The 144,179-nt window shown below is 33.8% G+C and overlaps 9 protein-coding genes, 1 long non-coding RNA gene and 6 other non-coding genes across 21 annotated transcripts; 11 read left to right on the top strand and 5 right to left on the bottom strand.

The window, feature by feature from the left end:
- Positions 1–256: 256 nt before the first annotated feature.
- On the bottom strand, positions 257–19,021 carry LOC144837854 (uncharacterized). Of its 3 annotated transcripts, XM_078693143.1 has the most exons (9): positions 18,865–19,021; positions 12,578–14,868; positions 10,065–10,145; positions 8,408–8,518; positions 5,656–5,800; positions 4,300–4,429; positions 4,016–4,140; positions 3,359–3,451; positions 257–2,841 (listed from the first exon to the last, which is right to left on the bottom strand). In XM_078693143.1, the coding sequence occupies exons 1-9, from the start codon at positions 18,887–18,889 to the stop codon at positions 2,768–2,770; spliced, it is 3,075 nt and encodes a 1,024-aa protein (XP_078549269.1). In that variant the 5' UTR covers positions 18,890–19,021; the 3' UTR covers positions 257–2,767. The 3 variants fall into 3 exon arrangements, with proteins under 3 accessions (XP_078549269.1, XP_078549267.1, XP_078549268.1); XM_078693141.1 differs by lacking the exon at positions 257–2,841 and having other exon boundaries at positions 3,177–3,451; XM_078693142.1 differs by lacking the exons at positions 257–2,841; positions 18,865–19,021 and adding an exon at positions 16,396–16,538 and having other exon boundaries at positions 3,177–3,451.
- A 2,767-nt stretch (positions 19,022–21,788) lies between these two features.
- Trnat-ugu (transfer RNA threonine (anticodon UGU)) lies at positions 21,789–21,861 on the top strand. Its single transcript has one exon. It is a non-coding gene; the product is annotated as a tRNA-Thr (tRNA).
- A 272-nt stretch (positions 21,862–22,133) lies between these two features.
- Positions 22,134–22,206, top strand: Trnat-ugu (transfer RNA threonine (anticodon UGU)). The gene has a single exon. It is a non-coding gene; the product is annotated as a tRNA-Thr (tRNA).
- A 272-nt stretch (positions 22,207–22,478) lies between these two features.
- Positions 22,479–22,551, top strand: Trnat-ugu (transfer RNA threonine (anticodon UGU)). Its single transcript has one exon. It is a non-coding gene; the product is annotated as a tRNA-Thr (tRNA).
- Positions 22,552–22,825: 274 nt separating this feature from the next.
- Trnat-ugu (transfer RNA threonine (anticodon UGU)) lies at positions 22,826–22,898 on the top strand. Its single transcript has one exon. It is a non-coding gene; the product is annotated as a tRNA-Thr (tRNA).
- Positions 22,899–23,170: 272 nt separating this feature from the next.
- Trnat-ugu (transfer RNA threonine (anticodon UGU)) lies at positions 23,171–23,243 on the top strand. Its single transcript has one exon. It is a non-coding gene; the product is annotated as a tRNA-Thr (tRNA).
- A 310-nt stretch (positions 23,244–23,553) lies between these two features.
- Positions 23,554–23,626, top strand: Trnat-ugu (transfer RNA threonine (anticodon UGU)). The gene has a single exon. It is a non-coding gene; the product is annotated as a tRNA-Thr (tRNA).
- Positions 23,627–24,099: 473 nt separating this feature from the next.
- Positions 24,100–42,904, bottom strand: LOC144837878 (SH3 domain-binding protein 2-like). Of its 4 annotated transcripts, none has more exons than XM_078693181.1 (15): positions 42,646–42,904; positions 42,165–42,361; positions 37,109–37,337; positions 36,433–36,550; positions 35,596–35,657; positions 34,860–35,113; positions 32,711–32,854; positions 31,871–31,933; positions 30,878–31,061; positions 30,002–30,047; positions 29,345–29,434; positions 28,716–28,786; positions 28,222–28,288; positions 27,784–27,843; positions 24,100–26,597 (listed from the first exon to the last, which is right to left on the bottom strand). In XM_078693181.1, exons 2-15 carry the CDS (start codon positions 42,322–42,324, stop codon positions 26,469–26,471), a joined length of 1,677 nt encoding a protein of 558 aa, XP_078549307.1. In that variant the 5' UTR covers positions 42,325–42,361; positions 42,646–42,904; the 3' UTR covers positions 24,100–26,468. The 4 variants fall into 4 exon arrangements, with proteins under 4 accessions (XP_078549307.1, XP_078549308.1, XP_078549310.1 ...); XM_078693182.1 differs by lacking the exon at positions 32,711–32,854 and adding an exon at positions 33,874–33,939 and having other exon boundaries at positions 42,646–42,903; XM_078693184.1 differs by lacking the exon at positions 32,711–32,854 and having other exon boundaries at positions 42,646–42,901.
- A 275-nt stretch (positions 42,905–43,179) lies between these two features.
- LOC144837868 (uncharacterized) lies at positions 43,180–58,938 on the top strand. The gene is made up of 17 exons (XM_078693167.1): positions 43,180–43,259; positions 43,522–43,631; positions 44,341–44,476; positions 45,173–45,293; positions 46,169–46,341; positions 46,784–46,947; positions 51,100–51,208; positions 51,484–51,521; positions 51,619–51,728; positions 52,633–53,215; positions 54,219–54,289; positions 54,794–54,862; positions 55,284–55,322; positions 56,017–56,136; positions 56,714–56,855; positions 56,985–57,135; positions 57,890–58,938. Exons 1-17 carry the CDS (start codon positions 43,198–43,200, stop codon positions 57,981–57,983), a joined length of 2,292 nt encoding a protein of 763 aa, XP_078549293.1. The 5' UTR covers positions 43,180–43,197; the 3' UTR covers positions 57,984–58,938.
- Positions 58,939–59,768: 830 nt separating this feature from the next.
- On the top strand, positions 59,769–83,183 carry LOC144837911 (beta-1,4-galactosyltransferase 7-like). Its single transcript, XM_078693236.1, has 6 exons — positions 59,769–59,878; positions 63,247–63,657; positions 65,108–65,339; positions 66,092–66,175; positions 81,541–81,645; positions 82,052–83,183. Exons 2-6 carry the CDS (start codon positions 63,281–63,283, stop codon positions 82,214–82,216), a joined length of 963 nt encoding a protein of 320 aa, XP_078549362.1. The 5' UTR covers positions 59,769–59,878; positions 63,247–63,280; the 3' UTR covers positions 82,217–83,183.
- LOC144837938 (uncharacterized) lies at positions 74,193–75,659 on the top strand. Its single transcript, XR_013611567.1, has 3 exons — positions 74,193–74,345; positions 74,709–74,902; positions 75,622–75,659. It is a non-coding gene; the product is annotated as an uncharacterized LOC144837938 (long non-coding RNA).
- A 214-nt stretch (positions 83,184–83,397) lies between the features above and the next one.
- LOC144838482 (uncharacterized) lies at positions 83,398–88,222 on the bottom strand. The gene is made up of 2 exons (XM_078693873.1): positions 88,120–88,222; positions 83,398–84,368 (listed from the first exon to the last, which is right to left on the bottom strand). The coding sequence occupies exons 1-2, from the start codon at positions 88,175–88,177 to the stop codon at positions 83,878–83,880; spliced, it is 549 nt and encodes a 182-aa protein (XP_078549999.1). The 5' UTR covers positions 88,178–88,222; the 3' UTR covers positions 83,398–83,877.
- A 5,373-nt stretch (positions 88,223–93,595) lies between these two features.
- Positions 93,596–100,785, top strand: LOC144838186 (uncharacterized). The gene is made up of 11 exons (XM_078693545.1): positions 93,596–93,610; positions 93,743–93,840; positions 93,983–94,078; positions 94,479–94,574; positions 94,680–94,763; positions 97,084–97,167; positions 97,911–98,006; positions 98,320–98,457; positions 98,814–98,909; positions 99,692–99,793; positions 100,029–100,785. Exons 1-11 carry the CDS (start codon positions 93,596–93,598, stop codon positions 100,783–100,785), a joined length of 1,662 nt encoding a protein of 553 aa, XP_078549671.1.
- A 4,351-nt stretch (positions 100,786–105,136) lies between these two features.
- LOC144838187 (uncharacterized) lies at positions 105,137–109,755 on the top strand. The gene is made up of 11 exons (XM_078693547.1): positions 105,137–105,186; positions 105,508–105,658; positions 105,791–105,888; positions 106,028–106,207; positions 106,524–106,619; positions 106,730–106,813; positions 107,564–107,659; positions 107,973–108,110; positions 108,342–108,437; positions 108,661–108,762; positions 108,999–109,755. The coding sequence occupies exons 1-11, from the start codon at positions 105,137–105,139 to the stop codon at positions 109,753–109,755; spliced, it is 1,848 nt and encodes a 615-aa protein (XP_078549673.1).
- Positions 109,756–114,590: 4,835 nt separating this feature from the next.
- On the bottom strand, positions 114,591–115,268 carry LOC144838188 (uncharacterized). Its single transcript, XM_078693548.1, has one exon. The coding sequence runs from the start codon at positions 115,266–115,268 to the stop codon at positions 114,591–114,593; it is 678 nt and encodes a 225-aa protein (XP_078549674.1).
- A 63-nt stretch (positions 115,269–115,331) lies between these two features.
- LOC144838189 (uncharacterized) lies at positions 115,332–117,872 on the bottom strand. Its single transcript, XM_078693549.1, has one exon. It carries the CDS (start codon positions 117,870–117,872, stop codon positions 115,332–115,334), a length of 2,541 nt encoding a protein of 846 aa, XP_078549675.1.
- Between the last annotated feature and the right edge of the window lie 26,307 nt (positions 117,873–144,179).

The raw sequence follows: 144,179 nt of genomic DNA on the forward strand, positions 1-144,179 counted from the left end.
AAACTGGATTGGTGCCCGGTCATTGCCCAAACGGAACAAATTCACTGCTGCTAATAAATTACATTTCAGTATTTACACCTCATATTTGTCAAAAATATGTGCAGTGTTTGTGTTTAAAGACATTGCTTACAGCAAACCTCACTGCTGCTAGGTTCCCACAACTCAAATTAACCTAAAAATATATACTAATAAATTATATTTTGGTTTTTGCCACAACAACAAGAATGTAAATGATTTAAACAATAACTCAACAGTCTGTGCTTTACATTATTTTATTTGTAGAGAAACTTGTAAACATTTAAATAAAAATATTAATAAACTTGTTTTAATTTTTACAAATATAATAAAACCTTTTTAAAACCAATTTCAAAATGGGTTATGGATTGATCTTTACCAGCACCTACTTATTTTCACTACAATTATAAAGGATGATGTTTTGGTAAAGTAATCGGTTAAGCTTGGTTCCCAATTGGACACAACAACGTACATGTAATGGGTTTTTATTATCTCTTAATTGCGATTGGTCAAATTGTGTCCCAGAGAACCATGCTTATTTATGTTAGCTGTCAACATTTATATGTAGAGGATAGGTAGAAAGAATGATAAATTATGGATATTTTCTTGAATGGAATTTAATAGAAGTTAAATAATTATAAGACTTTTTTATTAAGCTCCGTCTACACTATCGAACTTTATGTGATAAATATGATGTACCCATAATATGGACAATGATGTCATATCACTACCATATTTGGGCGCATCATTTTTTTTTCTTTCAAACTAGTTTGGTAGTGTAGACAGAGCTTTAGAGTAGTAGTACATATTGCAACAAAATTTATAATGTATTATGTACACCTGAGTAACTTTAAAAAAAAATTTCCACTTGAAAGGTGAATGCACTACCACCATAAAAATAAAACTGTGTAGGCGAGTAAAATACTTTCCATTGTCGTCCTCTAACAATAATTCTTCTTTTATCCATCTGTAGCCACACTTGCCATGCTAATTTTCTCATTTCATCTTCAACCATTTTTTCTGTGTATTTATTTATCTACTGTGTCTCATTTTACATGTGCCAATGACCCTGTGCATGGATTATTTTAAAATCTAAATTTTTTAGTAATAATTTTATCCAGATGGATTCTTATAAACTATAGGTTAAATAATAAATAATATAGAAAGCATCAACATTCTTTTTATTTATTTATTTACCTAATTGTTATATTTGTACAATGTAGTGCAAAATTTAGGTTAGTTAGAATCTAATTTAACGCGATTCGTAATACGTGTGAAAGAAGTTTTATGAATATCATCAGCGATAACCATTTAATTGTATTTTCATTATAGATTACTGTATGCCCTTAAGAATTGATTGATGATGCAAACATTTGAGGCTAAGTCAGGCTTAAGGCACGATTTTATGAATGATTTCAGGTTAAGATGATCTTTTTACACCATCTATCCATAAAACCAACTTTAGTACACCTACGTCCGTCCAATCATAATATTCTGAATAGCTGAGTAATGCGAACATTTTCCCACTTAATTTGAATTAGTGTTTTTAATTACTCCAGCAAAATGACTTCCCTGCAGCTGAGACATAAATATACTAGCAAGATATTATTGCATCCTGCAGGCATTTAATCTCTTATTTCTAGAATTTGAGGCTAAAGTACTTTATATTTAATAATTGTTCAAGAAACATTAAAAATATTAACAAATCCTAATATACAGTTTGATGGAATGTTTGTGCAGGCAGGTTAGATACAATTTGTAGCAATACATAGTCATAAGGCTGAATCTGATAGGAAGGTATATGCACTCAAATTAAATTTAGAACATTTTTTTCACTGTGCATACTAATTTTTATAGATAATATTACCCACCTCAGAATCCCCTCCAAGAACTATCGCTCAGTTTGTATGAAAATTAAACAAATTTAGGGTACACATAATCAATACACTAATTCAGTACAGTATACAAAAAGATGTGTTGCCAGTACATATTGCCACCATTACTAGGGGACTGATGCAAACATGGAAGGACTACAAAATGACCACCATATCACAATATTAGTATATAAAAATATTGATTACAAAAATTATTCAGAACCACTGTATGTATCAGACCACATATTTTTGTCAAATTTATTCCATTGTTATGAAAATTAATGAATAATTTTGTTTATAGTAAATGTAAATGAGCGTGACTGCAGGGAAAATTTTCATTTTAAATATATAGCAGTAAGGTAGTTCTGTATCTTTTTTGCTATGCTACACTGGCAAGCCTATTCCTGGGACTGAGTAGTGGGTGCGATTTCAAACGGGCATATTTGATTGGCTGATTCAGTATGCTTCCAAATTAAATGGTCCCTTTCATTTTGAACTGTGATTGTGTTGGCTCTCTAGTTTTATAAAGTTCTGTCTACACTATCAAACTTAATGTGACAAAATGTGATATGTACATGATGACATATCACATTTTTTTGTCAAACCAGTTTGATAGTGTAGACAGAGCTTTATACCTCTATGATTGCCATACAGTACATTCAAACGCCTCACTTATTTACAACATTCAGACATTGTACAAAGGATATTAAGTCACGATACAAAATAAATTATTTAACCTATTTGCCAATTTAACAGCAAAAATAAAATTGTTTTTGGCGTTCACCATAACCTGTAAACAAAGGCACTATTTTATCCTGATTATTGCTTGTACAGTATGTTAAAAAATGTATTAATAAATTAGTCATTATTGGTATGTTTTAATGATTTTTTAAGATGATTGATGAGAAAATTAGCATGATGATTGAGAACACAGATGACACAGTACAAAATGCTGAAAAAAATAAAAAAACAAATCAAAACTGTTAATATTCAAATATTATTTGTTAGTTTACATAAACAAGACGGATTAAAACATTTTCACTTGCCTGCATCAAAATTGACAAAAAAAACATTGAAGAAAATTAATATTGACGATGCAGGAAGTTTGAAAGTGCAAGTGGTCCGAGATTCAAATGGCAAAATATTTAGTTTATGGTTCATTTATATTTTCAGAATTCAGTATTTATTTTTGCATTCTCTAGTCCTCTTTCACTTTCTAATTTTAAAAAAACCCACTTATTTATTTCTATATGAAAATCAGAGAAATAATCGAACAAAACAACAGTGTTTTAATCTAATCTTTATTTTTGTCTTCATATCATTTTAAGTTTCTGCATTAAATATTTTGTGTAGATAGGGAAGAACGCCATGGTGAAAATTACAATCGGGGTCGCCATGTTTACGGTCCGTTTCCTCAAACATGTGAAAGAAAAAACAAACAATATCGGAGAAAGTAGGGTGACCTGTACCTGAATTACAAATATCTGTCTGCGAGTATTTTCCCAAACCAACTTCATATTCCGCATCATTGATATCTCTCACTATTTGTTCACGATTTTCTCCTGAAAGTTTAATGTAAAATGAAGTATTTTGTCAATAATGTAAAAGATGGCTTAATCAGTGAAGGGTTAGAGTCCAATAGATTAACAAGTATTGGAAGATGGCTGGGTTCACATAAGAAAGTTGCAATGTTGAATTGATTTGCGTTACTGTCGAAGGTTAAGTTCAAAATGATCAACTTTATGCCAAGCATTTGATACAAATGAGACCTGCCTTAAAAGACAACTTGCCCCAGCAATCAATTATTAAACATACCACATGTCATATTATCCATGGAAGAATAAGTTATCAATTTGTAGTAGATCATTTTATATAAAAAAAATACTCCAAATTTGGGCATAAAGATATCCCCCAGGAAGGATGTGACTTGCTTTCCCATTGCTTAAGCAAAAGTAATTATTCCAGCAGTTCATAAAGTGCTTATTTCTTGAAAATTAGGCTGATATAGACACAATTATCTAAACTGTCCAGCAAAATAAAAATAAAATGCCCAGGTCAGTTAAAATGGAAAATACACCTGGGCCAATTTTTACCAGGATTTTCAAAATTTAAAAATATGATAATACCTAAAATCCAGAATTGTACTGTAATGCAATCTTCTCGCTCGGCACGTACTGGTTCAATGGTTGCTACGATTTGCCACATTTCAAGCGAAGCAATATTATCAGATAGTGTTTTTCGGAAATCGTACCTTTAAGTAGAAAAATCAATTTCAATATTACAACGAAGGTTCATCAAACCTAGGCCTAGTACTTTTTATCAATCTCTAATGTACTGTGTGTGTAACACATTTCAACGGTCTTTCTAGTAGATAGACTGGTAACCTTTTCAAGAATAGTATTTTGCTTACGCATCAAATTTTATATCCTTTTGAGGAAAGGTTAGTGAAGTTAGCTTTCCGCTTGTTGAAGTAGGTTCCAGTATTCCACAGTATATGTTATTATTGCTTGCATCAGTTAGGTATAGGTCGTGTCCAATTACTGAAAGAAAAAATTAATAGTTTCCAACAAATTATACAAATCATGTAATACATTGGAATTGAGATTAGAAATGTTGTCATTACTCAATTTAAACCTTAACTTGATCTAGTTTAGTGAACAATATTCAGGGCCATAGCTATAGCATGAATTTTCAATTACCACCCCAATTCCCCAGCAGAGATCGTCATATTTTATATTAATAATTATGTTTTAAGCATCTTTAACCTCTTGCTATGGCCTTAATATTTACGCCGGTCCTATATTGGAAATTAAACTACCTCATGTTAGTCAGCAGATGTAATCCTAAATATTATGTTCTTTCAGGCTAAATATTTGTTTATTCTATGGTTTTTAATGCATATTTCATCATTAAAGTCAATCAAAATATGATACACTCGCTTGTGTCCATTTTTGTCCTTAACTTCATTTTAACTATTTTTTAAAATGAAATACAGAAAAGGTTATCTTCTATCTAAATGAATTTCAGACAACTTTCTATGCAACATAATGAATTGAATTGGAAAAACCTGCATTACAATCTCTAGGGTTTCAGAAAAGGCATTTTTCTTTTTAACTTTAAATGACACAATGTTGGGTTTTAGATTATACTATAATTTGCAACACCATGATTGCTTAGAACGGATCAAAGTTCTTGTGAGATTTTGATGGATTTGTTTAAGGTAAAATATTAAAAACACAGGTGGAATTTCTCAATGGTATTCATATTCAAGTGAAATGTGTACTAGACATGGTATGCCGACACATGTTCACAGTATGCTATTAGGCCTACAGAGAGGTTAGGTGAGAGGAGAAGGGTACACAGGTTCACTATGACCCCCATAGGTTACACCTCAACCACAACCCAAACATGCCTTTTGTCTTTAACTCCAAATATATTTCCTGAACATTTTTTTTTATTTGTGAAAATTGTACATTTTACATTGTACTGTATACATAATGTGAATATTTTTTAAAAGTATTTTCATATTACCATATTTTTTGTTAATTAGAGTCTAGATTATGCGATGAGTGGATAAAGTGGACTGTTCAAGGAATCTCCACTTCTCAACCAAGGTAACTCTTGGACCTCTTTTGTCAACAACCTGTAGAGCTTTGACACTTCATTCTCACTCAACTAAAAATAAATTTGATTCACCGATCTTGCAGCTAGAAACCTTTTTTTTCTTTGTCCAAGTTTTAATGAATTATATATATTGGCCACTAACCTGCAGCTCGTCCCGATAGGTCCAAGTTGACATCATTAAAGATAGCACGTTTCAACGTGGTGCTGAAATATCCGTGTTTACGTGTTAAATCTCCTACTGTGCACCGGACTTGGCTAGATAGCCCACACTCTGTATTATAACTTTCCTACAAGTCAAATAAAAAACATTAATGAGTTAAGTTCATTAATGATTGTCATGATTAATGAGACTAAATATGTAACATTTCTCAAGAATAAATAATTCAGATGATTATCTTAAAAAGATAGATCAAACATTTATAATGAAGGAATTGTTTATTGACAATGGCAGCTACTAGGTATGATGAAGGATGACTATATTTAAATGAGGATAAATGTAGTTTGATATGAGCATGATTAAATTGGTTTAATTTATGCGCATGAACTAAATTTATTCGAAATTTTACATCAATACTCCATTACTATAAGCATTTGATTACACAAGGCAATGGTCTTGGCAAAGACCATTTATATCAGTGGTCAGTTTAAACTATTCGGTATAACCATATTTAATCGATTTGACCCTTATTTAAACATGAATCGTCTGAACAATTCTTTTTTGTTGGGTGTACCGTCATCTTTTAAATTTACTGTTTTTATCTTCTATTTTCACGCTGCTTCTCTAGCCCGCTACATCACAAGAGATGACGTAATCAGATATAAAGCAAGCAGCAGTTTTAGTACTGAGAGACTGACATTTTTGCGAAAATGCATACTCCACTATAATTTATAGGTCCCAGCTGCTAGACCCAAAAAACGTCTGGGAAAAGAGTCTAAAGGTTGAACGACAAATCCCAAAGCATTTCTGGTATTTATGAGTCCCATGATATTATATAATACTGTAATTCGCTGTCAGATAATCATTGAATTATTATCAAAACAGTCCATGAAAGTTTTTGTTTGTACTAAAGTGACAGAAATTGAGTCTGTGTTTCATATCAAAGTTATTCACTTCTGTAACAAAAAAATAATATTTATTCACATATAAAAAAAGAAAAGAAATGTTTAATTATAACTCAAAAACCATTGTCTGACAGACAATTTAAGTATTTTTTGCTTTAAATTACATTTTTTCAGGTAAAAAAACTATTATGTAACAATAAAATGACACATTAAAAAACAAATTTGAAATAAAAAATATTTTTCAGAGGGACAATATATCTTTAAAACTGTTACATCAATAAGCGAGCAGCTTTTTTTGTAAGAAATATTTCTGGTTTTAATATTTCTTTTACATTGTAATATTTGATTAGTAGGAATTTCAATTGAAATACCAGTGCCATCAGCCTATACAAAACAAATTTACAGGTTGAATTATTTAATTGGGAATTTTCTAACAATCAAGCATCATCAATTTGCTATTCGTTCAAGCATAAAGCCATATGGGTTGATCTGCTGGCCACGTCAATCATAATACTTAAACAATTTGTTTGCAAAATATGTATTCATATTAATGTGTTTTTTCACCTTTGTGTGAACTCAACTTATGGTATACAGAAGCAAAACAATTAGGGTTGGGAGGATAAATGGGACAATTTTGGGCAGATGGTAGAGGTTCTCCTAAAAAATCATTACCATATTTGGGCATACAACTACCATATTTGGGCACATCACACTTTTTTTGTCAAATTTACTGTAGTTTGATAGTGTAGACAGAGCTTTATGATAGCCACAGGTGTAGAATTATAGCAACGAGAACATCTACAAAATTCTACCCAAATAAAAATGGTTAATTTGCATACATGTGGTAATTTCCAAACAGTAACGGTCATGATTTTTGTGTTCAATAATTCAAAATACTACCACAACAGTGGGAGCAAAGTTCATTGGACACCCCAGACATTCTTCTACTGGTTCAAATCCAAAACTATTAACTCAACTGAAAGGAACTGGAACTGATTGTAACTGGTCGTGGTTACCATCGGTACACATGACTCGATTCGTAGTTTTATAGAACCAGTATGCGCGAGCGCTTTTTACAATAACATCAAACTGATCCCTACTGGTCGCGGGTACCCATACCGCATGCTTGACTGATTTGAGGTATTCAGTTCTGAAAAAACATTGGCAACTAAAAGCAACTAAGCTTATGTCGAAATTTTGTTGTGCCGGTCAGTTGGGTTCAGTTGTTTGGAGCGCTTATGTCGACACAGTTGAGTTGAATTGAGTTCCATATCAACATAAGGGCACCTTTATATTAATGATAATCCATATTTACTTTCAACTCCCCTTTTGTAAATATTAACCAATTATTCTATTGCTGATGAATTAAATACCTTTTAAAAATAACAGAAAATGAGTACAAAGCACACTTGTCATTCATGGGTATTTTTAGCCCCAAAAAATAAACAATAAACTTCCGGAACAAATTTCCCCCAGTTTGATAGCTGTCAAACAATGCATCATAATGTTCTCATAAATTAACATATTTCCAGACAAAGTGACATTCAAAATCATGGGACCGTCGTTTAACATCTAAAGTTATTGACCGTGTTGTTTCTTTTCAAACGCCATCATACCTTTTCACATTTTTGATAAATCACAACAAGGAAACGTGAGAAACCATTTTATTTGCGACACCATTCTAAACAAATATTTAACAAGGCCATATAAGGGTCCTCATTAGCCAGTTTTTAAGCACCCTTAAATACAATCTATCCTTAATTGTCTAATTTCTTTATTCGTTGTGTACTTACATCTGTCATTTCAAACAATAGGAAATTGAAAATCTTTACCTTGGAATCGTCAACAACATATGGGTTGTAGGTTTTGTCACTGTTGTCTGAATTTTTCACACATTTATCAAAGCCGTAATTGGATATTATTTGCCAGGCGATGTTGGTGTCCTGTAAATAAAAACAGATACTGTATTAATATATTACTAGCTATTAAGGGGAAGATTGAAAACAAATATCTGGATGCACTTTGTGTTTGTAGGGTTGTTAAGCAACAGGTTCATTAGAATAATTATGTGGATTTTTAACATTTTTCAAGTGGTTTTTTTAAAAATAATATCCTGTAGCGTAGCATTTATTTATATGGATTGTATACATGCAATAAATGAAACAAAAACTTATGGAGACATTTTTTTTGATTTGAAAAATTAAATTATGGGGAAAATTTGTTTATTTGAACAAAAAAAATCCACCCCCTTGGCACTCTACCAGAAACAAACTACTGTATTTTTTTTTTTTTGGCGAAGCTATTAGTACATCCAACAGTTTTAATCAAATATGGAAGCTACAGTAAAGTGTCCTATTGGGCAACAACATATAAATCACTTATGTGTACTTGATGCACTATTTTTGGATAGTATCCAATGTGTATCCTACTTCATACAGTAACATATTGTCTGTCTGTCCGTCCGTCCGTCCAGGGCCTACAATGCTTTGAAGCGTTTAATTCTACTTCAAACGTAATACACTTTAATACCATATTGGTCTATCAAGGTTTATTATACTTTTGTATTGTATCCCCTAATCCAATTTAATCTATAAAGGTATCTCTAATCCTTTGATTGGCATGGTATCAATGTTCATTCAAATCAATTGTCACTAGTAATTCAGGCTATTTCTTCACAAAGGCTCTTTTTTTGTAATAAATTTAAATTTACATTATTACTATTGGAGACAAATGCCACCAATGATAGTGTACATTATTACTATTGGAGACAAATGCCACCAATGATAGTGTACATTATTACTATTGGAGACAAATGCCACCAATGATAGTGTACATTATTACTATTGGAGACAAATGCCACCAATGATGTGTTAAGTGTTTACAGTTCATTTTAGAACCCAAGTTCAAATTGGCATTGGCAATATTTATTCAACCAAGATTTAAAAAAAAAAACCATATATAGTACATTAGTAAATAAATATTTTTAAAATAAATTTTTCCTTATTATCCAATTTATTTAATATCCGTAATAACATTCTTTATTTTGTTTTATTACAATATAGTTTGAATGAAGTTCCTATCATTGTATTTCACCTTTTGTTTGATAAATGGAACTTTCAATTTAGGGAGGTTTTAAGTTTAAGGTTTAAGGTTTAAGTTTTTAGGGAGGAGGAAGTTTAGTCAAACTTGTGACTGGAATAGTAAGCGAAAACAAAACATTCTACACCTGTGTCTTCCACATTCTGCATATTATTTTCAATTAATTATTTTGCTATCTTGTTAACTTTAGTAAATTCTTGTCAAAATTTAGTATACTTTAACATGTTTACTGCTAGTCTAGGTTCTAGACTGTGTTTCGACTTAATATTAGTAAAAAGATAAATATTTTGGCACATATGGCGTTTCATACGTATAATAAAAAAAAAAAACAGAAACAAATTGGAACATAAAAAAAGACAATAAAATTAACTATAGACTTGGAGCACTTACCACCACATAGTCTCCAATAGGTGCCAAAGACAGTTCAATTGTTGTATCACTTAGCAATCCAGTCCCATAGTGAACTTGTGACTAAAAAAAGAAAATATTAATTTATTTGATTTATTTTGGTACCATACAAGTACAAAAACAGAAATGAAAAATGCATTTTGTATAGTACCAGGGACAGCCCTCTAATTACATCCTGTGGGGTCCCCTCAAACATAAAAACAATTAACCCCTTCAAACACAGATGCAAATTTTAAAAATACAAAACCACTGCACAATCAAATTCTTACCGAGATAACGTCTTTAACGTTGAAAGGGTATAATTGAATGTGAAAGCTAAATATAAAAATATTTACATTACATGGACAAGATTTCAAGATTCAAGAAATTGTATTGGTCCACTTAAAATGGAAGTTCATTTTGCTTGGCATAATTAAGACAATAAATTTAAAAATAAAAGAAAAACCAAACACTAAGCCCAATATTAAAACAGAGTTAATAGGCCAATATATAGTTAAAATACTGTTAAAATGATTAAAATTGAAAACAGAAATTGCAGTATAGACTTAACGCCGAACATTTGAATTATACATATGAATGCTATTACAACAAAGGACTTCCTAGTTCATAGCTGGCCTATAGATTGGCTTTTGGTAGTGGTAGTACTGTAAGTATAATACCAGATCTATTAAAATTGTAAACAATCCCTTACACATACAATTATGCAGTACTTGGAAAATACACAGGCAGGTTTTGTAGTTTTAAACCTTACCAGTACAATTGCTTGCAGTCATTTTGATACCCCATGTGTACAGATGCGTGCATAGCAAAACATTGTATAATGGACAAACGTACAACCTCTCCCACTTATTAATAATAGTCAAGAATTTTGATCTTTTTGATTCTCAATACAAGTATTGTGAGGGGATAATCTGGTATTGGGAGAGTTGAATGTATACTTTAGATTGAAAAGTAGAATGATGAATGTACTATTCACGATTGTGATTATTAAGATAACTGGCCTATTCATCGACATCTAGACATTTGTGACAGATTTCATGCCTGATATAAGTTTGTATTGTAGGTAATTCCAGTGCATATTTACAGTATAATTGTTATTAGTATATTTGACGCAGTAAACAACTTTGACATTACTTACTTATGCCAACCCATTGTGTAAAATATTGAATTTGTAGCTAGTTACGGGAAAATTGGGGAATGGTAGATGAACTAATTTAGCACATCTAAAGTAGTTCCTTTATTAAGGAAATATTCAGTTTCTATAGAAAGAATTAGTTTATAACTATAGTTTGGAAAAAATCTGGCACAATAACAAATAAACTATTCAATATTGTTAAAATTAGATAATCCTACCACCCACTGGCTATACTCCATGTACAATGTATGCACTTTCTGCCATATGGATTATTTTTTAATAAAGTGATTACTTTAACCCGAGATGCAAACTTAACTTTCAACATATGGATCCTTAATAACCCCCACAGTCTGTTTATGTTAATGTTCTTGCTTGCCGTCAGGAGGGCATTTAAATGTTTACATACAATACACAGCAGCCAGAATGTAGAAGAAATATGTTTACATTATTTAATTGATAGATCAGTATCTGGTTATTAGGTATTTCAACATAATTATAAACTAACTGTATTATTCTAATGGTTTGGCAGCCGTGAATACAGAAGGTAGAACATACTCCATCCCTAAAGCTTCTTTCCCACTAGGACTCACAACGCAAAGACTTACGCGCAACGCATAACGAATAACCCATTACTTAAGCGTGGTTCCCACTAGAGACGCAACACAATGACGTGACGCAACGTAAGGGATTTGACCAATCACAAGCGATGAATTATTTGAACTGTCGCTTGTCATTGGTCAACTCGCTTGCGTTGCGTCCTTGTGGGAAACCAAGTTTAAGTTCCGCTTACGTCCTTAGTTGCGTTGCGTCCTAGTGGGGAACCAGGCACAGGAGTTTATGTTATTGTGACGATAACTTTGAATAATAGTAATGATTATCTATATACAAAAGTTAGGCTAAATGCTCCAATCAATGAAAAAGAACACCAGCAAGAAAGAAGCTTGATCGCAATAAATTATTAGGTTCCTGCAGTGTTTATACAGGGAGCACGGTTTTAGCTAATATTAACCTTATAAATTAACTCAGACAGCATGTGATATGTCATCATGCTCTTTAATAGGCTCTCATTTCTCATTGTTATTTCTAAAGCATCGTTTAAAAAATATAGATATTCTACCATATACGAAATAGAGCTAGTTTGATGTACTGCGACATTTGGTTTACTTTTGATATGATAAGATAAATCAACAAGTCATTATGTACCAATAATGTCTTCCATTCTCATTTGTTGTCCTTATGGCCTCCTATACGAAATCTTAAAACTATTCCAGAATCAAAATGCTGGTTCTTCGTTAAATCTAAAACGAGTATGTATTTATACTTTAATTTTAGGATAAATAATAGAAGTTCATTAACTCACCATTTTTATGTAGCCTGAATACGTGTTACTATTGATTTTTGACTCCACGTCAATTTGAAAAGCACCGGCTGGTAGTTTCTGCTCCAGTGATGAACACATCCATCGGGAAGCGGTCTCGTCATCCCTGTGGATCACAATGGATCGCCCCACAATGCTTTGAGGCCCAAATAAATATAGATTTGAATCATGGTACACTCTATCGAATGTTTCTTTTCCAGCAAATGAGTCGTATTTACTACTTAAATCTCCAACTTCGAACATGTCATCAGTGCCATTTGTGGGTGTAACGGAGTTAAACGGGTTGAAATGACCTTGGACTGACGCGGGGCTACATGGAGAGTCTGCTTCCATTGGTACTGGTAGAAGATGAACATGATATCCGCCTGCTTCCATTCCCAGGTTTTCCATACTGATTTCTGAAGTAGTCTTATCGTAAAGAGATTCCTGCGTAAAACGCATTTCACCAGATGCAGGCCCGTCTGTCCACGTACTGGTGCATATAACTTTAGGTTCAAGCGCGTGTATATCGGTACAGGCAAAGCGTGGAGCTCCAGCATTGGGGGTATGTATTACCATACTCATTGCATCAATTGATCCAAAGCCCGACAGAGGTAGTTGTACATCGGTGGCAAAAAACCTTCCTTCTTTCGTGTTCATAGAATCTGCAATAGTGATCCGTCCATGTTTTCCTGCCAAGTCACCAACTTCACATCTCATTGGGTAGTTTGGATTACAATCTGAATATTCATCTAGGTATACATTGAAAGGGTTGGCATGCCCTTCGCAGCTCTTGCAAACTCCTGTATCAGATATCATGTCACCACCGACCTTTGCAATATGTACATGCCAGTTGTGATCATGCGTTGCCGGAGAACCATTCCCATATGCGACATCAATGAACACAGAAGTATCGGACAATGGATCGTCTGCCATTTGCCTGAATATTATACTTCCAACAACAGGCGTCTGGAATTGTCCGTATACAGTCTTTACCTCTCCTGGATAGCCAATTGTACTGCAAACCCATCGGGCCCCGTCTGCGGAAAAGTGAATAACGATTGAGCGGCCAATGACACTATTGCTTCCAAACAGTGGTAGATTCCAATCCATGTAAGCTTCATTAACATTATCAAGACCAACAAAATCACCATATTTTCCGCTTAGATCGCCCAATTCGTACATGTCTAGTGTTGCAGTGGTGGGTGCGGGGTATGTGCCATCTACTACTACATTGTATGGGTTGAAGTGACCAGACACTGAATCACCACTGCAAATCTGATCTTCAGCGCTAAATCGCTGTGGAACCGGAAACTTATGGATGTGGTAACCACCTGCTAAATTTTGCATATTATTCAAATGAATGTCAACACGTGTATAATCTAATGGAGAGTTTTGTCGAAAATTAAAAAGTCCTTGTACATTGTCTGCGTCTATAAAAGTAGTTACTTGTTTACCCAAGAGTGTTCTTATATAAGCACAAGACCTGGCGTTTCCATTCTCCAAGACTAGAATCTGTTGTATAACCGAATTACTACCAGAAAGTGGAAGATTAGTGTCGTCAAAGAACTGCTTTTCAATCGAATGAATTGGTTGAACGGTCAGGGCATTAAACTTTCCAGTTAAATCGCCGATGGAACAATTAGATAGATTGGTTTGATTACATGCATCTTTATTTGTTGGATTATATGGTTCACTTGATATAACTTGATTGCATATCATTTCAGGAGACAGATCAAAATCTACATCACCGGTGAATTCTGCTACTCTCCAGTTATACGTTGCAGCTTCGATTGGCATCACTGTATCGTATAGATCGACAAACACGGTCGTAATTGCTGTACTATCGATTGCGTCTTGTCGTAGCATTATCGTACCTGCAAATGGTTTTTGAAACTTGGCCACCGCTGTCACGACGTCTGCTGTGTCACGATGAATGTGCGCGCAAATTCGATCACCATTGGTGGTAGATAACAAAACAAGAGATCGGTCGACAATCGGTTCATTTAAGGTGCTGGTTAGTGGTTGATTTGTCACGGATGATAATGTACCAGACTCGTCGGAAAAGCTGTGCACAACGTTACCAACTGCTGAACACGGCGATTTTATGTTGTAAAACATTGGAAATTGGTGTACTCCCCAAGAATAAGTACCTTCAAGACCTGATAGTGCTGTGACTATGGTATAACCACCGCCGTTAATCGATGTGAACGTTATATTGCCGGTTACACCACCCATGTTGAACGTTGCAACCTCTGAATGCACCCCGATAACTAATATTGCCACAAGAAAACCTGAAAAATACAATTTAAAAGTTACATTTTAAGAAATGTTCAAGATGAGCCTATCCTGTATAATATATAGCCGGACAAAAGACACCGACTGTGTCACGTTTGATACACACGCACGTTCTGTCAGAACTGAATGAGTTATTTCATTTTTCATTAGTGTAAACAATGGTGGAATTAGTTTAAACTAAACTAATTCCTCCATGTGTGAACGTAGCTTTAAGCATAGAGTGAACGGAAGAGTAGACGGAAACAACAAGGTCTTGTTCAGACCATCGAATCGAAAACAACAAATCTTTATTATAAATGTATTAGTCTATCAAATCAAACGGATAAATTGAGCAAATACAATTGCAAAAGCAACAGGTAGGCCTGAGTAATTGATTAATCGTATTGGTGATTAAATTCGTTATAGCCATGTAGGTATGAAAAGTGTTCACCTACTGTGATACCATGGGAGCAATAATTTAATGTTACTGAGTTGTTTGGTAGCAATATTTGTTACTAGTCCACTCATATTATATAATATACACCCTTAAAACATATTTGGAATATTATCGTCGTCAGTGGTACCAAACAAAGTTGACTTGCATCGTCGTGGTGTTACAGAGGACACGCTTTATATTTAGAAATAAAGAGTCTGAACTTGGTGATCCAGTACTGTATATGGCGCCGAAAACATTCGCGTTTCATTAGGTTATTTTGCACTTTTAAAAGAACGTTTATATGAAGTTATTGTTTTTTATGGTCACACTCTTAAGAATGGTAGATTGTATCCAAACTCGAGTTTGTTTTTTGTTTGACTAAAATTTAATTACAAGTTCATGCATTGCTTTAATGTTTTGTTTTCTTCCTTGCAACTATGGTAACGTACGTACACGAGATAATATATCTATTTTCAGTGTTGGTATCTTGATACTTTTGTAACACCACACACGTGGGTTTAGCGAGGTCCTTAGCGGAATTTAGATCATTGCCAACAACTCAACGGGAGTTGAATTGTCAATATGCACGGTTATACGCAAACAGGAATAGGTAACACGCGACCAAAGTACAAATAAAGTCACCATTCAAAACGGTTACCCTTGAAAAGAACCCATCCCCTGTGGATACACTTATAGAATTATCTCTCTGAATAAAAATAAAGTTGTCAATATTGCCAAACGTAGTACGCGAGTATCCACTACTGTGCGACTAAAAAAGTAGGTCTTTGTAGAATCAATACGTAACAAACTAATCAGTGTAATACGATACGCAAACTTTTGTCTAACTTTTTAAATTGAAGTTTACGCAAGTATGTGTACATTAAAAAGTCGGCAGACCGCTTAATGTGTTTCTTCGAGGTATCCATCGATCCCCTGTGGCGACATAAATCAAACAATTACAATGGAAACGAGATGTTTAATATAAATCAAACGTTACGCGACGTTCCATATTAGCCTTATTAAAACGAGGTCTCTGGTTGAGTAGAACAGATCAAACAAAAATATTATTTGCCTAACAAGTTTAATCTACAAGTAAATCAGTACTCACAAGGTCTGTAAATGAAATCCATATCAAACGAAATATATTACCACAACAACGGGAATTCCATATAATGTCAGTGAATTAATACCACGGTTCCTGTCTAAACCCAGGGAGCTAACTTCATAACTTGGTTGTGTGTGACTCACAGCGTAAGTGTTCCGTACTGGTAAATCTGTTATGAATTTGTAACGATTTACGTTGGGGAGGAGTGACTTATTGTTTTCTCCGAGCTTGCGCAGTTGATCAAGGTTCCACGCGTACAGAAAAGGTAAACCTAAGATTTTGTTTGAAGGGAAATGATTTCTGAAGAGGTCAAATATTATAATTTGTTCTAAACAATATTTTAATAAGAGGTCAAATTAAAAACGAAATTATGTAAAATCATAAGATGATTTACTTAAAGATGTATTTTCCCCTGAAAAAATAATTCGTAACAAAGAATATGCCATTTTAATGTATTACATAATAGTTATCCACAACAATTGGATCGAAAATTTGTTACCTGAAAAAAAACCTGTAATTTAAAGCAAAAAATGGTCAAATTGGCTGCCAGCCAATAGGTTTTTAGTTAAATTTGACCATTTATTTTTTTCATTCTGTAAGTGAAAACATACGGAAGTGATTAACTATATTAAAACTACAAAATAACATGTTCAAATTCTGATTTATTAATCTTAATTGTTCATGTTTTTGGGAGACAATACATCTTTAATGATAATACCAATGCATGGCTGATAATGATCTGAACGATTCATAGCTGTAGTAAAGGATATTGCAAAACACACCTGTTCCGTTTAACCTCTTACTATTTTACAAAATGTTGAAAAAGCTATTAAACTACTTTCTATTTATGTTTGTATTGGCGTTATTGACGGAGTAAGCGGAAGCCTACTTGCTTCTAATAAATTATATTTTTTTTTTAACTTTGCCTAATGAATATTATTATAAATCTTTTGTTTTATTATCAATTGCCTTTTTGTAGAATGTTATTATTAAGAATTGAATTTGTGACGTATTCTCATTTGGATTGGATGTTGATATGAAATTACACTCCCTTTTCTTTCACTTGCCTTCAACGCTTCGAGACTTTCAGTTTTGTTTGCTCTCTAAAAATTCATAACCATTATACCATACCGTATGCATCACAAACGTGTGAATATGAAAATTTAGTGGAATCATTATAGTACAATCAACCTGAAAATATCAATTTTTGAGATTTTTAGTTATTATAATGATTCAATAGAATGTGAAGGGTAAACATTTTGTTGAATCAACCCTGATTAAGGTATAACCTCCATGATTTAGCTGTGAATGAACATAATCTTCCCGGAAATAAAAGCTATTAAAAAAACTGTGTTTGTCGGTTCTAGTTATATCAATAATGACAAAACTTATCATGGTAGGTATAGTAACATATACATTGACCTATATTTGGTTCGAGAAACACCTACACAATGTTATACTCGATAGCGATCTGGGCTTGGTTAGCTTATATACCGTAGGCCTACACTTTTAGTTCATATGCGCAACTATCACAGGATGTTCCGACTTAAGGCCAATTTACACAGACGAGCGGTAAGTGGCAAGCAAACAAAAATATAGAATCATGTTTAATTCTTATGATGACCATTTACACAAAACGCGGAGCAGAAATCCGCTCAGTCTAGATACAGATTCTACGGTGGGAAACTACCCGCTTATCGTTACCGCAAATAGATTCGCCAAATAGGCCTACTTTAGGGACTGTGCAACGCTGAAAACTACGAAGTTACATATTGATGATCTGCGCATGCGTACAAACCTATCGGCGTTGTGAAAGCTTCTCCAAACTCTACAATTTCAGAATGGGTATTAGTCAGCATTGCATTTGAAGATATGACCAAACGATAGTATATATATATAATATCCACGTTGCTTCGTCGTCTTGGCGTATAGATGTGATCTACTTATACTGACAATAACATTTTATTATTATCTATATTTCCGTTTTAATGGTAAAATGGAATAATAAAAGTCTAAATACGTACTGTATAATTTCAATGATATGTATTTACAAAAAAATAAGATAGATAGATAGATAGTTTTTCGTGGAATCATTTGCAATACGAATTAAAATGTACTACGGTTCTTTCATAATTTAAATATTGTGCACATAACCAAATGAAACGGCACCTGACACGGTATATAAACAGCAGTACAGTATTACTAACTATGGATGACTGCAGAAGGGCTACCGTCTTCCGGTGGACACAATCATATTATTTAAGTTTAAAATACGTTAAACATCGTGTACATTTTTATCATTAATTCGTGATTAGGTTAGGGTGGTATATCTTAGTGTGCACTCAATTCATGGTGGATAACCAACAGCCATTAAAAAAAATCCAGATAAATCGGTTAGCAATAAAGGCATAATGCCAACAAAAACGTTCCTTCATATCTTACGAATACACTGTTTAAATAATAATAACTTACATATTGCTGCTGGATATAAAGCCATTCTTATGTGATTAAGAAGAGAGCTATGGGAGTCCGTTTGCAGGAACCAACTTACTACGATTGATCCACTTATGGGCAGCTCCTGGCCTTCGGAGAAACAACGGGATAAATGACAAGTGTGGCCAAGTTGTACAACGCGTTATTCACTTATTTATTCATTGCATGCATACTTGGCATTGTCCTATCCATTCACACTAGGCTCAAGTGTATGCAAATACACTTTAAACAATTGCTCCATATAATTTGATTTTTAAATCGGAAGACTGTGACGGAAAAGCCGGATTGATCTGAGAAGTTCATTAAAAGAAGGGGTAGGGGAATCGTACAATTACTCAATAAAGGGCATCGTCTATAAAAACATATGGACCATTATAATTATACATTCGAACTCTTCTTTGGAACACCCTATTCAGGGGACACCAATGTGACACTTGGCTGCCAAACGCAACGGAGAACAACACGTTTTAACATACAGCAAAAGAGAACATCTCTATTAAAGGGACGCATCTCCTTCATGCACATGTATAGACCAATCAATATAAAACCATGTGGATACAGTAGAACACCTCCTTGACACCCTTTTTTAGACACCGCCCCACCCCCCTCCATTAAGGAAACAACATTTACAGTCAATCCGCGATTAATATGGTGTCCTCTGTCAGAGGATATCCATATTAAGGGAACTGTTGGGTTCCAATGGTGTTGAATAGGGTCCTCCTCAATACCAAATTGTAATTTTTAAGTTATGTGATGCTATCTTTTTCGTAATCTGTAAAAAATGTTTTTTAAATGTGTGGAAAAACCAATAAAACAAATAAGCCCAAACCGACGTCCTACCAAGCCCCATCAATTTATAACCAAGACCTACCAGTATAAAGTTTAAATCATACAAAATAGGATCTATTTAGCGTGTTAATTGCATGTCATCAATAACGTTAAAATTTTTATAGCGATTTTGTTGTAAAAAAGTTGAAAATTAATGTTTTAATAATCGCGTCAACATTGCATTTGCCGTCATATGTCGACGCAAACATACTAGTTGACGCAATACACGCATTTCTGACGCATTGTACATTCTCGAGGCTGAACATTTTTTTACACCAAAATCGCCTCAAAAGTATGATTTTTTTTAATGAACACTCTAAACATTTTGTTATTTATAATATACACGTATAATGGTAGGCTTGGATTATAATTGATAGCGCTTGGAGGGCTTGGTTGGGCTTGGTATTTAAGAGGAGCTATTTCCTACTGTACCCTGAATGAAGATAAAACACATAGTCAGCTATTACGTGGAAATGTTGTGTAGGCCTACTGTTATTAAGTAACTTCCTAAGTTTATTCAATATTACCCGGTAGTTGAAGGAATCAGGTATTGTTTATTATAGTTATGTCAATACGGTTGCAGAGAGTGTGATGGTGTGTATAAAGAAACCTGGATTAACAACAAAAATAAGTAGATGTTGTATAAACATTATAGTGTACATTGTATTTTCTCCCTATTGACGTAAACAGGATACTATAAGTTTTGTTGTTTGGCGAGACCACATCCACCATTCACCTAACACTATAGAACTTGCTTCACAGAAGAACAATACGCATGACCCATATTCATATTTCTTCAACTAGGCTACGCATTAGCATTTCTTATCAATAATTATAAGAACCGAATATGGTGTATTAGATTTAAAAAATAATGCAAACTCATTCACTACTTGGGTAATAAATTTGATGGAGTCTAGGCCTACGTTTAAAATGATTGAATAATAGTTAATACGGTAAGGCCAACGCAGTATGTTTACGATAACAACAAGATGATTAATGATTCATGGTCTCTGTGACGAATAAATATATGATAGTATAGGAACATTGTGTCAGCGACAATAACACATTTTTTAAAGAATTACGAGGTTTGAACTCATGACTCCTGGATTCAACCAGATTTTGATTAAATTGGTAACATTCTGTTGCACAACGGAATGATACCGCAAACTTTCTATGGGATACTCGTATACGATTGGAACGATGGATAATACAAAATATATAGTGAAACGTGTTATTTTAGTTATTTAAACGGTTCACACGCAAGACTGACTCAACGCAACACAAGCACATGGGGTACGCGCCGCAGACTGATCATCTGATACCTGAACTTTGCCTGTAATGGCCAAATTGCACATAGACGCTAGTCGAGAGTTGCGTCCTAGTAAGAACTAACTGCTTATCATGTGATCAAGTTTGTTGGACACGTCCCCTATCCAGCGGATACTTCCCCATAAAAAAATACATGTATTTTATGTCCAATCCTATTGAGGAGATTGTTGGGTTCCGAAGGTGTCCCGATAATCTGCTGAAATGAAAGTACCGGTAAACGGAAAATCGCGTGCTTGTCTCCTACGTAGAATCTGTATCCTGAGCAGGTATTTCCACTCAACCGTCCGTCTCCGCATTTTGTGTAGGCCTTAAATGGTCATAAGAGATAAGATAGTTTATAATAGTTTTGTTTTCCGCTAGTACCGCTTATCGTCTATAGTTCATTAGCGTACGCATGCATACATTCCCGAAAAACATCACGTTTCCATTTTGTCATTCAGACATTCTTCCTATGCACTCGCTGTCTTAAACTATGCGCATTTTTGCTCTATGCAAGTTTGGTTCACCCACTCCGCACCCAACGCAAAAAAGCGCAACGCAAGTAATTTAACCAATCACGACGCGATCAACTGTCTCGTGTGTCAGCAGCCAAGGTAAAGAGGTGTTGCTTCCCTACAAACAATGTGAATTGGATATTAATTAAACACTTAGCTATCAATATGCGTTTGAAATCGTCCTAATCAATATCTTTTTGTCACATCATAAAAATATGTGTAAAAAAGCCCTATGCAATTACGTTATCAACTGCCTCTATAGCTCAGGGGTTAGAGCACTGGTCTTGTAAACCAGGGGTCGTGAGTTCAAATCTCACTAGGGGCTTCTATTTTAGATCTCTTTTTACATTTTTTATATCATTTTTAAAATGATATTTTCTAGGTAACCTTATAAACTTACACTTCTGATTCGTCTTTTTTCAAATGGCATTTAAGAACTAGTACCGAAATGATTATGATAAATTGTACATTATTTTCATCCCATGCGGATAATTGTTTTGCTTAAGATAATCCGGATTTACACGGACATGGTTTAGTTAAAACTTGACATCATAAAATATACTGTGTAAAAAAACCAATACAATAACGTTTACAACTGCCTCTATAGCTCAGGGGTTAGAGCACTGGTCTTGTAAACCAGGGGTCGTGAGTTCAAATCTCACTAGGGGCTTCTATTTTAGATCTCTTTTTACATTTTTTATATCATTTAGTTAAATGATATTTTCTAGGTAACCTTAATATAAACTTGCAATTCTGATTCTTCTTTATTCAGACGGCATTTAAAAACTAGTACCGAAATGATTGTGAAATTATACAATTTTCACCCTGTGCGGATAATTGTTTTGCTTGACAAACCGGATTTACACGGTCATGGTTTAGTTGACTTGACATCATAAAATATACCGTAATGTGTAAAAACCCCTATACAATTCGTATACATATGCCTCTATAGCTCAGGGGTTAGAGCACTGGTCTTGTAAACCAGGGGTCGTGAGTTCAAATCTCACTAGGGGCTTCTATTTTTAGATCTCTTTTTACTTTTTTTTATATCAGTTTTTAAATGATATTTTCTAGGTAACCTTATAAACTTACACTTTTGATTCGTCTTTTTTCAAATGGCATTTAAGAACTAGTACCGAAATGATTATGATAAATTGTACATTATTTTCATCCCATGCGGATAATTGTTTTGCTTAAGATAATCCGGATTTACACGGACATGGTTTAGTTAAAACTTGACATCATAAAATATACTGTGTAAAAAAACCAATACAATAACGTTTACAACTGCCTCTATAGCTCAGGGGTTAGAGCACTGGTCTTGTAAACCAGGGGTCGTGAGTTCAAATCTCACTAGGGGCTTCTATTTTAGATCTCTTTTTACATTTTTTATATCATTTTTAAAATGATATTTTCTAGATAACCTTATAAACTTACACTTCTGATTCGTCTTTTTTCAAATGGCATTTAAGAACTAGTACCGAAATGATTATGATAAATTGTACATTATTTTCATCCCATGCGGATAATTGTTTTGCTTAAGATAATCCGGATTTACACGGACATGGTTTAGTTAAAACTTGACATCATAAAACATACTGTGTAAAAAAACCAATGCAATAACGTTAACATCAGCCTCTATAGCTCAGGGGTTAGAGCACTGGTCTTGTAAACCAGTGGTCGTGAGTTCAAATCTCACTAGGGGCTTCTATTTTAGTTCGCTTTTTACATTTTTTATATCATTTTGTTAAATGATATTTTCTAGGTAACCTTAATATAAACTTACAATTCTGATTCGTCTTTATTCAGACGGCATTTAAGAACTAGTACCGAAATGATTGTGAAATTCTACAATTTTCATCCCATGCGGATAATTGTTTTGCTTAAGACAATGCGGATTTACACGGACATGATTTAGTTAAAACATGACATACAAATATAAAAATAATAAATACAAAAAAATAATAATAAATATAAAATGTGTCAAAAAACCCCCTATACAATTATGTCTACAACTGCCTCTATAGCTCAGGGGTTAGAGCACTGGTCTTGTAAACCAGGGGTCGTGAGTTCAAATCTCACTAGGGGCTTCTATTTTAGATAGCTTTTTCTATTTTTTTTTTATATCATTGCTAAATATTTTCAGCGTAACCATTATCAAAAGCTTTCGATTCTGATTCTTCTTTTTTCAGACGGCATTTAAGAAGTAGTACCGAAATGATTACTTAAAAAGTGAAAATCATACTTTGACGCAGAGCAAGCACTCAGTAATTTGACCAATCACGAAGCGATGGATCACCCGAACTGTCGCTTGTGATTGGTAAGAATTTCACTTGCGTTGTTACGTCCACGTCGTAGTGTCTATATATAGTGTCTTGTGGAATTATCAGTGTATTTTATGCAGCTTTACGTGCGTAATACTGTAGTTATTTACGTTATCAAGTCTTCTGTTAGTAGGTATAATAAGCGTATTCATTTGTAATTTTTTAAGACAGGTTGAATCGCATCCATTCACCGACACTAGGCCTAGTTAAGATATTATGCTAACAAAGCACACATCACATACTTTCAAATTGAATTTTTATTACAATTTTTACTCGGCTCCAATGTACAACACGTTTCAGACATTTAACATTATATATATACTATACACACATATATATATATTTATATATAATTATACATGGCAATATAACTACGTGCAGACATTTATGTAAGACGGCATATTTACGTATAATTCACAACACGATGCAATAAAGTTCTTTACGGACTTCTTGTGAATGTTTATAACACTTTTTTTTATTTAACAAAACTACAACTTCGTTCATTTCGTTGAAAAACGGGACAGGTGTGGACGCAAACGCAATTTGACCATTCGCGACGCTTTAATTGGTCGCAACTTGTGTTGCATCCAAGACCCAAGCTTAAAGGGGAATCATTTAAACATGTAAATGGCAATAAAAAAGGCGATATTTATACTTTTACTTTAATTACACTGAACACGTGCCGCTGTTTCAAAAAGTGTAGTTTTTCAAATAAATTATTATTATAAGGACAGACTTACCACCGATATAGCTATACCTTAAATACATTTGTTAAAAGCAACTTTGAACCAATCATTAAAAGGCCCATGTAAAAATAAATCGAAAACATCTTACATTATTTATAATTTCGAGTTAAAGTTCACAACATATTTAGCGAAATAAAGTATCATAAAAAAGTATTTATTATTTATTGCACATGATATTATTTTGTTTGTTAGTTATCTCTATATCTCCCCTTTCAATATAACTTTTTTACGTTTTGGTTTTAACTCAACATTTTATTAAAATTTAATTTTAAGATTGTAATTTTAGTGTCATAAGCTAGCCAATTTTTGGTACTGTATCTTTAATTTGTCCCGTATCATACGCAAATTGTATAATACAGTGTCATACAGTATCACATGTGACGCCGTAAGTAAGCCTAACCTTTACCATACAGACGTCACATGTGATACATATGTGACGCTGTATTACAAAATTTACCTATGATACTGCACATAAAATTACATACGTGGAGATACAGTAAAGAGAATCGGGTGCATCTACTCCACTTGTTTGTAAAACAGTATTAGGCCTATACAATTAAAATCAGAATTATCAACACTCCAATGTTGTCTGAATTTTCACCAGTTTCGTGCAGTATATATTGCTTTACATTGAATGTTATCAAATATATCTTCCATATATTTATTTACAAAGTTCACCGTCAGAAACCAATTTGTAATAAAATCTTTAAAATGCAATCTGTTAATTGTCTTGGTTAAATATTACAGTTTTAATCGATTTAAAAGTTGCTTGTTCCACAAGAACCATCATTAAATTCAAGTTAAAAAACACCTGACGAGATAGAATTGGAAATTTTGAATATCAAATTGCAAATTAGCAGAAAGAAACTATTTAGAAATATACAGTACAGAATATTTACAAATAATGTGTATTATTAAAAATTGGTAAAAAAAAAAGATTTGAAATATAATATGGTATTGTGTAACCCAACAAAGGCGGTCAACGCTAACACATGTGTATGTGGTTGGAAGATCAACTGGTTCAGTCTGTAGTCAAAATGCAAGATTTCTTCACAGTATTTATGCAAATTTGATTTCCATGTGGCATATAGAGAATATTGCTACAATAGTTAAAAACTGTGTTACTCCCATAGTCTTGTCCATAAGCATTTAGCCGTTGGTCAAGGGATATAGCTTCTTGAGTGAATAATAACGTACTGTACAGTACAATATTCAGATGTTTATAAGTTCTTGAAGAAATTCTTAGCAAAATTTCCATAAATCTGCTTCTGTTACATATTTGTATTAGTTTTTAGAAACTCACAACAGCAACAATATGTAAAAATAAATTGTATTATATGTATCATATTTCTGTCATCCACAATCTTGAAGTTGACTTGCAAATTTAAGTACAGTAGTAATAATTTTGTATATAGTACATAACGACAGTGTTTTTACTTTTAAGATAAGGTAACAATATCAAGGGTTGTTGTAACGGCTGAAATATACTTTAAAATGGTTGCTTGTACAAAACAAGGTAAATTAACATCTCATAGTGATGGAGTGCATCTTCATTTTCGTTAGCTCATAGCAATGTAGAATGTTTTCTTTTCTAAGCCACATAGCTTATGGTTTTTGTACAATGAATTCCACCACAGGTTACTTCAAGCATTTCCTATCCTGTTTTCCTTATAAGGATTCAAACCTTACAATCAAGAAATCCAAACACTATTAACTGCACCAACTGAACTTGACAATGGTTACTTCTATTAAAGTTATGACACGCCATGTGTGCCAAAAAGAATTGGTGTCTATGACCTAAGCTACACAACCTGAATGATGTCATAATAAAATGCAGCTCCTCTGATGTCAATCATGTTTTATTATTTTGTTGGTCCAGGGAATGGTCTGGTCAATTTAATGCCCTCTGATGGAGGTAAATAATGAGTTATAAAGTGTTGAAGAAGGCCTTCCATAGAAGACTTCATTAACTTCCCATCAAGAGAATATGACTGCAAGAGAATAATATTCATTACAATTATGGTAGGTAATAATAATATTATTATTACAATATTTTTAAAATTGTATGTTACCATAACAATTATTATGTTAGTTCTGTTAAAAAATATTATTGCAATCTATAAATAAAGAATTATTAGTACTACTACTAAAAAAAATATGTTAGTATGACAGCGAAAATAAATGTTGTTTATTATGTTATAGGCATTCAAAGGGTGTCACACTCTCTGATAAATTCCTGAAATTTTAAAATAAATGTATAAATAAAAAAGTAATTAAATATTATATACATTAAAGATGTACCTGTATTGTCCCTCAAATGAAGATTAAGAAAATCAGACATTGAATAGGTCATTTTGTAGTTTTTATAGAAAAAAAGAAACATACAGTTAAATTCAACCAGAACCCCTGAGCAGCTGATTTCGACTATTGTTTTTTTCAGGTAAATAATTTTTTTTGGATCCAATTTTTGGTCAAAGTGAATAACTACTATGTGACACTAAAATGGCATATTCAACTTAAAAATCAAAAGGGGGACAATATCTTAAATACAACTTGAAAATAACAATGAAAGATAAATATTAGTAAATATAAAACATCAACAATTGTTGCATAGAAACTGCAAGCAAAACCTACCCTAGTAACCAAACATTGAGGGCAGTAGCATCATCAATCATGGTAGGGTTTAGTTAGCACACGAGCTGTGTTTGGCAAACCAGAAGATGAATAATGTTCTAATAGTTCGTTCATGAAATTAAATACCGGTGTCTTGTCCAAAGCGAAGTTGGTAATCTACAGAAGTGATATGCAAGATGAAATGCGAAAATAGCATGATAGGGAAAGTCTAGTGAATGGAAGCCACATACACCACAAAGCCATAATTATGATTCTCTACTGCATGTAGAATGTGTTAATATTTAAACCATACACACTGAAAACTGATTTTATTTGTTAACACAAATTAAATTACACATGATTCAATTTGGATTCATCATAAATGAAGAGTTAGTTTCCATCAATTTCCAAAAAAAATTGCTGTTTACTTTTGTCACAGAATAGTTTACAGTTAGCACTGATAAAGATAAGCAATGAAGAATAACTACCACCATACACCAATTCTTTAATCAGACTACAAAACACTTGTTAAATAACTTTGTTTTAAACATTGTACAAACTTACTCCATCTCCAAATATTTTATAATGTTTGCATTTATCGTTTCCATGGTAGACCATAAGAACCTTAAAAGAAAAAAGAAATGTGATATTTTAAATCTTATTTTTTAAATAAGTATTTGGAGATGCCTGATGCAGAGAGGTTTGTTTACATAAAAGATGAGTTGGTGCTTAAGCAACATAATCCCCTTCTGGATACAACAAAAGCATCAATATATAATTATACCTATAGTAAGTTTTATAGTATACAGTGTGTTTGTAAAAATTTGAATTAAATAAATTAATTAAAACCCAGTTCATCTTTCAGAAAATAGCCCCTCATTTCCTGACAGACAAATAATTGTTAATCGGTAGAAGGGACTATTTGGGGAGATGAAAGACTGCGAGTCACAAGCTATTCTACACTTACATTTGAATCAAATTAAATAGTAAATAAAATGATACCTTTTGACCTGCCTGTGCACTATTTCTTATCAAGTACATTCCCTCAAACTTTGGACCTTTTAGCATTCTGAAAAATTGGACATAAAGATTCAGGAATTCTGTTATAGTACTCGCTCTGCTAGAGTAGCCAATACTCAATATTGAACAAAAATACCGTAAAACCTCGAAAAGAAGACCATCTGGGTAAGAAACCCCTCTTTGGTCTGCAAAAGTAATCTTGAAAAGAAGCCCATCCTAAATTCAAGTCCACTGGGCTTCTTTTCAAGATAGTATAGGCTTCTTTTCGAGATAGACTACAGTATTTTAATATCAAAAGGAACAAGGTGGTTCAGTGCCAGTTAACTTGTGATGCATATATAATGCATAATCAATATAAGCATTGGAGTTTTTAAATTTTTGTTTTTTATTTTAACAATATTTAATGAGGTTGGTCCATCCATCCTGATCATTATTGATTGACAGGACAATAACAGGAAAATTAAAACATGACTTACTCTTCTGCTTTCACCTTGTCGCTTGCCTCAAATATTGCAGAATCTGGTAATATATCCCTAATGGCTCCAACCTGCAGTGGAAATGTACAATTAGTAATGGGATCAGTGAATCAAGACCTAACCACAATAATTTATGTAAAAGTAGATAAGTAATACAATATTTCACTTTACTTCCATTTACTTTATTTATTTTTACAAATTAACTCACTGGGGGTTATTAGGGAGGGGGGGGGGGGGGGGTTGTGTCGAGGCATTTCTTGTTTTGGGTGTATAATGGTAACATGTATAATCAAATAAATACCCCCTCTAGATATACAACACAATATATTTTTATTTCATATGCATCTAACAGCGAGAGCAGCGACAATTTTTTTTTTTTTTAACCATATTTAATGAGGATGATCCATCCAGCAATTACAGGATGGATAAACTATTTAATAATTTATCATGCTTATAAACTAAGTCTCATTTGAGTGGAGTTACAACCCTTGCTCTAGGTCAGGATTGTACCGGGCTTAGAATTGAAAGGCAAGCATGTGAACCACCAAGCTACACTCCACTTTTATAATATAAAATATTGAATAATTACAACAAATAGTACTTTAAATCTGACTTGTCTAATATTTTACCTTATTGTATGTAGAACTTGGTTTGGTCATGTTTGGTTTTGGTGAAATCTGAGGTTTCTTCGGCGGAGCTGGGGGTTTCTTACCAATATGCTAAAAGACAAAAATGTCATTTTTGTATTTATTTATAGCCAATTCACAAAAATAAATCACTAACATCTTCAACCAATGAGCCATTTAGGCTGTTTTGCACACTCTATAGCAAACCAAGCAATACACGTTTCATAGAACCACGATTATGGAATGGACTTAATGACAACTTTAAGACACCAAAATCTAATATTGTGTTTCGGGCCAATGCTAAAAAATACTTAATTTCTTTATATAATGATTAATCTGATGTCGTACTGCTGTTTGTTTTTATTTTTATTGATTTATTGTCTCAATTACTTTATCTGTTTACTTGTTAATTATATTATTTTAGTTTGATAAGGGTCTTATACATGACAAGAATAATTTATTCTTGTAGTATAGATCCTCAATATGATATTGAAATAAAAATAAACGTTGACGGAAAATGCTACTAACTTGGTGGATCTGAGTTTTGGAATAGTTTACTGCATTGCTTATATTTTTCGTTTGTTGGGAGGCTGTGTTAAACCATACGTTAAAATAATAGAAAGGAAAATCATATAAATAGACAAACTAAAGTGCAATTACCGTTTCACTATGTTTGTCCCGAAAACTGTTTCCATCTGGTCTTCGCCTTAACAAAAATAAAATTGTAGAAATTTTTTGTATTAAACTCACATAAAAACATTTATAAAATGATTACATTCATAAAATTAGTATGAAAACAAATTTTGTTTTGTCTTTTTTGCTTTGTCTACACTATCAAACTATAAAAAAAAGTGTAATGTGCCCACATATGGTAGTAATGATGTCATCGTGTCCATATAAGGGCACACCACATTTTTTTTCACATAAGGTTTGATAGTATAAACAGATCTTTAGTCTGTATTCTCAATATACAGTACACTGTACAATTATGGGCAATGTGACCAATTAACTTATCTCCCTATTAATAATAATATTTTCGACTTATATACCATTCCAACGATCATTGCTCCAGTCGCTGTGGACTTAGATGTTACACTTTTCAACTACATGCTTCTCACCTAAGGGTCATGTTAATTCTAGCGCTCGAATTCGTCTATCCACGACAATGGATATGTGTGCTATTACACCAGGTAAACCCCCCTACTCATCTCAAAAGATGTACTAGGTTCATTAAAGTGCACACAAGAATTCTGTGTACACTGAAACTACTGTTTATAATCCTTATCCGAGAAGATTTGTTCTACCACCAGAAGCGTGCGAGTGAGGCTCAAACCCAATTACCGATGTTTTGGTTATGGATAATTACGGTTGCACTGTCTTAACCGCTCGGCCACACTCACTCAGTGATCAAAGCTTTGCACTACTAACAATGATTATGGTATACAGTGAGTGAATTTCAGTAGGGGGGGGGGGGGGGGAGAGAGAGAGAGAGAGGAGGAGGGGAGGGAGTTTATAGTATATTTTGAAGATACTTACCGAAGACCATGAGGGTTTGTAAACTTATCTTTTGGTACCTCATCACTTTTTCGTCTTGGAGGTCTAGGTTGAGGCTTAGGTGCTGTTGTTAGACTAACCCGTTGAGGGCAAGTAGCAGTTGTAGGTGATAAATAATCCTGGACACACCCATTTTCATCCTCATCATCGTCATCACTGTCAAGGGCTAAAGTATACAAAGTAATAAAAATGCTATCTTTACTCACACCTTTCAGCAGCAAATACATGACTCGCCAATAACAAGACGGGCAACCCATGCCTTTTAAACCAAGTCCCTAGTTCTCACTTGGTTCGACACAAATCATTTGACCAATCATGATAGGATGGATCATCCAAACTGTCGCTTGTGATTGGTTAACTCATTTGCATTGACATTCTGTCCAAATGGGATGGGAAAAAACTTGGAATTGGGAATGTCAACCATCGAACCACACAGCACAATTCAAAATCTTTATATAAGCGCAAAGTGATAAGAGTTCGATTTAATACCTTTAAGTACAGTAGATTGATTCATGACACTAAACATATTTATATAAAATGTTTTCATGATTTAAATCATAAAAACTAACATCATGCATAAATAAATGCAATATGCTATAATCATATACAAATACTAACGACTGTGTGCAATGAATATTTTTATGAATTAAAGATTTCATCTTTTAGCAAATGTAGTTTCATGGCATAATTAACATAAAAATATTCATCCTTTGTTTTATCTAACATTTAAGTAGATCTAAACTGGTACAACTGAGCATGCAACAGATCTGTTAGAAATGCACAGTAATAATCAAACAATTGATATATTATTATTTACAAAAAGAAATGTACTGTAATCTCCAATCCTCCAATCAAACTTAGGTACAAATATGCACATTTTATTACCTGCCCTTTCTTCCCATACATTTGACACGTGTAAAAAAGAAAAAATAATAATTATCAAAACAAATTAATCCCAATAGGTTGTAAACTCACATGAAAATCTCATTCCAAATTTAGATCTAAGTTCAGCTGAAAATCTCCTGCTTGCTATTGGTACTAAAAGAACAGATATCGTAAACAAATTAACATTGCATATTGTTGAAACATATTTATCAATATTATACTACAGAGACCGTTGCTTATGCTTTACATAGTGGCATTGTCTAGGCAGTGGCATTTTCCTGTCCTGCAGCTGTTTTGCAGTCATCGAACTACAGTTTCCAATTGTTATGGGAAAGATAAATTGCAACTATTCATGGAGTTTTCTTATGGTGAGGGCTAAGCAGTGGCGTAATGCAGAGGTTTGAGGCCCTGGTTTAAGGACCCTAAGTGGCCCTCTAATGCTGGAGGTCTTGGGCGTTTTTAGCCTCTTTCAACATATTTTAATGCCTGTAGTTTCATCTGGGCTGTTCAGGGGCCCTGTAAGCTCTGGGTTTAGCCAGTGAGCGCTCAATAGTTATTACGCCACTGGGGCTAGGCTTAAATTAAACAACCTAACTTTATAGAGGTTTCTCTGTTGGACTAGTATTTGATATAAATGGCAATCTTATGAAAATACGTAAAATGGATTCAGGGGCGCCGACATCTATCGTGAAAAATCTATGATTAATATTATCATGTGATGGGCTTATTGTACATCCAGAGTGGGCTTACAGTACATCCAGGGTGTGTGTAATAATATGCAAGACTATGACACATTAAAAGCAGTGAGAATCAAAAGCACATAGAAAGCACAAGCACATTTCAATACCAAAGTCATGCTCGGACAAAATGATTCAAAACACAAACAAGTCAAACATGCCATGATCATCATGCAGTTCATGCATGACTCACTCTGTGGGGTAAGGGGAATATGCCTCTTTAGCCGAGGTGAGAAAAACATGACACCTCTTTTGGATCTGAAACGTTTGAGGGGCTCTTCTGAATTGAGGGAGCTATTGACATACGGAGTGACGGTATCAGATCTTGCACGGCAATCTTTTTAAGAAAAATATATTGTTAAAAAATTGCAGAATTCTAAAATATACAGTAGAACCTCTATTAAGGGAACACCTTCATTAGACTGAATAGGGACAGTTTCAATTTAAACTTGATTCACTTCTATTGTATTATGTATACTGTGATGAACTTGACAATTAGGTACAAATATTCAAAACATTTACTGAAAATAAATTAAACAAAGAAATAATGATGAGAATGCATAATTTGATTAATAGAAAAATGTTCAATATATTAAAATTTGCCCTCATTCATTTCATGAGTGTCCCCTGGATAAATTAGGGGTGTCCCAAGGGAGAGGTTCTACTGTATTAAGATGTAAATGAAATAGGATACATGAAGTACTAAGAAATGAAAATATGTTTTAGTATATACATTTGAATTATGCTTTTCATAGTAAATACATAAACATATTCTTATTTTTCAGAATTTCATACTGTATAAATGTATTAGGAATAACAAATCTTGAAAAAGTAAATACTGTAGCTTAAAAAACAATGTAAAAATGTATATCCCCGTCACTCACAAAAAAAGAGAATACATTATTCTTATAAAGCTCTGTCTACACTATCTAACGTTATGTGACAAACCAATCTGATGTGCTCATATATGGACACGGTGATGTCATATTACTACCATATTTGGGCACATCTCCCTTTTTTCTCAACTAGTTTGATAGTGTAGACAGAGTTTTAGAGTTATATACTGTATTTGGTAACCTTTTCATAAGTTACATGTTTTGTGTATAGCGGTTTTATTATTTAATTTGATTTGTATAAATTTGGTAAATTTTGCATTTCTTCTTTTACACATACGGCCAAACATAAAGAAAATAAATAACAAACGGCAGTGAGTAAAAGGTAGCCATAAAACAAAACAAAGATAAACAATCTAAACACTAAAATGAAGCCAAGATGACAAAGACAGCAATATCAACTACCTACTAAATCTATAGCGGAATCTAGAAATTGTGAGAAAACTTGTTGTTAAACTGTTACCTTTATTTACTACATAGCCATCATGTCGGGGAGGCGGTGTCGGTAGTGGTTTTCTTACTTTACTTGCTTATAGGTAAAACAAAACATGCATAATAAACTAAACAAATTTTTTATTTAAAAAACAAATTACTTACTGTACTTTAATTTGGTATAATTTAAAGAAAAAATAAAAGCACTAGTAAATTAAATAAAGTATTTTATTTATGTATATTATTTTAAAATCTGATGGTATTGTTGAAAGAAATGTCAATAAACTACTTGTGTGGTGTACCTCAATTGAAACACTTTCTAAACAATGCTAGAGTTTTTGAAGTATGAGGAAATTTGTGGTAAATATATATATAACAGAATATTAATAGTTTTTTTGTTGTTTGTAAATTGTAATACAATACTAGACAAAAGCGTTTTTTTTTCAAATTGTACAACAAGACAATGACATTTATTTTCGTAATGTTTAATACCACAGAACCCCACCCACCATTTATCAAAACAATTATAGTATTATTGTATGAATGGAAAAGCCATAAATCACCCACACATGCACTTTTCTGGGATATGAATTTTACTTTTGCATTGTCATCATCAATTGTTTATCTAATCTAATAATAATTAATGTACAAGAGGGCTCGGTATATCCTCCCAACTACCTTCGGTACCCCCGCCCAACCACCTTGGCACTGGTGGGGGACCTTGGTATACCCAACCACACCTTGGTACACACTCCCAATCATCTTGTTACACCCACCCAACCACTTTGATACACTGTTCCAACGACCTCTGTATACCCTCACAACCACCTTGGTACACCCTCCAAAGCACCTTGGTACACGTAACTGTCCCAACCACTTTTGTAAATCCTCCAAACCACCTTGATATTTCCACTGTAAACTACCCTTTTCAGTCCTATCTTTATAACACAACAGGTATATTAACATAACAGTTTATATTAGAATTAACAAATTCAATAGTGATCTGTAAACACATACCTGGTTTGGAATTGCCCGAGTCAGGACTCCATTCTGCTGGCGGCCTCGGTAACGGTCTGTCACCAATATCTGGCAGGCATTCTGTATCATCATATAAAGGCAATTGTTTCTCAATTTCATCATAAATTTGTTCATTTTGACTGTCACTACTGTTAACTGAATCCCTTCGAAAATTGTTTTGTTCATCTAGCTCACACACTTGGGAGAATACACGGTCGCTCTTTTCTTTTAAATTTTTTAGAAGCTGTAATGATCTATATCATAAAGTGTAGAATAAAAATGCACAATTTTAAATGCTTTTAACTAATTAACTTGAAATCATTTATCTTTTAATTTTTGTTTTTATATTAAAGAAGAATGCCTAAAAGTTTATTCTCTCCTTGTAATTAGTCATTATATTTACTTCTCAACATTTTTGATTTCATATTTATCCATCTGGTTGGGTTGCAAAGAATGGGTAAATGATTATATGTAGCTAAAGTGTAGTAGTGGGTGTAAAAAGGTTATTGGTGGGTGGAAAGAGATAAAACAGAACTTTTAGTTATCCAGAGGTTTCTTTGGTTGGTTGGTATGTTGAGTGAGACCTTAACATAAGCTTTAAGGTGGGTGGAAGACTTTGATAGTGGGTTCTCCATTGAGTGTAATTACATCCATCTATGTTGCTTACAACCCAAAAGACATCTATAAATGTGTTCAGTTCAGTGAGTCCCACATAAAGTACACAATTCTTACATACTTGTCTCTGGCACTGCCGTGTAACGCCTTCTCCATAGTAACCCTGATGTGTGCCATCCATAACTAACAAGAATAGAATTTGTATTTTTAATTTTATAGGCATAATGTAGTGTATCCAAGAATTACCATGATTATTACTAGTAAAAATAAACGGAGAAATTGTATGCAGTAGGTTTGTTGAGTGTATTAATATTAGCTATTTGTGGTACAGACTTTTTATTGATGTCAAAACAATTCTCTTTCACATACATACGATACAAATAGTATGCTGTTCCTGTTATATAATAGCCAATACACTGTGAGAGTGTATTTTGTTGAATACAATTTTTAAAATAGAAGAGCGTACTAAACAACACAGACAGAGGGCATTGATATGGATGGATGACTACTGTACATCAAATGAAGAGATAAGGAATTGAATGGACAATACAGTACAGAATTAGCTAAGTACATATGTCATCAGTTGTGACAATATGACAATGAAAATAATGGACAATACACTATTATTGTACCTGTTTGGCTGTTCATGGTACAAATAAGCACTGTACGTCAGCAGTATTCTCTGATGGTGATCTGTATAATGCAGACACCATTGATTTCTTTTACAATGTAATTAAAAAAGCTAAAAATAGATAGTTTAGGTTACACAGTCTTAGCAATAATCTTTATTAATAATATTGTTTACCTTATAGGAAAAAAAACAAATTGAGGGGAATCTTAGTATTCTTTATTATGCTATACAAAAAAATATATGCCCTTGCAATATTCGTTCTTTCAAATTAAAATTAACCCAACCCTACTTCCTGGTAGAATATTGGGTACAAAACATGAGACCTACCGTCATTTCCCGTTCTGATGCTGCGCCAAAGAAGTATGTCCTCATATTATGGGATGGGCCCATTATTTTGAATGCATAACGCTGATCTGTCGTGGATGCCTCTTCAGCCCTCATCACTCTAAAATATCACAAATATTGTAAGAGATATTCTAAACGACATCTATGATGTGTGCCACAAGGCACCAATATTTCTGAATTTTCATTGGTGTAGCCAGACGCTGTATAGTGATATATAGCTATCAAGCAAGTTTTAAGTTTTGATGCCTTTAATAAAAAAAATGATTATTAACCCCTTGAAGACGCGAGGTTTCTACCCCAAGTATATGAGGCTAAATAATTTTTAATAGGTTTAGGAAAATGCAAAATACATTTTTATGACTGTAACTTTCTGCAATTGTTGGTTTTATTGTAATTGTGAAATGTTTCGGCCTTCCAAAAAATTGCACTTTTTTTTGTACATAGGTCAAATATGCTCAAAAAGTGCAATTCATTGAAAAAGTCAACCCGTACATATACATCCTAGGACAGTAAATTACCCTGTATGGGATACGGGCCACGTCTTCAAAAAAAAAAAAAAAAGATGATAACTTTATAAATTATGATTCTTAAAAAAGAAAATGTAATGATTGATCATTGATTAGAACATATTGATTACCATAACGAATGTGATTCATACCTATGATAACCTTTGAGGCAGAACGCTCCTTTCGGTCGTTTGCTTTTCTCTGATTGGAAGTAGTACAACCAATCCTTGTAAAGTATTACATATCGTAGTTGCCATTTTGCAAACGGGAAACTTAACCTGCTCTGTATGACTGATGTTATTTTATCTGTTTTTCGTTCAGATGATCTTTTATATAAAAATCCACTATAATCAATATCTATGCTAAGCAATTCCTCAGCACCTACGAAACAAAATAATAACATTTATAATGTGATAACATGATCAAAAAAATTACAGTTCTCACTTTGCATGAAAATGTCACTAAATACACCATTCGCATCGTTTGCTAGGCACAGTGAAAGGAGTAAAGGTGGGCTAAAACCAGCGGGTGGCCAGTAAACTGAACTACACATTGCGTTTTCATTAAGGAGACAGTATGTGTTTATACCTCAAGGAAAAGATTTACAGAATATACCAAATTTGCTGTAATTAACTTAATAACATGGTATTGTGCCCGTAATTATTTTTTAATTGCTAGGGGCCTGTTTAGACTTTAAATATTTACATTTGGGTAGTACTCATCAAGTGATACCTGTTCCCATGAAACCAAATTACCCAACAGGTAAATAACTAAAGCCTGAAGGGCCGGCCTTATATGGCAATCATTGCGATGACATTGTGGTTTAAAAAAACACATAGACTACTGTATAAACAATACAAAGTGCATTTTATATTTTCCTATTGTATAATTTCCTTCAAGAACTATTTACACAGTACAGGAAGGAGAGTCAAGAAAAGTAATAAAATATAAAGTCTAAACTATATCAAGTGGTATTCAAAACAAAATTTCGAATTAATATTTAACGCTTTTGTATACAGAGCAAGAGCATTGTCATTGTTTTAGCCTTTGGATTTGTAATAAGAATCAAGGAAATACTGTAAATGAAAAGGTGATTATCGTGATATTGTAGCAGCTTGAGTGCCCTGTTGTGTGTCACAATATATACCTCCGGGTACATGACTTCTTTCTCAGAGCACCCTTTGGTTGAATTTATTAGGTTATATGCATGATATGCATATAACCTCTTGATTCTGTCAGGATCTTTATTTATTTATTTATTTATTTATTCATTCTTTCCTTAGCACTATTTTGTCCGTGAATTATCTTGGCATCAGTTTCATCTAGCTAAGTCAATTTTTCAGAGTATATTCCTTATGGCCAGGAATCGATGTGGTTATGTTTTCACGGTGCGCAATCATAAATTACGCGGTCTACGTGCGATTTAATGAAATCACGTTTGTAATCATATCTTCACAAGCATGAATCACTTTTAAACAAAATTTGGTACTCATAAATTTCAGGTCATATTTCAAACATATGGCAATATAATTACGTGTGTAGCGCATATAACGCATGCGTACGCGCGCTTACAAGTTTTAAAATTGTCAAAATTTATTTTCGATGAAATTAGAGTACGTTTCAGGCAATTTTAAGCGTTTAAAAAATTGCCACGAGTGCGCAGAATTTTGCACGCGCACTGCGCGTTAAACGTTAATGCGCACTCTTTTTGCCCGATTTCTGTTTTACAACCTTTCTTTAATAATATCATCATATTTGATTCACTTTTCAACTCGAAATTGCGTTATACAAGCACGTCAAAAGTGACAGGCTACGCACGTATAAGTTAACAAAATAGTGAAAATATGCTAAATTTTAAAATTAATATATATCGTCAGAATGCTGGGGAACACCTATTTTTTATTTAATTTTCTTGAAGTGTATGTATCATATGTATGATTTATTATCAAATTAAGAGAACAAAAGTTGATTAAGTCATCATTAATTGCATATTGAATTAAAAAAAATTAATTTCGACAATCAAACAAATTTTGACATTTTCTTAGGCCGAAATAACAAACTTAACATTAACTTTCTTTCTTAAGAAGTTCATATATTAAAGTTAAAAGTATATAGTTTGACAGTGCATCATTTAAAAAAATTTTTAAAGATGCCATCATAGTAATAAATTATAATTCATTGCGGTATGTAATAATCTATCTGCACCAAAGTGGCTACTGAATAGTAAATACACGGAGGAATCTTTCTACATGTTTTAGTAGGTTGTGTATGGCTCGGTGGTCTGTGCTCGTGGCTATAGCATTCAAGGTACCGAGATCGAGCCTCACCTTGGGTAACGAAACGAAATAAGATTTTTTTTTATTATTTGTATTGTTTGTTCAATTTTATTTCTTAGTGTATAGATTATACACATGATTTATAATGAAATCTAGATAAAAAGAAACTTATGTCTTTATTATTATGTAACAAATGTGGTTTATGACATTATACGCAGAGGGATCTTTGATCGGATTGCGATACCGGCTATTGTATTTGCGTTAGCAAGATCCTAGCATATATTATAAATAATTAAAGATTCTGAGAAAATCAATCAATCAATATATCTTTTACAAATCAATTATCTTTATTTTAATCAATGCATATAACCTATAATTCGTCATAGTGACGAATTAAATCTAGTTAATTTTTAATCTGTAAATTTTCTACGAATTGTCTACGATTATGACAAATAGTATAAAGTACTATGAAATGACTTACTTGGCAATATACAACATTGTTCACTAGTATCCTCCATAACAATAGCAAAGTATATTATTCTTCAAAACAAACAGATTTTATATAAAAATTCTATACAGAATGGTTGGTACTAAAAATGTACCAACAATTCTTTACTCGATGTTAAAGATAAGTTTCCAAATGTTTTGTGTTATATTCCGATAATTCTTGGCACAATTCTAGAAGCAATTCCAAAGAGTTTTGTACAATATTCCAACAATACTTGGCACAATTTAAATGCAAGTTCCAGAGTGTTTTTCAAACATATTCCAACTACAGTACGAGTCTTGGCACATTTCTAAAGGTAACGTTCCACAGTGTTTTGTACTATATTCCAAAGAATAAAGCCAGACTATAGATTGTTTAGTTTCAATCACTAAAGATCGTTTCACTTTACTTAACCATTCACATGCAAAACAGGCAGTCAACTGAATTAAACACAAATAGTACAAATTCCAAAAGTCACTTATTTATAATCCACATATGTCTATGAAGAAATCCCAAATAAAAAACACCTACAGGTATGATGGTGGTAGCAATCAAAGCATGATTAGGATAACAACACAATTCATCTTTCCTGATTAATCAATGCATTACTCGACAATAACTTCCACACTTATGACTTCAAAGGAAGAACACAGGAAACCAATTCAAGTATGAACGTCGTTTGTATAATAACGCATTCTGCTGTTATTCATCAAAAACCTACTCTACACTATGCAAGCACTGACAATATTTACTCTAGTCTAAGTTTATTTAGAAATGCTTCAAAATAAAATGGTACTTTCCATATGCCAAATAAGGAAGTGAATGTCATGGGTTACAGGATGTGGATTTTTTTTTTAAAGTTTCATAATCAAGTGATAAAGGTATAAAATAAAACACAAATATATTTCATTTACAGAATAGTACAAACATGAAATTCATTTAGATATAAATCAATACAGTATTACTGTAGTCGTGGAAATTAAAATCCTATTTTTTTCAAAAACTAAAAATGGTGATATTTAACCATCATTACCATTTTTGGTATGAATATGGACAAACTAAAAATGATGATAATTTAACTCGTCACTGTGATTGTGATCATGTAGGCTACTGTTAGTGTTAATGGTAAATTGAATAATTTAAAAACAAAATCATTTTTACTGTACCATTTCTTTAAAATAAATAAGCACTATATAAATCGAACAACAAACATAACATAACATAAAAAAATTAAAAATACCAAATTATAGGTCTATAATAAAAAAAGTCATAGGTTCAAAAATTTGATGGGGAGAATATGTAATTTTTTTTTATTTGGCCTTATAGTTACAGAGAGTTTATTTTAACATTTATAATAACATGCAACAAAACTCCAGCTACTAAAACAGAAAGTCATTATTTAATTAATTATGATACAAAATAAATATTACTTCCCTCTCATTATTTAACATATTAACTCTATTTATATTTGTTTTATTTGCAAATGTAATTACAGATTTACCCAACCATTACGGTAGCAACAGGAACAGGAATTGTAATTGTTAAAATGAAAGCTGTTATATGATGCAATGCGCCATAGTATAAAACTGCTGGAAATTTCCTTAGGGAAATGCCCTGATTGTTATAATCCCATTGGAAAGTCATCAGGAAATCATGTATAGGTTACTATAACATCACTTAATTGTCTGGCATGTGGTTTAGTTAATGTATTAGATTATTATTACTTATTGTTTTGACCTGGACCATGGAGTAAAGAATCCCTGGACATAGAGATAGAATAGCCAAAGGCCAGAAGGCGGACTAGCTTATGGAGTTCTCATCCAAGATGGACGCAAGACTTGTTCAACCATTTATCAACAGATTAATAATTACTGATACTATTTTGTGAAGAACAATAAAAAAAACCAATACTTATTTTAAGAATAACTATAATATATCGAGACTGACATATTTATGAAGAACCTTAAAAAAATAATAAGAGAAATATTTGTATATTTTTTTTAAGATTAACTATATCGAGAATAACAATGGGTATTATAAAAACAAGGGTTGTTTTAGGATACATGCGTGCGATGATAACGCTTTCTCGGCTTAGCTCCCCAAAGAATTAATACAAAGTGTAGTGATATTGGTGTGTCTGATTGGTTGATTTGTGGCACACATATTGGAAAGGAAGCTTTCCACAGATGATGAGTATGAGCAGCCTCAGCATTGGAGGCCCATTGGAGCACTAAACCTGGAGGGCTCAACCACTCCCCCCCCCCCCCCTAATTAGGCCACTGAATGTATGCTTTTTGTTTCTTACAATGTAGAAGTTAATTCACCCAGAAAAAGCTTGCTAAATAATTGCATAATAAGGGTTATAATAAGAGTAAAACAAAATGTAAGTCTGTAGAACTGCAGCAGAATGTTGAATAAGGAAAATTTATGGCATTTTTTACTTACTGATTGTAGACAGAGGTATGTGATGCTGTGATTGATACTGCGGTCCCGAAATAGAGTTAATATCTCTTTGTGAATATGCATGTCGTAGTTGAGATCCCGACGAGAAGTTTGAAGAGGGTGAAACAGATCCAATACTGACCACCGATCCACGGAACGCCATAACTTGACAGGCAAGAGTGTTTGTACAGTTTTGTGCTCTGTGAAAATAAATACAGTATATATTTCAATCCGACAATATTTCAACCTATAGAATGGAGCAAAACATAATGCATGATGTGGTAGACTGATGCAGCCCTGTAGATCCTGATATCAGGATGTGGTGGAATAAACAAAAATGAAAAGCATTTTAATAGACTGTAGAAAATATTCATATAGAAATTTAGTTTCATTTTTCATAACTTCACTTCTTCTAGGTCTAATCTTGATCATCTTAAAACTAAATTACTTTTACATTTTACAATCTAAAGTACTTAACTATTACCATTTTACAATCTCTTCTCTTCTAAAGTCAGTGTAGTAGTACAGACTGTAGTACTAGTAGTTTAAGATGACATGATACCAGAGATGGAAGAAACAATATCTTCATCATGAATGATGGCCTGATGAAAGTACATTTTTACAAACAAAATAATCCTTTTGTAACCCTGAAACATTTTCTATACAATTACTATATTCAGTATGATAAAGATATATCACAAGTTAGAGAAATAATAGATTGAATAATGTAAATTTTTAGAAAATCTGGCTCCATGTGACTTTTATTATTGTTTTTATGACCTTCTGTGTGTGTGACCTGGCTGACCCAATCTATTACAGGGAAGACAATCCTTGCAACAAAAGAGTTCATTTAAGATATTTCAATTAAATTAGAGTTTATTTTAATATAAATACTCAACCTTATAATTATCATTTACATAATTACTTTTAGAAAAATGTCTTTGTTTTGAAAATTTAAAGGTAATTATTAAGCATTTCAGAGAATTTGTTTTTGAAGTTGGTATCCCCCGTGATAACCGAATGCGGGAAATACAAAATGTCGGTTAAGCGATCGTTGTACCGAACTGCTCCAGTTGAACACATTAGCAAAGAAAAGAGGTTTTACCCAATTACACATTGTTAATACGTTATAAGTAGAGGATCCTAAGTAGAGACTAGGATGTTTTGTTTTTTTTTGTTTCAAGTCTAGGCCTATTACCTAGGCCAGTAGGTAGCTAGCCTAGCCGCTAGGTAGGGTAGGCCACTATCATCTATTTTCTAACCCTGCTGGCCACCATGAGACAGCCGGGCGGCTGGTGGGGTGCATCTGGACGGAGGTAATTTCGGCCGTGATTGTATGTTCTCTTTTTTCTTTTCCCAGACACTCTCTTAGCCAGGGTAGGTTGGTTAGCAAGCCATCGTTAGCTGATAGCCTGACAGTATATGCATCTCCTGGAGAATACAGTGCTTTGCGTGAAACTGATGTCGACGGTAGGCAATGTTTTTGTATATTTTTGTTTTATGTTAGGCCTAGGCTAGCTATCTAGCCTCTAGTCTAGGCCGTGCCTATAGGCTATACTATACTGTAACCATAAGAGATGTAACATATATTACTGGTATAAAACAAAATACATTTTAAAAAATGTCTGATGTTTAACAGTTTTTATAAAATATGCAGAATAAAAAAAAAAGATTTCAACCCAGTGCAGCAAATTATGCGTTATGCGTTTATCGCAAATAGCTTGATTTCGTGAAGAACGTCATTGCACAATGCACGATGAAAAAGGTTTGGAGCAAACGTCACGACGCAAACGTATAAATAAAAAATAAATCACGTACATATGCGTTGTGACGTTTGTTTCTCACCATGCGTTGCGCACGCTATTTGTGATAAACCTTATTTGTCTTCCAACTGATTTCCAAAAAAGGTGAAATATGCATGAATGGGATAACAGACTCTAAGCCTAAGGTTGTCAAATAGACCTACATTCAACCAACTTTGGTTAAACAAAAATTGCAAAACCAAATATTATATTATATGTAAATGGTACATCCATATGGAATTCTAGATCATCACAAAATTGAAAACTGCTTAATACTGTTGAACTTTTTCTGTGGACACCAACTCCCATGTAGATACTAACCCCAAACCCAAGGCTATTAACTTATAATACACAAACTATAATATTTTATACATTAGGTGAAGCAAGTGTTGTCATACCTCATGAGGGCGCTATACCAATTGCATCTCTTAGTACACGACCAAGGCAGGTGCTAAGCAGTTTGTCAAACTATTCAAGATTATCAAATGATGCAACAAGTAATCCAAGATTAAGGTAAGGTGAAGCGGTCACTGCGTCGCCCTTCTTTGTGGTAAAAAAATGTTGACCTGCTTACACAAATTTTGAAAGTTTTTCTTCCAATCAGTATCGTTTTTTTATGTCATGCCTAGCTTACCTGGATAAACTAACAATATAGACTATTTTCCTCAAAGAGCGAGATATAACTCAAATATTAGACATTTCCTTTGAACACTCCTCTTCACAAATTATGCCCTCAAGAAATGATGATGGTGGTTTGTGGAGAGGCTCCCACTTGAGGGCATAGTTCATGGACTATACCATTTGTGGAGAGGGGTGTTCAATGAAAATTTATACTTTTCGAGTTCTCAATCTTCGAGAAGAATAGGCTAATGTTGATTTATTCAGGTAAGCGGCGCTCATAGACTACCAACACTACTGTTGGTTTGTGTATTTTCTTCTGTCTTTTTTTTTGGTCAATGTAACAGTTTGGCTGAGTTACCACATAGTGAAATTTTAATTCCGGGGAAATGAGCCTAATCGGAGATGATTCATTTTATACAAACTAGGTAACACCTAAATCAGATACAGATTTCTGTCCTAATGCTGATTGAATATTGTAAATTCTGGGTTAACTTTATTAGTGAATAGAATAACTAGGTAATAAAATTTGACTCTAATTTTAAACTGGTTAAAATAATATTCTATTTTTGTCATTAACCTTTTTTATAGTTTTCCAAGTAGCAGTTATTTTAGGTCTTCCCACCAGAGCATAACGCCGTCCTCGCCTCCAAAGCCTAAACCAACACACACACTTGATTTATCGGATTCAGATCCAGAGGTTACATTTAAGGTACGTTTTAGTACTTTTGATAAGAGACTTAATCTGTGCCTTCTTTATTAAGCTTGGTTCCAACCAATGCAACATAAGAAAATGCCCTAATTGTGTTTGCCCCGCCTGCGTGAAATCAAACCGTAGATATTTGCAGCACTGTTGCGTCGTCGGTTCCCACTGATGATTATGCAAAACAGCACTTTGCATCAATACGTCGCTGCATTGCTTTTATAAAACTGATGCATCTTTTTATTAATAATATACTTTTTTTGTAAAAAAAATTACCTCAAATTTACATAAATGTGTCCATTTTGATAAATTTCCCATACCTATTTAACACTAGAAAAAAAAAGTCTTGTAGCACCACTTTTATAAAGTGGACGAATTCGTGCTCGTTGATTTAATAAACAATACAAATTTTATACCGGAAAGCCACCATTTAATGCCATTATTTATGGTGAAAAGTCAATGCATTAATTATGAAGTTTATCATTTAGTTCTCTTGGTATTCCAAATATATGGACATGATGATGTCATATCACTACTACTGTATATTTGAATATATCAGTCACTACCATATTTGGGCACATCACACCTTTTAGCTTTATAGTATTATCTATCTACAATAGTATGTTTTTCATTATGTTGTACAAATATGTTTTTCTGATTCTTAATTGATCCAGATTGGTTTCCTGGTTTAACAGGAAGACTTAGTTGTCCACCTGTTATGCAGATTGTTATGATTAAACGATCAATGTATTAAGTGTGTAGGGGAGTAGTTTATAGCTTTAAGTTTTCCTATTAATCTGGTGAAACATCCATTTTGTGTGCTTAATTGTTGTTTTCTTTTTCAAAATACATATGATAATCTTATTTCCATTCTATCCTCACAGACACCAAAATCTGATAGACCTCAACCACTTAATGGCTCTCCAGTTGTCCTCGTGGATGCCAGTGGAGGAAGAAAAGATCTTAGCATGGCAGAGGTTGAAGTTAAGACTGATATCATACGGTCACCAGTAAAAGTTATCTGCCATGTTCCTACTGTTATTGATAGTGATCTGAGGTTTGTCCCATCATTGCTACCTTAGCCTTTATATTATCTGTATAATAGAAATTTACATCATCATCATCATCGTAAATGCTACTCGTCATTAGACATTGTGCGTATCACTTGTGTTTGCTACTCTGTATGTTTTTGAGCAAGCATGTGTATAGGTCCACATGTGAAAATGTTTCTTTTTTGATCTTCCATTTGGTCTAAACCTGGTGATACTGAATACTAATTAATTAGTTTTGAAACGATAAAGATGAGGAAATCTGTGACAATGAAAAAAAAGCTGTCTCAACCGAGATTCAAACTTGGAACATTCTGCTTAATATGCAGATGTCCTAACCACTATACAATAGATATAGTTTTCAAATGTTTACTTATATAGGATATTATGCTTGATCAATTAATGAGTTTTACTATCTTTTTTTTATTCCACTGTGTATCATCCTTATAGAAACAGTGGTTATGTTGCTAACACTGCCAGGATTGCTGTTGACTCAGTACCTACAATGAGTCTACTCGGTGACATTGATGTCACCCAAGAGGGTGCTAGTCATGTCGCAGGCCAAGAATCATTTGTAGGGCGACATAAGCAGCCAATCGTCATCAAAGAAAAGGGTAAATAAATTTCTCAATAATCCAAAATATTGAAAATTTAATTGTTCAGACATTCAAAAAAATGTTGTTCCTTTTAAAAATTATTGTTAAAGATTATTTACATAGCATTTGATCAATCCAGGGAAGAGTGAAATTTCAAAAGAGTAATTTCACTTTTTCCTGATTAATCATTGTCAAAATCACTGATCTTTTTATGTCAACATATCTTGTTCTTTTCCTTTAGAATATCCTGCTTGTAAATTTAGACAAGTCACACGACCAATAATGACCGTCTCTTGACCTTTGACCCTAGTGTGTACTTTCTTGACTCATAGTCAGTAATTTGACTGTTCTAGATAATGAATATTCATTCATGGAATATAACATGAATTTTTAAATGCATATTTTTTAAACAAAGTATTAAATTGTTTGTCTATGTATTTCTTTTTCGGAAAGGCAACCCACATTCATTTCAGCTCAACTTGCAGTATTATTATTACTCAGTATTTAATATTTATTTATTATTTATTTATTATATTTATTTTATTAATTAAATTGAAACTTGCACTCAAACTTTAAGAAATATGATTCAATGACTTACTAAAAATTACAAGCATATTTATTTACTATAAAGTTTATTTTTTATACTTTTCTGAAAAATGAGTGTATTTTAAGATAACAATAATTTAGAGATTTTCAAATTTATAAATCAATGCATGAATCAACATTAATACAGCTATTTTCAAGTTGATCTCTGTATAACACACGGTTATCAGGGTCTAATGGATTTCTTTAAAGGATATTACAGGTAGTAATGTTGCCCAAAGTCATGTACAGAATCCTTGAAATGATGGCCATGTAATCATTTTAAAGTTTTTTTCATAGCTTTAGGCATCTTTGTATTAAAGTATTATAAGTATGTCAGCAACAAGTTCAGAATAATACCATGTCTAAGTATAGCACAGTTTACCTAATTTCCAGCGGACGCATTTGGTTTGGAAGGTAATGTCACCCTTCATAGAGGATATTGTAGAGGATGTAATTTATAAATAGACTTGAATTAATTACCTTCAAATTAGTGCAGACACATAGCAGAAACCCAGTTTCACCCTTCTTAAATTCCAGTCATCCAGTCTACCTAGCCTACGTTTTGTACCTAGAAACTCACCTTAGAACTCACCTTAAAACCCTTTTTGTAAAGCTCAGGAGTACACAATTTTACCTAACCTCGGCTTACTGAGGATGTAGACGCCGGCATTAGTATCGTAGTATGGACGCTAATCATTCCCTATGGCATACCTCATGGCATGACTTGGCATATAGGGGAAATTGGAATATAGTTGCATTCAAATGGAACTGTCTAGAAAGGTTGGTTTGGCGTACGTGTTATGAAGCTCTTGCGAAGTAGTATTTCCGCCTACTTTAAAGTGTCACCCAACCCTTAGATCAGCATGCTTGTTGATACCTATTGTCAACAGAAAGACTGATATCCAACCCACAAAGGCTTTTCTGATAAAAACAATGTTCTGCTCTTTGGGATCAAAGTTACTTTTAGAAAATATTTGAGAAATATGAACTGATTTTGGCTTCTTGTTTTATGTTATTTTGTATTCATTATTAAGCCATTTTTATTAACATTTTTATTAGTTTATAGAAATACAAAAAAACATAGTAATCATTAAAACAAATCAATTGATAAGAACACAATCACTTTTATATAACTGAAATTGTAAACTAATCTGTGAATGTCAGCCAATGTGAATGGAGGATCAACGGCTTAACATTCAAATTGAAGGATGAAATACTTACACAAGGCCACAGCTAATCAAGCCAATAATACTTCACTTCCTTCTTCTGTTTGCTTTATTAAATATTCCATCATGTTTAATTTATTCATATTCTATACCTCTTAGTCTTACTTTTTTTCAGAATTTAACATAACCTCTTTGCAACCTAATTATACACCCCTCCTCAAAAAGTTTTAGATAAAAAAAAAATTATATCAATAGCAAACCAGTAACAAATTATATATAAACTAAATTGGAACTCGTAAATTTGGAGGAGTTAGGTTATCTGAGCAAACACCACATGAACATACAAACGAATGTAGAAAGTTTGTTATGCCATCCTATCATCTGAAGTGCGGGTAACAAAATTAAAAATCAATTAGTACATATGTCTTGCTCACATAATAATTGTAAGGTATCGTAGAATAAAAACTCACCAATGTTTCGTAACTTGATTATTACATGCTTGCAAAAAGGTAATTCAAATCACGACCAGGAACTTCTTGACTGAAGAGGGACATAATTAATCAATTCCTGTTGAAACAATTCACTATATTATCTACGTGGACTTGGAAATAAATAAAATTAGAACTTCTTTAAGCTGAACCAGCAGCTTATGAGCGTGTCATAAAGTTTTAACGAAGAAACGAACGAAAGAAAATAGCATCCTCTCACGGGAACAAACTTTGTGTCATGTCAGGATAACCCATTTGTAAAGGAAGGACCTTGTAATTCAAGTAATGAATCATGGCTTCTGATTGGACGAGAGAAAAATAGCGAAAACACATTATAATAATAGAAAATTGTGATTATGATTATACTATTAAAAAAAAATCTCCCCAGTTTCATTAATAGAATAATTATAGCAGGAAATTGTTTTTAACATTCTAAAAGTTTGAATATTATTTTATTTCTTTTAAAGAATGTTTTTATTATCGTTGAACGTTATTCAAAGGTTGTGCTTTAATTAAATAGACACAAAGTGAAGTGTGACTCATCCTTTAGGTTTACCAAATTTCCTCACAAGTCAACAGTCTACGTTTTCTAGACTGTATCATTTAATAACCACAAGTGGCAGAAGGGGTTGCTTTTATGTTTTATGCAGAATCAATCAAATCAAATACAAAATCTTAGATAAGAAGATTTATTGGCAAAGAATTGTTTGTATTCAATTTATTTGAAAAATGCATTAAAATAAATGATGACAATTCAATTTTAAAAAGAATATTAAAATATACCTTTAGTAGCTACAGATGCCTATACACAGGTAATATTTGATCCACTTCAAAATCAAACATTTATTTCTTTTTATCAATAATAATAATCAATCAATTATGTTCAGAAAAATCCCCAAAAACAAGAGCTTGAAAAGGACTGCCCAGAATCAGAACTTTTGAAAAAAGAAAAATAAATAATAAAAAAGGGCTGCCCAGAAACCAAACGTTTTAAATACTTAATCAGCTAACTAACAGCTAGCACATGACTGGCTAATTACAGGAGGGAAAACAACCTAAGCTTTTTAAAAAGGATGAAACTATAATGCAGTGGTGTTACTCGGTCATGAGAAAAGCCTTAGATTCTAGTAGAATTTGAGTATATTGTAATGTACGGTATTGTAATGACATACGACTATCTTATATTGTTATCTCCTATATGTATTTATAGCTGGCAAACTATCAAAATTAAAAAAAAAAACAAACTTTTAAATCTTCTTTAAATGTAATATTTCCATAATATCATATAACAAAAAACATGAGCATTTTATAAATATAATGATTAAATCAATTTTTCCCAAAAAACTTTAAAACATTTGCTTACATATTCTATTTTTAACATTTTAAAACTTTGTTATTTGTTACATTTTACACCAATGCAAAATACTAAATCCAAAATGACAGAAACCATCTAAGAAGATAGTATTTAAACGATTTTTATCTTTTTTTAGATTGCCTCATTTCCTTCACTTGCGTGCACATGTCAATCATATCTTTGTCGTTGTCTTCCCTTTGTATTTAAAAAGTGTGAACAATTTGCATAAATGAATCATATGGATAAAACCTCAAATGCATGTTACTTTAAAATCTCTGTTTAACGATTCTGTTTATTAAATATGTATGTACCCCAAATTTATATAAAAAGTAAAATGACTAAAATTAGTTATAATAAAGTTATTCACTTTTGGTCAAAAAACTAAAATAATTATGAAAAAAGACAACATTGACAGTTAAGGTAACCAGACAATTGGCTTCTGCTATTTTCTTCTCTTTAAACTACGTTTTTTTTAGGTAACTAACCTTTTTTTTATCTTATTTTTGGTAAAAGTAAACTATTAGCATTTGTATAATTTTTTTTTCTATGTGGAATATAAATTATTTATGATTTTTAGGACAACTAATAACTGATAGTGAATCTGTAATGGATGAGATTGAGGCAGAGATAACCAGATTGGAAAAGTCAAAGCCCAAAGTTACGGAAATTCCTGCAGAAAAACCAAGGTATCAAATAATATCTGCTATCTGTTTAGTTCTAGAAACAATGTTTTGATCTAAATCTACCTACTATAATTAAGATAATAAATATGAATTTGGTATTCTAAATTAATTTCCAGCAAAATATAATTAAAAAGCTGATTATGAGCTCTTCATAGAAATGGGCGCTATATAAATGTTAATGTTAAGATGAAAATGACCATAAACAAAACATTATAACCCTAGGTTGATGTTAAAAAAATTATATACTTTTCTTTTTATTATATATATTTTATTTTTAGTGAAGATGTCTTAAAAGCAAAAAAGAAAAAACAAAGAGGTAATATTACTATGGTTTGATATTTCATTTTTTGTTTTTTTTGTTTCTCCATTATAATAGCCACTATGAAATTAATGATTTTATTTGAATTTAATAGGACGGGCTGTGCAATCAAGATATAAACAGCAGACGGTACAAAACACAAGCAAATCTAGCACTAGTAAATCACATACCAGTTCATTTAAGAAACATCACGACTCAGATTTGGTAATTATTATTGGAAATGTTAAGAAAAAGTTAAAGTTAATAATGTTGTGTTTTACGCATTTTACCAACACAATGTTGGAGACCTTGACCTGACAGAAAAAGGGGACCTGTTGTATTCGGTGTTTTCATACCCATACAGTGAGTCAAAATTGAGAGTTTGCGTTTAGGAGGCTTACCCGCTCGGCCATGGCCACGTTCTAAGCTAAAATTTAATTGATTTGTTATTTGATTTGACCTAGGATTTTATTGTAAAGTTGGTGACTATTTTTTGACTTTGACAATGACTTTGAGAACTGATATGAACCTTCATTAGTATATGAATACCCATTAGTATGATATGAATATCCATTTAATATGATATGAATATCCATTAGTATGATATGAATATCCATTTAGTATGATATGAATATCCATTAATATGACTTTGAGAACTTTACAATGACTTTGAGAACTGTACAGGAACCGATATGAACCTTCATTAATATGATATGAATATCCATTAGTATGAAATGAATATCCATAGTATAATATGAATATTTATTACCCGGTAGTATGATATGAATATCCATTAGTATGCTATGAATAACCATTAGTATGATTTAATTGTAAATGTATCAACTTGCCTTCTAAATTTGATAACAAATTTTTTGATTTTGACAATGACTTTGAGAACTTTACAGGAAACGATATGAATCTTCATTAGTATATGATTATTCATTAGTATGATATGATTATCCATTAGTATGATATGAATATCCATTAGTATGATATGAATATCCATTAGTATGATATGAATATCCATTAGTATGATATAAATATCCATTAGTATGATATGAATATCCATTAGTATAATATGAATATCCATTTGATTTGATAAACAAATTTGAATGACATTTTATTCCAGTCTAAAAAAGTTGCATCAAATAAAACAAAACCAGTTCAGGTATCATCTTTTAAAAAGGTTCCAAAACGGGATGATGTCAGACAAATGAAATCTTTCAATTCAAAGTCATATGTAACACCTACAATTGATGTCAAAGTCTCTAAAAAGCATCCTAGTAGTCCCGATCTACATCAGTCTCATATACAAGATGATGTCAGAGCATCTCACCAGAAGTCTTCTAAAAGGCATCCTGGCAACAATGATCTACATCAGTCCCATATACAGGAGGATGTCAGGGCATCTCACCAGAAGTCTTCTAAAAGGCATCCTGGCAACAGTGATCTGCATCAGTCTCATATACAAGAGAATGTCAGGGCATCTCACAAGAAGTCTTCTAAAAGGCATCCTGGCAACATTGATCTACATCAGTCTCATATACAAGAGGATGTCAGAGCATCTCACAAGAAGCATTCTATTGCTAATGAAACTGAATTCTGTTATACCCCCATGAGATCACAGATGGCTGGTGGTGTGACTTCAACTCCGGCGGCAACTATGTCTAAGATGCCTGTGATGCTAGAAGAATCAATTATCGCACATGCAGGTATAGTCATACAAGATTTATGCATTTACCAATACACGTCCAATGTTAAAAGTATTAAGGAATTCTAGAATTCTTAATTTAATGTTTAAATGCAATATTGTCTGGTATTACAAACAGTTGTAAATCTTTTGGTATTTTAAAATGAAAATTAATATATTTATTACAATAAATCTTCTAATAGTAACCCACACTCTAATAGTAAACCCCTTTCTAATAGTAACCCACCTTATAAGTCAATCTATAATAATAACCCACTACTCTAATGTAACCCATGGGAGTTACTATTAGAGGCACAAAAACTTATGATGCAGCGTGGGGGAGGTTTGAGTGTTTTTGAGTTTATAAAATAAAGTTAGAGTTCAACGAAATTTGTTTATTCGTACTGTTTTATTATTTTGCTTTGAGTTGCTGACCGGAAAAGTTGGGGGTGGGTTACTATTTTCAGGTGCCTAATTTAAGATTAGTAATAGTAACCCACTACTCTAATAGTAACCCCCCTTCTAATATAGTAACCCACCCTAAAAAACAATCAAAGAATAATAACCCAGGGTTACAATTGAAAGATTTACGGTATTAACATTTCTACTACTTCTGTCTACTATACCAATAATACAATACCATTAAAGATGTATTGTCCCCCTGAAAAAATATTTATTACAACTTTTTTTGTTGAATATGCCATTTTAATGTCACATAATAGTTATCCACTTTGACCAAAAATTAGATAGAAAAAAATGTATTTACCTGAAAAAAAAATGTAATTTAAAGCAAAAAATGGTCAAATTGGCTGCCAGCCAATGGATTTTTAGTTGAATTTAACCATTTATCATGTTATTTTATAAGTGAAAACATTATTTTTTCCTGTTTTTTTTCTACGGAAGTGATTTACTTTATTAAAACTACAAAATACCCTATTCAAAGTCTGATTTAATTAATCTTCATTTTTCATGTTTTTGGGAGACAATACATCTTTAATACAATAACCTTTTTATTCTTTAATTAGATGCATCTTCTATTAACCAATCATCTATCATTAAGTCGCACAATCAAACAGCCAAGACTTCCAAGAAAGAGGTAATGATGCAATATTTTTGCCCTAAGTTCTACTCATAAAGTTGTAATCTTTTTTCGCAGACCAGGATGAACCTTGGCAAATTAACTTTGTCAATCAATTTAATTCAACCACATAAAGTATGTATGGTTGTATGTCAACAATCAATGTAATATTTTGAAAACTGGCATTATTAACTATATTTTTAAAATTTGGCGTTACTATTTCCTAAACGTGGTTCACATTGAATGTAATACTGTATATCCTCGGGTATAATCCTATTTCTGGTCTAAACCCACCCCCTGCTTTATGTCTGATTTCATAAACAGACATATCTCCAGGTATAGTCCCAGTATTGACTTTTAGTCTGGATGTAAGCCTCTCTTTAGCCAGTTCAGAAGAGTTTTTTCCAAGAAATGCTTAATTTTTTTCCTGAACACACAGGATATAGTGTTCGTGTTTTAGGATGGTGAGACTATACCAGAGGATACGGTAGTAATATAATGTTGTATGTTTTCTTTACATAGGACATAACCCAGGCTTATTTGGATAGAATTTATACTGAATATTTACAATGGCTGTTTCTCGATTCAAAGGTAAAATCATTATCATAAAATTATCAACACTAAAATCATCATCACATTGGCATCATCATCATTATCAACAAATCATCAGTCGATTCAAGATGGCAGATCCATGATTTTGAATAGGGGTGGGTTCCTAAAATTGTAAAAGTGTTGAACTTAATCTAATGTATTGTAATATTGTGCATTGCAATTTCCAAAATGTAGGATTTAAGAAGGGTTGGGGAGGGAGTCTCCCCTTGGGCCCGTCGTATAAAAGCATCAAATGATTAACATTTTTATTTCTTTTTATTGCAATGTGGCACATTCCGATCTGTCAATATTTTTTTTTTATTTAAAGCAATCAAATTCAGCATTAGTTGCTGATTTCTAGTTTTATACCATGATTAGAAAAAAAAAGAAAATAAATATGTTTGGTTTTTTTTATTGTTAGGCACGCAAAGCATTTCAGGAACAAGAAAAAGAAGCTATGGTAAGTGGATAAAGTGTTTCTAAAAATAGGTAATGATGTCATGGTCTTTGGATCTGTCTGTACTGCATTATTGAGGTCATAGCATTTTATACCTATACATTTTTTAAAGATTTCTCACTAGAAATAGCATTTATCTGAAATCAGCTCCCACTTTATCAGTTCATATCCATTTTTCAGGAATTGCTATTAAAACCTAATGGTAGAAAAATCATTTTTAGAAACAATGTACAGTATTTGTTCTACCTTTGATAGCTATATTTAAACACTAGATGGCGCTATTTATATAATTTAAATAAGAATTCAATTAAGCAAAGAATCAGGGTATTTTCTTGCACACAGTATATGTTGATTCAGCTTTATATCTGGTAAACAAATGCATTCAAAGTGCTGGACTTTAATTTCATATTTGTTGCATTTCAATTTCCAAAATGTTGGAATTAGAAAGTGTTGGGGAGAGGGTAGATCAGGTCGACTGGGTCTCCCCTTGGCTCCATCAATCCATGGATAAAAGCATCAATTTATTAAACATTATAAGCAATTGTATGTGGGATAATGATGTGTCAATAAATATGTTTATTCCTAAACAAATACATGCAAATTTAATTTTAGTCTATAGATTTTATCTTTTCACATCATGAAGATGGAGGTTATTTGAAATCCTCTGTAAATAATATATGTTAATATTTTTTTTTAGTCTCAATTGTATGGATTATGGTCAGAAAATGAGAAGTTACGGAAGCGTCAATTTGCACTGAAACTTGAACTGGAGCGAGTAAAACACAATAATATGCTTGATAAAAAGCTAAATGTACAGGTAGTGCCATTATACAGTTAATGTTTTATTAATAATATCGTATATCCTCTGGTATAATCCCACCCCACTAGAACACAAAATTCGTTCAACTTTGGGGGTGGGACTATACCCTGGGAAACCCTGGTAAAAATGGTTGGTAAGCATTTCAAACTTTCAAACTCACCTGCTACAGAGAGGCCTACATCCAGACCAAAAGTCAATACTGGGACTATGCCTGTTTGTGAAGTTAGACATAAATTAGGGGGTGGGATTAGACCTGAAGTGGGATTATACCCGAGAATATACAGTAATAGTACATACTGTGTGTATACAAAACCTATATACAATTTTAATAAAACTACAGATGATAATTAGGTGTATTAATCAATGGAAAACGACCAATTATTTCTGAGTGTACATGAATATCAATTGGTAGGTTTATTCCACTTGAGGCACACCTGGCCTGAAAGAAATAAATGACACAATATAGTAGAAAGCGCTATGTCTAACGACAACATGTAGTATATATATATTCCAAAGCAAAGCAAAGCAAATGCTTTTGAGTTCTTTTTCTATATATAATTTGTATGTTTTTCAGCGTGAAGGGCTAGGCCCAGTTGTAGCTCATTGTAAGACATTTCAAGAACAGTTTAGGACACTAGCTCGTGGGGTGGATACGACTAGACATCAACTTGCTATGTCCGGTATATTTTTACCTGAAAATGAAGATTTTTACCAAGGTTTGACCATAACTTATTAATAATACAGGTTTTCCTTTTATTGTATTCCTTTTCTCATCTTATATTCAAATATATTTATTCAAATTTATTTATTAAAATATATTGGATGATTTTTTTAATGATTTACAGACGAACTACAAAGAGCCCTAAATGAAAGTCAAAAGTTGTTGGGTGAGATAAGCCTTGTCACTAGTCACCAACAAACAAAACTGACCAGCTTTGCTAATGCATCAGAAACCTTAGAAAAGGCAGTTGAAAATGAACTGAAAGAGATAGCCAGGTTTGTATGGATTTATGTTATACTGTATTTGTATTTATTTACTGTTACTTGCTACTAAACTGTCCTCATTAATTCATTGAAAGGCAAAGGCCAACACTTTTCTGAAATCCTCTTTTGTAATTTTTCCTAGACTATGGGAAAATGTTCCAGAAGTCACTGAATTTAAAGCTCAAATTACACATTTATAATATTTTGTATATTTAGTTCATGTATTGTCATTTTAACTAATTTGTTGTTTATAAATTATTGTTGTGTTAACATAATGCCAACATCTGAAGTTTAAAAAACGAGAGGTTGTGTTTTTTTAAGTCAACAACTATTTATTATAAAAATATTAGGACCGCGAATGGCTTAAAAATCGTAAATTTGCTTGAGTGTAAGTCTTTTTGTTATATTTTAATGCAGAAAAAACACATACATTAAAATTCAGTTATCTTTGTAATCCGGGAGAAAATGTGGAAAACCGGGAGCATGATGTTAGGCCGGGAGACAAGTCTAAAATATTGGAGTCTCCCGGCCAAAACAGGAGTTTTGGGCATGTACAGTATGTGTTAACGTTGGAGCAAGAGCAGTTAGCTGTTCAGGCCTATGCCTATTGCTTGCTCCTGGCAAGATTGTACTTGATGACGTGCCGAATAAATATTATTGAGTACATCAGGCCGTCATTGACTGATTTCAGTTGACTTTACTTTGTGTGAGATAAGCAATTTGTGTGTTATATATATATTTTATTATATGTTTCATTAAATTACAGATGTCAAGAGCTCTTAACAAGTACAACCAAGTTAGCAACACAAGAAAGCTCTATCAAAATGCAACAAATACAGCATCAAGTTCATGCTGACTAAACGGATGTAAACAATTGAAAGAAAGATGTATTGTCCCCCAAAAACATGAACAATGACGATTAATAAAATCAGACTTTGAATATGCCATTTTGTAGGTTTAATAAAGTCTCTTGTGTAGAAAAAAGAAAAATAAATTAATAATGTTTTCACTTATAAAAAGATGAAATAAACATTTAAATTCAACCAAAAAACCCATTGCCTTCCAGTCAATTTGAAATTTTTTTGCTTTAAACTACAGTTTTTTCAGGTAAATAATTTTTTTGTCGATCAATTTTTTGGTAAGTAAATAACTATTATGTGACATTATAATGACATAACAAAAACATTAAAAAAAAAAATTTTTTTCAGGGGGAGAATATATCTTTAATAAGCGTGCTTGTATTAACTTCACTAGTTATAAGTGATGAACAATAATATTAGCCCAAACTTTCTATTCACCGTTTAACAATGTAGATGGGCACAAAGATTTGTATCAAACAACAAACATAATGTGCTTATTAAATTGTCTCAAGTAATGCAGACAAGTACAAAGATTTACCGTGCTACAGGACACTTTAAATGTTCAACTTTTAAATAGAGAGTGTGTCAGGGGTGCTCCCTGTTTGAGAAACCCAGGATCCGCACCCTGGGTGTACATGCCTGTTCAACTTTTAAATAGAGAGTGTGTCAGGGGTGCCCCCTGTTTGAGAAACCCAGGATCCGCACCCTGTGTGTACATGCCTGTTCAACTTTTAAATAGAGAGTGTGTCAGGGGTGCTCCCTGTTTGAGAAACCCAGGATCCGCACCCTGGGTGTACATGCCTACTAAATTATTTGAAGGAAGGAAAGGACTAAATATTGTGAATACTGTATTGTGAATATTTTATTGCTTAGTAAATAATTTTGTTACAAATGTTATCTATAAAATTATTAAAAAATATACTGTAAACATGTAAATACAATCTTTATTAAAAAACCATATACCATGTAAATTTAGGTGTGGAAGAATTATTTGTGTCTTGCATTTTAACTGGGCTGAATTGCGCAGAGGTAAGGATTGCGTATAAAACAATATTCATACACAGCTGTCACTAAACAGTGTTTATTCGTTTGTCTACAATGACAGGTGTTTATATATATGAAGTGGACAGGGGCCTCTATTCAAAGTGGGAATTTTAAATGATGCTGCTCCATAATAACAAATTTAAATAAATACAGTTTAAAATTTTTGTATGAAATGACTGTGTATAGTATTATAGCGCCCTGCAGCTTTTTTACTCCATGGGTGGAGTTACATATAAGTTAGTGGGGTGTGAGTGGTGAGGCGCTGCATGCTGCAAAAAGGCAAAAAGGACATTTCAAGATATAAGTACAAAAGACCTAGCGGCTTAGTATTTTTCAAATTTTCTTAGCTCCATCCCAACCATGGTGGGCTGGTCCTGTAGACTTCTTTTTTTTGTTTAATATTTCGAAGTATAATTCCAATTTTATATTTTTCAAACTGTTCTTAGGTCAGTCCCAGGGGAGTGTGTAGGCCCCAGGTGGAGCGTAGTCAAGACAGCAACATTCTAACAGTTTTGGTATGAAATTCAGGGAAATGACAGGGTGGTCTTGAATTAAATCAACATACAATTTACCAAAGTCTTATACTCTGTCACGTGTGCTGAAACAATAGAGGGTATGGAGTTGTTGATGTATAAATTAAGAAAGAAACATGAATAAGTTGGGCTTCGGTCATTTTTCATTGGGCAAAAGTTCAGAATTACGTCACAGGCGGCGCTACACCAAAAAATTATTCTAAATTTAAAAACGGCTGCCGTGTGCCGACGATACGCTTGAGTAATTACAACAAGAAACAAGAAGTGACACGTTGATAAAGAAACATTGAAGATTTATAAACAATATGTTATTTTAAAGTAAGTTTTGATATTTGGAAAATAAGAAAATAACCCATTGAGTAGAGCACGTTGGTTCATTTATTTTTCTGGTTAGTTCATTCTCTCCCCCACCTAGGCTAGGCCTAGGTCTAGTCAAGAGTGGCCTAGCTAGCTAGCTAGAGTAGTACTAGATAGTAGTAGGCTAGCCTTGTGTGTGGATGGTAATTCGTGTGGAAGAAGAAGGCCGCCGTAGAGTTAGCCTGCGTTCCTCCACCTTCCTAGAGTTCTCATTCGTTGTTGTCATCCATTTGGCTAGGCCTAGCTAGCTGCTTCCGCATTTCTTTCTTTGAAACACACAGAGAGAGGGCCTAGCTGGAACTATTCATATTAATATATTTTCCGTGTTGCCATGGCATAATGTATGCATGAGATCTGTTTGACTATTAATATTATTATAAAGTATAAACTATAATGTAATCTGTTTTAGTGTTGTCAAGAATTAAACTTTTGTTTAAAAAAGCATTATTATTATAGTTGTATTAATAAACCTGAGAAGCAGAGTGTCACCAATCATTCAAGATATTCTGAATCAGTTTTAAACACAAATATGCCAGAACCAATTCTTTTAAATATTCATTGTACACTAATTTTCCCCGTGTATGGCAAGAGATTCCTAATTATATTAGAAAACATTCTTTATTTAGTTTTAACACATTTGTGACAGCTCTCCGGTCTTATGTCAGGCAACTTAAAATTTTTTTTTTCTCTTTAAACAATCACTTTTATCTGTACATAATATTTATATATATATATTCAATTTTAATGATTGTTCAATTTGATGCTACGCAATTTTTCAATTTTTATATCTTTGTATTTTTATTGTTTACTTCTATATGTTCAAGTGCAGTATATGGAGAGCCATCTCTTGCACTCATGGCAATCCTCAGGGTGCCTGAAAATTGGATAAAATAAAATAAAAAATAAAAATTGTAATTAGCCCATATGCATAATTTTTTTTTACAAATTGACTTGATATGGTATTATATTGGTAGTGTATTTAGGAGTGTTGAGTGTAAGGCAGCGAGGTATGCAAGCAAGGTACGCCGAATATTTGTGCAAGGCATCATTTTATAATTTCCAAAAATGCGAGGCATATAGTTTTTTATAATTTCAAAAAAGTGCAAGGCATATCTTAATGTGCTACACTATGCTATAATACTAAAATAACATTATATAATCAATTATTTATATTTTCATACAGGCTATATCTAAATAGATTCATGTATAAACTCATCATGTTGTTTATTTTTACGATGGTTTTTGTCATATCCTGTCAAATTATTTGAGTTCACAGTGCCCGGGAACTGTTCACTGTTGTCTGTGGTTAGTTTTCATCTGAATGCACCCTTTCTTTTTTACCTTACCCGATAGTCAAAAAACAATAGTTGTTATAGCAACAATCGAATCAAAGGACTCCTTGTACACATTCTCACACAATATATTATATAGAGCCAATCTGAGCGAGAGTGTGTCAGATAAGAAATTTGGTCAAACTGTGTCTACATCAGCTAGACCATGAGCCATAGACATGTAGCCATAGTATACAGCCACAACATCGCCTCCTAGCTAGGCCTACTTCTGCCAAAATATTCTACTCACATTGTGTTCTTGATTTATTATAACTTAACCACCGCCGGTCATTATTTTACGTTGCTGAATAGCCTACCCAAGTAGGCCTGATCCGATAGTCTTTTATACAGTAGTACAGTGTTGTTCTTTGCAACAATAATACGCACTCAAAAAAACCGGCTCTATGCTTACATTATTTTGTAGAACACCATTTTGAGGGTGCTGCACCTGTTTTGCATGGCACTTTATTGCGCTCAAATTGCAAGACTATTGAAAGAGTCCCGAAAAGAGCATTTCGCATTATTTTAGGGCCTGTCAATTACAATATGATAATGCTCTCTCATTGTTTGCTATTCCCTCACTTGAGAAAAGAAGAGATATACTTTGCGTTTGGCAATAGGCTGTGGAAATCCACAGATTTCACAGATTCGCTTTCCCCATATTACAAACCTTCGAGAGCATTAAGATCATTTGCTTGAAATACTGTACCTAAATTTAAAACTCAAAGATATAGGATGTCACCCGCAACTCACTAGTGCAATTTTTGAATAAACATCATAGGTAAATTTTATATTTAAAGCATTATTCTGAAATTGGATTTTAGGTAAAAATAATAAAAATAATTAATTTTATATGCTTTACAATTGTCTGTATTTTTTTATGGTTTTTTTATATGGTTTTTGTTAATTGCTTAATATTGTATTGATTTTCTTTGAGTGTGCTGCCCATAATGGTTTTATATTACATCCAATGCTTTCAGCTTTTGCTGCTTTTTGTATTATATCTTTATACCGAAATAAATAAATTAAAAAAATAAATAAACAAGTTTGGCTAAATTTATAAGCATTACTAATTTACTTTTTGTGTTTTTTATTGAGAAAAAAGTTAGAAAACATTTCTTTACGTATGAGCATTATTAATATAATATATTGCGTAAATTGCTCATCCACACCAGGGAAAACGAACTAACAAACATAGTGATGGCCAGGGAAAGTTCAATAACTGGCGGCGAATAAAAGGTAACTGATATACCGATCAAACAACATGCCGCACCGAATAGAAAAAGACTATGTTATATGATTGTCTATACAAATTGCGAGAGAATTCTGGATCAGGTGTGAACAAGGCCATATACTTGGCTGTAGTCTTGTGCGCAAATTTGAGTTAGTGTTTACCGACTATCGACCGACCGACCGACCAACCGGCCGACATAGTGAGCTATAGAGACGCAACTAAAAAAACTGCCATTTCAGAATGTGTAGTGATCGTCTGGACCCGGTCAACCAACAATCGACATAGACGATTTTTGTCCACGTACTAGGCCTAGGCTACATCAATTCCTGCCTCGCACTTTTTGGAATTGCCTTGCATTTTTTGTTGATGGTAAAATGATGCATCTCATCGTTGCCTTGCACTATGTTATTACACTATATTTAGCTACAACATTAATCATAATGAATACAGGATTGACTTTTGTGATGCGCATTTTAAAATTAGTACTATTACTGCTATCACTGTTGCTGTTATTGTTTTAATCCTAAACCTAATTAAAAAATAACAATATAATCCAGCTTTGGACGTACAATATTAAATGTATAAATCTGAATACTAATATAGTACACTATTACAACAGGCAAAGCCAGAATTAGATTTAATAGGCCAGATGTTGCGCTCACAAAAATATAACAACAATTACTTGAATCAATTAATATTCAGTTTAGAATTGATTTTATTCAGTTACTTACTTCTACTAACAGAATAATGATGTTTCGTTTTAGATGCAACAAACGGTGGAGGGGTACTGTTTTAGAGATGGCCAAAGTCAGGCGCCTAACAATCACAAAACTGTTTATAGTACTAATATTCTTGACATGTATAGTTTCAATGGTGCTAATGATCACTTACACCAACTGCAATTGTGAGAGCTCGGAAGAAATTGAACATAGGCTGAAAAACATTAAATGTAGCCGAGAAAAAGAACACACAGACAATGAGATTGGTAGAAATGAAAATTTAAATGAAAATGCTGTTGATATGACTGACTGGCAACCTCAAGTGCTGGCCATTATTGTTCCGTTTCGAGACCGTTTTGAAGAACTTCTACAATTTGTTCCATATATGGATAAATTTTTAAATATGCAGAAAGTACGACATGAATTTTATATAGTCAACCAAGTGGATGGATATAGGTAGGTTTTTCTTCTCTATCATCAGATAATTACCAATAATAATAATTATTTTTTTATAAATAGGATAGATTAGAATAAGTCAGACGCTTTACACTTTAGCTGTGAATTCTGCTCTGTTCATTTGAGAGCTTCAAAATGCTGGAGAACGGAGATATAGAAATGGTTCCACTGCGTCATTTAACATTTTTCATTCGTTAATACTTTATGGACTTTTTGTTTGTATAGATCGCTTAGAGACATTTGTATTACAGTAGGCTTTATAAAGACATCATCATCAATTATCATCATCATCATCATCATCTAATTCTTTCCTGCATATATCAATCAATCATATATCATAGTCATCATTATCAACCTCTACATTATTATCACCATCATTAAACTTATTAGACATAATGTCACTACTAGGCAATCAAGTACTTTATTGGCAAATACAAGCACATAGCAACCAATTTAAAAGACTGTTAATCGTTATTCACCCTACCCAAAGACAATTCCTGAATGGAATCCGCTAGATGAATGGAACCAAACCTAGCCACTTTAAGAATAAAGTGAAAACCATTGACTTTGAAAATTCTTTCACAAAAGCGGCGTGCACTCTGAAATTAATTGATCTTCTTGCACTTGACCTCTGACCATCGTATGCGATTATAACCAGCAATGGTGGTGTCTACCATTTTATTTGTTTCCTTTCCTAGACTATGGGAGCAAATATCAAATGACATAAAAGATTCACAAACAATTTCAATATTTAAGGCTGCTCTAACAAAACACTATATTTCATGTTATGTATAGTTTATTTGTATTTTTCTTGTATATGGTTTTATCTTAACTGTTTGTATTGTATGGAGTGAGTGCAGAATCTGTTTGGGCTTTAGCCTATTCTCATTCCTGGTTATTTTTACATTGATGACCGAATAAATAAATATAATATTAAATATTAAATATTAATATTAAGGATACAGAATACAGATTAATACAACCAACACAATTGTTATCTGATATGTATTCTCTATGTTTTAACATTAATACGCTAAGTCAATTAAACCTTATATCAATGTTACTCCTGATGAGATTGAGAATATCAACGTCATCAACAGTCTCCATTGTCTAGGGTGTGTGCCGCAATGTGTTATATGTTGGACTACTGATCATGAGATTTTGGTTTGAATGCTCGTCGCATTGCTTGTATCCTTGTGCAAGACACATTACTTACATTTGCCTCTCTCCATCCAGGTGTACAAACGGGTAAGACACAACTTTGCGCTGATTAATAGCTGCATTATGAGAGTGTTTCCATACGTGTTTAATCCAAAAATTACCGGTGTAATAATATGTACAGCGCGTTGATGTTTCACAACATCAGGCACTTTATAAGATATTATTGGTTCAAGTCATCATTATTTTATTATTATCATTATAATATAAAATAACCATTATTTTTTTTCAGATTTAATAGAGCATCTTTACTAAATATAGGCTACATGCAAGCCAAAGATAAATGTGATTACCTAGTAATGCATGATGTGGACTTGTTGCCAAGGAACGAACATTTAAGTTACAGTTTCGATGTCGTCAAGAATGGTCCTCATCACTTGTCATCTTACGAACTTCATCCTCGGTATAGCTATAAGACATTTGTTGGTGGCATACTTCTATTGCAGATGAAACACTATCAAATGGTAAATTGTACTGAGTTGTTTCAAATATACAGATACTGTGTTCACCAACAGCAATGTAACAGGATGCTGAACTCCAAAGATCAAAGGGTTTATCTGTGGCTGCGACACAGTCATTTCAACGCCCCCTAAACTTTTTGACTGATTTTCGATTGGCCAATTGGCTTCCTCAAATGTTTGGTTAAAAGACACAGCGCCACAGGTAATATGTACAGTCCTGTTGGTAATTGTCGCAGCCAGACATAAGATCAAAAGGACTGCTACGAGTGCTTATCTTGGCAAGCTCAGCGTCCTGTTGTTAGATAACCTTGATTTCACCCATTTTGACTGAAATGAGTTTTTTGTCTATACCAGAATTTCAATTTGAGGCCGTGCTCGTATTATATCGATAACACCTGGATCAGTAACTTCATTTGAGATTATGTCGCAGCAGTTTAATTTTAATAAAATTATTAATTTTAATTTTACTAAATAAATGAATAATTATTAGCCCCCAAATATATTGACCCCCAATCATATTTGACACAGCTGCATGAACATGAATTTTCCCTAATTCTTCCAAAATGTTGCGATTTGGCAATTGGACCAAATTTTGCCTTTTTATTAGTCATTATATGCATACAACATAAATAGATACTGTAGATAGAAATCTTCTTTATTCTGGATATTCATTCAATAATATTAATGTATAATAATACTGTATAATTTTAATTTATAGTTTATATTATAATTTGAATTTAATAATTGTATTTCAGTTGAATGGTCTGTCCAACAAATTTTGGGGATGGGGCAGAGAAGATGATGAATTTTATATGAGAATGAAAGAAGCCGATTTAGAGGTAAGAATGATTATAACAATGAAAATTGAGTAAAAAGAAAAATAAATAATTAGACAATAATCATTAGTGTTGGAGCATGTTCATCTGACATACTACAGTATATATGCTGTATATATTTTTTTACTATAATATTGGGTTTTTATTATTAGTACTGTTAGATAGGTGAAATACTTTTATTGTCCTCAATACAGAAGGAAAGTTGGCTTCCATTAAATATAAATACTATACTTGAATAAATTACCATCAAGAAAAATTCATTAAAAAAGAACTACAGTGTACAAATAAAATGGAAATACTGCAAGAAAAATATACAAGAAATAGAAAAATATGAAATATTAACAATTACAGGATTATATTTAATTATTATTATTAAAATAATTTCTTCTTTATTGCGAAGACAGTGTCCTGTAAATATCAGTCTTCTAAATGTTTCTGTTATTTTTGGTATGGCCAAAGAGCCATAGCACTTCGTTACTGATTCTTTGTTGCCATTTTATTCCAATAGCAGCACAGAGTAGTAATGAGTAACAGGGTCTCCACCCTTCTAAATTACAAATAGAACAAATAAACAAATCGAACACATTTTTAATAGGCCTAAACGCCTCTCTTGAACAAACTCATGTTTATCTCTCCGATTAAAGCATGCACACATACTGTACAATATTGTAATGTATTGACAACACATTTTTGTAGCAGAATTCATTGACATGATATACAATTTACCAAGCATTATCATACAAATGTTACTGTATTTTATCACTTCTCGATATAATTATAAATTTTTGTGTTGTATTTTTTTTTTTATATCTGGGAGGTATTTATTTGATTATACATGTTACCATATTACACCCAACAAAAAAACGAATAAAAAAAAAACGCCTCCCTCGAATAAAGAACAACTCCCTCGAATAAAGAACGCCTCCCTCGAATAAAGAACGCCTCCCTCGAATAAAGAACAACTCCCTCAAATAAAGAACGCCTCCCTCGAATAAAGAACGCCTCCCTCGAATAAAGAACGCCTCCCTCGAATAAAGAACGCCTCCATCGAATAAAGAACGCCTCCCTCGAATAAAGAACGCCTCCCTCGATTAAAGAACGCCTCCCTCGAATAAAGAACTCCTCCCTCGAATAAAGAACAACTCCCTCGAATAAAGAACGCCTCCCTCGAATAAAGAACGCCTCCCTCGAATAAAGAACGCCTCCCTCGATTAAAGAACGCCTCCCTCGAATAAAGAACGCCTCCCTCGATTAAAGAATGCCTCCCTCGAATAAAAAACAACTCCCTCGAATAAAGAACAACTCCCTCGAATAAAGAACGCCTCCCTCGATTAAAGAATGCCTCCCTCGAATAAAGAACAACTCCCTCGAATAAAGAACAACTCCCTCGAATAAAGAACGCCTCCCTCGAATAAAGAACGCCTCCCTCGAATAAAGAACGCCTCCCTCGAATAAAGAACGCCTCCCTCGAATAAAGAACGCCTCCCTCGAATAAAGAACGCCTCCCTCGAATAAAGAACGCCTCCCTCGAATAAAGAACGCCTCCCTCGAATAAAGAACAACTCCCTCGAATAAAGAACAACTCCCTCGAATAAAGAACGCCTCCCTCGAATAAAGAACACCTCCCTCGAATAAAGAACAACTCCCTCGAATAAAGAACAACTCCCTCGAATAAAGAACGCCTCCCTCGAATAAAGAACGCCTCCCTCGAATAAAGAACGCCTTCCTCGAATAAAGAACGCCTCCCTCGAATAAAGAACAACTCCCTCGAATAAAGAACAACTCCCTCGAATAAAGAACAACTCCCTCGAATAAAGAACAACTCCCTCGAATAAAGAACGCCTCCATCGAATAAAGAACGCCTCCATCGAATAAAGAACGCCTCCCTCGAATAAAGAACGCCTCCCTCGAATAAAGAACGCCTCCCTCGAATAAAGAACAACTCCCTCGAATAAAGAACAACTCCCTCGAATAAAGAACGCCTCCCTCGAATAAAGAACACCTCCCTCGAATAAAGAACAACTCCCTCGAATAAAGAACAACTCCCTCGAATAAAGAACAACTCCCTCGAATAAAGAACGCCTCCCTCGAATAAAGAACGCCTCCCTCGAATAAAGAACGCCTCCCTCGAATAAAGAACACCTCCCTCGAATAAAGAACAACTCCCTCGAATAAAGAACAACTCCCTCGAATAAAGAACAACTCCCTCGAATAAAGAACAACTCCTTTGAATAAAGAACAACTCCCTCGAATAAAGAACGCCTCCCTCGAATAAAGAACGCCTTCCTCGAATAAAGAACGCCTCCCTCGAATAAAGAACGCCTCCCTCGAATAAAGAACGCCTCCCTCGAATAAAGAACGCCTCCCTCGAATAAAGAACGCCTCCCTCGAATAAAGAACGCCTCCCTCGAATAAAGAACAACTCCCTCGAATAAAGAACAACTCCCTCGAATAAAGAACAACTCCCTCGAATAAAGAACGTCTCCCTCGAATAAAGAACGCCTCCCTCGAATAAAGAACGTCTCCCTCGAATAAAGAACGCCTCCCTCGAATAAAGAACAACTCCCTCGAATAAAGAACAACTCCCTCGAATAAAGAACAACTCCCTCGAATAAAGAACGCCTCCCTCGAATAAATAACGCCTCCCTCGAATAGAGAACGCCTCCCTCGAATAAAGAACGCCTCCCTCGAATAAAGAACGCCTCCCTCAAATAAAGAACGCCTCCCTCGAATAAAGAACAACTCCCTCAAATAAAGAACGCCTCCCTCGAATAAAGAACAACTCCCTCGAATAAAGAACGCCTCCCTCGAATAAAGAACGCCTCCTTCGAATAAAGAACGCCTCCCTCGAATAAAGAACAACTCCCTCGAATAAAGAACGCCTCCCTCAAATAAAGAACGCCTCCCTCGAATACAGAACAACTCCCTCGAATAAAGAACGCCTCCCTCAAATAAAGAACGCCTCCCTCGAATAAAGAACAACTCCCTCGAATAAAGAACGCCTCCCTCAAATAAAGAACGCCTCCCTCGAATACAGAACAACTCCCTCGAATAAAGAACGCCTCCCTCAAATAAAGAACGCCTCCCTCGAATACAGAACAACTCCCTCGAATAAAGAACGCCTCCCTCAAATAAAGAACGCCTCCCTCGAATAAAGAACAACTCCCTCAAATAAAGAACGCCTCCCTCGAATAAAGAACGCCTCCCTCGAATAAAGAACAACTCCCTCGAATAAAGAACGCCTCCCTCGAATAAAGAACGCCTCCCTCGAATAAAGAACGCCTCCCTCGAATAAAGAACAACTCCCTCGAATAAAGAACGCCTCCCTCAAATAAAGAACGCCTCCCTCGAATACAGAACAACTCCCTCGAATAAAGAACGCCTCCCTCGAATACAGAACAACTCCCTCGAATAAAGAACGCCTCCCTCAAATAAAGAACGCCTCCCTCGAATAAAGAACAACTCCTTCGAATAAAGAACAACTCCCTCAAATAAAGAACAACTCCCTCGAATAAAGAACAACTCCCTCGAATAAAGAACGCCTCCCTCGAATAAAGAACGCCTCCCTAAAAACCCTCCGGAACAATAAACTCCCTAAAATCCTAAAAATCATGCCGACGATTAGGATCAGCATGTTGAGTTGATGTCTTTAACGTCTAAAAAACAGATCGTTTCACATACTACAGAGGGCGGATGTCAAACTTTTTTCGCGCTATTTTCGACATTGCTTATCTCTGTAATAAAGTTAAATCATCAGTTAGACACCTCGCGACGGCCCAGCAGATCCAGATAATGAAATCTGTGGGAGAATTTTAAAAGGTTTTTGTTGTAATTCCTCTTAAGGTTCCATGTATGCCGTACGTAGGCCTACCACTTAGAAGATCTAGACCCAGATCGCGTAATCGCGCGATTTTTTTTTTTCAAACAACGCAATTAAGTTGGAATCGTCTCAATTAGACTTAAATTGGCATATATTTCCAACTATGTTGTATGGGTGTGGTGAACACCACATGGAATTTAATGATCCCTGAAATCACTCAATTCTGCATGATTTTTATTAAGCGCGGAGACGCTATTTAGTATTATGGATTCCCCTCTGTAGCTTGCAAACCACGATGTTCAGCAGTGATCAGGTTGGTGTTTTTTTAGTGTTATGGCTTTTACATTTTAGGTTAATCTTGCATTAATTCTTTTTGCATAATACACCGTAGGCGGCCTCTAGGAAGGCAAGACCTATTGTAGTTTAGCATGAGTTAAGAAGCGAGGCAAAACATGGAACGCTGCGGTTACCTACAGTATTTATGTGTGGCTATGAAGTGTATTATCATCATGGAGGATTATTATAGTGAACATTAATATATTATATTACATAATATCTATGGTATCATATACTGTAGTTTACATTATAGCATCCGATTATTTTTTTCTAGGCCACCAGTCGATATACGTACACAATTGTATCAATACCACCTATTTACATTGATATATTTAATTTCCTTAAAAAGTTGCTGTAAATAAATATAGATAGAGCTATAATAATAAGCATTGAATTTTCCTTATCACCCAAAATTTGCTTTCTTTCCCCTAGACGTACATTCGCATGGAACTTAAACGCAAAACAAAATGGGCGCCCTGGAACTCGTTATTTGATGTCCAGCTTGTTTTTGGAATTAAGTACATTTATAGGGGATTTTCCCGCAAATTAAAACGTTTACTCTCTGTTGCGCATACGCAAGTGAAGTGAAACGGAACCATAATAACACAGCGAAAAATAGCGAAAGATGCGATTTCAGTAGTAACAAAAAAAAAAAAAATCTTGTTTCCACCCGCCCCTCCCTACAAATTTTCCAGCATGGAGGGCAAACCATGGAAGAGTGAATAATTTCACTCTTCTTCCCTGGGCAAACACAGATAGATGGCCTAGCGTTTATGATGATCGGAAGTTACAAGTTACCACCTTCATCGGGGTCTTCCCCTGACGTTCACATTCAACGCAAACATACATATATTCATGGCTGCAGTCGCGTGTGCAAATTTGAGTTACCGTAAATCTTCCAATAGTAACCCACACTCTAATAGTAACTCCCCTCTAATTAGTTACCCACCTTATAAGTCAATCTATAATAATAACCCACTACTCTAATATAAACCCATGGGGGTTACTATTAGAGTCACAAAAACTATTGAAAAAATGACTGGTCGTTTATGATGCAGCCGTATTTTGAAAACAAGGAGATAATGCATGTTGATCTCGGGAGTGGGGAAGGATTGAGTGTTTTTGAGTTTATAAAATAAAGTTAGAGTTCAACCAAATTTGTTTATTTGTACTGTTTTATTATTTTGCTATGAGTTGCTGACCGGAAACGTAGAGGATGGGCTACTATTTTCAGGTGCCTAATTTAAGATTAGTAATAGTAACCCACTACTCTAATAGTAACCCACCCTAAAAAACAATCAAAGAATAATAACCAAGGGTTACAATTAGATTTACGGTAGTGTTTACCGACCGACCAACCGACCGCCGACATAGTGAGCTGTAGACTAAACTAAAAATAAACTTGTTTTGCTATTAGCTATAAGGAAGTGTAAGTTCCGGCGAACTACGGGTGCCATTTATCACAATTTATTTAACTAGAGGGTGAGCTTGCTTCGCTCGCTCCCCCTCTAGGAGGTGTAGACGATGGTTCTCGGAATGATAATGACTCGGGTAAAAAGTTTTAGAAGGACATTCTGGCCTGTACGGTTACCATTATTTAAATGCTTTTGATATTCGTAAAACTAAACCTACTCACTAACCTGTTTCACAGTGTATTAGAAGTTAATTTACGTAAAGTGTTTATTGTAGATATGAAAAGTGGTAAAAAAGAATAACAAATGCTTGGTAAATTGTAGATAACAGTCCGATGAAATCTACTAAAAATAGTATAATTGTGTTATAAATATAATACAATATTGTGTGTATAAATGTGGATGGGTGTTTATTAGATGGTATTTGGATGGTATTAATGGCTATCGCCACCAAACACCAACGGCCAACTTAGTTGAAACAGGGAGTTGTTTTACAACTCCCTGGTTGAAACCAACCATGCAGGGAACTTGCAAGGTGATTGACACACCTTACCGTGAACCCGGAAATTACTTCTACCGCGCCGCGTAGAGTTAAAATTTACCGATTAAAATCAGAACATTTCTTATAAAACCCTTTATAATATCTTCCTAAGATAGAAATATAGCGTCGATGTGAAAACTAATGTTATCAAATCTACGTTTCGCGGTACATCTGAGATAGATAAGGTAGGTATCCATGGCGGAGATTTGTACCGAAGTTTTTGCATTGTGCTCGCCTATGTCAGAATTAACCATAATTTATATATAGATTGTACGTGCGAGAGTACCATCTAGAAGGAGTGTCCTCTAAAATTAATGTCATATTATATTGTTATCGTATAGTGTTTTATTTTTATACTATATTTCGATATCTGTTTTTGTTATAAGTGAAAATTGCAATTTCCAGTTTATTTGGACAATAAAAGTTATCTGTATCTGTAAAAATTCGCTTCACCACATACCACAATTTTCTTTTTTTAATCACGTAATCACACTTATACACTACTTTGTTTATGTTTCATGGCAACAATTTTGTACTGCGCGCGTATCTGCTACTTGGTTTTACGTCCTCTGTCACCGGATCATTCCAGTAGCACATTAAATTTGATAACACGCCTCAATAATATAAATTAATAACAATAATAAAAATTACTAGAATTAAAGGAATGAGTTATACTAATGATATATACTAATACTACAGATTTTGAATTAATTGATTAATACGATAATCAATATAGTTTTTTTGTAAAGCAAACAATGGTTTTATGACATCGACTGTAGCGCGTATTTAGAACATAATCCGGACACGCGACATTGTTTTTATGACGTACAAGTGTGGCACGCACACTGAAATGTATAAAAGGCACCCGAAATCGGAGCTCAGGCCTCATCAGTCGTCAAAATTGTTTTTTTCTGGTTTTAAATACGACGAATTAATTTACCTTTACGCATCCTAAATATTTGTATTTATACGTCTAAGCTAGAAATATGAATTCTAGCATCAATCTACTTCCTTTTTGGCGCCGTTCACGACGGTAAGTTTTAACCACCAGCCTCTAGGCCCTAGCTTTTTACTTTAGTTAGGGCCTAGCCTAGAGGCTAGGTAGGCCTAGGTTAGGCTAGCTAGGCCCTAGTAGGCTAGGCCTAGCTAGTCTACTACTAGGCTAAGCTAGCTAGCCTAGGCTATTATGCCTAGGCCTAGCAGGCTAGGCCCCTCTAGACTAGGCCTAGCCTTGGTAGGCCTACTAGGCCCTACCTATAAGGTAAGCCCAGAGGTTTTTAGCCTTCTTTAGTTAGGCCTAGCCTACCTACTAGGCCTAGGCTAGGCCCATTGGCCTACTACTAGCCTAGTACTGTAGTAGTAGGCCTACCTAGCCTACTAGGCCTAGGCCCTAACTTAGCCTAACTAATTAAAATGCCTACCTAATACTAAAATAGTAATAAGGGCCTCTACTACTAGTAGCTAGGAGGCTAGGCTAGGCAATATTGTAAATAAAAAAGTATTCCTCTATATGTATGAATATGGACATGGACTAGCCTAGGCCTAGGCTTAGCTAGTACTAGGCCTACTGCCTCTATGTAGCATTGTAGCTAGACTAGGGCCTCACCTGGTTAGGCTAGACTAAGCCTACCTCTAGGTAGGCCTACCTAGCCTAGGCCTAGATATTAGGCTAGGGCCTAATTTTCTGCTCTTCCTACACATGCCTTTCCTGACCCAGCATAGGCCTGGGTTGTTTTTTTATTTCCATTAGCTTTACATCTAGTAGGCTGCTAGGCCCTACCTAGGCCTAGGCCTACTTAATACTATACTATAGTAATTACTTAGTAATAGAAGCCCATGTAATTTACTTTCAAATTTGTTGAATTTGATCAAATAAAACAATGTCTGGATTTATTCTATTTGTACTGTAGCTTTGATCCGCAACTGCATACAACAGGAATGAATCTGTTGAAGAAGCCAGTAACAGGATCATTCCAACCAGATGCCGATCCACTTTCAGCATCAAAAAGAAATACTGTTAATCCAGGTGATTTGGTATTTATGCGGACAATGGAAGGCAACAAGGTAGGAAAAGACTCACATCTTGCAAGTTTCACATTATTATTATCACTATTAATTAACTTTCTTTCAACAACATTTCATTTTATCTAACAAATATTAATTCAATTTCTTATTAAATAATTGTTTTAAGATCATAAGTACATTCCTGTGTCAAGTTGAATGTGCTTTGGGCCATAAGAGAAACGATATGGAAGCTATTGAAATGGAAGCAGAGAAATTGAGAGAAAAGTATGAACAAAATAAAAACAGCTAAAAGGAACAATTATATTATACAATATTGTGTCCTTATTTTTATAATAGTATCAAAATGTAATGTGTTAATTGTTATATACCTGAATGTTTTATATTATTATTATTACGTTATAGAAAAAAAGCAAGTGAAAGGCTAGTAAAAGAGTTTAAGAAAAGAAACGGAGAGCTGAAGAAAGTATTAAATGAAAAGAAAGCCAGAATGATGGAAGTGTTTACAAACAAAGATGAAGAGATAAAGAAAGTTGGAATTGAAAAGAAAGATTTACAGAAAGAGTTAGAAGTTGTAAATGCCAAGTAAATATTGAAAAGTTCATTTGAATACTAAAAATGGAGTTACAGTTATTTATTAAGCTAATTACCTATATTTTTGATTTGATAACACTTCGAACATTTTTATTTTTTAGAATGATGGAAGAGTTTAAAAACAAAGAAGATGAAATAAAAAGTTTGTTAAGTGAAAAGAAAGATTTACAGAAAGAGTTAGGAGCTATAAATGCCAAGTAAATATTATTGAAATGTTTATTTTTGTATCTAAGTTTAATATTAATGGAGCTACAGTTTATTAAGCTAACCCTATGAAACACATCCAAAATGTTTATCGTAATTTCAGAATGATGGAAGATTCTAGTGAGGAAATAAAGAAATTGTCAAATGACAAGCAAGAACAACAGAAAGAGTTAGAAGCTTTAAATGCCAAGTAAGTATTGAACAGTTTTATCTTAACTTTTGCAATTATTTATTAAGCTAACCTTATTTGTTATTTGATAATTTGCCAACACATTCAAACATTTTTATTTTGATTTTAGAATGATGGAAGATTCTAGTATCAATAGTGAAGAAATAAAGATATTTTCAAAAGAAAAGAAAGAGTTGGAAGCTGTAAATACCAAGTAAGTATTGATCAATTCACCTTTGTAACAAATTTGAATAATAATGGAGCTAATGTACAATAATTTATTTACTTTATTTACTAGCCCTATATCATTTTCAATACCTCAAACATTTCTATTTCAGAATGATGGAAGAGTTAAAAAATAAAGATGATAAAGTAAGGAAAGTTGGAAATGAAAAGAAAGAGTTAGAAGCTGTATATGCCCAGTAAGTATTGATCAGTTCTTTGTAATATATTTATTTGAATAGTAATGAAGCTACAATAACAATTTATTAAGATCACCCTATATCATTTTTCAACACTTCAAACATTTTATTATAATTTCAGAATGATAGAAGAGTTGAAAAACAAAGATGATGAAGTAAACAAAGTATTAAGTGAAAAGAAAGATTTACAGAAAGAGTTAGAAGCTGTAAATGCCCAGTAAGTATTGATCAGTTCATCTCTGTAACATAATTATTTGAATAATAATGGAGCTACAATAACCATTTATTAAGCTAGCCCTATATCATTTTCAATACCTTGAACATTTCTATTTCAGAATGATGGAAGAGTTAAAAAATAAAGATGATGAAGTAAGGAAAGTTGGAAATGAAAGGAAAGAGTTACAGAAAGAGTTGGAATGTCTAGAAGCTGTAAATGCCAAGTAAATATTATTGAAATGTTTACTTTTGTATCTAGGTTTAATAGTAATGGATATACAGTTTATTAAGCTAACTCTATTTTTGATTTGTATAATTATAGCAACACCAACATTTTTATCTTAATTTCAGAATGATGGAAGATTCTAGAAACAATAGTGAAGAAATAAAGAAATTGTCAAATGAAAAGAAAAAACTACAGAAAGAGTTAAAAGCTGTAAATGCCAAGTAAGTATTGAACAGTTTTATCTTTGACAACTTTTACAGTTACTTATTAAGCTAACCCTATTTGTTATTTGATAATTTTCAACACATTCAAACATTTTTATTTTTAATTCAGAATGATGGAAGAGTTTAAAAACAAAGATGATAAAGTAAAGAAAGTGTTAAGTGAAAGGAAAGATTTGCAGAAAGAGTTTGAATGTCTAGAAGCTGTAAATGCCAAGTAAATATTTTAACAGTTTGATCTGTAACAACTTTTACAGTTATTTATTAACATATCATTGTTTGTTATTAGATAATTTTCAAAAACATATTTATTATAATTTCAGAATGATGGAAGAAGTAAAGACAATTTCAAATGAAAAGAAAGATTTACAGAAAGAGTTTGAATGTCTAGAAGCTGTAAATGCCAAGTAAATATTTAAAAGTTAGATACTAGGAGCTACAGTAACCATCTATTAAGCTAATGCTATTTTCAACACATCTAACATTATGTTCAATTGCCAATTCAGGCTGAATGAGAAATATTGCCAACAGAGCAAAGAGAAAAAAGGAATTGAAAAGCTTGTAGAAGAGTTGGAGAAAAAAAATGAGCAGTTGAAGAAAGTTTTGAAAAAGAGAACAGAATTACTTAATGCTACAAACACTAAGTAAGTATAATGTTTATATTGAAAAAGCTAACGCCATTTTCAATGTTGTGATAATTCACCACATCCAACATGAAAAGGATTTGTTAGCTAAATCAATTGATACCATTGAATAAAAAGCTAACCTGGTATTTATTGATTATATCATTATTATCACAACTTGTTTCCACTATTATTATCGTTATGATTATCTTCAACACCAACAATTTCATCATCATCTTCTCATCATAGTCTTCATCATCAACATTCAATAATAATCATAAATACAACAATATTGTTGACACCTTTTTCTCAAAGTCTTTGAAATTACATGTAAAAATTAAAAATATATCTTATAACTTATTAAAATATAATTCAAACAGATATGAAAGTAAATATAAGGAAGCAAAGGAACAACTAAACGAAGCCAAGAAGATGTTAAAGAGTAAACAACGTACAGAAAGTGCAAGAAAACAAGGGTAAGTGTAGGGTCTGTACAATAATAGCCAAAATAGATCAGGGGGTCCACTAATGAATTTAAAATATTATATTTATAATTATGAGCTTAATTTTGAAAAAAAAACTATAGATAAAATGTAAAGGAAATTAGAATAATAACAATTACATGTTAATTACAAGCTAATTCAAAGCAAATCATTCAGGTATTGTTAATTTTTTTAGCTGTGTTGATTGCGATCAAGAAGAAAGAGAATTAGAAAAGCTCAAGAAACTTTTAAAGAATGAAGAGAATAAGGTTATGGAATTGTTTGAAGAAGTTCAAAGGTAGGATTATCTTATATCATCACAAGCCCATAAATAGGATTCTGATGTTGACTTTTTTTTAAACTGAGAATGCTATTGCTTGGCTTTTTAGGAAAAAGTCTCCTCATTATTTGTTATTGTAGGCCTAACAATTTATATAAGCAGGCAATATATTATCTGATATTTCCTGTAAACAAAATGGTTAATTATTTAACTTCTTTACTTTAAAAAAAAATAGAATTCAGCTATCAGCTCAAACAGATTCAAACCAAGGAAAAGACAAGACAGATGTATTACTGAGTCTCCTGCCAACCGTGAACGTGATCAACCAGAAGGATCTAAAACCAGTCGACGAGACGAAAACACCTGTGGTCATCGGTCAAGGCGCTTTCGGTGAAGTGTCTCTCATGAGACACAATCCAACCAACTCACTGGTTGCTGTCAAAACCATCTTGAATGGCAGTGCAGATAACATCAACCTAGAGGCTCGCACAATGCAACTATGTTCTGCTCACCCATCATTTCCGTTCATGTTTGGCGTAGTAAGAGATGATAATAACATCATTCAAATTGTCTCTTCATTTGTTGGAGTTGACAGTTCATCTATTACTCTTAGAAAAGCAATAAAGAGTAAATTCGCCAACATGAATAGGAGGTCAATTCTTAACATCCTGTTGACAGTATCTGATGGTGTGAAGTTTCTCCACCGGAACAAAATTGCACATAATGACATAAAGGCAGAAAACATTCTCCTTTCACATGAAAGTGAAGAATGGATGGGCAAGATTATTGACATGGGTGGAATAACATCACCACTTGTGGAACCACCTGCTGCTGAAGTTACATCAAGCGACATCTTTGCCCTCTGCTTTGTTATTTGTGAGGTAGCCCAGGCATGCCATTGGCAGCAACTTAATGAGTTGGCTGTGAGATGCAAGAAAACTCGACCACCGATTGACGATCTCATCTCTCTTCTATCCAAACTTATCTAAAAATAAAACTCTTACCAGTATAACACATTCATTATGTTCAAATTCAATAATCAATATTACATTTTATACTGAATCTCTGTTTTAATCATATTTGCAACTTTCAAAATGTGCAATATTTGGATTGTAATAATTATTTATAGATTTTTATACAAAGAAATGTATTAAAACAATTTGGTATATATATTTTTATGGCAAATAAATATTTTGGTGAAACTTTACTAACAAAATGATATCTAAAATGTGTTTGTTGTTTGTTTAGACAATATTGGTAGGCCTACAGTAAATCGTTTCGTTGTAAAAACAGAAAGGGTTGCTTTTCGTGACTGATCCTAGCGAAATTTTGCGCAACTGATACAGAGATAGCAGTGGCAATGACTGGAGCGGTAATAATGCAAGCTGTTTCAAAAAAAAAAACCGTAGTTACATTGAAAAAAATCTTGTGCCGTTCAGCGGAATCGCCCAGATTATTTGAGTACATAAAACAAATTGTAATCAAAAATTCTTTAAAAAACAGAAACCAATCTAAACAGTTGATGGCAAGTCCTCGTTTTACCATGAAGGATATCCATTTCCGTTTATTTCCTGAAACAATATCTATGTATATAATATAGTCATATAATATACAAATAATGAATGTTTATGAGTTTAATGGTACAAATAATGGCATGAGGTGAATGATAAAAGGTTATATATCAATGAGGCAATGCCGAGTTGATATTTAACCTGTCATCATTCACCAAATGCCATTATTGTACCATTACACGAATATAAAACATTCATTATTTGTTTTATATAACATCTAAATAAATAGATTCCTATCATTTGAGTCAAATAAAGGGCATACATTTCATTCACATTGATTTAAACCGTAACATTTGATTTTTAATAATATTATATTAAATGTTATATTTATATGGATTTTATAAACTTTAGTGTTAATTATGTCAACAAACGATCAAACAATTCTAGGCCTAGCAAGGCTAAAACCTCTAGTAGGCTAGGCCTAGCCTAATACTAACAGGCCTAGGCTATAACAAGTACTAGCTTGACTCAAAGGCAAAACTTCGACAGACAGTCTTGTAGAGATGTTCCCATTAATTAATCAAAATCCTACACACGATCTAAAGCTAATTTAAATGCCTTTTTGATCTAAATTAGTACATATATCTCTCCAGAAATGTACTTCCATCGCAAAAATAACAAAACATTCAAATCGCTGTTAAAATACAAAATAGGTGGCGCTGTTGTATTTCAAAAGCCAGAGCCATATATAGAGAGAGTTACGACTTCGAATGGATTAGAAGCCATGTTTGTGTCCAACTATTCCTATGTAGCGTATGGAGTTGAGTCTTTTGTTTTGAAAATGTATAACGTTCAAAAGGCTTTAATTATCGAATTTAATATCAATACAATCAATTTGTTTAAAGGTTTTTGTTAAAATAATAAAAAAATTATAAAGTTACTGCGAACATGATTTTAAACAACAAAAATAGCAATTTCGGAACGGTTCTGGTTGTGCGCTCCATGCACGCTCTACGCGTGCGCGTTTAGTTTGTACAGCGATTCTCTATAGTAATGCATTGTTTTTACATTTTGTTGTTTAAAATCATGTTCGCAGTAACTTTTTGATTTCGTTATTATCTTAACAAAAACCTTTAAACAAATGATTGTTTTGATATTAAATTCGATATTTAAAGCCTTGTAAATGACTCGACTCCATACGCTACATAGGCATAGTTGGACACAAACATGGCCGGCGTGCACACCACGTGACTTCCGCCAACGTTATTAAAATTCAGCGACTCGTTCATCATATTATTTGTAATAATTTGCCTTTATTATTATAATATTGTTCATACCCTTTTCAGTATATTAACAAATATATCCACGACACTTTATTATTTTATTTAGTCATCAAAGCATGCATTATGAATTGAAAATATTATATAATTGTTATTAATAGGACGTAGTTATGGGATGTTTCGTTCCAAAATCAATCATTTATTTGTACTAGCGCACGCGCGCGCAATATTCTTTGCCGCAAGTACTGTACTTCTGTACGCTGTGCACATCGATATTTCACCGTAAAATGTGCTATTATATTTTTTTCAATATAAGAAAAAGTTTTAAGTATTTTGTTGCTCCTATACTTTACATGCATTAAGACAAGTTTGACACAATTTGATCTGCATATCACGTGACCAATGTCGTAACTCTTTATATATATGGCTCTGTCAAAAGCAATGGTATAAACAAAATATTTTCCAAAGGCGAAAAGATTTTTTTTTTGCGTAAACGATGGTTTAATAGTGTGTACTATTTCACGCCATGTGACCGACATTCGTCCAATCAAATGACAGGAATTTATTTAGGTGTTATATAATATGTGAAGTATGGGTTGAGTTATCTTTTCTTTCTGCCTTCTTTTCTTTTCACCTCCTTTTTGTTGTCCGATATAACATTTAATAACAATATTGTTGAGACAATGAAATTTCAATTAATTAATTATTGGTAGTTCATGCGTTGCTTAATATAGAAAATAGAGAACTATTGAATGGATATAAATAAATATATAAATTTCTCAAAAAGTAATGTAAAAGATAGAACATCGAATTAAGCTCAGCTCTTCACCATTTTTAGGTCCCCCTTTTTCACAATCCTGGATCCACCACTGTCATCCTGCCATCAATTGCTTTCTCAAGTAGATTTAATGACGCATTAAATTGATATGTCATATATGAACATGCATTAAATATGATAATCTGTAATTGTTAGTTTGATTACTAAAATATTGGTTTTTTTAAAAAAAAGATTTCTAGACCGGAAGGAATAACAACGGGACGCGAGTCTTTCTATCATATGCATGATAAAGTACGAAGGCCTCGAGACATGGAAAGGTCACATGAACAAAGAAAGGTTTGAAGACATTGTTTTTTTATTTATTCAGTGTAAATCCTAACTTTAACGCAATGCATGTCACATTCACATCTGTCTACACTATTATTTATCAAAATAGTTTTACAAAAAAGTGTGATGTGCCCAAATAATGGTAGTGATATGACATCATCACGTCCATATGGGCACATCACAGTTATTTGTCACGTAAAGTGTAGAAAGAGCTTTAAGCTATCAAACTTCGTGACAAAAAATGTGATGTGTCCATATATGGACACGATTATGTCATCTACCATTTGGGCAAATCACACTTTTTTTTTGTAAAAGAGCGTAAATAGTATATTTATCCTCTCCACCTTGGCCAAACTTAGCTGCAGATAATATTAAGAAATATATTAAGATTTGCTTTTTTTTTGTTTTCTTTCAGGACTCATTTAAGCGAGACCATCTAACTGGTTTGGACACCTTACAATATGAACTTATTCGTACGCATAAGCTGAAAATAGAGGGCGCTTCATGTACAATATATCATGTAAAATTAATATGTGATGAGAACCTCACCCCATGGTGTGTATCGACCCCAAAAAGGTGACAATAGCCATGCTGTATATTTAATTGTTAAAAGTTGTTTTATTTTGTACAAATCATTTACCAATTTTGTATTGTCTTCTGTTTTAAATTCCACCTATCCTTTATAAAAATAAACGTTCGTTTTAGACTGCCACACGAGGATCGTGAACCAATATTGTGTGTTGACACAAACACAAAAATTAAAAGTGGGTGGCGTGTGCCTGTATCCCTCCTTTTCTATTGTAGTATTGTATTGTAAACATGTCAGCATAGTTATTAAAAACAAAACTAAAGCAGCCGATTCTTAGTACTGTATCTATTTCCGAAATAATCACATATATCTAGATTCTAGAGTAACCTAACCCTTAACTTAACCTTACATGATACAGGCACCACATCATATGATACTGTATTACTAAATACTCCCATGATACTTCGGAAATAGATAGTATGTGGAGATACAGCACTGGGAATCGGGTGACTAAAGGTTATTGAGTATTTCAATTTTGCATCAGTATAATCAAATGTCAGTAACCCTATTCTCATTGTAGGATATTTTGAAAATAATTTAATAGGGCTAGAAATTTACTTTTTTGCAGATGTTTTCTAGTTGTAAACAATCTAACTGCCAAAGTGATAAAAAATACATGGAATCAAATTAATTAATTCTGAACAGATGAAAATGTTTAAATGCAAATAATATACAATATAGTGTGTCAGGGAATTAGTGTTTTTAGTAGATTATGCTTGCAATTGTTCTCAAAAATATTATTATCAGTTACTGTAATGTATTTAGGCAATCAACAAAATATTAGTTATTTGTCATGGTAATTTTTTTTTCAGTTTTATTGTAATAAATCTAATAAGTATCAGAAATTAAAATATTAATATATGGTAATTTAACATGCCATTTTAATGATAATGTATGTGCCAGAATATTATTATCTTAATCAATTATATTGGCTTAGCAGAAATAAAGCTTACTGTTAATAAAATTCCTGTCACAATAATTATAACTGCACAAACAAGTTTCTTGCAAATGCGGAATTTAATTGTTCTCCAACTTGATCCGATTTACTATAACAAATAAATAATGATTACAAATAATATATACGGTATCTATCATACAGTACAACATAAATAATTCTAAACAATAATAATAGACCTTACATAAGTATCTAAACTTGGTACATCTACCACTTCTATAGCTAGGCCAGCTTAGGCTTCTAAGTAAGCCTTGGTACATCTACCACTTCTATAGCTAGGCCAGCTTAGGCTTCTAAATAAGCCTTTTGTGCTTGCTAGGTCCTTACCCAACAAGCCTAACTATCCAACTGCCAGCCACAGCCCAAGCAAGCTATGCCCTCATTAGCATAACCCATATGGTTGGTCACCTGTTCACTTGACACTCTTCAGTGAACACAAGCACAGTATACCTAGCTTGGATTTGGCACTTACATACCCACCCACAATTGCGCATTGCACAATTCTACATACAAATACAATGAAAGTGTAAAATCCAGGCCTATAACACAAATTATCCATCAACTTATTGACTATAATGTTAAACAACAATGTATATAAGTAGCGACAAAAATAAAGTTAAATATAAAGTTCATTTAAAGTTTCTTAAGTTTTCTCAGCTTCCTTCTTTGTTTTGTTCAATTCAGAATAATATAGGATTTACTTTTCCGGATCATCATTCTCCAACAGCAAACATAGTTTACTCACAGGCCTCGTCAGGATACTTGCATGTGTCTTTACCTTTACTTGCCGAACAAACCCATCCTTGTTTGGTAATGTCTCCACAACTTTACCCATTGGCCACACATTTCTTGGGGTGTTCTCACTTATCAGTAAAACAATATCTCCAATTTTAGCATTTCTTCTTGGAGATAACCACTTTTGTCTTCTTTGTAATAGCGGAAGATATTCACTTTTCCATCTCTCCCAGAAACGATCATCAGCCAAATATTGAGCTTGTTTCCATCTTCTCCGGAAGTAATTGGATTTATTCTCAGAATTACAAGGTGGTAGATTTACATCTCCCTTTAGAAGTATGAGTTGGTTAGGTGTGAGCGGTTTAAGATCGTTAACGTCCTCCTGATTGCTTGTTATTGGCCTATTGTTGACAATGTTTTCCACTTCACAAATGAATGTATGCAAGGTATCATCTGTTAACGACTGACTTTGGACTAATGCATATAATATCTGCCGTATAGTTCTGATTTGACGTTCCCATATCCCACCATGATGGGATCCGGTGGGTGGATTAAATACCCAGTCTATATCCTTTTGCAGCAAAGTTTCATAAATTCTGGCTTGGTTCCACGCCTTAATTTCCTTACTCATCTCTCGGCATGCTCCAACGAGGTTTGTACCATTGTCAGACCTAATTTGCTTCACTGGTCCTCGTCTAGCTGTAAATCGTCTTATGGCGTTTATACAGGCGTTTGTATCCAGGGAACTAGCTATTTCAATATGAATTGCCTTAGAGGACAGACACACAAATACCACACCATATCTTTTGACAGTGCTTCGTCTTTGCTTGACTTCAATTGGTCCAAAAAAGTCCATGCCTACTCTAGTAAATGCAGCTTGGCCTGATGTCACCCTATCAGCAGGTAGATTTGCCATCATTTGTTCCATTGTTTTCCCACGATATTTTCTGCATTGTACACACCTGTTAGTAATCTTACGAGCTAATGCGTTGGCGCCTATTACCCAATATTTTTCCCGAAGTACAGATAACATCATATTTCGGCCACTGTGCCCACTTCTTCGATGAATTTCATCAAGCATTAAACTAGCAACAAGTGATTGTTTGGGAATGATGATTGGGTGCTTTGCATTTGTCGAGATGTCTGCTAGATTCAGGCGTCCACCAACATTTAGAACCCCTTCGTTTAACCATGGATCCAGTCTATACAAAGGGCTGGATCTTGAAACTCTCATTGTGTTACTTTCTGTACTTCTCTGCAGAACTTCCATCTCTTCGGAATAAAACTTTTTTTGAACGTGTTTCACAATCAACATTTCCGCTTCATGAAGGTCACGAACAGTTAAACAGTGGGATCCGCTTATGTATGATCGAGTAGCGCCTCTTATTTTCCTCAGCAATACACCTTTCACCTTTAAAATATATGCAACTGCCTTCTTAAGCGAGTGCCAAGATGAATAGTGTTCAACTAGTATACACACTGGATGATTAATATCATTAACCTGAGTAGAGTGGCTTGCTTTTACCTCACAATCTCTTGAATCCTCTTTCATTGATATTATTTGCTGAGGCCATTTACCTTCATCTTCCAATAGAAACCTTGGACCTTGAAGCCATACTGGATCCGAAAGAAATTGTTTAGGATTCTGTCCTCTTGACGCAACATCTGCCGGATTTTGTTTGGTATCAACAAACTTCCATTGGTTTATACTAGTTGCACTCCTTATGATGGTTACTCTGTTGGACACAAAGGTATGAAAGCGTGAGGACTCATTAGCTATGTATCTCAGCACTGAGGTACTATCTGTCCAGTAGAAGGTTTGGTGGAGTTTGATATCCAACTCTCGGAGAACAACTGCACAGATTTTGACTGACATAGTTGCTGCTGTTAGTTCCATTCTTGGGATAGTCACTTTCTTTATAGGAGCCACGCGAGCTTTCCCAGTTACGAAAGAACATCTAATTTTTCCCTGCTCACTTATTTGCCTAAGATAGATCACACAACCATAACCTTCGGCACTGGCGTCAGAAAATGCATGGACTTGAGTATTGACGAAATGTGAATTGCTTCCTGGTACGTAACATCTAGGTACAGTTACGGATTCAATGAGAAAAATTTGCTTACACCAATTCTGCCATTTCATCGCATGCTCGTCCGGTATACGTTCATCCCATCCTAACTTTAGTTTACATAAATCTTGAAGTAAGTTCTTTGCCGACACGCTGACAGGCGCAACAAACCCTAAGGGGTCATAAATAGTGCTAACAGCAGATAAGATTGCTCTTCTTGTGTTTTCTGCTTTAAACTTGCCAATACTAAACCCGAACAAGTCCTTTTCCACATCCCATTGAAGGCCTAGTGCTCGTTCTTTTGGTAGCGGAGAATGGTCAAGATCCAAGTTCATTACTCCTTTGGTCCGGTCTTCGACTGGAATTTGCGATAGAATATATTTGTTGGTACAGACCCATTTTGTAAGGTTGAATCCGCCTTTTTGACATAAGTTCTTCAACTCTTGAATTAAACCGAGTGCTTTTTGTGTAGACTCGACTGATCGCAAACAGTCATCCATGTAGAAATCATTTAGTACAGTTGATACTGCCTCTTTACTATGTAATTTCTGGTTGTCTTTGGCTGTTTGTTGCAATGCAAAATTAGCGCAAGACGGAGATGACGTGGCTCCGAACAGATGGACAGTCATCCTGTACTTGATAGGAGTTGCTTCTAGATCACCACCTGGCCACCAAAAGAAGCGAAAAAGATTGCGATGCTTTTCAGGAACTTTTACTTGGTAGAACATGGTCTCGATGTCACTCATAAAAGCTACAGGATGCTGACGAAATCTAAGTAGAATACCATTTAAATTGTTGAGCAAATTAGGACCGCATAAAAGAAGATCATTCAACGCAACACCAAGATACCGAGCGGCACAATCGAACACAACCCGTATCTTCGTGGGTTTTTTCGGGTGATAGACACCATGATGAGGGATATACCACGTTAAACCATCTTGCGATTCATAAGGTGAAACCTCTTCCGCATAACCCTGGTCTATAACGCTAGTCATAAATTTAACATAATCCTGTTTAAAGCTATCGTTGCGAATTAACTTCCTCCGAAGGCTTTCCAGTCTACGTTTAGCAAGGTTTTCGTTGCACGGTAATTTTAATTTCTTGTCTCTTAAAGGAAGCTCCATCTGATAGTGACCGTCAACAAAGTTACAGCTATCAGTCATTATTTTAATAAATCGTTTATCTTCTTGTGACCACTCTCTTTTATCGTCTATAACTCTTTCCGGAAAATCGTATTTTAAACTTTCTCTGTATGTTCTCTCTAGACTTTCTGACTCGTCATGTTTAGATATAGCCACATTGATGAAACTTGAGTTGACATTTGTAGTATTACCAATCCGAATGACATTCCAAGTTGTGGGTACCTCTACATTTCGAACATGTGATGCCGGATGAACACCATCTCTTTGTATGACCTTTACCAAGACACAGAAAACAGACATTTTTTCTCTTTAACATCTCAAACCGTTCTTGAATAGCCATCCTTTTCATTTCTGAGCATTGAGCGACTGAATGTGGCCTTTCACAACACAAACACTTCTCCACTTGCTTTACATTTACTGCAGACACCTTAGAAGACTCCTTGAACTTGTTGCCTCTAGAATCAAGTTGAAGTTTGCCATACACGGGATCATTAGACTTTTTGGCTTCTTTTCGTACAAATTCAACAAGGTCACTAAATTTTACTCGTTCCTGCTTGGCCTTCAAGTCATACACCTTTCCTCGCCATCTTTCCTGCAAGTTGTAGGGTAGCTTAGTAACAATAGTTTTAAGATTCTCAAACAATTCAAGCACAGCCAAACTGCCCACACACTGCGTAGCTGCCTCACACTCTTTCAGGAAAATAGCAAAATCATCCAAGGATTTGGAATCTGAAGAACGAAGAACAGGCCATGAATACAGCTTCTTAACAAATGCGTTGGCTATCACTTCAGGATCACCATAACGTTCTGTCAACTCTTTGATTGCCGATGGGTACCCTGTGTCTGCGTCTAGGTAAGAAAATCCTTTAACTATGCGATGGGCCTCTCCAGTTGTAAATTGTTCCAGGTACTGCAATTTCTCATCTGCTGAACAAAACTGTTCCACTCTAGACTTAGATTGTCTTATAAAACGTTTGAATTCCAAGGATTCACCTGCAAATTTCTTAATTTCCATTTGTGGCTTCCGCATAGTCCTTATCACCTCGTTCATATCAGTAGAACCAACATTTCTATTAGAAGAAAAAGAATCCTGACAACCCTGCCGGTTTTGCGGAAACAGATGGCTTTGCGTAACAGGAACTACCACAGGAGTCACTGTGTTCGAAGCTAAGTTAGGAATTGTAGTAGGAGCAGGATCTGCTTGAGCAAAGTTTTGAGTTGCCAGTACATTTACGGGAACAGCAGGTACTACCACAGGAGCAACTGACGTTAGCACAGGAATTGTAACATGATCGGCTGGAGCAAAGGCTTGTGTTACATCACCAGGAACAACAGGGACTACAACAGGATCCAATGGGTCTAAATCTAATACAGGAATAGTAGCAGGATCCGCTGGACCAAGCGATAACACATTTCGTCGGTATGCACTATCTAGAAACCCTTCCATTGATGACGTACTTTTGTGGCTACCAGAACCCCTTCCGCTTGCGAAATCCCTTGCAACATTCAATCTTGCTTCGGCGACGTCTATCTCTTCTTTTAAAGCGTTTTCTTCTTTTAACTGTTTGAGTTTGAACTCTTCCTGTTTCAGTTTGAACTCTTCCTGTTGAATTCTCTGCTTTTCTGTGAGACTCCTCTGCCTGGCTAGCAACTCTGCATGTTTTTGCTCTTCTTGAATCACAGAAGCACTTAGTGATCGTTTAGAATATTTTGAACTGTTAGTTGATTTCCTGCTTGCGGAGCGATGAGAATTTACCGCCGCAGACTGCTCTACCTCAAGCACCGCAAACCAATCCTCTACCTTAGCCTTTAAGTTTGCCAACCACACATCTTTGTCTTCAAACCATTCATTATACATTATTTTCTCTTCCTCGTTCAGCAAGCCACAAATTTCATCATGAAGGAACATAAATTCACCATACACCATTAACCAATCTTGATGCACCTTAATCAGATTTTCTCTTGTAACTTCCTTATTCAAAGAAGCTTTCAACGCTTCTGACACAAATTTAACACGACGCCACAACTCTTTGATTCCTTTCAGCTTTCGTTCCTTTTCGTACTCTGCACCCTTCTCGGTCTTACGTTTTACTCTAACAGATTTCTCTGAAGCAGCTTCAGCCATCGTGGATATATCTTTGTAAATTTTATAACTGCACAAACAAGTTTCTTGCAAATGCGGAATTTAATTGTTCTCCAACTTGATCCGATTTACTATAACAAATAAATAATGATTACAAATAATATATACGGTATCTATCATACAGTACAACATAAATAATTCTAAACAATAATAATAGACCTTACATAAGTATCTAAATAAGTCATAGATAAAACAGTACAATATAAATAATTCTTGGTTCAAAATAATTACAACTATAATAATAATAAGATAAGTCTCAATTGCTTACCAAAGATATGCCTGGATAACATGTGCAGCTATAGCTATACACTATATCAATTACCACCGTACTACAGCTTTAGGCTTCTAAGTAAGCCTTGGTACATCTACCACTTCTATAGCTAGGCCAGCTTAGGCTTCTAAGTAAGCCTTGGTACATCTACCACTTCTATAGCTAGGCCAGCTTAGGCTTCTAAATAAGCCTTTTGTGCTTGCTAGGTCCTTACCCAACAAGCCTAACTATCCAACTGCCAGCCACAGCCCAAGCAAGCTATGCCCTCATTAGCATAACCCATATGGTTGGTCACCTGTTCACTTGACACTCTTCAGTGAACACAAGCACAGTATACCTAGCTTGGATTTGGCACTTACAATAATTAACAATAAAACAATGATGGATTTAAAAACACTTTATCATCATAATTATGTACGTAACCATATTTTGTTTTTAGTATAGTAGACCTAGATTTATTGGTGCTTGCATGTTTGTAATTTAGAAAATATTTTATGATTATTTACGATAAATGTACTTTTATAAATAGAAAAAATGTCTTCTCTATTCTGTGTGTTTTGCACATTTTGTAAGGTGAATTGTTTCAGATGGAAATCAAGCAAGTCACCAGAAATTAGTTCCAGGACCGACGTGTGCAGTATGACGCTACTACTAGTACGATATTAATTATTAAAATGTAATTATATTTTAATTTCATATTGTTCCGGAAAACTTCTGATGTGTGTGCAACTTTTTATATGACTAGACTGAGGATGACTCTCTAAATGTTATGGTGATTGGTTACTCTATAGTCACTGCCAATATAATGTTCTGCTACTCTAAAAAAACCAATGGCGCCACCTATCATCAAGTTAGTTTGCAAAAAAAATAGGCAAAGCAAATAAATTGTCTTTTGTGGCAATAATAGACTAGTCCAGATTTTCATATGCTGTAGGCATTTCATGTTAAAAGCGAATGTTTTAGGGTAGTTTTTAGGGTGCTGGATTGGTTTACCCGACTCAATTTTTAGATCTCCACCATTTCAGACTTATTTTGGTTTATAATATAACTAATTGACTTTTAAGTTGTTAAATTTCTTTCAACGGTGACGGAACGTTTTGCCGAACGCCACTTCGCCGACAATTCACCGACCGGAAATTTTTTCGATAACTGTAATCATCATTATTTTGTCCGCCCGAATGGCATCCCAGTTATTTTTCTTGCACCGCCTAGTGGCGCTATACAATCTTTGCTTTTCTGCCATTTATACGGTTGCCACCCCGCTTATCTTCCCATTGGATCTTCATCCAATTCTCCAGGCCTCCCTGCCACTGATTCATGTTGTAGACAAAAAAAAAGGGGGAAAAAGGGATCTTCATCCAAATACACATGTTCGGCTAGGGTAGCGCTTTCCCATTGGATCTTCATCCAATTATCCTGGCCTCCCTGCTGTTGCTTCATGTGGAAAAAAAATGGATCTTCATCCAAACCATAATAGCAAAATGCGAATTGCTGAAAATAACATTAATAAATGGTCGTCACAAAATAATATGCGTATAAACGAAAAAAAAAACTGTATAAATATAGAAAAATAGCGAAAGATGCGATTTCAGTAACAACAACCAAAAAAAAAGTTGTCTTCTTCCCTGGGCAAACACAGATAGATGGCCTAGCGTTTATGATGATCGGAAGTTACAAGTACCACCTTCATCGGGGACCTGACGTTCACATTCAACGCAAACATATACATATATTCATGGCTGCAGTCGCGTGTGCAAATTTGAGTTACCGTACATCTTCCAATAGTAACCCACACTCTAATAGTAACTCCCCTCTAATTAGTAACCCACCTTATAAGTCAATCTATAATAATAACCCACTACTCTAATAGTAACCCATGGGGGTTACTATTAGAGTCACAAAAACTATTGAAAAAATGACTGGTCGTTTATGATGTAGCCGTATTTCGAAAACAAGGAGATAATGCATGTTGATCTCGGGAGTGGGGGAGGATTGAGGGTTTTTGAGTTCATAAAATAAAGTTAGAGTTCAACCAAATTTGTTTATTTGTACTGATTTATTATTTTGCTATGAGTTGCTGACCGGAAACGTTGAGGATGGGCTACTAGTACTATTTTCAGGTGCCTAATTTAAGATTAGTAATAGTAACCCACTACTCTAATAGTAACCCCCTTCTAATAAGTAATAGTAACCCACCCTAAAAAACAATCAAAGAATAATAACCAAGGGTTACAATTAGATTTACGGTAGTGTTTACTGACCGACAAACCGACCGCCGACATAGTGAGCTGTAGACTAAAAATAAGCTATGATCGTTTTGCTATTAGCTATAAGGAAGTGTAAGTTCCGGCGAACTACGGGTGCCATTTATCATAATTTATTTAATTGTACGACGTGCGAGAGTACCATTTCCGGCCGGCCATCTAGAAGGGGTGTCCTTTAAAATTAATGTCATATTATATTGTTACCGTATAGTGTGTTATTTTTTATACTATATTTCAATATCTATTTTTGTGATAAGTGAACAATGCAATTTCCAGTTTATTTGGGTATCTGTAAAATTTTGCTTCACCACATAGCCCACAATTTTCTTTTTTTTAATCACGTATTCACACTTATACACTACTTTGTTTATGTTTCATGGCAACAATTTCGTACTGCGCGCGTATCTGCTACTTGGTTTTACGTCCTCTGTCACCGGATCATTCCAGTAGCACATTAAATTTGATAACACGCCTCAATAATATGAATTAAAAACAATAGTAAAAATTACTAGAATTAAAGGAATGAGTTATACTAATGATATATACTAATACTACAGAATTTGAATTAATTGATTAATAAGATTATCAATATAGTTTTTTTGTAAAGCAAACAATGAGTTTATGACGTCGATGTAGTGCGTATTTAGAACATAAATCCGGACACGCGACATTGTTTTTATGACGTACAAGTGTGGCACGCACACTGAAATGTATAAAAGGCACCCGAAATCGGAGCTCAGGCCTCATATCAGTCGTCAGAATTGTTTTTTCTGGTTTTAAATACGACGAATTAATTTACCTTTACGCATCCTAAATATTTGTATTTATACGTCTAAGCTAGCAATATGAATTCTAGCATCAATATACTTCCTTTTTGGCGCCGTTCATCACGACGGTAAGTTTTTTAACCACCACCAGCCTCTAACTAGCCTCTAGGGTAGCGCCTAGCCTAGGCCTAGCCTAGGCCTAGCCTAGGCTAGTAGGCCTAGGCCCCTAGCTAGGCCGGCCTAAGTAGGCCTAGCCTGGCCCTAGTAAGGTAAGCCCAGAGGCCTAGTTTTTAGCCGTCTTTGGGCCTAGCCTCGGCCCTAGCCTAGAGAGTACAGTGAGTGTAGCTAGGCCTACTAGGCCTAGTAGTAGTACTAGTAGTAGGCCTAAATAACTAAATGGCAATGCCTAATAAGGGCCTCAAAAGGCCTCTAGAATAGGCCTAGCTAGGCTTATTGTAAATAAAAAGGTATTCCTCTATAGGCCTAAATGTATGAATATGAACATAGACTAGCCTAGCCCTAGGCCTATAGTACTGTATGTAGCTAAACTAGGGCCTGGTTAGGCTAGACTAAGCCTACCTCTCTACTATATAGTCCAGGTAGGCCTACCTAGGCCTAGACTAGTTTAGGCCTAGATAATAGGGCTAGGGCCTAGCTAGGCCTAAAACTCTGCTCTTCATACATAATGCCTTTCCTGACCCAGCATAGGCCTGGGTTATTTTTTTTATTTCCATTAGCTTTACATCTAGTAGGCTGTTAGGCCCTAGGCCTACTTAATACTATAGTAATTACTAATAATAGGAATAGAAGCCCATGTATTGTAATTTATTTTCAAATTGAATTTCATCAAATAAAACAATGTCTGGATTCATTCTATTTGTACTGTAGCTTTGATCCGCAACTGCAGAAAACAAGTCTGTTGAGGAAGAAGCCAGTAACAAGATCATTCCAACCAGATGCCGATCCACTTTCAGCATCAAAAAGAAATACTGTTAATCCAGGTGATTTAGTATTTATGCGGACAATGGAAGGTAACAAGGTAGGAAAAGATTCCTAACACATCTTGCAAGTTTCACATTATTATTATCACTATTAATTAACTTTCTTTCAACAACATTTCATTTTATCTAACAAATATTAATTCAATTTCTTATTAAATAATTGTTTTAAGATCATAAGTACATTCCTGTGTCAAGTTGAATGTGCTTTGGACCATAAAAGAAACGATATGGAAGCTATTGAAATGGAAGCAGAGAAATTGAGAGAAAAGTATGAACAAAATAAAAACAGCTAAAAGGAACAATTATATTATACAACATTGTGTCCTTATTTTTATAATAGTATCAAAATGTAATGTGTTAATTGTTATATACCTGAATGTTTTATGTTATTATTATTATTATGTTTATAGAAAAAAAGCAAGTGAAAGGCTAGTAAAAGAGTTTAAGAAAAGAAACGGAGAGCTGAAGAAAGTATTAAATGAGAAGAAAGTCAGAATGATGGAAGTGTTTACAAATAAAGATGAGGAAATAAAGAAAGTTGGAAATGAAAAGAAAGATTTACAGAAAGAGTTAGAAGTTTTAAATGCCAAGTAAATGTTGAAAAGTTCATTTGAATACTAAAAATGGAGCTACAGTTATTTATTAAGCTAATTACCTATATTTTTTATTTGATAACACTTCGAACATTTTTATTTTTTAGAATGATGGAAGAGTTTAAAAACAAAGATGATGAAATGAAAAGTTTGTTAAGTGAAAAGAAAGATTTACAGAAAGAGTTAGGAGCTATAAATGCCAAGTAAATATTATTGAAATGTTTATTTTTGTATCTAAGTTTAATATTAATGGAGCAACAGTTTATTAGGCTAACCCTATGCAACACATCCAAAATGTTTATCGTAATTTCAGAATGATGGAAGATTCTAGAAACAATAGTGAGGAAATAAAGAAATTGTCAAATGACAAGAAAGAACTACAGAAAGAGTTAGAAGCTGTAAATGCCAAGTAAGTATTGAACAGTTGAACTTTTGCAATTATTTATTAAGCTAACCTTATTTGTTATTTGATTAATTTTGCCAACACATTCAAACATTTTTATCTTAATTTTAGAATGATGGAAGATTCTAGTATCAATAGTGAGGAAATAAAGATATTGTCAAAAGAAAAGAAAGAGTTGGAAGCTGTAAATACCAAGTAAGTATTAAAAGTATATCAATTCATCTTTGTAACAAATTTGAATAATAATGGAGCTACAATAATCATTTATTAAGCTAGCCCTATATCATTTTCAATACCTCGAACATTTCTATTTCAGGATGATGGAAGAGTTGAAAAATAAAGATGATGAAGTAAAGAAAGTTGGACATGAAAAGAAAGAGTTAGAAGCTGTAAATGCCCAGTAAGTATTGATCAATTCATGTTTGTAACAAATTTGAATAATAATGGAGCTACAATAACCATTTATTAAGCTAGCCCTATATCATTTTCAATACCTCAAACATTTCTATTTCAGGATGATGGAAGAGTTGAAAAATAAAGATGATGAAGTAAAGAAAGTTGGACATGAAAAGAAAGAGTTAGAAGCTGTAAATGCCCGGTAAGTATTGATCAGTTCATCTCTGTAACATAATTATTTGAATAATAATGGAGCTACAATAACCATTTATTAAGCTAGCCCTATATCATTTTCAATACCTTGAACATTTCTATTTCAGGATGATGGAAGAGTTGAAAAATAAAGATGATGAAGTAAAGAAAGTTGGAAATGAAAAGAAAGAGTTAGAAGCTGTAAATGCCCGGTAAGTATTGATCAGTTCATCTTTGTAACAAATTGGAATATTAATGGAGCTACAATAACCATTTATTAAGCTAGCCCTATATCATTTTCAATACCTCGAACATTTCTATTTCAGGATGATGGAAGACTTGAAAAATAAAGATGATGAAGTAAAGAAAGTTGGAAATGAAAAGAAAGAGTTAGAAGCTGTAAATGCCCAGTAAGTATTGATCAGTTCATCTCTGTAACATAATTATTTGAATAATAATGGAGCTACAATAACCATTTATTAAGCTAGCCCTATATCATTTTCAATACCTTGGACATTTCTATTTCAGGATGATGGAAGACTTGAAAAATAAAGATGATGAAGTAAAGAAAGTTGGAAATGAAAAGAAAGAGTTAGAAGCTGTAAATGCCCAGTAAGTATTGATCAGTTCATCTTTGTAACAAATTTGAATAATATTGGAGCTACAATAATCATTTATTAAGCTAGCCCTATATCATTTTCAATACCTCAAACATTTCTATCTCAGGATGATGGAAGAGTTGAAAAATAAAGATGATGAAGTAAAGAAAGTTGGATATGAAAAGAAAGAGTTAGAAGCTGTAAATGCCCGGTAAGTATTGATCAGTTCATCTTTGTAACAAATTTGAATAATATTGGAGCTACAATAACCATTTATTAGGCTAGCCCTATATCATTTTCAATACCTCAAACATTTCTATCTCAGGATGATGGAAGAGTTGAAAAATAAAGATGATGAAGTAAAGAAAGTTGGATATGAAAAGAAAGAGTTAGAAGCTGTAAATGCCCGGTAAGTATTGATCAGTTCATCTTTGTAACAAATTGGAATAATAATGGAGCTACAATAACCATTTATTAAGCTAGCCCTATATCATTTTCAATACCTCGAACATTTCTATTTCAGAATGATGGAAGACTTGAAAAATAAAGATGATGAAGTAAACAAAGTTGGAAATGAAAAAAAAGAGTTAGAAGCTGTAAATACCCAGTAAGTATTGATCAGTTCATCTCTGTAACATAATTATTTGAATAATAATGGAGCTACAATAATCATTTATTAAGCTAGCCCTATATCATTTTCAATACCTCAAACATTTCTATCTCAGGATGATGGAAGAGTTGAAAAATAAAGATGATGAAGTAAAGAAAGTTGGAAATGAAAAGAAAGAGTTAGAAGCTGTAAATGCCCAGTAAGTATTGATCAGTTCATCTCTGTAACATAATTATTTGAATAATAATGGAGCTACAATAATCATTTATTAAGCTAGCCCTATATCATTTTCAATACCTTGAACATTTCTATTTCAGGATGATGGAAGAGTTGAAAAATAAAGATGATGAAGTAAAGAAAGTTGGACATGAAAAGAAAGAGTTAGAAGCTGTAAATGCCCAGTAAGTATTGATCAGTTCATCTTTGTAACACATTTTAATAATAATGAAGCTACAATAACCATTTATTAAGCTAGCCCTATATCATTTTCAATACCTCAAACATTTCTATTTCAGAATGATGGAAGAGTTGATAAATAAAGATGATGAAGTAAAGAAAGTTGGACATGAAAAGAAAGAGTTAGAAGCTGTCAATGCCCAGTAAGTATTGATCAGTTCATCTCTGTAACATAATTATTTGAAATAATAATGGAGCTACAATAACCATTTATTAAGCTAGCCCTATATCATTTTAAATACCTCGAACATTTCTATTTCAGGATGATGAAAGAGTTAAAAAATAAAGATGATGAAGTAAAGAAAGTTGGAAATGAAAACAAAGAGTTAGAAGCTGTAAATTCCCAGTAAGTATTGATCAGTTCATCTTTGTAACAAATTTGAATAATAATGAAGCTACAATAACCATTTATTAAGCTAGCCCTATATCATTTTCAATACCTCAAACATTTCTATCTCAGGATGATGGAAGAGTTAAAAAATAAAGATGATGAAGTAAAGAAAGTTGGTCATGAAAAGAAAGAGTTAGAAGCTGTAAATGCCCAGTAAGTATTGATCAGTTCATCTTTGTAACATAATTATTTGAAATAATAATGGAGCTACAATAACCATTTATTAAGCTAACACTATATCATTTTCAATACCTTGAACATTTCTATTTCAGGATGACGGAAGACTTGAAAAATAAAGATGATGAAGTAAAGAAAGTTTTACATGAAAAGAAAGAGTTAGAAGCTGTAAATACCCAGTAAGTATTGATCACTTCATCTTTGTAACATAATTATTTGAATAGTAATGGAGCTACAATAACAATTTATTAAGCTAACACTATATCATTTTTCAACACATTTTCATTTCAGAATGATGGAAGAGTTTAAAAACAAAGGTGATGAAATAAAGAAAGTTGGAAATGAAAGGAAAGAGTTACAGAAAGATTTAGAATGTCTAGAAGCTGTAAATGCCAAGTAAATATTATTGAAACGTTTGCTTTTGTATCCAGGTTTAATAGTAATGGAGCTACAGTTTATTAAGCTAACCATATTTTTGATTTGATAATATTGCAACACCAACATTTTTATCTTAATTTCAGAATGATGGAAGATTCTAGAAACAATAGTGAGGAAATAGAGAAATTGTCAAATGAAAAGAAAAAAGTACAGAAAGAGTTAAAAGCTGTAAATGCCAAGTAAGTAACAGTTTTATCTTTGACAACTTTTACAGTTACTTATTAAGCTAACCCTATTTGTTATTTGATAATTTTTCAACTCATTCAAACATTTTTATTTTTAATTCAGAATGATGGAAGAGTTTAAAAACAAAGATGATGAAGTAAAGAAAGTGTTAAGTGAAAGGAAAGATTTGCAGAAAGAGTTTGAATGTCTAGAAGCTGTAAATGCCAAGTAAATATTCAAAAGTTAAATACTAGGAGCTACAGTAACCATCAATTAAGCTAATGCTATTTTCAACACATCTAACATTATGTGCAATTGTCAATTCAGGCTGAATGAGAAATATTGCCAACAGAGCAAAGAGAAAAAAGGAATTGAAAAGCTTGTAGAGGAGTTAGAGAAAAAAAATGAGCAGTTGAAGAAAGTTTTGAAAAAGAGAACAGAATTACTTAATGCTACAAACACTAAGTAAGTATAATGTTTTTATTGAAAAAGCTAACCCCATGTTGTGATAATTCACCACATCCAACATGCAAAGGATTTGTTAGCTAAATCAATTGATACCATTGAATAAAAAGCTAACCTGATATTTATTGATTATATCATTATTGTCACAACTTGTTTCCACTATTATTATCGTTATGATTATCTTCAACACCAACAATTTCATCATCATCTTCTCATCATAGTCTTCATTATCAACATTCAATACTAATCATAAATGCAACAATATTGTTGACATCTTTTTCTCAAAGTTTTTGAAATTACATGTTGTAAAAATAAAAAATATATCTTATAACTTATTAAAATATAATTCAAAACAGATATGAAAGTAAATATAAGGAAGCAAAGGAACAACTAAACGAAGCCAAGAAGATGTTAAAGAGTAAACAACGTACAGAAAGTGCAAGAAAACAAGGGTATGTGTAGGGTCCGTACAATAATAACCAAAATAGATCTAACCCCCCCCCCCCCCCCTCCCCCACCCCAGTCGGAGGGTCAACTAATGAATTTAAAATATTATATTTATAACGATGAGCTGAATTTAAAAAAAAAAATAGATAAAATGCAAAGGAAATTAGAATAATAACAATTACATGTTAAAGATGTATTGTCCCTTGAAACACAAAAAATGAAAAAAAAAATATTCTAAATTTAAATTGGCCATATCAAAGTAATGTTAAAGGTATTCACTTTAAGTCGAAAATTCGAGCCAAAAACAACAAGTTTACGTAATTAACAGGTAAATTAATTTGATTACATTTCGTCTGGAAAATCATCACAAGCGAAAGTAAACAAAGATTTCAAACCACGATTATGCATTATACATGATGCTAATTAGGATTGTTTACAACTCGTCGCGGTTGAGAAGGTGTTTTCACACAGATCGCGAGGAAGTGTTATGATTATGCATACAGAGTAGCCAAACAAGCGCGTTGCATTATGAGATATGTTTTGATCGAAAACTTTGACTGGAAGTCAAAGTTATTTTTTGAACAAAAAATTGTCTGTATTTCGGTTAAATATTTTTTTTTTTTACAAATTTTTGGTGAAAGTTAATAACTATTATGATACTTCAAAATGACCCACTTTTTTTCGAAATTAAAAAAAAAAATTTTTTTTTAATTGGTCAAAGGGACAATACATCTTTAATTACAAGCTAATTCAAAGCAAATCATTCAGGTATTGTTTATTTTTTTAGCTGTGTTGATTACGATCAAAAAGAAAGAGAATTAGAAAAGCTCAAGAAACTTTTAAGGAATGAAGAGAATAAGGTTATGGAATTGTTTGAAGAAGTTCAAAGGTAGGATTATCTTATGTCATCACAAGCCCATAAATAGGATTCTGATGTTGACTTTTTTTAAAACTGAGAATGCTATTGCTTGGCTTCTTCAAGTGTTATGAAAGAGTGTTCTCATTAACAGATAATTATTTTTTATTGTAGGCCTAACAATTTATATAAGCAGGCAATATATTTTCTGATATTTCTGTAAACAAAATGGTAAATTATTTAACTTCTTTACTTTAAAAAAAAATAGAATTCAGCTATCGGCTCAAACAGATTCAAACCAAGGAAAAGACAAGACAGATGTATTACTGAGTCTCCTGCCAACCGTGAACGTGATCAACCAGAAGGATCTAAAACCAGTCGACGAGACGAAAACACCAGTGGTCATCGGTCAAGGCGCTTTCGGGGAAGTTTCTCTGATGAGACACAATCCAACCAACTCACTGGTTGCTGTCAAAACCATCTTAAATGGCAGTGCAGATAACATCAAAATAGAGGCTCGCACAATGCAACTATGTTCTGCTCACCCATCATTTCCGTTCATGTTTGGCGTAGTAAGAGATGATAATAACATCATTCAAATTGTCTCTTCATTTGTTGGAGTTGACAGTTCATCTCTTACTCTTAGAAAAGCAATAAAGAGTAAATTCGCCAACATGAATAGGAGGTCAATTCTTAACATCCTATTGACAGTATCTGATGGTGTGAAGTTTCTCCACCGGAACAAAATTGCACATAATGACATAAAGGCAGAAAACATTCTCCTTTCACATGAAAGTGAAGAATGGATGGGCAAGATTATTGACATGGGTGGAATAACATCACCACTTGTGGAACCACCTGCTGCTGAAGTAACATCAAGCGACATCTTTGCCCTCTGCTTTGTTATTTGTGAAGTAGCCCAGGCATGCCATTGGCAGCAACTTAATGAGTTGGCTGTGAGATGCAAGAAAACTCGACCACCGATTGACGATCTCATCTCTCTTCTATCCAAACTTAATATCTAAAAATAAAACTCTTACCAGTATAACACATTCATTATGTTCAAATTCAATAATCATTATTACATTTTATACTGAATCTCTGTTTTAATCATATTTGCAACTTTCAAAATGTGCAATATTTGGATTGTAATAATTATTTATAGATTTTTATACAAAGAAATGTATTAAAACAATACGGTATATATATTTTTATGGCAAATAAATATTTTGGTAAAACTTTACTAACAAAATGATATCTAAAATGTGTTTGTTGTTCGTTTAGACAATATTGGTAGGCCTACTGTAAATCGTTTCGTTGTAAAAACAGAAAGGGTTGCTTTTCGTGACTGATCCTCGGGAATTATTGTGCAACCTGATACAGAGACAGTGGTAGTGATGACTGGAGCGGTAATAATGCAAGCTGTTTACATGCTCTTTTTTTATCATGTGCTTCAGTAGTGTGTGATATCTTAATAACAGATACCTCTGAAAGCTATCGGTTTAACGACACATAGGTTTGAGAGATCACACAAGCACGTCGGTTTTAAGTTTGTAAAGTACAGTGCTTATAGTGTGTGATATAACATAAGCCCCTTCTACCTAGTACATTTCCCAAACACTGATTCGAAAAAATATTGTCAATACATTCGCTTTTATTTGCACACCTAAACTAAATAAAAGAACGTACTGGCAGTAACCCGAGCTCCGCCTTAATATGTGGTTATATAATAATTCGCATAGGATGAGTAAGTATAATAAAAGCACAACACTCTTCCCTAATAAAAGTACTCTGACAAATTATTTTAAAAAAAAATTGTCAAGAATAAAATTATTGATTTGTTTATGCATTTGATTTCGCCATGCAAACCTTCAAACAATTATCATTGATTTTGTTATACATGAAGTATTCCTTCACTTTAAAATATCTGTAAGCCCAAAATGAAAGCAATCCTGGATATGGGACTTTACGAACATAAAAGACGCTGTGAATATTAATCTAGGGTGCACATCATAAATTGACAACATGCATGAGAGGGACATGCACGTTGAACTCTGTCAGTCAGTCGGCAGTTTAAAACATTTCAATGATAACATATGAATTAGTAATTTATAGAATTAAGATGTGAAGTATTGTAATAAAACAACTGCGCTTACGGACCTGAAATCAACAATAAAAATGTGCACATGGTGGTGGTAGTCGAAATTAGATGATGAACGCGCCACTAAAGTATACATTACCAAACTATATATTTTTCATGGTGTATTTTATTTAATATTTGTTTGTTTCTTTGTGTGAGAGCTTTGTTTTTAATTATGCTCAGAAATAGTGATGTGTATGCAATAAGTCACATTTACCTATAGATAGAATAAAAAAGTATTTAGGCAATCAACAAAATATTAGTTATTTGTCATGGTAATTTTTTTTTCAGTTTTATTGTAATAAATCTAATAAGTATCAGAAATTAAAATATTAATATATGGTAATTTAACATGCCATTTTAATGATAATGTATGTGCCAGAATATTATTATCTTAATCAATTATATTGGCTTAGCAGAAATAAAGCTTGCTGTTAATAAAATTCCTGTCACAATAATTAACAATAAAACAATGATGGATTTAAAAACACTTTATCATCATAATTATGTACGTAACCATATTTTGTTTTTAGTATAGTAGACCTAGATTTATTGGTGCTTGCATGTTTGTAATTTAGAAAATATTTTATGATTATTTACGATAAATGTACTTTTATAAATAGAAAAAATGTCTTCTCTATTCTGTGTGTTTTGCACATTTTGTAAGGTGAATTGTTTCAGATGGAAATCAAGCAAGTCACCAGAAATTAGTTCCAGGACCGACGTGTGCAGAGTATGACGCTACTACTAGTACGATATTAATTATTAAAATGTAATTATATTTTAATTTCATATTGTTCCGGAAAACTTCTGATGTGTGTGCAACTTTTTATATGACTAGACTGAGGATGACTCTCTAAATGTTATGGTGATTGGTTACTCTATAGTCACTGCCAATATAATGTTCTGCTACTCTAAAAAAAACAATGGCGCCACCTATCATCAAGTTAGTTTGCAAAAAAAATAGGCAAAGCAAATAAATCGTCTTTTGTGGCAATAATAGACTAGTCCAGATTTTCATATGCTGTAGGCATTTCATGTTAAAAGCGAATGTTTTAGGGTAGTTTTTAGGGTGCTGGATTGGTTTACCCGACTCAATTTTTATATCTCCACCATTTCAGACTTATTTTGGTTTATAATATAACTAATTGACTTTTAAGTTGTCAAATTTCTTTCAACGGTGACGGAACGTTTTGCCGAACGCCACTTCGCCGCCCGGAAATTTTTTCGATAACTGTAATCATCATCATTTTGTCCGCCCGAATGGCATCCAAGTTATTTTTCTTGCACCGCCTAGTGGCGCTATACAATCTTTGCTTTTCTTCCATTTATACGGTTGCCACCCCGCTTATCTTCCCATTGGATCTTCATCCAATTCTCCAGGCCTCCCTGCCACTGATTCATGTTGTAGAAAAAAAAAGGGGCAAAAAGGGATCTTCATCCAAATACACATGTTCGGCTAGGGTAGCGCTTTCCCATTGGATCTTCATCCAATTATCCTGGCCTCCCTGCTGTTGCTTCATGTGGAAAAAAAATGGATCTTCATCCAAACCATAATAGCAAAATGCGAATTGCTGAAAATAACATTAATAAATGGTCGTCACAAAATAATATGCGTATAAACGAAAAAAAACCTGTATAAATATAGAAAAATAGCGAAAGATGCGATTTCAGTAACAACAACCAAAAAAAAAGTTGTCTTCTTCCCTGGGCAAACACAGATAGATGGCCTAGCGTTTATGATGATCGGAAGTTACAAGTACCACCTTCATCGGGGACCTGACGTTCACATTCAACGCAAACATATACATATATTCATGGCTGCAGTCGCGTGTGCAAATTTGAGTTACCGTACATCTTCCAATAGTAACCCACACTCTAATAGTAACTCCCCTCTAATTAGTAACCCACCTTATAAGTCAATCTATAATAATAACCCACTACTCTAATAGTAACCCATGGGGTTACTATTAGTTGTAATAGTAACCCATGGGGGTTACTATTAGAGTCACAAAAACTATTGAAAAAATGACTGGTCGTTTATGATGCAGCCGTATTTCGAAAACAAGGAGATAATGCATGTTGATCTCGGGAGTGGGGGAGGATTGAGTGTTTTTGAGTTCATAAAATAAAGTTAGAGTTCAACCAAATTTGTTTATTTGTACTGATTTATTATTTTGCTATGAGTTGCTGACCGGAAACGTTGAGGATGGGCTACTATTTTCAGGTGCCTAATTTAAGATTAGTAATAGTAACCCACTACTCTAATAGTAACCCCCTTCTAAAAAGTAATAGTAACCCACCCTAAAAAACAATCAAAGAATAATAACCAAGGGTTACAATTAGATTTACGGTAGTGTTTACCGACCGACCAACCGACCGCCGACATAGTGAGCTGTAGACTAAAAATAAGCTATGATCGTTTTGCTATTAGCTATAAGGAAGTGTAAGTTCCGGCGAACTACGGGTGCCATTTATCATAATTTATTTAATTGTACGTGCGAGAGTACCATTTCCGGCCGGCCATCTAGAAGGGGTGTCCTTTAAAATTAATGTCATATTATATTGTTACCGTATATAAGTGTGTTATTTTTTATACTATATTTCAATATCTATTTTTGTGATAAGTGAGCAATGCAATTTCCAGTATATTTGGACAATAAAAGTTATCTGTATCTGTAAAAATTTGCTTCACCACATAGCCCACAATTTTCTTTTTTTTAATCACGTATTCACACTTATACACTACTTTGTTTATGTTTCATGGCAACAATTTCGTACTGCGCGCGTATCTGCTACTTGGTTTTACGTCCTCTGTCACCGGATCATTCCAGTAGCACATTAAATTTGATAACACGCCTCAATAATATGAATTAATAACAATAGTAAAAATTACTAGAATTAAAGGAATGAGTTATACTAATGATATATACTAATACTACAGAATTTGAATTAATTGATTAATAAGATAATCAATATAGTTTTTTTGTAAAGCAAACAATGGGTTTATGACGTCGACTGTAGTGCGTATTTAGAACATAAATCCGGACACGCGACATTGTTTTTATGACGTACAAGTGTGGCACGCACACTGAAATGTATAAAAGGCACCCGAAATCGGAGCTCAGGCGCGCCTCATATCAGTCGTCAGAATTGTTTTTTCTGGTTTTAAATACGACGAATTAATTTACCTTTACGCATCCTAAATATTTGTATTTATACGTCTAACTAGCAATATGAATTCTAGCATCAATATACTTCCTTTTTGGCGCCGTTCATCACGACGGTAAGTTTTTTAACCACCACCAGCCTCTAACTAGGGTAGCGCCTAGCCTAGGCCTAGCCTAGTTTAGGCCATTAGGGCTAGGGCCTAGCTATGCCTAAAACTCTGCTCGTCCTACATAATGCCTTTCCTGACCCAGCATAGGCCTGGGTTATTTTTTTTATTTCCATTAGCTTTACATCTAGTAGGCTGCTAGGCCCTAGGCCTACTTAATACTATAGTAATTACTAATAATAGGAATAGAAGCCCATGTATTGTAATTTATTTTCAAATTGAATTTCATCAAATAAAACAATGTCTGGATTCATTCTATTTGTACTGTAGCTTTGATCCGCAACTGCAGAAAACAAGTCTGTTGAGGAAGAAGCCAGTAACAAGATCATTCCAACCAGATGCTGATCCACTTTCAGCATCAAAAAGAAATACTGTTAATCCAGGTGATTTAGTATTTATGCAGACAATGGAAGGTAACAAGGTAGGAAAAGATTCCTAACACATCTTGCAAGTTTCACATTATTATTATCACTATTAATTAACTTTTTTTCAACAACATTTCATTTTATCTAACAAATATTAATTCAATTTCTTATTAAATAATTGTTTTAAGATCATAAGTACATTCCTGTGTCAAGTTGAATGTGCTTTGGACCATAAGAGAAACGATATGGAAGCTATTGAAATGGAAGCAGAGAAATTGAGAGAAAAGTATGAACAAAATAAAAACAGCTAAAAGGAACAATTATATTATACAATATTGTGTCCTTATTTTTATAATAGTATCAAAATGTAATGTGTTAATTGTTATATGCCTGAATGTTTTATGTTATTATTATTATGTTTATAGAAAAAAAGCAAGTGAAAGGCTAGTAAAAGAGTTTAAGAAAAGAAACGGAGAGCTGAAGAAAGTATTAAATGAGAAGAAAGTCAGAATGATGGAAGTGTTTACAAACAAAGATGAGGAAATAAAGAAAGTTGGAAATGAAAAGAAAGATTTACAGAAAGAGTTAGAAGTTTTAAATGCCAAGTAAATGTTGAAAAGTTCATTTGAATACTAAAAATGGAGCTACAGTTATTTATTAAGCTAATTACCTATATTTTTTATTTGATAACACTTCGAACATTTTTATTTTTTAGAATGATGGAAGAGCTTAAAAACAAAGATGATGAAATGAAAAGTTTGTTAAGTGAAAAGAAAGATTTACAGAAAGAGTTAGGAGCTATAAATGCCAAGTAAATATTATTGAAATGTTTATTTTTGTATCTAAGTTTAATATTAATGGAGCAACAGTTTATTAGGCTAACCCTATGCAACACATCCAAAATGTTTATCGTAATTTCAGAATGATGGAAGATTCTAGAAACAATAGTGAGGAAATAAAGAAATTGTCAAATGACAAGAAAGAACTACAGAAAGAGTTAGAAGCTTTAATTGCCAAGTAAGTATTGAACAGTTTTATCTTAACTTTTGCAATTATTTATTAAGCTAAACCTTATTTGTTATTTGATAATTTGCCAACACATTCAAACATTTTTATCTTAATTTTAGAATGATGGAAGATTCTAGTATCAATAGTGAGGAAATAAAGATATTGTCAAAAGAAAAGAAAGAGTTGGAAGCTGTAAATACCAAGTAAGTATTATAAGTATATCAATTCATCTTTGTAACAAATTTGAATAATAATGGAGCTACAATAACCATTTATTAAGCTAGCCCTATATCATTTTCAATACTTCGAACATTTCTATTTCAGAATGATGGAAGAGTTGAAAAATAAAGATGATGAAGTAAAGAAAGTTGGACATGAAAAGAAAGAGTTAGAAGCTGTAAATGCCCAGTAAGTATTGATCAGTTCATCTTTGTAACATAATTATTTGAAATAATAATGGAGCTACAATAACCATTTATTAAGCTAACACTATATCATTTTCAATACCTTGAACATTTCTATTTCAGGATGACGGAAGACTTGAAAAATAAAGATGATGAAGTAAAGAAAGTTATACATGAAAAGAAAGAGTTAGAAGCTGTAAATACCCAGTAAGTATTGATCACTTCATCTTTGTAACATAATTATTTGAATAGTAATGGAGCTACAATAACAATTTATTAAGCTAACACTATATCATTTTTCAACACATTTTCATTTCAGAATGATGGAAGAGTTTAAAAACAAAGGTGATGAAATAAAGAAAGTTGGAGATGAAAGGAAAGAGTTACAGAAAGATTTAGAATGTCTAGAGGCTGTAAATGCCAAGTAAATATTATTGAAATGTTTGCTTTTGTATCTAGGTTTAATAGTAATGGAGCTACAGTTTATTAAGCTAACCATATTTTTGATTTGATAATATTGCAACACCAACATTTTTATCTTAATTTCAGAATGATGGAAGATTCTAGAAACAATAGTGAGGAAATAGAGAAATTGTCAAATGAAAAGAAAAAAGTACAGAAAGAGTTAAAAGCTGTAAATGCCAAGTAAGTAACAGTTTTATCTTTGACAACTTTTACAGTTACTTATTAAGCTAACCCTATTTGTTATTTGATAATTTTTCAACTCATTCAAACATTTTTATTTTTAATTCAGAATGATGGAAGAGTTTAAAAACAAAGATGATGAAGTAAAGAAAGTGTTAAGTGAAAGGAAAGATTTGCAGAAAGAGTTTGAATGTCTAGAAGCTGTAAATGCCAAGTAAATATTCAAAAGTTAAATACTAGGAGCTACAGTAACCATCAATTAAGCTAATGCTATTTTCAACACATCTAACATTATGTGCAATTGTCAATTCAGGCTGAATGAGAAATATTGCCAACAGAGCAAAGAGAAAAAAGGAATTGAAAAGCTTGTAGAGGAGTTAGAGAAAAAAAATGAGCAGTTGAAGAAAGTTTTGAAAAAGAGAACAGAATTACTTAATGCTACAAACACTAAGTAAGTATAATGTTTTTATTGAAAAGCTAACCCCATGTTGTGATAATTCACCACATCTTCAACACCAACAATTTCATCATCATCTTCTCATCATAGTCTTCATTATCAACATTCAATACTAATCATAAATGCAACAATATTGTTGACATCTTTTTCTCAAAGTTTTTGAAATTACATGTTGTAAAAATAAAAAATATATCTTATAACTTATTAAAATATAATTCAAAACAGATATGAAAGTAAATATAAGGAAGCAAAGGAACAACTAAACGAAGCCAAGAAGATGTTAAAGAGTAAACAACGTACAGAAAGTGCAAGAAAACAAGGGTATGTGTAGGGTCCGTACAATAATAACCAAAATAGATCTAACCCCCCCCCCCCCCAGTCGGAGGGTCAACTAATGAATTTAAAATATTATATTTATAACGATGAGCTGAATTTAAAAAAAAAAAAAATAGATAAAATGCAAAGGAAATTAGAATAATAACTAATACATGTTAATTACAAGCTAATTCAAAGCAAATCATTCAGGTATTGTTTATTTTTTTAGCTGTGTGGATTACGATCAAAAAGAAAGAGAATTAGAAAAGCTCAAGAAACTTTTAAAGAATGAAGAGAATAAGGTTATGGAATTGTTTGAAGAAGTTCAAAGGTAGGATTATCTTATGTCATCACAAGCCCATAAATAGGATTCTGATGTTGACTTTTTAAAAAACTGAAAATGCTATTGCTTGGCTTCTTCAAGTGTTATGAAAGAGTCTCCTCATTAACAGATAATTATTTTTTATTGTAGGCCTAACAATTTATATAAGCAGGCAATATATTATCTGATATTTCTGTAAACAAAATGGTAAATTATTTATCTTCTTTACTTTAAAAAAAAAATAGAATTCAGCTATCGGCTCAAACAGATTCAAACCAAGGAAAAGACAAGACAGATGTATTACTGAGTCTCCTGCCAACCGTGAACGTGATCAACCAGAAGGATCTAAAACCAGTCGACGAGAAGAAAACACCAGTGGTCATCGGTCAAGGCGCTTTCGGGGAAGTTTCTCTGATGAGACACAATCCAACCAACTCACTGGTTGCTGTCAAAACCATCTTAAATGGCAGTGCAGATAACATCAAAATAGAGGCTCGCACAATGCAACTATGTTCTGCTCACCCATCATTTCCGTTCATGTTTGGCGTAGTAAGAGATGATAATAACATCATTCAAATTGTCTCTTCATTTGTTGGAGTTGACAGTTCATCTCTTACTCTTAGAAAAGCAATAAAGAGTAAATTCGCCAACATGAATAGGAGGTCAATTCTTAACATCCTATTGACAGTATCTGATGGTGTGAAGTTTCTCCACCGGAACAAAATTGCACACAATGACATAAAGGCAGAAAACATTCTCCTTTCACATGAAAGTGAAGAATGGATGGGCAAGATTATTGACATGGGTGGAATAACATCACCACTTGTGGAACCACCTGCTGCTGAAGTAACATCAAGCGACATCTTTGCCCTCTGCTTTGTTATTTGTGAAGTAGCCCAGGCATGCCATTGGCAGCAACTTAATGAGTTGGCTGTGAGATGCAAGAAAACTCGACCACCGATTGACGATCTCATCTCTCTTCTATCCAAACTTAATATCTAAAAATAAAACTCTTACCAGTATAACACATTCATTATGTTCAAATTCAATAATCATTATTACATTTTATACTGAATCTCTGTTTTAATCATATTTTCAACTTTCAAAATGTGCAATATTTGGATTGTAATAATTATTTATAGATTTTTATACAAAGAAATGTATTAAAACAATACGGTATATATATTTTTATGGCAAATAAATATTTTGGTGAAACTTTACTAACAAAATGATATCTAAAATGTGTTTGTTGTTCGTTTAGACAATATTTGTAGGCCTACTGTAAATCGTTTCGTTGTAAAAGGCCAGGTGCGGGCAAAAAATTTCTATTGATCATACATTCCAATAATTATCGATCTATAGTTTCCTCTATGTTTCATAATTTTTGGGATTTTATTTGTGTTACACAAGCTTGTTATCAGTGGGGGGATAGTTCAAATTACACAGTAAAATCTCTATTCTTTTGTACACAAATTTTGTAAATAGAGAGGCATTTTAAAAGGCTATTAAAAATAAACGGTGTGGTAAAAAATGTTATCAGATGAATAAATATAGGTAATATAACTTTAATATTACATTTCTGGTATTTTTATTCAACTTCAGATTTTTATTTTCATGCTATAGCTAAAATTATCCACTGTATATCCACCATCTTTTTTTCACTTTCTAGGGAGTCACCAGACATGTTATTACATTAGGTTAACTACCTAACTACTGAAAAAAATGTCTTTTTGGCAGAATTTGGCCAAATTTTGTATTTGACCATATTAAGGGAAATTCATGTTTTTTCGTCTTGATTTCTATTACAAATATTTGATTTATGTACTATTAACCAAATATCATATTTAAAATCCATGCCTGTACCTGAGCTTAAAAACAGAAAGGGTTGCTTTTCGTGACGGATCCTCGCGAATTATTTTGCAACCTGATACAGAGACAGTGGTGGTGATGACTGGAGCGGTAATAATGCAAGCTGTTTACATGCTCTTTTTTTATCATGTGCTTCAGTAGTGTGTGATATCTTAATAACAGACACCTCTGAAAGCTATCGGTTTAACGACACATAGGTTTGAGAGATCACACAAGAACGTCGGTTTTAAGTTTGTAAAGTACAGTGCTTATAGTGTGTGATATAACATAAGCCCCTTCTACCTAGTCTAAGTGTCTGAGTACATTTCCCAAACTGATTTGAAAAAATATTGTCAATACATTCGCTTTTATTTGCACACCTAAACTAAATAAAAGAACGTACTGGCAGTAACCCGAGCTCCGCCTTAATATGTGGTTATATAATAATTCGCATAGGATGAGTAAGTATAATAAAAGCACAACACTCTTCCCTAATAAAAGTACTCTGACAAATTATAAAAAAAAAAAAATTGTCAAGAATAAAATTATTGATTTGTTTATGCATTTGATTTCGCCATGCAAACCTTCAAACAATTATCATTGATTTTGTTATACATGAAGTATTCCTTCACTTTAAAATATCTGTAAGCCCAAAATGAAAGCAATCCTGGATATGGGACTTTACGAACATAAAAGACGCTGTGAATATTAATCTAGGGTGCACATCATAAATTGACAACATGCATGAGAGGGACATGCACGTTGAACTCTGTCAGTCAGTCGGCAGTTTAAAACATTTCAATGATAACATATGAATTAGTAATTTATAGAATTAAGATGTGAAGTATTGTAATAAAACAACTGCGCTTACGGACCTGAAATCAACAATAAAAATGTGCACATGGTGGTGGTAGTCGAAATTAGATGATGAACACGTCACTAAAGTATACATTACCAAACTATATATTTTTCATGGTGTATTTTATTTAATATTTGTTTGTTTCTTTGTGTGAGAGCTTTGTTTTTAATTATGCTCAGAAATAGTGATGTGTATGCTATAAGTCACATTTACCTATAGATAGAATAAAAAAGTATTTAGGCAATCAACAAAATATTAGTTATTTGTCATGGTAATTTTTTTTTCAGTTTTATTGTAATAAATCTAATAAGTATCAGAAATTAAAATATTAATATATGGTAATTTAACATGCCATTTTAATGATAATGTATGTGCCAGAATATTATTATCTTAATCAATTATATTGGCTTAGCAGAAATAAAGCTTACTGTTAATAAAATTCCTGTCACAATAATTAACAATAAAACAATGATGGATTTAAAAACACTTTATCATCATAATTATGTACGTAACCATATTTTGTTTTTAGTATAGTAGACCTAGATTTATTGGTGCTTGCATGTTTGTAATTTAGAAAATATTTTATGATTATTTACGATAAATGTACTTTTATAAATAGACAAAATGTCTTCTCTATTCTGTGTGTTTTGCACATTTTGTAAGGTGAATTGTTTCAGATGGAAATCAAGCAAGTCACCAGAAATTAGTTCCAGGACCGACGTGTGCAGTATGACGCTACTACTAGTACGATATTAATTATTAAAATGTAATTATATTTTAATTTCATATTGTTCCGGAAAACTTCTGATGTGTGTGCAACTTTTTATATGACTAGACTGAGGATGACTCTCTAAATGTTATGGTGATTGGTTACTCTATAGTCACTGCCAATATAATGTTCTGCTACTCTAAAAAAACCAATGGCGCCACCTATCATCAAGTTAGTTTGCAAAAAAAATAGGCAAAGCAAATAAATCGTCTTTTGTGGCAATAATATAATAGACTAGTCCAGATTTTCATATGCTGTAGGCATTTCATGTTAAAAGCGAATGTTTTAGGGTAGTTTTTAGGGTGCTGGATTGGTTTACCCGACTCAATTTTTAGATCTCCACCATTTCAGACTTATTTTGGTTTATAATATAACTAATTGACTTTTAAGTTGTCAAATTTCTTTCAACGGTGACGGAACGTTTTGCCGAACGCCACTTCGCCGACAATTCACCGACCGGAAATTTTTTCGATAACTGTAATCATCATCATTTTGTCCGCCCGAATGGCATCCAAGTTATTTTTCTTGCACCGCCTAGTGGCGCTATACAATCTTTGCTTTTCTGCCATTTATACGGTTGCCACCCCGCTTATCTTCCCATTGGATCTTCATCCAATTCTCCAGGCCTCCCTGCCACTGATTCATGTTGTAGACAAAAAAAAAGGGGAAAAAAGGTATCTTCATCCAAATACACATGTTCGGCTAGGGTAGCGCTTTCCCATTGGATCTTCATCCAATTATCCTGGCCTCCCTGCTGTTGCTTCATGTGGAAAAAAAATGGATCTTCATCCAAACCATAATAGCAAAATGCGAATTGCTGAAAATAACATTAATAAATGGTCGTCACAAAATAATATGCGTATAAACGAAAAAAAAACAGTATAAATATAGAAAAATAGCGAAAGATGCGATTTCAGTAACAACAACCAAAAAAAAAGTTGTCTTCTTCCCTGGGCAAACACAGATAGATGGCCTAGCGTTTAATGATGATCGGAAGTTACAAGTACCACCTTCATCGGGGACCTGACGTTCACATTCAACGCAAACATATACATATATTCATGGCTGCAGTCGCGTGTGCAAATTTGAGTTGCCGTACATCTTCCAATAGTAACCCACACTCTAATAGTAACTCCCCTCTAATTAGTAACCCACCTTATAAGTCAATCTATAATAATAACCCACTACTCTAATAGTAACCCATGGGGGTTACTATTCAGGCCCGTATCCAGGGGGGGTGCGTTGGGTGCAGACGCACCCCCCCCCCCCCAAGTCCCAAAAGGTCCACTATTTCCTCGGTTGGTATTTTTTCTTGTCTTGTTTAACTAAAGACAATCATTATATATATACAAAATTTACATTATCAATGGTATACAAACAAAAATATGTTAATATAAAATGAAAAAATACCGGTAATTAAATTACGGAATTTGAACTGACTACAAACTCGATGTGAAACATGCGCAGTCGATCATGTGACGACAAGCAATTGTAACAGCCTCTACTGTTGGGCGTAGGTTTTTACTTGAACGATCAAATAAACAATCTCAGACAACTTGTAACGCATCAAACACTTTATTCAATTCTCAATGGCGATGGCCATGGCAACTTGCCGATGTGATGAAGATCACGATAATGACGCTGATGATGATCAGCTATTGAATAAAGACTGACTTTACTGATGGTGATGATGGTTTCAACTAGAAACAAAAGATAATAACATGTTTGTTATTATAACAAGCATTTACGTTTAAATAACTCTTACGGAGCTCCAAACATAACAATAACAAACACTTCCGTGTAAATAGCTCTTGAATAGAGCCGTGCTCAATCAAGCGGAACGACCACTGTCCGCATCCTTCATCATCCCATGACAACCGCGGGAGAATGATTACGAACGTTACAACATTATACAACGAGCATGAACATGCTTTCAATCTTGGCCATAGATAGGCCTACACTCCACGCACCATTTAGACGGCGTTCGGAGTAAAAATTAACTATAATATAACTTCAATCAACTACTGCATTAATCATAATTTCTTATTATTATCACAATATTGTTCATTAGATGATTAAAACTTACGTTTGTGTCTCTTCTAGATAGACCTACGCATAGAACACATTATCTTTGTGAGCGGACATATTAGACAACCTTTAATTATAGAGGGCGCAAAAAATAACAGATGAGCCGTAACATCCCGGCCCCTTAAAGGCGATTAAATCGAGCCTTTACTATATATATACATATGTTACGGGTAACGACAAACAATAAAAGTAATAAGTCAATAAGTCTCTTATAAAGTTCACATAAGTCAAAATCCAAATATATCACTGGCAAACATCTCACAATGTGCATGTCTAATCATTTCCGTTGACTTCTAGAAGTATGATCTTAGTGATTGGTCTTACTAGAGTTCCAACCGACGTTTTCAATCTCACAGAACGCACCATTCCATCTGAATCATTCTGGAGCACTTCTATCACTCGAGCAAGCGGCCACGAGCATCGTGGAACCGATGGGTCATGAACCAAAACAATGTCGCCATTCGCAACATTCTGCTGTTTCTTACACCATTTCTGTCGCTCTTGAAGTGCAGGCAAATATTCTCGGAGCCAGCGACGCCAGAAAACATCTGCGAGATACTGAGTTTGGCGCCAGCGCCTTCTCACGTAGCAATCGTCTGCAACAAATCGTCCTGGTGGAAGGCTGGGTCCTGCTCGCAATAGTAAAAGATGATTCGGTGTTAATGCCTCATTGTCCTTTGGGTCATCTGACACCTTTGTTATTGGTCTCCCATTCACTATTGTTTCGACTTCACAGAAAAGCGTCTGCAATGTTTCATCGTTGATTGTTTGTTCTTCCATCAGCGAGCTGAGCACCTTGCGTACCGTACGAATGCATCTTTCCCAAACCCCGCCTTGATGGGAAGCTGCCGGAGGATTGAATTTCCATTCCACGTGATTCTGTGAGAGGTACTGGTGTATCTGTCCTTGATTCCAATCATTAATGGCCGATCGAAGCTCCTTTTGCCCCATAACAAAATTTCCTCCATTGTCAGACCGGATATGCTTTGGTACGCCTCTCCTAGCAACGAAACGTCAATAAGCATTTAAGAATGAGTTTGTGTCCAATGATGATGCCACTTCCAGATGCACTGCTCTGATTGATAAGCAGGTAAAAATCACTCCATATCTTTTCAGCACTGATCTAGCATTCTTAACCTTAAATGGTCCAAAGCAATCAATCCCCACAAAGGTAAAAGGTGGGTGGGCTGGTGTAACTCTCTCAGCTGGCAGATCAGCCATTTTCTGATGTGCTGTCGGAGCATTTCTTCTTCTGCATTGAACGCATTTCCTACTGATCCCTTTGATCATTGTTCGTCCTCCTACTGGCCAGTAAATTTGCCTTAGCTCAGATAGAACATGATTGACGCCTGAGTGCCCAGTACAGTTGTGGTAGTGTCTTAAGATGAGTATAGTCAGATCACTGGACTTTGGTAGTATGATTTGATGTTTGAGATCTTCACTAACATTGGCCATACTCAGTCGACCTCCAACCTTCAATACACCATTTTCTAATTTCGGGTCCAACTTAATTAGTGGACTAGTTGACTTTATTGTCTTGCCTGTCTCTAAGCTTCTGAATTCCTCAGAATACGAATGCTTCTGGGCACGTCTGATGAGTACCAGTTCTGCTTCCTTCAATTCATCCACTGAGAGAGGTTCCACAACTTGATTGCTTGTCCTCTTCTGGACTGTCGTTTTCTTGTGTTTAACATTCTTTAAGTTATTCGTGAATCGTAGCACCCAGCCAGTAACTCTTGACAGTGTCTTCCAACTTGAAAACTGTGAAGTTAGTTCATCCAGAGTGGTGTTGATTTCGGCCACAACTAACGCTGTTACGGCCTTCACTTCGGGGTCATTCATTCTGAGGGCGAGATCGTCTGGCATCTCTGGCCACTTGGAATCATTTTGTGTGAGGAATTTTGGACCGCAATACCACATTTCACTCGTCATCATTTCCTCTGCCGTCATCCCACTGGAAGCTAGGTCGGCCGGATTTTCAGCTGAATTCACGAACCTCCATTGGTCCTTGTTCGTCCTACTTAGGATTGCAGAAACTCGATTTCCCACATATGTTTTGAACCTGGTTTCGTCGTTGCTCAGATATTTGAGCACACACGTGCTGTCGGTCCAGCACACAGACTGGTCAATTTTAATTTCTTTAAGCTCTTCTCTTATCATTGTGTCCAAGCGTGCTGCTAACAGTGCAGCCTGCAACTCCAGTCTGGGAATTGTTTGAGCTTTAAGAGGAGCCAATCTGGACTTTGCTGCAACAAGGGTGCGGTTTACGTTGCCAGATTCATCCTTCTGATAGAGATATGATGCTGCTCCGTAACTTGTGGATGACGCATCTCCAAAGCTATGCAGTTCACGACGCACTACGATCCCAAACTCTGCAGATTTGTAGCATCGTTGAATTCGAATAGTCTCCAACTTCTTCAGATCGAATAACCACTGTTGCCATCTAGTCTCATATTCAATTGAGATTGTTGAATCCCAATCATAACCAAGTCGACAGAGCTCCTGCATCAATAACTTTGCCTTGAGGATAAATGGTGATACCAGCCCTAACGGGTCAAATACAGACGAAACAACTGACAGGATACCCCTTCGAGTCGCAGGCTTTGTTGTTGGAGATATGGTATATCCCAAGCTATCTTCACTGACAAACCAGCGAACACCCAAGGCACGTTGCTGGTCTCCACCACATAAGGAAACTGAGTTTGAATCTCCCTTATCTCTCAGCATGCTCACTAATTTACTCGAGTTTGAAACCCATTTCGTCAGGTTGAAACCTCCTCTTGCCAGCAACTGTTTCACTTGAATGGCTATATCAATAGCACATTGTTCATCGTCTGTCGCATATAGAAGATCGTCAACATAAAAATGCCTATCTGCTATCTGCGTGATTATTGGATCGTAGTCCTTTCCATGGTCCTTTATTGTTTTCTTCAACGCAAAGTTGGCGCAACTCGGAGATGATCGGCCACCAAACAGGTGCACTAGCATCTGGTATTCCTGTGGTGCCTTCTTCAGATCTCCCATTTCCCACCACAAGTAGCGAAGAAAGTCTGAGTCCTGTTCCTTTACCTTGACCTGGTAAAACATTTTTTCAATATCGGCACAAAAGGCAACTGGAGAGCTACGGAATCTCATTAAAACTCCAACTAATGAATTGGTAAGGTCCGGTCCCTGGTTTAACTTGTCATTTAGGCATACTCCGTGAAACTTGGCAGAGCAGTCAAAAACAACCCTTAGCTTTCCCGGTTTCTGCGGGTGTAAAACTGGGTGGTGCGGAAGATACCATTTTGGAATTGATCCATCGATGACCTCTGAAACCTTCCTGGAATATCCCTTGTCCACTAACGTTTCCATAAATTCTGTGTACTTCCTGTGGGTGTCATTACTCCTTTCCAGGCGAGCCTGCAACGTTTTGAGTCGGCGCTCAGCCAATACACGATTGTTTGGTAATGTTGATGGGGAAGCTTTCCAAGGCATAGCAACATGGTAATGTCCATCCTTGTATGTCACAGATTCCTCCATACTTGTTAATGCCTGTATGTCACTCTGTGACATTGTCACCTGATCTGATTCGAGGTCATTGAACTCGATGCTGCAGAATTTTCTGAACTGCTCGTCTAGATTCCCAACGAAGCCGCATGTCTTGTTTTCTTGCCAAGAACTCAAAGGGCCATTGACCACCCAGCCAAACAGAGTTCGGGTGGCATATGGACCGCCATTTTGCATGAGGTGCTGCCTTCTGATTTTCGACAGACTGTGTTGTGGTATGTTCACCCTTTGGAGGAGAGACTGGATGTAAGAAGGACGAATGCTTTTCTGCACACATCTTACAAAAACTTGGTTTCGGACAAGACGATGCAAAGTGTCCCTTATTAAAACAATTCCAACAAAGCTTCTTTTCTCTTACGAATTTCCTTCTGCTATCCACAGACTTAGCCTTAAAACCAGGGCAACGCGACAGCCAGTGTTCCTCTTGACAATAATGACACGACATCTTGGGTTTGGCTGTGTTGGATGACTGAACGCTAAATGTGGTATTTGAGCGTTTGTTCTTTTGTAGCTCTGTGGTCTCACGAGATACCGGGGTTTTGCCATAAACTGGATCATTAAGCTTTTTGGCTTCTGTCTGTGTAAAGTCTACAATGTCACTGAAGCATATGGGCCTTTGTTGATTTCGGTGAACCTCTACCACATTTCTCCAACGATCATGCAAGTATTGTGGAAGCTTCTCCATGATCATCCTTATGTTTTCAGAGAACTCTAACACACCTAGACTCCCAACGCAGAGTGTAGCAGCCTTACATTCCATAAGGAACACTGAAAACTCATCTAGAGCCTTCGGATCATTTGCCTTGATGGGTGCCCAAGATAGCAGCTTTTTTACATATGAGTTTGCGATCACCTCTGGATCCCCATAACGTCTTTTCAACTCTTTCATTGCAGCTGGATAACCAACTTCCGCTTCCAGGTAGGAGTATCCAATAACGATTTGTTGAGCCTCTCCTGTAGTGAATTGTTCTAAATATGCCATTCTGTCATCGTTAGTGCAGCCACTTTCTATTCGTGTTTTGAATTGTCGCATGAATTTGTTAAAGTCCATACAATTCCCATTAAACTTCTTTATTTCTAATTTGGGCTTCCGCATTTCTACTATGGCATCATTAACTCTCTTCTCTGGTTTTTTAGCAGCGGGTTGCTTGACCTTGTTAACCTTGGGTGACACTGCAACTGAAGGTATCCTTGCAGTTTGCTTCACGGAGGACTGGTCATCGCCTGACGATGGCCCACTCAAGTTGCTTGCTACTTCTTCCTCCAAATCTTGACTAGAAGAAATTTCCTCAGCTTCCAGTTCTTCTAGCATCTCTTGTCTGGCCTCTGACCTTGCCATTTCCTTATCTAGAGCATTTCTCTCTTTCTCTTGCTCTAGTTCGATTTCCAACAATTTAACTTTTTTCTCACTTTCCTGTTTTTCTTTCAGAATCCGACTCTGCTTCTTCAATTCTTCTAACCGCTTCAACTCTTCCTGTCTTCCAGCCACAGATCCCATACTACTACGAGACTTGGATGTCTTTGCCTTCCTTGCCACAGGCTGTACTACTTCCTTACTCAAGAACCACTTTTCTGCTTCCGACTTTCTATTTTCTGCATAAACAGTTTTTTCACAAAACCAATCATTGTCATGATCTTGCAGGGCATCTTCGTTAAGTGTGTTGCAATATTGGTCATTAGCCAGGATGAATGCTTCATAAGAAGTCATCCACTTTGTGTATCGTAATCTTGCTTCTGTCACTGGCGGATTCTCATTCATATAGTTTCTCAGCTCCTCCGAACCCTTCTGTAGGTTCTTCCAGGCTATACCAAGAGCTTTATACTTCATTTCGGTTGCATATTCTTGTCCCTTGATAGTAGACTTGCGTTCTCGTTCATCTGATAACGCCATCGTACTTTAGAATATAAACTTGAAACTGTAACAGCCTCTACTGTTGGGCGTAGGTTTTTACTTGAACGATCAAATAAACAATCTCAGACAACTTGTAACGCATCAAACACTTTATTCAATTCTCAATGGCGATGGCCATGGCAACTTGCCGATGTGATGAAGATCACGATAATGACGCTGATGATGATCAGCTATTGAATAAAGACTGACTTTACTGATGGTGATGATGGTTTCAACTAGAAACAAAAGATAATAACATGTTTGTTATTATAACAAGCATTTACGTTTAAATAACTCTTACGGAGCTCCAAACATAACAATAACAAACACTTCCGTGTAAATAGCTCTTGAATAGAGCCGTGCTCAATCAAGCGGAACGACCACTGTCCGGCATCCTTCATCATCCCATGACAACCGCGGGAGAATGATTACGAACGTTACAACATTATACAACGAGCATGAACATGCTTTCAATCTTGGCCATAGATAGGCCTACACTCCACGCACCATTTAGACGGCGTTCGGAGTAAAAATTAACTATAATATAACTTCAATCAACTACTGCATTAATCATAATTTCTTATTATTATCACAATATTGTTCATTAGATGATTAAAACTTACGTTTGTGTCTCTTCTAGATAGACCTACGCATAGAACACATTATCTTTGTGAGCGGACATATTAGACAACCTTTAATTATAGAGGGCGCAAAAAATAACAGATGAGCCGTAACAGCAATAGCTTAGCGCTTCATGTACGGTAAAGTGTTTTTGCATGCTGGAAATACAGACAACCGGCGGTAATTTGCTGGAAATACAGACAACCGGCGGTAAATACAGACACTATCGAATACGGCGCCTAAACATGGGAAGGAAGCAGGAAGCTAGAAAGCGGAAAGCTGCTGGAAAATCGACGCTGTCTAAGTTGGCCTTTAAACATCATGAAAGCGTTAAGTTCTGGTGTCCATCGTTCAACTAGCCCAAGCCACAACAAAGAGTCTTAAATCAGTCTTTAGGACGTCAAAATTTTGCCGGGGCCTTCGGCCCCTGGACCCTGACAGGGGGCCCTTGGCGGCCCCCTGGCCCCCAGCCATTGTTGCTCGCTTCGCTCGCACCCCCCATTATAAATGCTGCATACGGGCCTGCTATTAGAGTCACAAAAACTATTGAAAAAATGACTGGTCGTTTATGATGCAGCCGTATTTCGAAAACAAGGAGATAATGCATGTTGATCTCGGGAGTGGGGGAGGATTGAGTGTTTTTGAGTTCATAAAATAAAGTTAGAGTTCAACCAAATTTGTTTATTTGTACTGATTTATTATTTTTTGCTATGAGTTGCTGACCGGAAACGTTGAGGATGGGCTACTATTTTCAGGTGCCTAATTTAAGATTAGTAATAGTAACCCACTACTCTAATAGTAACCCCCTTCTAATAAGTAATAGTAACCCACCCTAAAAAACAATCAAAGAATAATAACCAAGGGTTACAATTAGATTTACGGTAGTGTTTACCGACCGACAAACCGACCGCCGACATAGTGAGCTGTAGACTAAAAATAAGCTATGATCGTTTTGCTATTAGCTATAAGGAAGTGTAAGTTGTTAAGTTATCCCCTCATATGTAATGCACCTTTGACGTGTCATACAGTAACTATGTCTCTTCTCTGGTGAAACCTCGTGAGATGATGATTCAGTGAAAAATAAATCACACGTTGTTCTTTAATTTCCCGTAGTTTCGTGTTATTATTTCTGTATATTCCCGAGTTTTAAATCCAGGTTACAATGGAATCAACAGGTTATGGGCCCAGCCGTTTTCAAAGACTTCTTTTTAGCGGAGATGAAGAAAAATATGAACTTTGGGAAGTAAAATTTCTAGGGTACCTCAACACGCTGAAACCACCGCTGAAAAACACGATTACGTCTACACAGCCGGAGCCAGCCACCGACGAAGATAACCATAAAAATGAAAAGGCGTATTCGGAGCTGATACAATTCCTAGACGATAAGTCGTTATCGCTGATCATTAACGATGCAACTGACGACGGAAGAAAAGCCCTATCTATCTTAAGATCTGAATATTCTAGCAAGTCAAAGCCAAAAGTGGTCCAACTTTACACCAAACTAACAACACTTGAAATGGGTGAGGAAGATTGCACATCGTTCATTATCAGAGTGGAAAAGATTATCACATCATTACAAAGAGCAAAAGAAACACCTAGTGACGCACTTCTAACAGCCATGGTATTAAAAGGTTTACCTGGAACATACGCTCCATTTAAAATATACATAAATACACAAGAAAAAGACATATCTTTTGTAGAATTTAAAACATCCCTAAGAAAGTTTGCAGAATCAGAGAAACTAAATACACCAGAATCTATTAACGACAGAGTGATGAAAGTTGGAAACCAACAAAACCCCAGAAAATGCTACGAGTGCGGATCACCTAACCACTTGATAAAAGATTGCCCTACAAAAACCTGTAAATACCACAAGAATGCCAATCACCTTGACAAGGACTGTTTCAGAAATAAACCAAAGGACAAAATAAAGAAAGCGGAGGATGGATTTGAACATTCCTTTTTCTTTCAAGCGTCAGAAAACATAACATGTCAAGATGGTATTTTAGTAGACACTGGCTGCACCTCACATGTAGTAAATGACCGAGAGAAATTCTCCAGTTTCGATCCAACCTTTAAAAGCCTTAATCATACTATTGAACTTGCGGATGGTAGCGTAGCAAAAGGTGTTGCAGTAAAGAGAGGACATGCACACATAAACCTGATAGATGAAAACAACGAGAAAGTAGAAACTGTCTTAAAAAATGCCCTGTACATACCAACGTACCCACACAATATAATGAGCGTAAGAGCTGCAACGACAACAGGAGCAATAGTAACCCTTAGTAAAGAAGAAAACACAATCACTAATGCTGGAAGAACATTCAAAATGAGTATTATTGACAACCTATACTACTTACCAACCACAAGTGCACCTAGAGAAGTAGATAAAGTAAGCCTTGTTAAAGATTTACAATATTGGCATAGAGTCCTAGGACATTGTAACTTTGACGATGTACTAAAATTAGAAAAGGTAGTGGACGGCATGGAAATCAAAGGTAGTAAAGTTAATGAAACATGTAACATATGCACTGAAGGTAAATTTGTTAATGTAAGAAATAGAGAACCAGACAAAAGGGCCAATTGTCCATTAGCCTTAGTACATTCCGATCTGGCAGGGCCAATATCACCATTGGCTAAAGACGAATTCAAATACGCCATATCATTTACCGATGACCATTCTGGTTTTGTTTTTGTTTACTTCCTCAGAATGAAAAGTGATGCTGCAACAGCTACTAAACAATTTCTTTCTGACTGTGCCCCAATAGGCAAGGTTAAGTGCTTGCGAACTGATAACGGTGGTGAATATGTCAGTTCTGACTTCAAAAGCCTAATGACAGATAGAGGTATTAAACATGAGTTTTCATCTCCAAATTCACCCCATCAAAATGGAACCGCGGAACGTAATTGGCGCACTCTTTTTGAAATGGGTAGATGTCTTTTGCTGGAATCTTCACTGCCAAAGTCCTTATGGACTTATGCAGTAAGAGCAGCGGCCTATATAAGAAACCGTTGTTTCAACCAACGCCTAAATAAGACTCCTTTTGAGACCATGACAGGGTATAAACCAAATTTGGGAAAAATGCACATTTTTGGAAAACCTTGCTACACATACATACATAACTCAAAGAAACTAGAACCTAAGAGTAAGCGTGGTATATTTCTGGGATATGATTCATCTAGTCCAGCATATTTGATCTATGACCCAAACACTGGCAAAGTTCAGAAATTCAGATTGATCAAAATTATATCTGACCAAACATCTAACACCAACCAACAAACACAGACAGATGAAAGTGACGAAACAAATGTAAACTTAGAGGATAATGAGAACACAAATGAATCCCAAATTATTGAACATGAAAATACCCCAAATGTTAATTATGATAACTTAGAGGAAAATGACAACAATAGGGTAGATAATGATGATGCCCACAGAAGGTACCCTCAAAGGGAGAGAAAGTATCCCAATTACCTACAGGAGTATGAGACTGAATTTGACAGTGATGATTCGATCTATCATATGTCATGTCAAAATGTTCCCTTAACCTATACAGAAGCTACCAATTCCCAATATTCAGAAAGTTGGAAAAGGGCAATGGATGAAGAATTACAATCATCGAAAGATAATAACACCTTTAAGATAGTCACATTACCCAATGACAAACATCTCATTGGCGGAAAATGGGTATTTGCTATAAAGGAATCGGCCGAGGGTAATCACACGTACAAGGCAAGATACGTTGCCAAGGGTTTTAAACAAATAAAAGGCATAGACTATCATGAGACATTCTCGCCCACAGCCAATTTGACCTCAATTAGAACATTAATGCAAATATCTGTACAACATAACCTTATAATCCATCAGATGGATGTAAAATCTGCATACTTAAATGCAGATATCGATACCGAAATATACTTAAGCCAACCTGAAGGTTACGAAATTAAGTCAGAAAATGGCGAAAAATTAGTATTAAAATTGAACAAGTCATTATACGGGCTTAAACAGTCAGGTAGAAATTGGAATCAGCTGTTGCACAACCACTTGAAGAGTAATGGTTTTAAAAGAAACCCAGCAGACTACTGTGTATATACAAAACGCAACAAAGATGACTTAGTAATTGTTGTAATATGGGTTGACGATATATTAATTGCAGCCACAAATGAGAATGTACTTAGTGATTTTAAGACAAATATGAAAAATGAGTTTAAAATGAAAGACCTTGGGGAAATCAGCTATTTCCTTGGAATTGATTTTAAACAAGAAGCCGATAAGATAACTATGAACCAAACACGATATACACTGAAAGTACTTGAAAAATTTAATATGTCTAACTGTAAGACAAGGTCAACCCCCTGTGAAGTACAGACCGGCACCGGTCCAAATAATGAGAAAGTACAATTAGACAGATACAGGGAAATAGTTGGAAGTTTAATTTATCTAGCTACATGTACAAGACCAGATATTACATGGGTTGTCAGTAAACTCTCCAGAAGTTTAGCTGACCCCAAGTTAGAGGATTTAACCACAGCAAAACATGTATTAAGATACCTAAAAGGTACTGTAAATCATAAATTAGTTTACAGAAAATCTGATTCAATGAAATTAACCTCGTATTGTGATTCTGATTGGGCTAGTTCGGATGATAGGAAGAGTACCACTGGGTATATCTTTAGTTTGAATGAATGTAGTGCTCCAATATCTTGGAAAACCAGAAGACAGCCTACTGTGGCACTATCCACCTGTGAGTCTGAATATATGGGTCTTGGGGCTGCAACACAGGAGGCCCTTTACCTACTGCAGTTGTTAAATGATATCTGTCCCAATGAGTTTAAATGTGCTCATATTTCATGTGATAACCAAGGTGCTATAGCATTAAGCAGAAATCCAGTGCAAAGACATAGGTCTAAGCATATAGATATACGGTATCATTTTATAAGGGATGTCTTAAAAGAGGGACAAATAGATATCCAGTATTGTCCAACAGAAGACATGGTGGCAGATATTTTAACTAAACCAGCCACCAAGGTTAAACTAGAGAAATTTAAAATATTTCTATTTGGAGAATAGTTGATGTTAAAATGTTACAGAAATTGTTATTGTTATATTGAATTTTGTTTGTTATTTTTGTAGTGGTTTAAGATTATGAGGTGATGTGGGGGTGTTAAGTTATCCCCTCATATGTAATGCACCTTTGACGTGTCATACAGTAACTATGTCTCTTCTCTGGTGAAACCTCGTGAGATGATGATTCAGTGAAAAATAAATCACACGTTGTTCTTTAATTTCCCGTAGTTTCGTGTTATTATTTCTGTATATTCCCGAGTTTTAAATCCAGGTTACAATGGAATCAACATAAGTTCCGGCGAACTACGGGTGCCATTTATCATAATTTATTTAATTGAACGACGTGCGAGAGTACCATTTCCGGCCGGCCATCTAGAAGGGGTGTCCTTTAAAATTAATGTCATATTATATTGTTACCGTATAGTGTGTTATTTTTTATACTATATTTCAATATCTATTTTTGTGATAAGTGATCAGCAATGCAATTTCCAGTTTATTTGGGTATCTGTACAAATTTGCTTCAACACATAGCCCACAATTTTCTTTTTTTTAATCACGTATTCACACGTCTTATACACTACTTTGTTTATGTTTCATGGCAACAATTTCGTACTGCGCGCGTATCTGCTACTTGGTTTTACGTCCTCTGTCACCGGATCATTCCAGTAGCACATTAAATTTGATAACACGCCTCAATAATATGAATTAAAAACAATAGTAAAAATTACTAGAATTAAAGGAATGAGTTATACTAATGATATACACTAATACTACAGAATTTGAATTAATTGATTAATAAGATTATCAATATAGTTTTTTTGTAAAGCAAACAATGAGTTTATGACGTCGACTGTAGTGCGTATTTAGAACATAAATCCGGACACGCGACATTGTTTTTATGACGTACAAGTGTGGCACGCACTCTGAAATGTATAAAAGGCACCCGAAATCGGAGCTCAGGCCTCATATCAGTCGTCAGAATTGTTTTTTCTGGTTTTAAATACGACGAATTAATTTACCTTTACGCATCCTAAATATTTGTATTTATACGTATAAGCTAGCAATATGAATTCTAGCATCAATATACTTCCTTTTTGGCGCCGTTCATCACGACGGTAAGTTTTTTAACCACCACCAGCCTCTAACTAGCCTAGGGTAGCGCCTAGCCTAGGCTAGTAGGCCTAGGCCCCTAGCTAGGCCGGCCTAAGTAGGCCTAGCCTGGCCCTAGTAAGGTAAGCCCAGAGGCCTAGTTTTTAGCCGTCTTTGGGCCTAGCCTCGGCCCTAGCCTAGAGAGTACAGTGAGTGTAGCTAGGCCTAGTAGTAGTACTAGTAGTGTAGGCCTAAATAACTAAATGGCAATGCCTAATATTAATAAGGGCCTCAAAAAGGCCTCTAGAATAGGCCTAGCTAGGCTTATTGTAAATAAAAAGGTATTCCTCTATAGGCCTAAATGTATGAATATGAACATGGACTAGCCTAGCCCTAGGCCTATAGTACTACTGCCTGTATGTAGCTAAACTAGGGCCTGGTTAGGCTAGACTAAGCCTACCTCTCTACTATACAGTCCAGGTATACCATCTAGGCCTACCTAGGCCTAGACTAGTTTAGGCCTAGATATTAGGGCTAGGGCCTAGCTAGGGCCAGGCCTAAAACTCTGCTCTTCATACATAATGCCTTTCCTGACCCAGCATAGGCCTGGGTTATTTTTTAAATTTCCATTAGCTTTACATCTAGTAGGCTGTTAGGCCCTAGGCCTACTTAATACTATAGTAATTAATAATAATAGGAATAGAAGCCCATGTATTGTAATTTATTTTCAAATTGAATTTCATCAAATAAAACAATGTCTGGATTCATTCTATTTGTACTGTAGCTTTGATCCGCAACTGCAGAAAACAAGTCTGTTGAGGAAGAAGCCAGTAACAAGATCATTCCAACCAGATGCTGATCCACTTTCAGCATCAAAAAGAAATACTGTTAATCCAGGTGATTTAGTATTTATGCAGACAATGGAAGGTAACAAGGTAGGAAAAGATTCCTAACACATCTTGCAAGTTTCACATTATTATTATCACTATTAATTATCTTTTTTTCAACAACATTTCATTTTATATTAATTAAATTTCTTATTAAATAATTGTTTTAAGATCATAAGTACATTCCTGTGTCAAGTTGAATGTGCTTTGGACCATAAAAGAAACGATATGGAAGCTATTGAAATGGAAGCAGAGAAATTGAGAGAAAAGTATGAACAAAATAAAAACAGCTAAAAGGAACAATTATATTATACAATATTGTGTCCTTATTTTTATAATAGTATCAAAATGTAATGTGTTAATTGTTATATACCTGAATTTTTTATGTTATTATTATTATGTTTATAGAAAAAAAGCAAGTGAAAGGCTAGTAAAAGAGTTTAAGAAAAGAAACGGAGAGCTGAAGAAAGTATTAAATGAGAAGAAAGTCAGAATGATGGAAGTGTTTACAAACAAAGATGAGGAAATAAAGAAAGTTGGAAATGAAAAGAAAGATTTACAGAAAGAGTTAGAAGTTTTAAATGCCAAGTAAATGTTGAAAAGTTCATTTGAATACTAAAAATGGAGCTACAGTTATTTATTAAGCTAATTACCTATATTTTTTATTTGATAACACTTCGAACATTTTTATTTTTTAGAATGATGGAAGAGCTTAAAAACAAAGATGATGAAATGAAAAGTTTGTTAAGTGAAAAGAAAGATTTACAGAAAGAGTTAGGAGCTATAAATGCCAAGTAAATATTATTGAAATGTTTATTTTTGTATCTAAGTTTAATATTAATGGAGCAACAGTTTATTAGGCTAACCCTATGCAACACATCCAAAATGTTTATCGTAATTTCAGAATGATGGAAGATTCTAGAAACAATAGTGAGGAAATAAAGAAATTGTCAAATGACAAGAAAGAACTACAGAAAGAGTTAGAAACTTTTGCAATTATTTATTAAGCTAACCTTATTTGTTATTTGATAATTTGCCAACACATTCAAACATTTTTATCTTAATTTTAGAATGATGGAAGATTCTAGTATCAATAGTGAGGAAATAAAGATATTGTCAAAAGAAAAGAAAGAGTTGGAAGCTGTAAATACCAAGTAAGTATTAAAAGTATATCAATTCATCTTTGTAACAAATTTGAATAATAATGGAGCTACAATAATCATTTATTAAGCTAGCCCTATATCATTTTCAATACTTTGAACATTTCTATTTCAGGACGATGGAAGAGTTGAAAAATAAAGATGATGAAGTAAAGAAAGTTGGAAATGAAAAGAACGAGTTAGAAGCTGTAAATGCCCAGTAAGTATTGATCAGTTCATCTTTGTAACAAATTTGAATAATAATGGAGCTACAATAATCATTTATTAAGCTAGCCCTATATCATTTTCAATACCTCAAACATTTCTATTTCAGGACGATGGAAGAGTCGAAAAATAAAGATGATGAAGTAAAGAAAGTTGGAAATGAAAAGAAGGAGTTAGAAGCTGTAAATGCCCAGTAAGTATTGATCAGTTCATCCCTGTAACATAATTATTTGAATAATAATGGAGCTACAATAATCATTTATTAAGCTAGCCCTATATCATTTTCAATACCTCAAACATTTCTATTTCAGGATGATGGAAGAGTTAAAAAATAAAGATGATGAAGTAAAGAAAGTTGGAAATGAAAAGAACGAGTTAGAAGCTGTAAATGCCCAGTAAGTATTGATCAGTTCATCTTTGTAACAAATTGGAATAATAATGGAGCTACAATAACCATTTATTAAGCTAGCCCTATATCATTTTCAATACCTCGAAGATTTCTATTTCAGAATGATGGAAGAGTTGAAAAATAAAGATGATGAAGTAAAGAAAGTTGGACATGAAAAGAAAGAGTTAGAAGCTGTAAATGCCCAGTAAGTATTGATCAGTTCATCTCTGTAACATAATTATTTGAAATAATAATGGAGCTACAATAACCATTTATTAAGCTAACACTATATCATTTTCAATAACAACATTTTTATCTTAATTTCAGAATGATGGAAGATTCTAGAAACAATAGTGAGGAAATAGAGAAATTGTCAAATGAAAAGAAAAAAGTACAGAAAGAGTTAAAAGCTGTAAATGCCAAGTAAGTATTGAACAGTTTTATCTTTGACAACTTTTACAGTTACTTATTAAGCTAACCCTATTTGTTATTTGATAATTTTTCAACTCATTCAAACATTTTTATTTTTAATTCAGAATGATGGAAGAATTTAAAAACAAAGATGATGAAGTAAAGAAAGTGTTAAGTGAAAGGAAAGACTTGCAGAAAGAGTTTGAATGTCTAGAAGCTGTAAATGCCAAGTAAATATTCAAAAGTTACATACTAGGAGCTACAGTAACCATCAATTAAGCTAATGCTATTTTCAACACATCTAACATTATGTGCAATTGTCAATTCAGGCTGAATGAGAAATATTGCCAACAGAGCAAAGAGAAAAAAGGAATTGAAAAGCTTGTAGAGGAGTTAGAGAAAAAAAATGAGCAGTTGAAGAAAGTTTTGAAAAAGAGAACAGAATTACTTAATGCTACAAACACTAAGTAAGTATAATGTTTTTATTGAAAAAGCTAACCCCATGTTGTGATAATTTACCATATCCAACATGCAAAGGATTTGTTAGCTAAATCAATTGATACCATTGAATAAAAAGCTAACCTGGTATTTATTGATTATATCATTATTATCACAACTTGTTTCCACTATTATTATCGTTATGATTATCTTCAACACCAACAATTTCATCTTCTCATCATAGTCTTCATTATCAACATTCAATACTAATCATAAATGCAACAATATTGTTGACATCTTTTTCTCAAAGTTTTTGAAATTACATGTTGTAAAAAAAAAAAATATATCTTATAACTTATTAAAATATAATTCAAAACAGATATGAAAGTAAATATAAGGAAGCAAAGGAACAACTAAACGAAGCCAAGAAGATGTTAAAGAGTAAACAACGTACAGAAAGTGCAAGAAAACAAGGGTATGTGTAGGGTCCGTACAATAATAACCAAAATAGATCTAACTCCCCAGTCGGAGGGTCAACTAATGAATTTAAAATATTATATTTATAACGATGAGCTGAATTTTTTTTAAAAAACTATAGATAAAATGCAAAGGAAATTAGAATAATACCAATTACATGTTAATTACAAGCTAATTCAAAGCAAGTCATTCAGGTATTGTTTATTTTTTTAGCTGTGTTGATTGCGATCAAAAAGAAAGAGAATTAGAAAAGCTCAAGAAACTTTTAAAGAATGAAGAGAATAAGGTTATGGAATTGTTTGAAGATGTTCAAAGGTAGGATTATTTTATATCATCACAAGCCCATAAATAGGATTCTGATGTTGACTTTTTTTAAAACTGAGAATGCTATTGCTTGGCTTCTTCAAGTGTTATGAAAGAGTCTCCTCATTAACAGATAATTATTTTTTATTGTAGGCCTAACAATTTATATAAGCAGGCAATATATTATCTGATATTTCTGTAAACAAAATGGTAAATTATTTAACTTCTTTACTTTAAAAAAAAATAGATTTCAGCTATCGGCTCAAACAGATTCAAACCAAGGAAAAGACAAGACAGATGTATTACTGAGTCTCCTGCCAACCGTGAACGTGATCAACCAGAAGGATCTAAAACCAGTCGACCAGACGAAAACACCAGTGGTCATCGGTCAAGGCGCTTTCGGGGAAGTTTCTCTGATGAGACACAATCCAACCAACTCACTGGTTGCTGTCAAAACCATCTTAAATGGCAGTGCAGATAACATCAAAATAGAGGCTCGCACAATGCAACTATGTTCTGCTCACCCATCATTTCCGTTCATGTTTGGCGTAGTAAGAGATGATAATAACATCATTCAAATTGTCTCTTCATTTGTTGGAGTTGACAGTTCATCTCTTACTCTTAGAAAAGCAATAAAGAGTAAATTCGCCAACATGAATAGGAGGTCAATTCTTAACATCCTATTGACAGTATCTGATGGTGTGAAGTTTCTCCACCGGAACAAAATTGCACACAATGACATAAAGGCAGAAAACATTCTCCTTTCACCTGAAAGTGAAGAATGGATGGGCAAGATTATTGACATGGGTGGAATAACATCACCACTTGTGGAACCACCTGCTGCTGAAGTAACATCAAGCGACATCTTTGCCCTCTGCTTTGTTATTTGTGAAGTAGCCCAGGCATGCCATTGGCAGCAACTTAATGAGTTGGCTGTGAGATGCAAGAAAACTCGACCACCGATTGACGATCTCATCTCTCTTCTATCCAAACTTAATATCTAAAAATAAAACTCTTACCAGTATAACACATTATGTTCAAATTCAATAATCATTATTACATTTTATACTGAATCTCTGTTTTAATCATATTTGCAACTTTCAAAATGTGCAATATTTGGATTGTACTAATTATTTATAGATTTTTATACAAAGAAATGTATTAAAACAATACGGTATATATATTTTTATGGCAAATAAATATTTTGGTGAAACTTTACTATCAAAATGATATCTAAAATGTGTTTGTTGTTCGTTTAGACAATATTGGTAGGCCTACTGTAAATCGTTTCGTTGTAAAAACAGAAAGGGTTGCTTTTCGTGACGGATCCTCGCGAATTATTGCGCAACCTGATACAGAGACAGTGGTAGTGATGACTGGAGCGGTAATAATGCAAGCTGTTTACATGCTCTTTTTTTATCATGTGCTTCAGTAGTGTGTGATATCTTAATAACAGATACCTCTGAAAGCTATCGGTTTAACGACACATAGGTTTGAGAGATCACACAAGCACGTCGGTTTTAAGTTTGTAAAGTACAGTGCTTATAGTGTGTGATATAACATAAGCCCCTTCTACCTAGTCTAAGTGTCTGAGTACATTTCCCAAACTGATTTGAAAAAATATTGTCAATACGTTCGCTTTTATTTGCACACCTAAACTAAATAAAAGAACGTACTGGCAGTAACCCGAGCTCCGCCTTAATATGTGGTTATATAATAATTCGCATAGGATGAGTAAGTATAATAAAAGCACAACACTCTTCCCTAATAAAAGTACTCTGACAAATTATAAAAAAAAAAAATTGTCAAGAATAAAATTATTGATTTGTTTATGCATTTGATTTCGCCATGCAAACCTTCAAACAATTATCATTGATTTTGTTATACATGAAGTATTCCTTCACTTTAAAATATCTGTAAGCCCAAAATGAAAGCAATCCTGGATATGGGACTTTACGAACATAAAAGACGCTGTGAATATTAATCTAGGGTGCACATCATAAATTGACAACATGCATGAGAGGGACATGCACGTTGAACTCTGTCAGTCAGTCGGCAGTTTAAAACATTTCAATGATAACATATGAATTAGTAATTTATAGAATTAAGATGTGAAGTATTGTAATAAAACAACTGCGCTTACGGACCTGAAATCAACAATAAAAATGTGCACATGGTGGTGGTAGTCGAAATTAGATGATGAACACGCCACTAAAGTATACATTACCAAACTATATATTTTTCATGGTGTATTTTATTTAATATTTGTTTGTTTCTTTGTGTGAGAGCTTTGTTTTTAATTATGCTCAGAAATAGTGATGTGTATGCAATAAGTCACATTTACCTATAGATAGAATAAAAAAGTATTTAGGCAATCAACAAAATATTAGTTATTTGTCATGGTAATTTTTTTTTCAGTTTTATTGTAATAAATCTAATAAGTATCAGAAATTAAAATATTAATATATGGTAATTTACATGCCATTTTAATGATAATGTATGTGCCAGAATATTATTATCTTAATCAATTATATTGGCTTAGCAGAAATAAAGCTTACTGTTAATAAAATTCCTGTCACAATAATTAACAATAAAACAATGATGGATTTAAAAACACTTTATCATCATAATTATGTACGTAACCATATTTTGTTTTTAGTATAGTAGACCTAGATTTATTGGTGCTTGCATGTTTGTAATTTAGAAAATATTTTATGATTATTTACGATAAATGTACTTTTATAAATAGAAAAAATGTCTTCTCTATTCTGTGTGTTTTGCACATTTTGTAAGGTGAATTGTTTCAGATGGAAATCAAGCAAGTCACCAGAAATTAGTTCCAGGACCGACGTGTGCAGTATGACGCTACTACTAGTACGATATTAATTATTAAAATGTAATTATATTTTAATTTCATATTGTTCCGGAAAACTTCTGATGTGTGTGCAACTTTTTATATGACTAGACTGAGGATGACTCTCTAAATGTTATGGTGATTGGTTACTCTATAGTCACTGCCAATATAATGTTCTGCTACTCCATGCTAAACCAATGGCGCCACCTATCATCAAGTTAGTTTGCAAAAAAAATAGGCAAAGCAAATAAATCGTCTTTTGTGGCAATAATAGACTAGTCCAGATTTTCATATGCTGTAGGCATTTCATGTTAAAAGCGAATGTTTTAGGGTAGTTTTTAGGGTGCTGGATTGGTTTACCCGACTCAATTTTTAGATCTCCACCATTTCAGACTTATTTTGGTTTATAATATAACTAATTGACTTTTAAGTTGTCAAATTTCTTTCAACGGTGACGGAACGTTTTGCCGAACGCCACTTCGCCGACAATTCACCGACCGGAAATTTTTTCGATAACTTTATTCATCATCATTTTGTCCGCCCGAATGGCATCCAAGTTATTTTTCTTGCACCGCCTAGTGGCGCTATACAATCTTTGCTTTTCTGCCATTTATACGGTTGCCACCCCGCTTATCTTCCCATTGGATCTTCATCCAATTCTCCAGGCCTCCCTGCCACTGATTCATGTTGTAGAAAAAAAAAGGGGCAAAAAGGGATCTTCATCCAAATACACATGTTCGGCTAGGGTAGCGCTTTCCCATTGGATCTTCATCCAATTATCCTGGCCTCCCTGCTGTTGCTTCATGTGGAAAAAAAATGGATCTTCATCCAAACCATAATAGCAAAATGCGAATTGCTGAAAATAACATTAATAAATGGTCGTCACAAAATAATATGCGTATAAACGAAAAAAAAACTGTATAAATATAGAAAAATAGCGAAAGATGCGATTTCAGTAACAACAACCAAAAAAAAAAGTTGTCTTCTTCCCTGGGCAAACACAAATAGATGGCCTAGCGTTTATGATGATCGGAAGTTACAAGTACCACCTTCATCGGGGACCTGACGTTCACATTCAACGCAAACATAATACATATATTCATGGCTGCAGTCGCGTGTGCAAATTTGAGTTACCGTACATCTTCCAATAGTAACCCACACTCTAATAGTAACTCCCCTCTAATTAGTAACCCACCTTATAAGTCAATCTATAATAATAACCCACTACTCTAATAGTAACCCATGGGGGTTACTATTAGAGTCACAAAAACTATTGAAAAAATGACTGGTCGTTTATGATGTAGCCGTATTTCGAAAACAAGGAGATAATGCATGTTGATCTCGGGAGTGGGGGAGGATTGAGTGTTTTTGAGTTCATAAAATAAAGTTAGAGTTCAACCAAATTTGTTTATTTGTACTGATTTATTATTTTGCTATGAGTTGCTGACCGGAAACGTTGAGGATGGGCTACTAGTACTATTTTCAGGTGCCTAATTTAAGATTAGTAATAGTAACCCACTACTCTAATAGTAACCCCCTTCTAATAAGTAATAGTAACCCACCCTAAAAAACAATCAAAGAATAATAACCAAGGGTTACAATTAGATTTACGGTAGTGTTTACCGACCGACAAACCGACCGCCGACATAGTGAGCTGTAGACTAAAAATAAGCTATGATCGTTTTGCTATTAGCTATAAGGAAGTGTAAGTTCCGGCGAACTACGGGTGCCATTTATCATAATTTATTTAATTGTACGACGTGCGAGAGTACCATTTCCGGCCGGCCATCTAGAAGGGGTGTCCTTTAAAATTAATGTCATATTATATTGTTACCGTATAGTGTGTTATTTTTTATACTATATTTCAATATCTATTTTTGTGATAAGTGAACAATGCAATTTCCAGTTTATTTGGGTATCTGTAAAATTTTGCTTCACCACATAGCCCACAATTTTCTTTTTTTTAATCACGTATTCACACTTATACACTACTTTGTTTATGTTTCATGGCAACAATTTCGTACTGCGCGCGTATCTGCTACTTGGTTTTACGTCCTCTGTCACCGGATCAGTCCAGTAGCACATTAAATTTGATAACACGCCTCAATAATATGAATTAAAAACAATAGTAAAAATTACTAGAATTAAAGGAATGAGTTATACTAATGATATATACTAATACTACAGAATTTGAATTAATTGATTAATAAGATTATCAATATAGTTTTTTTGTAAAGCAAACAATGAGTTTATGACGTCGATGTAGTGCGTATTTAGAACATAAATCCGGACACGCGACATTGTTTTTATGACGTACAAGTGTGGCACGCACACTGAAATGTATAAAAGGCACCCGAAATCGGAGCTCAGGCCTCATATCAGTCGTCAGAATTGTTTTTTCTGGTTTTAAATACGACGAATTAATTTACCTTTACGCATCCTAAATATTTGTATTTATACGTCTAAGCTAGCAATATGAATTCTAGCATCAATATACTTCCTTTTTGGCGCCGTTCATCACGACGGTAAGTTTTTTAACCACCACCAGCCTCTAACTAGCCTCTAGGGTAGCGCCTAGCCTAGGCCTAGCCTAGGCCTAGCCTAGGCTAGTAGGCCTAGGCCCCTAGCTAGGCCGGCCTAAGTAGGCCTAGCCTGGCCCTAGTAAGGTAAGCCCAGAGGCCTAGTTTTTAGCCGTCTTTGGGCCTAGCCTCGGCCCTAGCCTAGAGAGTACAGTGAGTGTAGCTAGGCCTAGGCCTAGTAGTAGTACTAGTAGTAGGCCTAAATAACTAAATGGCAATGCCTAATAAGGGCCTCAAAAGGCCTCTAGAATAGGCCTAGCTAGGCTTATTGTAAATAAAAAGGTATTCCTCTATAGGCCTAAATGTATGAATATGAACATAGACTAGCCTAGCCCTAGGCCTATAGTACTGTATGTAGCTAAACTAGGGCCTGGTTAGGCTAGACTAAGCCTACCTCTCTACTATATAGTCCAGGTAGGCCTACCTAGGCCTAGACTAGTTTAGGCCTAGATAATAGGGCTAGGGCCTAGCTAGGCCTAAAACTCTGCTCTTCATACATAATGCCTTTCCTGACCCAGCATAGGCCTGGGTTATTTTTTTTATTTCCATTAGCTTTACATCTAGTAGGCTGTTAGGCCCTAGGCCTACTTAATACTATAGTAATTACTAATAATAGGAATAGAAGCCCATGTATTGTAATTTATTTTCAAATTGAATTTCATCAAATAAAACAATGTCTGGATTCATTCTATTTGTACTGTAGCTTTGATCCGCAACTGCAGAAAACAAGTCTGTTGAGGAAGAAGCCAGTAACAAGATCATTCCAACCAGATGCCGATCCACTTTCAGCATCAAAAAGAAATACTGTTAATCCAGGTGATTTAGTATTTATGCGGACAATGGAAGGTAACAAGGTAGGAAAAGATTCCTAACACATCTTGCAAGTTTCACATTATTATTATCACTATTAATTAACTTTCTTTCAACAACATTTCATTTTATCTAACAAATATTAATTCAATTTCTTATTAAATAATTGTTTTAAGATCATAAGTACATTCCTGTGTCAAGTTGAATGTGCTTTGGACCATAAAAGAAACGATATGGAAGCTATTGAAATGGAAGCAGAGAAATTGAGAGAAAAGTATGAACAAAATAAAAACAGCTAAAAGGAACAATTATATTATACAACATTGTGTCCTTATTTTTATAATAGTATCAAAATGTAATGTGTTAATTGTTATATACCTGAATGTTTTATGTTATTATTATTATTATGTTTATAGAAAAAAAGCAAGTGAAAGGCTAGTAAAAGAGTTTAAGAAAAGAAACGGAGAGCTGAAGAAAGTATTAAATGAGAAGAAAGTCAGAATGATGGAAGTGTTTACAAACAAAGATGAGGAAATAAAGAAAGTTGGAAATGAAAAGAAAGATTTACAGAAAGAGTTAGAAGTTTTAAATGCCAAGTAAATGTTGAAATGTTCATTTGAATACTAAAAATGGAGCTACAGTTATTTATTAAGCTAATTACCTATATTTTTTATTTGATAACACTTCGAACATTTTTATTTTTTAGAATGATGGAAGAGCTTAAAAACAAAGATGATGAAATGAAAAGTTTGTTAAGTGAAAAGAAAGATTTACAGAAAGAGTTGGGAGCTATAAATGCCAAGTAAATATTATTGAAATGTTTATTTTTGTATCTAAGTTTAATATTAATGGAGCAACAGTTTATTAGGCTAACCCTATGCAACACATCCAAAATGTTTATCGTAATTTCAGAATGATGGAAGATTCTAGAAACAATAGTGAGGAAATAAAGAAATTGTCAAATGACAAGAAAGAACTACAGAAAGAGTTAGAAGCTGTAAATGCCAAGTAAGTATTGAACAGTTTTATCTTAACTTTTGCAATTATTTATTAAGCTAACCTTATTTGTTATTTGATAATTTTGCCAACACATTCAAACATTTTTATCTTAATTTTAGAATGATGGAAGATTCTAGTATCAATAGTGAGGAAATGAAGATATTGTCAAAAGAAAAGAAAGAGTTGGAAGCTGTAAATACCAAGTAAGTATTAAAAGTATATCAATTCATCTTTGTAACAAATTTGAATAATAATGGAGCTACAATAACCATTTATTAAGCTAACACTATATCATTTTCAATACCTTGAACATTTCTATTTCAGAATGATGGAAGAGTTGAAAAATAAAGATGATGAAGTAAAGAAAGTTGGACATGAAAAGAAAGAGTTAGAAGCTGTAAATTCCCAGTAAGTATTGATCAGTTCATCTTTGTAACAAATTTGAATAATAATGGAGCTACAATAACCATTTATTAAGCTAGCCCTATATCATTTTCAATACCTCAAACATTTCTATTTCAGAATGATGGAAGAGTTGATAAATAAAGATGATGAAGTAAAGAAAGTTGGACATGAAAAGAAAGAGTTAGAAGCTGTCAATGCCCAGTAAGTATTGATCAGTTCATCTCTGTAACATAATTATTTGAAATAATAATGGAGCTACAATAACCATTTATTAAGCTAGCCCTATATCATTTTCAGTACCTCGCTCATTTCTATTTCAGGATGATGGAAGAGTTAAAAAATAAAGATGATGAAGTAAAGAAAGTTGGAAATGAAAACAAAGAGTTAGAAGCTGTAAATTCCCAGTAAGTATTGATCAGTTCATCTTTGTAACAAATTTAAATAATAATGAAGCTACAATAACCATTTATTAAGCTAGCCCTATATCATTTTCAATACCTCAAACATTTCTATCTCAGGATGATGGAAGAGTTAAAAAATAAAGATGATGAAGTAAAGAAAGTTGGTCATGAAAAGAAAGAGTTAGAAGCTGTAAATGCCCAGTAAGTATTGCTCAGTTCATCTTTGTAACATAATTATTTGAAATAATAATGGAGCTACAATAACCATTTATTAAGCTAACACTATATCATTTTCAATACCTTGAACATTTCTATTTCAGGATGACGGAAGACTTGAAAAATAAAGATGATGAAGTAAAGAAAGTTATACATGAAAAGAAAGAGTTAGAAGCTGTAAATACCCAGTAAGTATTGATCACTTCATCTTTGTAACATAATTATTTGAATAGTAATGGAGCTATTAAGCTAACAATATATAATTTTTCAACACATTTTCATTTCAGAATGATGGAAGAGTTTAAAAACAAAAATGATGAAATAAAGAAATATTTAGAATGTCTAGAAGCTGTAAATGCCAAGTAAATATTATTGAAATGTTTGCTTTTGTATCTAGGTTTAATAGTAATGAAGCTACAGTTTATTAAGCTAACCATATTTTTGATTTGATAATATTGCAACACCAACATTTTTATCTTAATTTCAGAATGATGGAAGATTCTAGAAACAATAATGAGGAAATAGAGAAATTGTCAAATGAAAAGAAAAAAGTACAGAAAGAGTTAAAAGCTGTAAATGCCAAGTAAGTAACAGTTTTATCTTTGACAACTTTTACAGTTACTTATTAAGCTAACCCTATTTGTTATTTGATAATTTTTCAACTCATTCAAACATTTTTATTTTTAATTCAGAATGATGGAAGAGTTTAAAAAAAAAGATGATGAAGTAAAGAAAGTGTTAAGTGAAAGGAAAAATTTGCAGAAAGAGTTTGAATGTCTAGAAGCTGTAAATGCCAAGTAAATATTCAAAAGTTAAATACTAGGAGCTACAGTAACCATCAATTAAGCTAATGCTATTTTCAACACATCTAACATTATGTGCAATTGTCAATTCAGGCTGAATGAGAAATATTGCCAACAGAGCAAAGAGAAAAAAGGAATTGAAAAGCTTGTAGAGGAGTTAGAGAAAAAAAATGAGCAGTTGAAGAAAGTTTTGAAAAAGAGAACAGAATTACTTAATGCTACAAACACTAAGTAAGTATAATGTTTTTATTGAAAAAGCTAACCCCATGTTGTGATAATTCACCACATCCAACATGCAAAGGATTTGTTAGCTAAATCAATTGATACCATTGAATAAAAAGCTAACCTGGTATTTATTGATTATATCATTATTGTCACAACTTGTTTCCACTATTATTATCGTTATGATTATCTTCAACACCAACAATTTCATCATCATCTTCTCATCATAGTCTTCATTATCAACATTCAATACTAATCATAAATGCAACAATATTGTTGACATCTTTTTCTCAAAGTTTTTGAAATTACATGTTGTAAAAATAAAAAATATATCTTATAACTTATTAAAATATAATTCAAAACAGATATGAAAGTAAATATAAGGAAGCAAAGGAACAACTAAACGAAGCCAAGAAGATGTTAAAGAGTAAACAACGTACAGAAAGTGCAAGAAAACAAGGGTATGTGTAGGGTCCGTACAATAATAACCAAAATAGATCTAACCCCCCAGTCGGAGGGTCAACTAATGAATTTAAAATATTATATTTATAACGATGAGCTGAATTTAAAAAAAAAAAAATAGATAAAATGCAAAGGAAATTAGAATAATAACAATTACATGTTAATTACAAGCTAATTCAAAGCAAATCATTCAGGTATTGTTTATTTTTTTTAGCTGTGTTGATTACGATCAAAAAGAAAGAGAATTAGAAAAGCTCAAGAAACTTTTAAAGAATGAAGAGAATAAGGTTATGGAATTGTTTAAAGAAGTTCAAAGGTAGGATTATCTTATGTCATCACAAGCCCATAAATAGGATTCTGATGTTGACTTTTTTAAAAACTGAGAATGCTATTGCTTGGCTTCTTCAAGTGTTATGAAAGAGTCTCCTCATTAACAGATAATTATTTTTTATTGTAGGCCTAACAATTTATATAAGCAGGCAATATATTATCTGATATTTCTGTAAACAAAATGGTAAATTATTTATCTTCTTTACTTTAAAAAAAAAATAGAATTCAGTTATCGGCTCAAACAGATTCAAACCAAGGAAAAGACAAGACAGATGTATTACTGAGTCTCCTGCCAACCGTGAACGTGATCAACCAGAAGGATCTAAAACCAGTCGACGAGGCGAAAACACCAGTGGTCATCGGTCAAGGCGCTTTCGGGGAAGTTTCTCTGATGAGACACAATCCAACCAACTCACTGGTTGCTGTCAAAACCATCTTAAATGGCAATGCAGATAACATCAAAATAGAGGCTCGCACAATGCAACTATGTTCTGCTCACCCATCATTTCCGTTCATGTTTGGCGTAGTAAGAGATGATAATAACATCATTCAAATTGTCTCTTCATTTGTTGGAGTTGACAGTTCATCTCTTACTCTTAGAAAAGCAATAAAGAGTAAATTCGCCAACATGAATAGGAGGTCAATTCTTAACATCCTATTGACAGTATCTGATGGTGTGAAGTTTCTCCACCGGAACAAAATTGCACACAATGACATAAAGGCAGAAAACATTCTCCTTTCACATGAAAGTGAAGAATGGATGGGCAAGATTATTGACATGGGTGGAATAACATCACCACTTGTGGAACCACCTGCTGCTGAAGTAACATCAAGCGACATCTTTGCCCTCTGCTTTGTTATTTGTGAAGTAGCCCAGGCATGCCATTGGCAGCAACTTAATGAGTTGGCTGTGAGATGCAAGAAAACTCGACCACCGATTGACGATCTCATCTCTCTTCTATCCAAACTTAATATCTAAAAATAAAACTCTTACCAGTATAACACATTCATTATGTTCAAATTCAATAATCATTATTACATTTTATACTGAATCTCTGTTTTAATCATATTTGCAACTTTCAAAATGTGCAATATTTGGATTGTAATAATTATTTATAGATTTTTATACAAAGAAATGTATTAAAACAATACGGTATATATATTTTTATGGCAAATAAATATTTTGGTGAAACTTTACTAACAAAATGATATCTAAAATGTGTTTGTTGTTCGTTTAGACAATATTGGTAGGCCTACTGTAAATCGTTTCGTTGTAAAAACAGAAAGGGTTGCTTTTCGTGACTGATCCTCGGGAATTATTGTGCAACCTGATACAGAGACAGTGGTAGTGATGACTGGAGCGGTAATAATGCAAGCTGTTTACATGCTCTTTTTTTATCATGTGCTTCAGTAGTGTGTGATATCTTAATATCAGATACCTCTGAAAGCTATCGGTTTAACGACACATAGGTTTGAGAGATCACACAAGCACGTCGGTTTTAAGTTTGTAAAGTACAGTGCTTATAGTGTGTGATATAACATAAGCCCCTTCTACCTAGTACATTTCCCAAACACTGATTCGAAAAAATATTGTCAATACATTCGCTTTTATTTGCACACCTAAACTAAATAAAAGAACGTACTGACAGTAACCCGAGCTCCGCCTTAATATGTGGTTATATAATAATTCGCATAGGATGAGTAAGTATAATAAAAGCACAACACTCTTCCCTGATAAAAGTACTCTGACAAATTATTAAAAAAAAAAAATTGTCAAGAATAAAATCATTGATTTGTTTATGCATTTGATTTCGCCATGCAAACCTTCAAACAATTATCATTGATTTTGTTATACATAAAGTATTCCTTCACTTTGAAATATCTGTAAGCCCAAAATGAAAGCAATCCTGGATATGGGACTTTACGAACATAAAAGACGCTGTGAATATTAATCTAGGGTGCACATTATAAATTGACAACATGCATGAGAGGGACATGCACGTCGAACTCTGTCAGTCAGTCGGCAGTTTAAAACATTTCAATGATAACATATGAATGAGTAATTTATAGAATTAAGATTTAAAGTATTGGAATAAAACAACTGCTGCTTACCGACTTGAAATCAACAATAAAAATGTGCACATGGTGGTGGTAGTCGAAATTAGATGATGAACACGCCACTAAAGTATACATTACCAAACTATATATTTTTCATGGTGTATTTTATTTAATATTTTTTTGTTTCTTTGTGTGAGAGCTTTGTTTTTAATTATGCTCAGAAATAGTGATGTGTATGCAATAAGTCACATTTACCTATAGATAGAATAAAAAAGTGGACATAAATCGAATGAGAAATACATTTCTGGGGAAAAACACGACCTAAACACAATTGTTAATAGCAGCTGGTCACTGAAAATCCAAGGTACTACTTGTCTATACTACTTTTAACATTTTTGGATCATTTTACTTTAAAAAGCAATGCCAACGATGTTTAATAAAATTATTAAATTGTAGCTAATTAATTAGGCAAAACAATCGGTAGTTACATTGAAAAAAATGTTGACCGTTCAGCAGAATCGCCTGGATTTTTTTAGTTGTAATTGAAAATTCTTTAACAAACAGTAACCAGTCTAAACAGTTGATGCCAAGTCCTCGTTTTATCATGCAGGATATCCATTTCTGTTTATTTCTTGAAACATTATCTATGTATCTAGTCATAGGCTATAATATAAATTATGTGAAGTATGGGTTGAGTTATCTTTTTTTTTCTACCTTTTTTTCTTTTCACCTCCTTTTTGTTGTCCGATATAACATTTAATAACAATATTGTTGAGACAATGAAATTTCAATTAATTAATTATTGGTAGTTCATGCGTCGCTTAATATAGAAAATAGAGAACTATTGAATGGATAGAAATAAATATATAAGTTTCGCAAAAAGTAATCTAAAAGATAGAACATCGAATTAAGCTCAGCTCTTCACCATTTTTAGGTCCCCCTATTTCACAATCCTGGATTCGCCACTGTCATCCTGCCATCAATTTTCTTTCTCAAGTAGATTTAATGACGCATTCAATTGATATGTCATATATGAACATGCATTAAGTATGATAATCTGTAATTGATTGATTACTAATATATATAAATATATATTTTTTTTTAAAGATTTCTAGACCGGAAGGAATAACAACGGGACGCGAGTCTTTCTATCATATGCATGATAAAGTACGAAGGCCTTGAGACATGGAAAGGTCACATGAACAAAGAAAGGTTTGAAAACATTGTTTTTTTATTT

This window comes from Antedon bifida, chromosome 3, assembly GCF_963402885.1.
Source record: "Antedon bifida chromosome 3, ecAntBifi1.1, whole genome shotgun sequence".
In the NCBI taxonomy this organism is placed as follows: domain Eukaryota; kingdom Metazoa; phylum Echinodermata; class Crinoidea; order Comatulida; family Antedonidae; genus Antedon; species Antedon bifida.

Coding starts and splice junctions, on each gene's coding strand:
- LOC144837854 (XM_078693141.1), bottom strand. CDS start 18,889: ATGGCTTTATATCCAGCAGCAATAT. Junction 10,146..12,577: donor ATTCAGGCTACATAAAAATG/GTGAGTTAATGA, acceptor TTCTTTTTTTAG/TCACAAGTTCACTATGGGAC. Junction 4,430..5,655: donor CCTATCGGGACGAGCTGCAG/GTTAGTGGCCAA, acceptor TTTTTCTTTCAG/TAATTGGACACGACCTATAC.
- LOC144837878 (XM_078693181.1), bottom strand. CDS start 42,324: ATGGCGTTCCGTGGATCGGTGGTCAGTATTGGATCTGTTTCACCCTCT. Junction 36,551..37,108: donor TGCCTCAAAGGTTATCATAG/GTATGAATCACA, acceptor GTGATATTTTAG/AGTGATGAGGGCTGAAGAGG. Junction 30,048..30,877: donor ACAAACCCTCATGGTCTTCG/GTAAGTATCTTC, acceptor ATTTTTGTTAAG/GCGAAGACCAGATGGAAACA.
- LOC144837868 (XM_078693167.1), top strand. CDS start 43,198: ATGTCGGTTAAGCGATCGTTGTACCGAACTGCTCCAGTTGAACACATT. Junction 54,290..54,793: donor CCAAGACTTCCAAGAAAGAG/GTAATGATGCAA, acceptor TTCTTTACATAG/GACATAACCCAGGCTTATTT. Junction 57,136..57,889: donor GAACTGAAAGAGATAGCCAG/GTTTGTATGGAT, acceptor ATTAAATTACAG/ATGTCAAGAGCTCTTAACAA.
- LOC144837911 (XM_078693236.1), top strand. CDS start 63,281: ATGGCCAAAGTCAGGCGCCTAACAATCACAAAACTGTTTATAGTACTA. Junction 65,340..66,091: donor AGATGAAACACTATCAAATG/GTAAATTGTACT, acceptor ATTGTATTTCAG/TTGAATGGTCTGTCCAACAA. Junction 66,176..81,540: donor TGAAAGAAGCCGATTTAGAG/GTAAGAATGATT, acceptor TTTAAAAAAAAG/ATTTCTAGACCGGAAGGAAT.
- LOC144838482 (XM_078693873.1), bottom strand. CDS start 88,177: ATGAACGAGGTGATAAGGACTATGCGGAAGCCACAAATGGAAATTAAG. Junction 84,369..88,119: donor GGAAATTAAGAAATTTGCAG/GTGAATCCTTGG, acceptor AGTCGTTAACAG/ATGATACCTTGCATACATTC.
- LOC144838186 (XM_078693545.1), top strand. Junction 93,841..93,982: donor GCAGAGAAATTGAGAGAAAA/GTATGAACAAAA, acceptor TTATGTTTATAG/AAAAAAAGCAAGTGAAAGGC. Junction 99,794..100,028: donor TTGTTTGAAGAAGTTCAAAG/GTAGGATTATCT, acceptor AAAAAAAAATAG/AATTCAGCTATCGGCTCAAA.
- LOC144838187 (XM_078693547.1), top strand. CDS start 105,137: ATGAATTCTAGCATCAATATACTTCCTTTTTGGCGCCGTTCATCACGA. Junction 106,814..107,563: donor TTGGAAGCTGTAAATACCAA/GTAAGTATTATA, acceptor TCTTAATTTCAG/AATGATGGAAGATTCTAGAA. Junction 107,660..107,972: donor TTAAAAGCTGTAAATGCCAA/GTAAGTAACAGT, acceptor TTGTCAATTCAG/GCTGAATGAGAAATATTGCC.
- LOC144838188 (XM_078693548.1), bottom strand. CDS start 115,268: ATGGGGCAAAAGGAGCTTCGATCGGCCATTAATGATTGGAATCAAGGA.
- LOC144838189 (XM_078693549.1), bottom strand. CDS start 117,872: ATGTCACAGAGTGACATACAGGCATTAACAAGTATGGAGGAATCTGTG.